The following is a 144,179-nucleotide window of genomic DNA, read 5'->3' on the forward strand; positions in this document are numbered from 1 at the left end:
TAATTAATAACAAGAAAACAAATGTGGAAATTAGTTCTGAAATAAAGTAAATATTCCATAATAATCGTAATATCTAGATACCATCCCAGAACTGGAGTCACAAGTGCATGAGCTTCTAGAATAAAATAAACAATGGTCTTAATAAAATAAAGTTATCTGAAAGAAAACACACAACCAAAATAAAGTAGACGGGGACTTCGGAACTGCGGACGTTGTGAAGTTATACCTTACGTCTCCTCTTGTCACGACCCAATTTCCCCTCCGTATGACGTTGTGACGGCACCTAGTCTATGTGACTAGGTAAGCCTAACATTTGCGGAATAATGAGATAAAAACATAAATTCAACAACTAACTGTAGCAATATCACCATAATTGAATACCATGCCGCTTGGCATGTACAATAACCAACTCCTTAGTATACTACATAGCATTCCCAAAACCCGGAACATCGTGAATCACAAACTACATAAGGAAAATCTAGTACCTTTATACATTAGAATCTAACAAAAAGAAAATACAGAAGATAATAGACATAGGGAAGAGTAGAAGGGGACTCTGAGGTCTGCGGACGTGGCATATATACCTTAAAGTCTCCAAAGTTGTCCCGACTCACTGATAGTATGGCTGATAAGGAGCACCTGGATCTACACACGAAAATCAAGTGCAAAAGAGTAGCATGAGTACACCACAATCGTTACCCAGTAAGTGCTAAGCCTAACCTCGGTAGAGTAGTGATGCGGTTAGGTCCGGGCCCTACTGGAATATGATAATAAATCAAGGCAAGAATGAAATATCGTAGTAAAATAAAGACTGAAATTTAACAAGAAATAAATCATAGAAGATAACGGCTCAATACACAAAAATACAACAAGGGATCTCCTAAGATACCGTCTCGTAGTCCCAAAAGTATTTGTGCAGGGGGATCTCCCGGAATAACATTCTGTAGTCCCAAAGTAAATATTCAAGGCAGAGGGGATCTCCCGGAATACCGTTCCGTAGTCCCAAAGTAAATATGCAAGACAGGTGCATCTCCGGGAATACCGTTCCGTAGTCCCAAACTAAATATGCCAGACATGGGGATCTCCCGGAATACCATTCTGTAGTCTCAAAGTAAATATGCAGGTCAAACGACAAATACAACAGTTAATAGTAAGATTTCTACGGCTATACTGATAAAGAACAAGGAAAAGGCATGAAATCAACTAGACATGCTTCACAAAGTTTAAGTAAGTACTTAAAGCACGTAGACATGCGATATTGACTAAACAGGATAGCTACACATATTGGAATAACTCAATTAAGAATGAAAAATAGATTAATACTCATTAAAATGATATAACTCAAAAAAAAAAAGGAAAACAGGTTACTACTCAGTAAGAAACATCGGGTTTTACCACAACTAGCCCGTGTACGTACTCGTCACCTCATGTACACGGCGCTCACATATCACAATAGTTCCAAATCCTAAGGGGATTTCCCCCGCACCAAGTTAGGCAAGTCACTTACCTGGAGTCAAGCTCAATCAATCAGTAAGAATGTCCTTTCCACGATTATCCGACTCCGAATGGCCCAAATCTAGCCAAACACAATTGCATATCATGAATACAATCATAATAGATTCATCTAATTAATGAAATTAATATTTTAACAAAAATTCCGAAATTTGCCCTAAAAAGGCGACCCGGACCCACGTCTCGGTATCGGGTAAAGGTCACACAATACGAACACCCATTCACTCACGAAATTAAATGAAGAAAACAACTATAGATTAATGATATACAACCAAAAATGAGTTAGGAATCGTTACCCCAAAGCACTCTCTTAAAACCCCTCGAAAAATCGCCAATTTTCGAGTTCCCAAGTCCAAAAATGGAGAAATTAATCAAGCCCTCGAAAGTATCTCTTTTTTGCCCAGCGAACCCGCTCCTACAAACTCATCATCGCACCTGCGAGTTTTGTTTAAACACCAGCGCCCGTACCTGTGCGCCTAAGTCCGCATCTGCGGATGCGCTTCTGCGCTCAATCGCCCACTTCTGCGGAACCTTGGATCCTTCTCATCTCCGCATCTATGACTACCCTTCCGCAGATGCAGCTTCGCTCTTGCGGCTGACCCGTCGCATCTGCGACCACTGACTCCCCGGCCTAAAGGCGCACCTGCGATCCCAGCCTCGCTTCTTCGGGGCCGCAGGTGCGAAAAAACCAGAACCAACAACTTCAGAATTCTTCTAAGTCCTAACATACCAACCAATCCTAAAACAACATACAAACTTAGTCGAGCCCTCAAACCACATCAAACAACGCTAAATTCACAAATCATCCTTCGATTCAAACCTAAGGAACATGAAACTTCCGAATTCAACAACCGATGCTGAAACCAAATTAAACCACGTCCGATTGACCCCAAATATTGCACACAAGTCATATTCGACATTACGGACCTACTCCAACTTCCGGAATAAGAATCCGACCCCGATATCAAAATTTTCACTATCGGTCCAAATCTCCAAAAAGCCGACCTTCGCCATTTCAAGCCTATATAAGCTACGGACCTCCAAAACACAATTCGGACACGCCCCTAAGTCTAAAATCACCCAACAGAGCTAAAGGAGCTGGCGAAACTCCATTCCGGAGTCGTCTTCACACGGTTTTGACTACGGTCAAAATTCTAAGACTTATGCTCCCGTTTTAGGGACTAAGTGTCCCGAAACACTCTAAAAACCAAAACGAAGCCTCCCGACAAGTCACATAAGCAGAAAAGGTACGAGGGAAACAGTAAATAGGGGATCAGGGCTATTACTCTCAAAATTACCGGTCGGGTCGTTACATCCTCCCCCTCTTAAAATAATCGTTCATCCTCGAACGAGCATAGAGACATACCTGAAGTGGTGAAAAGATAAGGATAACGACTGCGCATATCTTGCTCAGTCTCCCAAGTTGTCTCCTCGACCGGATGTCCCCTCCACTGAACCTTCATGGAATAAATGTTGTTTGATATTAGCTTTCTGACCTGCCTATCTAAAATAGCCACTGTCTCCACAACATAAGATAGGTTTTTGTCCAATTGGACTGAGCTAAAATCCAACACATAGGACGGATCGCCGTGATACTTTCGGAGCATCGAAACATTAAATACCGGATGAACTCATGCTAGGCTGGGAGGTAAGGAAAGATCATACGCAACCTCCCCAATATGCCACAACACCTCGAAAGGACCAACAAACCTTGGGCTCAGCTTGCCATTCTTTCTGAACCTCACAATGCCCTTCATAGGAAAAACCCAAAGTAAGACCCGCTCTCCAACAATGAATGCGACATCGCGAACCTTCCGGTCGCATAACTCTCCTGTCTGGACTAGGTTGTACGAAGTCTATCCTGAATCACCTTAACCTTCTCCAAGGCATCCTAAACCAAGTACGTACCCAATAACCTGGCTTCGTCCGGCTCGAACCAACCCACTGGGGACCGACACCGCCTACCATTCAGAGTCTGAATGTTGGACTGATAACTGTTGTTGTAAGAAAACTCCAAAAGTGGCAAGAAATGATCCCAAACACCCTTAAAATCTATCACACAAGCGCGGAGCATATCCTCCAATATTTGGATAGTGTGCTCGGGCTATCTATCTGTTTGTGGGTGAAATATTGTGCTCAACTCAACTGAGTACCCATCTCCTGCTGTACAACCCTCCAAAACCATGATGTAAACTATGTACCCCGGTCAGAGGTGATAGATACTGGTACTCCATGAAGCCTGACGATCTCACAGATGTAGATTCAAGCTAGCAGCTCGAAAGAATAGGTAGTCATCACAGGAATGCAATGAGCCGACTTGGTCAGACTACACAGGAATGAAATGAGACGACTTGGTCGAGTGTAGTCAAAGTTGTCTTGAGCTTCTGAAAGCTCTCCTCACATTCCTCTTTCCACCTTAACAGAGCACCCTTCTGGGTCAACCTAGTCATAGGATCTCTATAGCTGAGGACGGTCTGGGCCAACTTTGCACTTCTTCAATCATCTTCGGATCCACATGGATCCCCTCACTCTATACTATATGACCCAAGAATACCACTGAGTCTAGCCAAAACTCACACTTTGAAAATTTTGCATATAACGTCTTTTCTCTTAATGTCTGAAGTGCAGTCCTCAAGTGCTGCTCATGATCCTCCCAAGTCTGGGAGTATACCAGAATGTCGTCAATAAACACAATGATGAATGAGTGAAGATAAGGCCAGAACACACTGTGCATCAAGTGCATAAAAGTTGCTGGGGCATTGGCTAGCCCAAAAGACATAACAAGAAACTCATAGTACCCATATCTAGTTCTGAAAGTAGTCTGCGGTATATGTGGCTCCTGAACCTTCAACTAATGATATCTTGAATGTAAGTAAATCTTGGAAAACACTATGGAACCCTGTAACTGATCAAATAAGTCATCAATCTGAGGTAATGGATACATGTTCTTCACTGTGACTTTGTTCAACTGGCGGTAATCAATACACATCCGCATATAACCATCCTTTTTCTTCACAAATAAGACAGGAGCACCCCAAGGTGATACACTGGGATGATTGAAGTCCTTATCAAGAAACTCCTATAACAACTCCTTCAACTCCTTCAACCCAGGAGGAGCCATACGATATGGAGGAATAGAGATGAGCTGAGTGTCAGGGTACAAATCAATGCCAAAATCAATATCTCTGTCGGGCGGCATGCCCGGAAGATCAGTTGGAAACACAACTGGAAAGTCCCTCACTACTGGAACTGACTCCACTATAGGTGTATCAATACTGACGTCTCTCACATAAGCTAGATATGAGTCACACCCCTTCTCAACCATTCATTGAGCTTTAAGAAATGAAATAACTCTGTTGGGAGTATACTCTAAGGTACCTCTCTACTCTAATCGTGGAAATCCTGGCATAGCCAGCGTCACGGTCTTAGTGTGAAAAACAAGAATATCATAATGGGGCGACAACCAGTCTATGCCCAAAATAGCATCAAAGTCCACCATGCTGAGCAATAATAAATCGGCTCTAGTATCAAATCCACTAAGATCAATCAAACACGACTGATACACGTGGTCCACAACAAGAGAATCTCCCACAGGAGTAGACACATAAATAGGGGAACTTAAAGAATCTTGAGATACGCCCAAATACGGGGCAAAATAAGAGGACACATAAAAATATGTAGAGCCTGGGTCAAATAATACCGATGCATCTCTATGACAGACTGGAAAAATTCCTGTAATGATAGAATCAGAATCAATTACATATGTACGAGAAGGAAGTGCATAATATCTAGCTTGGCCTCCCCCTCTAGGGCAACCTCTACCTCCCCGACCTCCACCTTGAGTTGGCTGAGCAGGTGGCAGCTGGTGCTATAATCATAGCCTGAGGACCCGGTGGAGCACGATGTGGTTGAGAAGTCTGTGGAGGTGCACCCCTCCTAATCATGGGTCAAATCCTCACCACAGGGCGAGTGTCGCTGGCTCAGGCAAGATCTGCTGGACTGGTCGATAGGAACACCTCGTGCAGGAGGCACACTAGATACTGGTGGTGCATAATAAGGCTCTTGGGGTCTAGGAGCTGGAACACCGCTGGCGACTAAAAAAGCTGAATGAACGGGGTAGCTCGCATAACCCCTACCATGGCGAGCTGCTGGGGCACGAGCTCCAGAATAATAACCAGTCTCTCGAGACCTCTTAGCCTCCCTCTCCTCTCTAACCCAGGAAAACATGCCCTCAAATCTCCTGGCAATACTCATAACCTGCTGATAAGAAATATCCATCTCCAACTCCCTGAGCATACTACTCCAGATGCTGGGGTGGAGTCCCTTAATAAACCATCGAACCCTCTCTCGGACTGTGGCAACTAAGGTCGGTGCATGTCGAGTTATATCGCTGAGCCAAATCATAGCACCCTGGTGCAGCTGCTCAAACTTCTTGCGCCATGAGTCCCTGAGGTTCTAAGGGACATACTCTCTCAAAAACATGATCAAGAACTGAGTCCAGGTAAGTGAAGCTGCCTCAGCCGGACTACTCAACTCATAAGCACGCCGCTACTGATAGACTGCTCCTCTAAGCTGGAATGTATTAAAAGAAACTCCGCTCATCTATTCTACTCCCATAGTACGGAGAATACGATGACACTCCTCCAGAAAATCTTGAGCATCATCTGTAGCCAATCCGCTGAATGTAGGTGGGTGGTACTTCTTGTACCTCTCAAGTCTGAGCTGCTCCACCTAAGAAGCTGTTGCCCTAACCTCGGGCTGAGCCGGAGCAACCGGCTGCATTGGTACAATCTCTGGAACCTGGTCGACCTGAACCCGCTGCTCTGGAGTATCGGCAATGGGAGTCTGTGATCCTCCCCCAGCCTGAGATGTGGCAGGAGGAAGTGGAATTAATCCAGCTTGAGCTAAGGTGCTGAACATGCTCAGAAACTGGGCTAGAGTCTCCTAGAAGGATGGTGCAGCAACAGGTATCTCAAGTGTCTGCCCTCCAGCTGGAGCTACTGGGGGCTCCTCTGTAGCAGCTCGTTCGGGTGCTCTGGATGCACCACGTGGATGTCCTCGTCCTCTACACCAGCCCCGGCCTCTCGTGGCTCTAGAAGGGTGCGCGGGTGCCTGGTCATCAGATCCTCTTGTACGTATCCTCACCATCTGTGAGAGAATAGAATATAGAAGTTTAGAATTTTTTAAGTCAACAATTTTCGCACGACAAGGAATCAAAGTAGTGAAATTTTCCTAATAGTTCCATAGCCTCCTGAAGATTAGTACAGATGTCTCTGTACCGATCCGCGAGACTCTACTAAACCGGTTTGTTACTCACGACACCTATGAACCTAGAGCTATGATACCGACTTGTCATGACCCAATTTCCCCTCTGTGTGACGTCGTGATGACACCTAGTCTCTGTGACTAGGTAAGCCTAACATTTGCGGAATAATGAGATAAAAACATAAATTCAACAACTAACTGTAACAATATCACCATAATTGAATACCATGCCGCTTGGCATGTACAATAACCAACTCTTTAGTATAATACATAGCATTCCCAAAACCCGGAACATTATGAATCACAAACTACAGAAGGAAAATCTAGTACCTCTATACATTAGAGTCTAACAAAAAGAAAAATACATAAGCTAATGGACATAGAAAAGAGTAGAAGAGGACTCTGAGGTCTGCGGATGCGGCAGATATACCTTGAAGTCTCCAAAGATGTCCCGGATCACTGATAGTGTGGTTGATAAGGAGCGCTGGATCTGCACACGAAAAATATGTACAGAAGAGTAGCATGAGTACACCACAATCGGTACCCAGTAAGTGCCAAGCCTAACCTCGGTAGAGTAGTGACGAGGTCAGGTCCGGGCCCTACTGGAATATGATAATAAATCAAGGCAAGAATGAGATATTGCAGTAAAATAAAGATTGATATTTAACAAGAAAGAATTTATAGAAGGTAACAGCTAAATACAAAGAAATACAACGGGGGATCTCCTGAGATACCGTCTCTGTAACGACCCGACCGGTCGTATTGAGTATCACAACCCCGTTTTCCCATTTACTGCTCAATTTGTTCTTTATATCTATTGTATGACTTATCAAATTAGATAGTTTGGGTCCAGAGAGAATTTAGAGTGAAATGAGACACTTAGTCTCTTAAATGGAAAGCTTAAGTTGAAAAAGTCAACCGGATGTTTATCTATGTGTAAATGACCTTGAATTCGAATTTTGATGATTCCCGTAGCTTCGTATGTTGATTTTGGACTAAGGAGCGTGTCCAGAAAGTAATTTGGAGGTTCGTAGTGGAATTAGCCTTGAAATGGCGAAAGTTGAATTTTTGTGAAGTTTGACCGGGGGTTGACTTTTTGATATCGAGATTAGAATACGATTCTAGAAATTGGGATAGGTCTGTAATGTGAATTGTGACTTGCGTGCAAAATTTGAGGTCAATCGGACGTAATTTGATAGGTTTCGACATCGGTTGTGGAAGTCTAAATTTCAAAGTTCATAGATTTTGAATTGGGGTATGATTCATCATTTTGATTTTTTTTATGTGATTTGAGCTCTCGAGTAGGTCTGTATTATGTTATAGTACTTGTTGGTATATTTGGTTGAGGTCCCGGGGGCCTCGGGTGAGTTTCGGATGGTTAACGGATCAAATTCGGACTTACGGAAATGTTGGAATTGCTTCCTTCTGGTGTGACCACACCTGCAAAGCTTTTGGTCGCAGGTGCAAAGACGCATGTGTGCGCAATCAATCGAAGAAGCGATAAATAAAACGGTTAACAGTAAGATTTCTACGGCTATACTGATAAAGAACAAGGAAAAAGTAGGAAATCAACTAGGCATGCTTCACAAAGTTCAGGTAAGCAGTTAAAGCACGTAGACATGCGATATTAGACTAAACAGAATAGCTACACGTATTGGAATAACTCAATTAATAATGAAAAATAGATTAATACTCATTAAAATGGTATAGCTCAAAGAAAAGGAAAACAGGTTGCTACTCAGTAAGAAAAATCGAGTTTTACCACAACTATCACGTGTACGTACTCGTCACCTCACGTACACGGCGCTCACATATCACAATAGTTCAAAATCCTAAGGGGATTTCTCTCACACAAAGTTAGGCAAGCCACTTACCTCGAGTCAAGCTCAATCAATCCGTAATAATGCCCTTTCCTCGATTATCCGACTCTGAATGGCCCAAATCTAGGCAAACACAGATGTATATCATGAATACAACCATAATAGACTCATCTAATTAATGAAATCAATATTTTAACAAAAATTCTGAAATTCGCCCTATAAAGTCGACCCGGGCCCACGTCTCGAAATCAGGTAAAATTCACACAATACGGACACCCATTCACTCACGAGTTCACTCATACCAAAATTATCCAATCTGATATTTAATCCCAATCAAAACTCAAAAATTCGGTTAGGGAATGTTTCCCCCATTTTCCCAACTTTTCAATCCAAATTCGATATTAAATGGAGAAAACAACTATAGATTAATGAAATACAACTAAAAACGAGTTAGGAATCGTACCCCAAAGATCTCTCTAAAAATCCCACGAAGTATCGCCAATTTCCGAGCTCCCAAGTCCAAAAATGGAGAAATGAATCAAGCCCTCGAAACTCTCTCTTTTCTGCCAAGCAAACCCGCTCCTACGACCTCATCATCGCACCTACGGTGCCGCTTCTGCGGCTAGGATGCCACACCTGTGCACCTAAATCCGCATATGTAGATGTGCTTCTGTGCTCAATCGTTCGCTTCTGCGAAACCTGGGGTCCTTGTCAACTCCGCATCTACGACTGCCCTTTCGCAGATGCAGCTTCACTCTTACGGCTCACCCGTCGAATATGCGACCACTGACTCCCCGACCTAAAGGTGCACCTGCGATCCCATACTTGCTTCTGCGGGGCCGCACCTTCGGACTTCCCACCGCAGGTGCAAAAACACCAGAACCAGCAACTTCAAAATTCTTCTAAGTCCAAGCTTTCACCCGTTAAGCACCCGAAACTCACCCGAGGTGTAACGACCCGGCCAGTCGTTTTGAATATTATAACCATGTTCCCCCATTTACTGCTCAATTTATGTCTTGCAATTGATTTATGACTTATCGGGTCAATTGGTTCGGGTCCGAAAGGAACTCAGAGTGAAATAAGACACTTAGTCTCATAATTGAGAAATTTAAGTTATAAAAGTGGAACGGATATGGATCTATGTGTAACCGACCTCGGAATTGAATTTTGATGATTCCAATAGCTCCGTATGATATTTTAGGACTTGTTGGTATATTTGGTTAAGGTCCCGAGGGGCTCGGGATGATTTCGGATGGTTAATGAGAAGTTTGGAAGTTGGAAATTTCATAAGACTAAAGTTTCAAGTGAGTTCACATAAGACCTAACTTCCATTGATCATAACTCTCATTATACGAAGTTTTATATGGTTTATTACTTATCAAATAAAATATCTTTGAGTCTAGTTTCTAACGCTTCAAACCGTTTGTCATTTGGACATTCGTACAAGAAGTTATGACCAAATTACCAAAGGCTGGCGGAGGAGTCTGCGGATGCGAAGCATCTGAGGCCGCGTCTGAAAGAAAGGCTGGCAGTGAAGTGCTGCCATAGCATCCAGGTCTGCATCCGAACTTCAAAAAGGAGTGAAGTGGGGATGCGAAGCATCCAGGGCAGCATCCGAAACCCAGAAATCTGGGCCTATAAATACAATACAATTTCGGGGTTCATTTTCTCCATTTCTTTTGGACGAATTTTGGAGCTCTTCTATACTCTCTCAAGACCACCAACTCCACTCTTCTTCAAGGTAAGAAATCCTCATTATTTTGGTGTGAAATTCCATCATTTCTACACTAGTATTGATGAAATATACACATAAAATACATAGATCTTCAAGAAATTTCTTCAAGAACTCAAAGGAAGGTTTTGCAAGATTTCTTCCAAAATATAATCCTATACCCTTAGACTTACATGTATGGATATATTATGGGAATATGAGTATGAAGTAAGTATAGGAACTCGTGGTATGGTGATTGGAAGCCATAAGTTCCCAATTTAAATATATAACCAATGTACAGATTGAAAGGTGATTATTGGATGTAATTTTGTTGGTTGGGTGAGAATGGTTAGTCACATATGTGATGTTAGGATTGTTGTTAAAGAATGATGGTGGGATGAATTGTTGATAAATGATGGGAGTTGCAAGAACTAATTCTATGGTTAAGAAATGTATAAATGTATGTCCACTAGGTGTTTGGTAGATTGTCTAAATGGCTTAAACTATGGAATGGGTTACTAATGTTGGTCCCAATGGATGTTGATATTGTAGATTGAAGTTGCTTAGTATAGTAGATTTTTGTATTATCATTAAGGGGTGAATTTCAGTTTCGGATCGTTGGCATTGAATTGAGAAGACAAGAAGGCATTCAGAAGTGGATACGCACGGAGTGGAAATTTCCTGAGTATTGATTAGCTTGCTCGATGTTGGGTTCATCTTGTTGAGGTAAGTAACAGTTTTAACTCTGGCTTTGAGGGTATAAACCCGGAGATTTGACATCACGTGATTGTTTGGAAGTGATACCCATGCTAGGTGACGAGCGTGTGGGTGTGCACCGCGAGGGATTGAGACTTGGTCCGTCCCGTGAGGCTGTGAGGCCTAATGGCTATTATCTGTGGTTATGGGTTTATTGTTGTTGAACTTGTTTGCCTTCATGTTAGAGGTCATGCTTAGGCTTTATTCATGCTCACATTATTTGTACTCAGTCATAGAAATTATTGTACATGTTTACCTCAGTAATATGCGGTGATACTTGATGTGGGTTGTGTTCCCTTATTTGTTGGTGATGATGAGGCTAGTGAGATACATGATTGAGTGAGGCTGAGGGCCTAGTTGTGAGAATATTAATACCATAGCACGTGAGTTGTCCGCGTAGCACGTGAGTTGACCGTACGGATCCAGGTATTGATACCATAGCGCGTGAGTTGTCCGCGTAGCACGTGAGTTGACCGTGCGGATCCAGGTATTGATATTGATTGAGTGATACCGAGGGCATGGTTGTGAGGATATTAATACCATAGCGCGTGAGTTGTCCGCGTATCACGTGAGTTGACCGTGCGGGTCTAGGTATTGATACCATAGCGCGTGAGTTGTCCGTGTAGCACGTGAGTTGACCGTGCGGATCCAGGTATTGATATGATGGCACGTGAGTTGTCTGTGCTTAGCGCTTGGGCTTTGGGAGCCCCTCCGGAGTCTGTACACACCCCCAGTGAGCGCAGAGTGTTGAGTGTTTTGAGTATTGAGTGCCAAGTATCGAGTGATGAGTGATGGAGTGACACTGCTGTGAGGTTGTATTTATTTGTGTTGTTGTTGCATTTATATGTTAAACTTCTTTGTGGCATTTACTAAGTTATAGAATTTACCTATTTATTTATGTTTATTTTTAAATTGTGAAAATAAATAATTGGAATGTTTTACTTAGCTCGTCACTATTGCTCAGTTCCTTAGTTATTTCTGTTATTTGCTGAGGTGGTTGTACTCATGCTACACCCTGCACTATATGTGCAGATTCAGGTGAGATAAAGTGCGGTGATCATTGAGTTCAGGTCGGTTATCTGTGGAGATTGCAAGGTAGCTGCTAGCATCCGCAGGACCTTGTTACGCCTTTTATCACTTCTTCTTGTGGATTGTATTGACAGTTAGACAGTTTCATTTCTTAGTTCATAGATTTAGATGCTCATGACTTAGTGACACCCCGATGTTTGGGGCTCGTTTCCGTATTTTCTATAATTATATTTAGAGTTGATTTAGTTTATGAAAAATTTAAATATTGAAATATTTTATTAAATTCTTATAATCGGTTTAGTAGAAATATTTTGGAAAGTAGGCTTGCCTTGTAACACGATAGGCGCCATCGAGACCATGGTTAGATTTTGGGTCGTGACACGAGGCCCCCGGGACCTCGACCAAACATACCAACCAATCCAAAAACACCAAACGAACTTAGTCGAGCCCTCAAACCACATCAAACAATGCTAAAATCACAAATCATCCTCTGATTCATACCTAAAGAACTTGAAACTTCCAAATTCGACAATTGATGCTGAAACCAACCAAACCACATCCAATTGACCCCATATTTTGCACACAAGTCATAATCGACATTACGGACCTACTCCAACTTTCAGAATCTGAATCCGACCCCGATATCAAAATTTCCACTACCGGTTCAAATCTCCACAAATTCGACTTTCGCCATTTCAAGCCTAAATAAGCTACGGGCCTCCAAAACACAATTCGGACACGCACCTAAGTATGAATCACCCAACGGAGCTAACGGAATCGACGAAATCCATTCCAGAGTCGTCTTCACACAGTTCCGACTACGGTCAAAATTCTAAGACTTAAGCTCCCGTTTTAGGGACTAAGTGCCCCGAAACACTCCAAAACCCAAAATGAAGCCTCCCGACAAGTCACATAAGCAGAAAAGGTACTGGGGAAACAGTAAATAGGGGATAGGGGCTATTACTCTCAAAATGACCAGGTGGGTCGTTACACCTCTGGGTAGCTGAAATCTGAACAAATCTACGGTACGCCGTTGGGACCAACTCCGAAATCTGCACAAGAAGTGCAGAGTGTAGTATCAGTACAACCGACCCCATGTACTCGTAAGTACCAAGCCTAACCTCGACGAAATAGTTACGAGGCTAAGGAAGGTCACTTACATTAATCTGTACGTAATAATAGTAATAAAACGATAATAGAAATAAAACATGTAACTCATGTCAACCGTTGAAACTAACTCGACAGTCATAACCAATTATTATTTCAATTAATTTTTGTTGCTGCGTGCAACCAGCTCCAAAATTTTATCATTCTTTAATAAATTTCCGTTGTGGCGTGCAACCCGTTCCAACAATATAAACTTTAAATTATTCTGTTGCGGCTTGCAACCCTATCCCCCAATATAAACTTTTAATAAATCTTTTGCGGCGTACAACACGCTCGCCAAATATATTTATTTTCATTTACGTTGCGAAGTGCAACCCCCTCCAGCAATATAAAATTAGCCACTCTTGATTGTAATAAATATTCTCTAGTAAATACCACATTCCATAAGAAATTATTAGGTGACAAAGCATACAATGATTATAATTTATTCAGGAAACAAGTAATGACAAATAGCAATTAATTGTGGAAAATTAGGGAGAAAGTAGGAAATTTCATATTTAATATGATAAATGTCAAGTAGCAATTAAGATACATAAATCAAATAATCATGTAACAATTATTACATGAATTCAAGAATTAATAATTGACAATGAATATGGGAGAAACAATTATTATAACAATTAATTCGCGTCTTAAAATAATTTATGATTTTTAAATAATTATGCAAATAATTTATTTGACAAAGTATAGGCACTCGTCACTTTGCCTATACATCGTTACACATGAAATTCACGTAGCAAATAATTCAAGGGTTATATTCCCTCAAGTCAAGGTTAACCATGACACTTACCTCGCTTTGCAACAAAATGCAAGATTCCAATAAACCTTTGCCTCGCGAATTCGTGTATGAAATCCTGAAATCTAGTCATACACAATTGAATATACCCAACACGAATTGTAGGAATTAATTCTATATGAATTACTAATTTTCGGATTAAAATATGAAATTCATCTCAAAAATAATAGTGGGGCCCACGTCTCGAATCTTAGAAAAACATACGAAATTTGAACACTCGTTCCGATACGAGTTCAACCATACAAAAATTATCAAATTCTGACATCGGATTGGCTTTCAAATCTTCATTTTACATTTATGGAAGATTTTTATAAAATGCCAATTCTTCCATCTAAATCCAAAATAAATGATGAACATAGACATGGATTTATGAAATATAATCACTATACGATAAAGAACACTTACCCAGTTCGAAATCGTGTAATCTCCTTTGAAATTTGTAACGACCCAACCGGTCGTTTTGAGCATTTTTCCTTCGCTCGGTAGTTTACGGACATGAGTATCTCTGCATGATGTATTACTTGTGTGAATTGCCGGTTTTGTTTTTCAGGTTATTCAGAATCGAATTGGAAGAATGGATTTTATTGTTGAAGCTTTAAATTGGGAGAGTTGAACAAGTTTGACTTTTTAGCATTTGACCTCGGATTGGAATTTTGATGGTTTTGTTAGCTCTGTTAGGTGATTTTGGACTTAGGAGAGCATCCGGATTGTGATTTGGAGGTTCGTGGTTGAATTTGGCTCGAAATGGCGAAAGTTAGAATTTTGGAAAGTTTGACCGGGAGTGAACTTTTTGATATCGGGGTCGGATTCCGATGCCGGAAGTTGGAGCAAGTCCGTAATGTCGAATGTGACTTGTGTGACAAATTTGAGGTCAATCGGACGTGACTTGATAGGTTTCGGCATCAGTTGTGGAAGTTGAAGTTTCAAAGTTCATTGAATTTTAATTGAGGTGTGATTCATCGTTCCGATGTTGTTTTATGTGTTTTGAGGCCTCGAGTAGGTCCGTATTAGGTTGTGGGACTTGTTGGTATGTTTGGACGGGTGGTCTAGAAGGGGTAAGGCGTGGTTCGGATTGATTTCGGGCTATTTTCCTACATGTGTTTCAGTGCCGGTGTGTTTTAGTGTCTGGTATCACATATCTTCATCGCGAACGCGTAGTGTATTTTGGATGGCAGAAGCAAATTGTTCTTCGCGATCGCGAAGTATGTATCGCGTTCGAGTAGAGTTAGGGCAAGTCCTCTTCGCGTTCGCGTATGGAAGATCGCGTTCGCGAAGTGTTGAGGTTGGCAGCTAGGAATTTGAGCGTTCTTCTATGCGATCGCATAAGGTTAGTATCGTTCGTGAAGCTTTGTAAGCATTGTTCATCGCGTTTGCATGGGGTATATCGCAAACGCATAGAGTCTTTTGTGGCAGTTTAAGTTTTATTCATCACGAACGCGATGGATTTCCCGCGTTCGCAAAAGATGATGTCTGGGCAGTGTATATAGTACTCTATTTCGAAGGTTTCAGACATTTTTACATTTTGGGAGCTATGGAGCTCGGATTGAGACGACTCTTGGAGAAATTTTCATCACAAGAATTAGGGTAAGTGTTCTCTACTCAGTTTGGGTTATATTTCATGAATCTACCTTCGTTTTTGGTAATTGGATTGTGAATTGTAAAGTGGACATTGGGGGTTTTGGCCTAAAGTTTCATAATGTGAATTTTTGAGTTTTGAACATCGAATTGGAGTCGGATTTGAGTGAAACTAGTATGGTTGGACTCGTAATTGAATGGGTTGTTGGATTTTGTTAATTTTGTCGGGTTCTGAGGTGCGGGCCCGGTTGGGCTTTTGGCTGATTTTGGGCTTTTGATTCAAGATTTGATCTTTTTCGATCGGGATTGGTTCCTTTAGCATTGTTTGATGTACTTGAGTTGTTTTTGGTTAGTTTTGAGCCATTCAGAGGTCGGAACGCGCGTGATGACATTTTGGAGCATCGCTTGGCTTGGTCGGTGTTGGAATTGGCTTGTTCGAGGTAAGTAACTCTTCTAATCTTAGTGCTAAGGGTATGAAACCTCGAAATACGTGCTATGTGATTTGTGTTGAGGTGATGCACATTCTAGGTGATGGGCGTGAGGGCGTGCACCATGTGAATTGGACTCTGTTGTTTCCAAGGCACTGAATAGTGGCCCTATTTTGTTGATATCCGTGTTTTCTTCATGTGATAAAGTAGTTAAGCTGTCAATCATGCTAGATATCATGTTTAGCCATTTTGCCAATATTGTTTGGACCCATAGTGGTCGTTTCCTACTGTCATCTCACTTAATTCATTGATATTTCATACTCAGTCATATCCATGCATTCATGCCATATCTTAGTCTCAGTTATTATTTATTGATACATCATATCATTGTTGTCGGGCTAGATTCATGAAATTGTGAGCCCGTTAGTGAGATTGGAGAGATTGATGACTGAGTGAGGCCGAGGGCCTGAGTGAGAGTGATAATTTGGGATCGGACTGCACATCGCATCATGATATATTGATTACATTTATAGAATCGGGTTGCACATCGCGATGAGCCTTAGGGCTGTATATGTATATGGATCGGGTTGCACTCCACAACGAGCCTTATGGCTATTTATATATTATAGGATCGGGGTGAACGCCGCAAAGATATAGCACTTGGCTGAAAGGATCCCTTCCAGGAGACTACACACCCCCAGCGAGCGTAGTTGACTATAAACAGGGATAGGGTTGCACGTCACAGTGGGTATTGTACAGCGCAGTGTGATTGAGTGTATTGAGCATAGTGAGAGAGAATGCGAGACAGTGAGATTGAGTACTCTGAGAGTATGAGTGCATGAGCTCATCATCGAGATGCATTGCATTTGACATGCGTACTTGAGATACATGCATAGAGGTGCATTTCCTTCTGCTACCCTGTTTTGGGGACATTTATGATTCTACCTGTATCTTGACATGTAGGCATATAGAAGCACTTTCCACATGCTATCTGAAAATGAAACATCTTTCTATTTGTTGAAAGGAGTTTTGGGAAATACTATAGTTTTCAAACGTAGTCGTATTTTGGCTTTTTCGGTAAGAGATTTGGGTTTTCACTGAGATCTAGTAGAGTCTTGTGGATCGGTATGATGACGTCCATACCTATCTTCGAGAGGCTACAGGACATTTAGGATATATTTTCCATCTTTCTTTCCTTATCGTGCGATATTGATTCTGCTTGAAGCGTAACTCTTTGAATTCCTTCCACGTATTCGTATGTGCATGCGAGTGCTCGGTATCGGCTGTGCACTGGTGGCTTGTGATTCCATGGATAAGGTGCGAGATGTGATTTCTGTGTGCTGATGAAGGGCCAGTCTAGAGGAACTGAAGCCGAGTTTTGACGGTGGCTTGAGCACAGAGGTTTCGGTTATCTGAGTACGTGCTTTTGGATATATATGTCTGGTACTATCCCTATTAGTAGAATTTGTGGCTATATGGCATGTGATGAGTATGATGTGACTGCGAGATCTATTCATATGGTTTGAATGTGACGAGAAAAGTTTTCTTGAGATGTAGCAATAACTATTGGGTGTTTGATTTCTGTCTTGATTTGGTGCATGGCCTCGAGTTATGGGTGTGTTGAAGGACCTCTCATGTTGTTTAGTTGTGGAGTGCAGTAGATTTCATGTCGTGTTATGAGATTAGACTCGGGAAGAATAAGTGATTGTGTAATAGTTATGACTGTGGAACAGTATAGAGAGATGTCAAGTTGAGGCACATCAGGTAGGTTATCTCCTGCGAGGTGTCCTGAGGTTGTGTGGTCCTTATAATGTTTCATAGAGAGTTCTCTTTTACCAATGAATGATATATGTTGCAGTTTGAGTTTGGATCGCTTACGGAAGTTGGCTTTACTATTACAAGGGTGAATGCGAGATTTGCAGACGATTTGAGATATTATATGGTTTGCGCTACATGGGCTTGCGAAGTATTTAGTTGAATTTCAATGCGGGTATCGTGATGTTATCGAGTGCTTTGGTCTATGGCTTTGAGCTAAGTGGGGGAGTCTGCTATCGACGAGTTGATTGCACGGTTATATGTTGTATTGGTTTCGGTTCGGGGTATAAAGGTGAATCAGTTATGACTTACAGGGGTCGAGATCGAGGATGAATCAGGTAAAGGAATTTCTAGATACATGTTGTATAACACTCTATGGGTATATGGGAATCATAAAATAATTGAGTGGTTATTCGTGAAGGATGTAGTGTACATGGAGTAGAAATTTGCTCGGTTTCTTAGGAGTGTGAGTTACTTCTTTGGGTGTCATCGTGCCAATGGGGCACCAGTCGTTTGGCCCGTTTGGGGTGGTGCAATTAAGATTTGAGCAGAGTGGATGACTCTCAAAAATGGTTCTAATGGATTCAAGAATTAAATGTAGCGATTTGGACTTTTCAAGATTGGTGCATGGCTAGAAACTAAGAGTTACATTGGATGGTGTCGAGACTTGTGGCATTTTTATACCATTGTGGATTATGCATTTGTGCGTCGAGAAGGTGAAGAAAACAGTATTAGGCTCACATAAGGTCTCTTTAGAGTGGGTGTCTCGGTTGTGGTGCTTTGGCTGCTTAAGAAGGAAGTCAGCGGCTTATGAGCCTTAGGGCGTTGTGGTTTTATACTAAGGTCTCTTGTGCGGTGAATTTTGGTTAGGGATCATGGTGTTCTAGCAAAGACAAGTACCAATTTTAAGGCAATTCGGAAAGGACTTGGAGAGATAGGACAGCTTGGTAGTAGGTTGGGTTAGCACGGTATGGGTCTGATCGGTTCTTTAGGTACTTATGACGTGGCTAGTCTCTACAGGTGTTTCGTGGCAATGCTCTTGGGTTTTGGCAACCTGCGTGGCTGGGTTGAGTTAGAGAGATTTGGTTCAGATAGCTTGGTTATGTGCAAATGGGTTTCGAAGAGTTCTCAATGGTTTTACCAAGGTTCGAGGGGTATATTTCCTGCAGGCGTGGGAAGCATGTGGTGTATAGTGAATTTCTCCTAGATGAAATCAAATGGAGGGTCCTTGGAAAATTGAGTATGTAGTTGATTGTGACTCGGAGTGGACTATGAAGTTCTCGTATTTTTCATACGATGGCATGGTATATCCGGTGTGTTGTGTAGGATTGAGATTTATGTGAGTGGGATCACAGTTCTTTTGGATGGGAATTCATAGGCAGCATGGACGGTTTCAGATGACTAGGTAAATGATATCACTATTTGGTATGGCTTGATGAGAGTATACACTTCAGGAGGGGAAATGTGTTTTGATGTATGGATACTTCACTGGTACTGCGGCACTCTTCTGGTTGATCGACTGCTGATATTCAAATTTTTCCAGGTGGCACGGAATAATTTTAGAAGTATTCCTCATGGGATGATCGTGTATGAGAGATGTGTTAGACATTCGGGCGGTGGAGATGGAATCAGAAATGATGATTCGTGTGTTCTATGGATTTGGAGACTGGGAGTTCTCAGGAGCAGACTGTTTCATGGTTGTGGACTGTGATTCATGGCCAAAGCTAGCCAGATGATAGTATGTGTTATGATTCAGTCATTGTGGGCTTTCGGAGGGTTATTTATCTATTTGTGGGTGAATTTGATTTTGGGGTCCTTTGGTAGGCCCAATAAGGATGTGTATTCTGCAACAGGCCGGATTGGTTGGCTCCATACTGCTATTGTTGAGGGATGTGACATTCGGTTGCTGTTGAGCTTATTCGTGATCAGGAATTTTCTGTGAGTTACTCTTCTATACTACGAGGAGTTGTGATTCGTTGGTTTTAGGAACATATGGTGCGGTTCTGTTGTGGTCTTATAGCGAAATTTGAGCGAGATGAGTAGTTGGGTATTGCATGCTTGATTGCGTATTGGTTATGTCCTTTCGAGTTTTGGGTGGAATTGTGTCATTGGCTTCTTCGTGGTTATGGTAATGCACTTTGAGTACTTGATGTCGAATTGCGCGTGGTTACTGATTTTGAGCATGGTGGTTGAAGTATTTCATATGGACCAGTATTTGGGTAGGGTCGCTCATTGCAGCAGAGTTATGTGGAAATATGATCCTTTGTGTTAGATTTGTGTGTTGTGGTTCTATAGTGTGTGATGGGTTTAAGCATTTTGTTGTGGTGGTACTTGTTGAGCTTGCGGGACGGTTCTCTCGTTTGAGTCATTTTTCCATGATTGAATACATGTGGAATGTTGCTATTTGGTGCACGAATTGCACGGGTTGTGGTTGTAGATTATATTGATGTGTCATGTTACTAGAGTGGTCGTGTTGGATGAGATGAGGTCATTGGACCTAGGATGGATACTATTGGATTTGATTACAGCATGTTTCGAAGGATAATATCGAAAGTCAGCTTAAAATTGGCTATAGTTCTTGTCGAATGAGAGAGAGAGTTCCATGACTGGTTGATCTGATGAATGGTTATGAGCTCTGAATGTTTCTTTCATAATCGACAGTGTATGAAGGTTTTAGAGCAAGGCTTTGATTAATATAAGGTCTATTACAAGTATTGGGTTGTTTTGAGCAGCTACTGTGATTTGAAATTTTTGCTATGAGTATTTGAGTTATGTGGTACATCATGTGATTACATCTTGGGTTATAGATATGGCTTGATACAGCTTGTTCAGACTTATACAGTGTGTAGATGCGAGATTCTGATCTTATATAAATTGTGGATGTTGGAAATTGGATTCTAAGGTTTATGGGCTAGGTTGAATTAAGAACTACAGTTATGTTGAGTTGTCGGGCCTACATGGGATGGGATGACGTGAGATCACCCCCGGGTATGTGCATGGTAAGATTATACAGCGGTTTGATGGCTTTGACAACAACTTTGGACACTTTCGAGGACGAACGTATGTTTAAGTGGGGGAGGATGTAATAACCCAATCGGTCATTTTGAGTATTTGCCCTTCACTCAGTAGTTTACGGGCATGAGTAGCTCCGCATGATGTATATGTGTCACGACCCCAAAACCTAATGTGTCGTGATGGCGCCTATCGGTGATACTAGGCAAGCTGACCTTCCCAAAAATACTTCCAAACTAAATATAAAAGCAAAGTAAAGCTTTCTATATCAGAAATTTTTCATAAAATAAAGTCAAACTCAAATTTGTAACAAAGTGCGGAAAACGAGCCCCGAACATCGGGGTATCACCAAGTCATGAGCGTTTAGGTATTTAAAACTATTACAGCCAATGTCTAAATATCAGTACAAAATGGAAAGAAATGTGGAAGGAGTAACAAGGTCATGCGGACGCTGGCACCTACCTTGCAGTCTATGAAACTCAAACAGGTCTGGACTCAACAATCTCTGTGCTTAGACACATCTGAATCTCCACACGTAGTTCCGGGTGTAGTGTGTGTACAACTAACTCAGCAAGTAACAGAAAAAAATAAGGAATTGAGAAGTAGTGATGAGCTATACAGAACAATTCAGTCGATAATTTTCACAGTTAAGAGTAAACATGAGAAAAACATCAGTTGCATAATTACCAATTCCAGCCACACAATTTTCAGCTAAATGCAGCAACAAAGTGAAATACATGAAACCTCACAGACACTGTCACTCAAACCCTCAATAACTCGACACTCAACTCTCAATCCTCAATGCACACGCTCAATAGGTGCTTGCGCTCACTGGGGGTGTTCAGACTCATGAGGGGCTTCTACAGCCCAAGCGCTATAATCTGCACGGATAACTCACGTGCTACATGGACAACTTACGTGCCATAGTATAAATATCTGGATCCGCACAGACAACTCACGTGCTGCAGGAACAACTCACATGCTATAGTATAATATAAGTATCCGCACGGACAACTCACGTGCTATAGTATAATATCTCACAAGTAGGCCCTCGGCCTTACTCAGTAATGAACCTCTCTAGTCTCATAGCTCTCAATAAAGAAAGGGAAAACAGCCCAAATCAAAGTGTTACAGTTTATCATTCGGGAAAATAACAGAGATTGAGGTAAACATGTACAAGAATCACTATGACTGAATATAACTACCATGAGCAGGAATATAGCCTAAGCATGATTTCTAACATGAAAGACAATCAAGTTCTAGTAGACAGGAATGCATATAAACACAAATATAGGCTATTAGACTTCACAGTCTCCCAGGACGGACCAAGTCTCAATCCCTCACGGCGTACGCCCACATGCCTGTCACCTGGCATGGTTGCCACCTCCAAACAGTCACATTATACCAAACTACGGGTTTCATAACCTCAAGACCAGATTTAAAACTATTACTTACCTCAACAGTGTAGAACTCCTACTCCGGAATGCTCTTTTCTCTCGAATCTAGACACGAGCAATAAAATACGATCAATATGAGCTAAAGGAATGAATCCCATAAGAAAAAAATTAATTTATAGGCCAAATCCCGAAATTTACTCAAACCCGACCCCCGGGCCCACGTCTTGAAATCCGAAAAAAGTCACAAAACCCGAAAGCCCATTCACTCACGATTCTATCCATACTAAATTTATCAAAATTCGACATCATTTGGTCCATCAAATCCTAAATTACACTCTCCAAAATCCCAAGCCATAACCCCCTATTTTCACTCCTAAATCCCACTAATTAGAAGAGAAAACAACGAAAAAATACCATAGCTAGGAGTATTAGAGCTCGAGCAACTTACCTCTATGAAAACCCTTGAAACCCTTCAGAAATCACTCCAAACACTCCAAGGTCCGACTTGAAAATAGTGGAAATGAACAAAAATTCGCAAAGTCTTCTATCTATATGTTCTGCCCAGGTTTTTCGCACCTGCGGTTCAAAATACGCACTTGTGGAGCCGCGTTTGCGCACAAATCTCCACATCTGCGGAAAATCACTTAAGTGCCCATCTCCGCACCTGCACTCCCTATCCACTTCTGCGACCGCGTAGGTGCGGAAAAGACCTCGTACCTGCGGCCACTGCCAGTCCTTCTCACTTCCGTATCTGCGACTCAGCCTCGCATCTGCGGGCTCGCATATGTGACCAATCTTATGCACCTGCGGTTCTAGCCCAGGTCTTCTATGTCCGCATTTGTGGCTCACCAAGCGCACCAATGACCTCGCACATGTGGCTCCCCCTCCGCAGGTGCGGAAAAACACCAGCAGCAGTAGTTGAGGTGCATTTCAAAATTACAAAACTCCCATTAGCCATATGGAATCACCCTGAGCCCCACGGGACCTCAACCAAACATACCAACAATTCATATATCACCATACGAACTTTGTCGAGCCTTCAAATCACTCAAAACAACATCAAAACACCAAATACCCTCGGATTCAAGCCTAAGAACTTCTAAACTTCCAAATTTTGCAAACAATGCCGAAACCTACCAAATGACTTTCGAATGACCTAAAATTTTACACACACATCAAAAATGACACCTAGAACCTACTCTAACTTCCGAAAATCCATTCCATCCCGATATCAAATTTTCCACTTCCGACCGAAATTGTCAAGTTTCCAACTTTCGCCAATTCAAGCCTATTTCCAATACGGATCTCCAAATCACATTTTGGATGCGCTCTTAAGTCCAAAATTACCTAACGAAGCTAATGGAACCATCAGAATTCAAAACCGAGACCGTTTACACATAAGTCAATATCCGGTTGGCTTTTCTAACTTAAGGTTCTAAATAAGAGACTAAGTGTCTCAATTCACTCTGAAACCACTCTGGACCCAAACCAACTAAGCCGATATATCATAATATAGCTGAAAAGCACAAAAGGAAGCAGAAATGGGGAAAACGGGGCTATAACTCTCGAAACGACCGGTTGGGTTGTTGCATCCACCCCCTCTTAAACAAATGTTCGTCCTCGAAAGGGTCTAGAAACATACCTAGAGTCTCAAATAGGTGTGGATATCTGCTCTGCATCTCCCGCTCGGTCTCCCACATGGCCTCCTCCATATGCTGACCTCTCCACTGCACCTTCACCAAAGCTGTGTCCTTTGACCTCAACTTCTGAACTTGCCGATCTAAAATGGCCACCTGCTCCACATCATAAGTCATATCACCCTCCAACTGAACCGTGCTGAAATCTAAAACATGGGACGGATCTCCAACATACTTTCGGAGCATGGAAACATGAAATACTGGATGCACGCTTGACAAGCTGGGTGACAAGGCAAGCTTATAAGCTACCTCCCCTATCCTCTAAAGCACCTCAAAAGCCCCAATGAAGCTGGGGCTCAACTTTCCCCTCTTCACAAACCTCATAACACACTTCATGGGTGATACCTTCAGCAAAACCTTCTCCCCAACCATAAAAGACACCTCACGGACCTTCTTGTCCGCGTAGCTCTTCTGCCTAGACTGCGTCGTGCGAAGCCGCACCTGAATCAATTTCACCTTATCTAATGCATCTTGGACCAAGTCTATACGCAAGAGCCTAGACTCCTCCTGCTCAAACCATCCTACCGGAGATCTACACCTACTCCCATATAAAGCCTCGTACGGAGCCATCTGAATACTCGACTGGTAACTATTGTTATTTGCGAACTCGGCGAGCGACAAGAACTGGTCCCATGAACCACCAATGTCAATGACACAAGCGCATAACATGTCCTCCAATATATGAATAGTGCGCTCGAACTGTCCGTCCATCTGAGGGTGAAAGGTTGTGCTCAACTCCACTTGAGTACCCACCTCTCGCTGCACGGCCCTCCCAAACTATGATGTAAACTGAGTGCCCTTATCTGAAATGATGGAAACTGGGACACCATGCAGGCAAACAATCTCTCGGATGTAAATCTCCGCCAACCACTCTGAAGAGTAAGTAGTACCAACTGGAATGAAGTGTGCAGACTTGGTCAGCCGATCTACAATAACCCAAATAGCATCGAACTTACTCAAAGTACGTGGAAGCCCAACTACAAAGTCTATGGTGATCCGCTCCCACTTCCACTCTGGGATCTCTAACCTCTGAAGCAAGCCACCCGGTCTCTGATGCTCATACTTAACTTGCTGACAGTTGAGACACCGAGCCACAAACCTAACTATATCCTTCTTCATTCACCTCTACCAATAGTTCTGCCATAAATCCTGGTACATCTTCGCGGCACCCGGATGGATGGAATACCGCGAGATGTGAGCCTCCTCAAGAATCAACTCCCTGAGCCCATCTACATTAGGCACACATATCTGGCTCTGCATCCTCAACACGTCGTCATCACCAATGGTCACATCCCTAGCATCACCTCACTGAACCCTGTCTTGAAGAACAAGCAGGTGGGGGTCATCATACTGATGCTCCCTAATACGAGCATAAAGAGAAAACCTGGGGACCACACAAGCCACTACCTGACTCGGCTCCGAAATATCCAATCTGACAAGCTGGCCCGCTAAGGCCTGAACATCCAATGCCAAGGGTCTCTCTGCTGCTGGGAGATATGCTAAAATCCCCAAACTCTCTGCCCGGCGACTCAAATTATCGGACACCATATTGGCCTTCCCCGGATGGTACAAAATAGTGATATCGTAGTCCTTAAGAAGCTCCAACCATCTCCGCTGGCGCAAATTAAGATCCTTCTGCTTAAACAGATGATGCAAACTCTGGTGATCAGTATAGATCTCACAATAAACACCATACATATAATGACGCCAAATCTTCAAGGCGTGAACAATGTCTGCTAACTCAAGATCATGGACAGGATAGTTCTTTTCATGGGTCTTCAACTGGCACGAGGAATAGACAATCACCCTACCCTCCTACATCAGAACACATCCAATACCTACCCTTGAGGAATCACAATACACGGTGTAAGAACCTGAAGCTAATGGCAGAACTAACACTAGAGTTGTTGTCAAAGCAGTCTTGAGCTTCTGAAAGCTCTCATCACACTCATCCGACCACCTGAATGGGGCACCCTTTTGGGTCAATTTGGTCAAAGGCGATGCAATAGATGAAAATCCCTCCACAAAGCGATGGTAATAACCCGCCAAACCAAGAAAGCTCCTAATCTCTGTGGCTGATAACGGTCTAGGAAAACTCTACACTGCCTCTATCTTCTTTGGATCCACTTGAATTCCCTCACTAGACATCACGTTCCCCAAGAAGGCTACTGAACCGAGCCAAAAATACACTTGGAGAACTTTTCATAAAGCTTCTCCTCCCTCAATCTCTGCAATACAACCCTCAAATGCTGAGCATGCTCCTCCTGTCTACAAGAGTACACTAGGATGTCATCAATGAATACAATAATGAATGAGTCCAAATAGGGTTGGAATACATTGTTCATCAAATGCATGAACGCTGCTAGGGCTTTGGTCAGCCCAAAAGACATCACCAAGAACTCATAATGGCCATAACGGGTCCTGAACGCTGTCTTAAGAATATCCAAATCCCGAATCTTCAGCTGGTGATAACCGGACCTCAAATCAATCTTGGAGAACACCCTCGCTCCCTGAAGGTGGTCAATAAATCATCAATACGAGGCAAAAGATATTTGTTCTTGGCTGTGACCTTGTTCAACTACCTATAATCAATGCACATTTTCATGGAACCATCCATCCTCTTTACAAATAGAACCGGTGCATCCCAAGGTAACACACTAGGCCGAATAAACCCCTTATCAAGGACTTCCTGAAGTTGTTCCTTCAACTCCACCGGTGCCAGATGATATAGTGGAATAGAAATAGGTTGAGTGCCAGACACCATATCATTACCGAAATCAATATCCCTGTCAGGTGGCATGCCCGGTAGGTCTGCAGGAAACACATCCGGAAAATCCCGTACCACCGGAACATAATCAATGGTAGGATTCTCTACACTAACATCCCTCACAAAAGCCAAATAAGATAGGCAACCCTTCTCAACCATACGTTGAGCCTCCAAATATGAAATCACCCTACTAGGCACATAATCTATAGAACTGCTCCACTCAACCCTCAGAAATCCCGGCATCACCAATGTCACGGTCTTAGTGTGACAATCTATAACAGCATGACATGGAGATAACCAATCCATACCCAATATCACATCAAAGTCAACCATACTGAGCATCAAAAGGTCCACTCGGGTCTCCAGACCCCCAATAGTCACCACACATGACTGATCTACGTAGTCCACAACAATAGTATCGCCCACAGGAGTAGATACATGAACAGATAAAACTAAAGACTCACGGGTCGTATCCAGAAATTGGACGAAATTTTAGGAAACATATGAATACATGGAACCAGGGTCAAATAATACAAAGGTATCTCTGTGACAAACTAAGACAATACCTATAATCATAGAATCTAAAGCAATAGCATCTGGTATGGCAGGGAGGGCATAGAAACGGGCCTGACCACCCCCTGATCTGCCTCCCCCTCTCGGGCGACCCCTAGCTGACTGGACTCCACCCTTAGCTGGCTGGGCGGGTGGTAGAGGAACTGGTACCGATGCTATTGGCCGAGTACTCTGCTGTGGAGTCCCACCCAATAGCCAAGGGCAATCTCTCATAATGTGACCTTCCACTCTGCACTTGAAACAACCCCTCCTCTAACAAAATTGTGGCTCCTGATGCCCAAAAGAACTACAAGGAGATATATGAGCGGACGGGGCATGATGAGAACTATGTGCAAGTAGTGCACTGAATGATGACTGGACCTGCTGATGACTGTGAGAACTATGGCCAGATGATGCACCACGGTGAAATGGCCGAGCTGTCTGAGCCTGTCTAAAATGATGACCTCTACCGTGCTGGAACTGACCCCTAGAAAGAGAACTGCTGAATCCACCCTGACCATGAGGCCTCTTGGCCTCCCTCTCAACCCTCTTCTGACCGCGAACCATCTCAATATGCCGAGCAATGTCGACAACCTCATCAAAGATTGCACCAGTCTCCCTCTCTCTGGTCATAAGCAACCGTAGCTGAAAAATGAGACCATCTATAAACCTCATGATCCTCTTCATGTATATGGGAACCAAATAGATAGCATGACGGGCCAACTATGAGAATCGCATCTCATACTACATCACAGATATATCACCCTGGCGAAGCTGCTCAAACTGTCTACGCAGCTCTTCTCTGCGGGACTGAGGCACGAACTTCTCCAAAAAGACCACGGAGAACTACTGCCAAGTAAGGGGTGCTGCGCCAACAGGCTTACGCCTCTCGTAAGTCTCCCACCATCTGAGTTCAGCCCCAGAAAACTGAAAAGTAGTGAATGAGACCCCACAAGTCTTCAAACTACCAGTTGTATGGAGTATCCTCTGACACCTATCCAAGAAGTCTCGGGCATCCTCTCTTTCTGTGCCACTGAAAGGTGGAGGCTGGAGTCTCCCAAACTTCTCCAACCTACGCTGATCATCCTCAGGCATAGTAGGGACCACATAATCCTGTGCAGCTACAACCGGCTGGGCTGGTGGTGCCTCCGGTGTCTGGAATCCCTGTACCACCTGCTCTGGTATGCGGGAAGCGTGAGTTTGAGCACCTCCCCCGGCCTGAGAAGTAGTTCGACGGCCGCAACAGAGACCGCCTGAGCAAGACTGGTACACGCAGTCAGAATCTTAGCTAAGGCCTCCTGAAGGCCTGGAATCACAATAGGCACAGGTGGTGCATGAGCTGGTGCATCAACAACTGGAATCTGGTCCTGATTTGGGGCAACTAGTAGATCTGCAGGTACTGCCCCAGCTGTTGTACGGGCTGCACCTCTGCCCCTACCACGGCCTCTACTACGGCCTCGGCCTCTCGCGGCCCTGGCTGATGGTGCTGGTGGCTGGCCTTCCTAATCGGTAGAACGAGTCCTCACCATCTGTGAGAGAATGAAACAACATGTGTTTAATTACCAGAATAAATAAATTCATACGACAAGAGTCCAGGAATGTGAAATTTTCCTAAGGGTTCTGCAGCCTCTCGAAGATAAATATAGACGTCTTTGTACCGATCCGCACATCTCTACTACCCCGCTCATAACTCATGAGACCTATGTAACCTAGGCTCTGATACCAACTGTCACGACCCCAAAACTTAATGTGTTGTGATGGCGCCTATCGGTGGTACTAGGCAAGCCGACCTTCCAAAAAATACTTTCAAACTAAATATAAAAGTAAAGTAAAGCTTTCCATATCAGAATGTTTTCATAAAATCAAAGTCAAACTCAAATTTAGAACAAAGTGCGGAAAATGAGCCCTAAACATCGGGGTGTCACCAAGTCATGAGCGTCTAAGTATTTAAAACTATTACAGCAAATGCCTAAATATTAGTACAAAACGAAAATAAATGTAAAAGGAGTAACAAGGTCCTGCGAACGCTGTCAGCTACCTTGCAGTATCCGAAACTCAAACGGGTCTGGACTAAAAAATCTTTGTGCTTAGACACACCTGAATCTGCACATGTAGTGCAGGGTGTAGTATGAGTACAACCAACTCAGCAAGTAAAATAAATAAATAAGGAATCAAGAAGTAGTGACGAGATATACAGAACAATTCAATTGATAATTGTTTACAATTAAGAGTAAACATGAGAAAAGAATTAGTTGCATAATTACCAATTCCAGCCAGACAATGTTCACCTAAATGCAGCAACAAAGTGAAATAGATGAAACCTCACAGACACTGTCACTCAAACCCTCAATAACTCGACACTCAACTCTCAACCCTCAATGCACACGCTCAATAGGTACTTGCGCTCACTTGGGTGTTCAGACTCATGAGGGGCTCCTACAGCCCAAGCGCTATAATCTGCACGGACAACTCATGTGTCATAGTATAAATATCTGGATCTGCACGGACAACTCACGTGCTGCACAGACAACTCACATGCTATAGTATAATATAAGGATTCGCACGGACAACTCACATGCTATAGTATAATATCTCACAAACAAGCCCTCTGCCTTACTCAATCATGAACCTCTCTAGTCTCATAGCTCTTAATAAAGAAAGGGAAAACAGCCCAAATCAAAGTGTTACAGTATATCATACGGGAAAATAACAGAGACTGAGGTAAATATATACAAGAATCACTATGACTGAATATAACTACCATTAGCAGGAATATAGCCTAAGTATGATTTCTAACATGAAAGGCAGTCAAGTTCTAGTAGACAGGAATGCATATAAACACAAATAAAGACTATTAGACTTCACAGTATCCCAGGACGGACCAAGTCTCAATCCCTCACGGCGTACACCCACACGCCCGTCACCTAGCATGGGTGCCACCTCCAAACAGTCACATTATACCAAAATTCAAACTGCATTTCAAAAGTCCAAACCTCTCGTTAGCCATTTGGAATCACCCCGAGCCCCTCCAGACCTCAACCAAACATACAAACAAGTCATATATCACCATACGAACTTAGTCGAGCCTTAAAATCACTCAAAACAACATCAAAATACCAAATTACCCTCGGATTCAAGCCTAAGAACTTCTAAACTTCCAAATTTCGCAAACGACGCCGAAACCTACCAAACGACTTCCGAATGACCTCAAATTTTATACATACGTCAAAAATGACACCAGAACCTACTCTAACTTCCAAAAATCCATTCCACCCCGATATCAAATTTTCCACTTCCGACCGACATTGTCAAGTTTCCAACGTTCGCCAATTCAAGCCTAATTCTACTACGGACCTCTATATCATGTTCTAGACGCTCTTCTAAGTCCAAAATCACCTAACGAAGCTAATGGAACCATAAGAATTCAAACTTGAGACCGTTTACACATAGGTCAATATCAAGTTGACTTTTCCAACTTAAGGTTCTAAATAAGAGACTAAGTGTCTCAATTTACTCTGAAACCTCTCAGGACCGGAACCAACTAACCTGATATATCATAATATAGCTGAAAATCACAAAAGGAAGTAGGAATGGGGAAAACGGGACTATAACTCTTGAAACGACCGATCGGGTCGTTATAATATGACTTGTGTGAATCGTCGGTTTTGGTTTTTCAGGTTATTCGGAATCAAATTAGAAGAATGAATTTCATTGTTGATGTTTTAAATTGAGAGAGTTGACCAAGTTTGACTTTTTAGCATTTGACCTCGGATTGGAATTTGATGGTTCCGTTAGCTCATTGAACTCGAATTGAGATGTGATTCATCGTTTTGATGTTGTTTTGTGTGTTTGAAGCCTCGAGTAGGTCTGTGTTAGGTTGTGGGACTTGTTGGTATGTTTAGATGGGGTCCCGTGGGGCTCGGACGTTGTTCGGATTGCTTTCGGGCTATTTTCCTTCATGTTTTCAGTGCTGGTGTGTTTTGGTGTCTGGTGGCACATTTCTTCATCGCGTTCGCGTGGCAAGTATCGCGAACGCGTAGTGTATTTTGGATGGCAGCAGCAAATTGTTCTTCATGTTCGCGAAGTATGTCTCACGTTCGCGTAGAGATGGGGAAAGTCCTCTTCGCGTTCGCGTATGGAGGATCGTGTTCGTGTATGGAGGATCGCGTTCGCGTAGTGTTGAGGTTGGTAGCTGGGAATCTGAGCGTTCTTCTATGCGATCACGTAAGGTTAGTCGCATTTGTGAAGCTTTGGCAGAAATGTTCATCACGTTCACATGGGGTGTATCACGAACGCGTAGAGTCTTTTGTGGCACTATGAGTATTATTCATCGCGAACGCGATGGATTCCCCGTGTTCGCAAAATAGGACTTCTGAGCAGTGTATATAGTACTCTATTTCGAAGGTTTTGGACATTTTTACATTTTGGGAGCTATGGAGCTCGGATTGAAGTGATTCTTGGAGCAATTTTCATCACAAGGATTGGGGTAAGTGTTCTCTACTCGGTTTGGTTATATTTCATGAATCTACCTTCGTTTTTGGTAATTGGATTGTGAATTTTAAAGAGGACATTGGGGGTTTTGGCCTAAAGTTTCATAATGTGAATTTTTCAGTTTTGAACATTGAATTGGAGTCAGATTTGAGTGAGACTAGTATGGTTGGACTCGTAATTGAATGGGTTGTTAGATTTTGTAAATTTTGTCAAGTTCCGAGGTGTTGGCCCGGGTTGGGCTTGTGGCCTATTTTGGGCTTTTGATTCAAGATTTGATCTTTTTCGATCGGGATTGGTTCCTTTAGCATTGTTTGATGTATTTGAGATGTTTTTGGTTAGTTTCGAGCAATTCAGAGGTCGAAACGTGTGGGATGGCATTTTGGAGCATCGGTTGGCTTGCTCGGTGTTGGAATTGGCTTGTCCGAGGTAAGTAACTCTTATAATCTTAGTGCTGAGGGTATGAAACTCTGAAATACGTGTTATATAATTTGTGTTGAGGTGACGCAGATGCTAGGTGACGGGAGTGTGGGCGTGCAACATGTGAATTGGGACTTTGTTGTTCCCATGGCACTAAATAGTGGCACCTATTTTGTTGATATCCATGTTTTCATCATGTGATAAAGTAGTTAAGCTGTCAATCATGCTAGATATCATGTTTAGGCATTTTGCCTATATTGTTTGGATCCATAGTGGTCGTTTCTTACTGTCATCTCACTGAATTCATTGATATTTCATACTTAATCATATCCATGCATTCATGCCATATCTCAGTCTGAGTTATTATTTATTGATACATCATATCATTATTGTCGGGCTAATTTCATGACATTGTTAGCCCGTGAGTGAGACTGGAGAGATTGGTGATTGAGTGAGGCCGAGGGCCTGAGTGAGAGTGATAATTTGGGATCGGGCTGCACGCCGCAACATGATATATTGATTACATTTATGGGATCGGGTTGCATGCCGCGACGAGGCATAGGGCTGTATATGTATATGGATCGGGTTGCACGCCGCAACGAGCCTTATGGCTATTTATATATTATGGTATTGGGCTGCACGCCGCAATGATATAGCGCTTGGGCTGAAAGGAGCCCCTCCAGGAGTCTGCACACCCCCAGTGAGCACAGGGATCGGGCTGCATGCCGCAGCGGGTATTGTACAGCGCTGTGTGATTGAGTGTATTGAGTATAGTGAGAAAGAATGCGAGACAGTAAGATTGAGTACTCTGAGAGTGTGAGTGCATGAGCTCATCATCGAGATGCATTGCATTTGACATGCGTACTTGAGATACATGCATATAGGTGCATATCCTTCTGCTACCCAGTTATGGGGACATTAATGATTCTACCTGTATCTTGACATATAGGTATAGAGAAGAACTTTCCTCATGCTATATGAAAATGAAACATCTTACTATTTACTCGCACCTTGCATGCAGATGTTGGCTGCTGATGTTGTTGTGTTCGATGGGAGCTACATTGAAGATGTACCTGCGTCCCGGCGGTAGCTGCCTCTTGTTCGTGGTAGCTTTAGATCTGTAAAACTCTATTTATGTACAATTCAAACAGACTACATATTTATTTCATTTCCGCTTTGTAAACTTTATTCTTAGAAGCTCATGATTTGTACTACCAGTTCTTGGGGAATGTATGAGATTTAGAAAATTTTTTTACTTAATTGTTGTATTAATTGTTATTGGATTTGGTTAGTGGTTAACTGGCTTACCTAGCGGGTTGGGTTAGGTGCCATCACAACTAGTTGAATTTTGGGTCGTGATAAAATTGCCCCTAAACCGAGTTCGAATGGAGGGTTTGTGAAAAATGGAAAAAATCTCGTTTTTGGTATGTTTTATTCACTAGGCGTCAGGCCTTCTTTGCGTTCACGAAGAGCCTGTCGCATTCGCGAAGCAGCGGCTCCAGTAGCCTACGCATTTGTGAAATCCCCTTCGCGTTCGCGAAGGCTTACACCCATCATCCTACGCGTTCGCGAGCCTTGTGCCGCCTTCGTGAAAAGTAGGGGTAGTCCCCCCCCTCCCCCCCCCCCCCCCGTTCCACAAAACCACGCGTTCGCGATACACTGTCCGCGTTCACGGAGGGAAACCCCCCTCCACTTCGCGTTCACGTATAGCCCTTCATGTTTGCGTGGGGTAAAATCCCACCCAGTCCATTCACTCTTCGCATTCGCGAGAGTACCTTCGCGAACGCGAAGAAGGAAACACCAGAAACCAGCCGAAGCACAAAAAACCAGATTTCTAAGTTTCAAAACATTAGCCTATCTGAAATTCACCCGAGCCCTCAGGGCTCCAAACCAATTATAAACACAAGTCCAAAAACCTCATACGAACTCGCTTGCGCGACCAAAATGTCAAAACAACACCTAGAACTACAAATCAGACTCCAAATCAAATGAAATTTTCAATGAAACTTTAGAATTTCTATTTCAACAACCGGACGTCCGAATCACGACAAACCAGCTCCATTTCTCACCAAATTTAGCAGACAAGTCATAAATATAGTAATGGAGCTATACCGGGTTCCAGAACCAAAATACGGACCAGGTATCAACAAAGTCAAACATTAGTCAAATCTCTTAAGTCATTAAACCTTTAAACTTCAAAATTTTGACAAAATGCGATAACTCAAGTTAGGGACCTCCGAATTAAATTTCGGGTATACGCACAAGTCCCAAATCACGATACGGACCTACAAGTACTGTCAAAATAGTGATCCGGGTCCTTTTGCTTAAAATGTTGACCAAAGTCTACCCAATTGAGTTTTAAAGCTTTATTTCACATTTTAATCAATTTTTCACATAAAAACTTTCTGAAAAAAATTACGTAATGTGCACGCAAATCGAGGGATGATAAATAGTGCTTTTCGAGGTCTTAGAACACAGAATTAGCTATTAAATTTAAATATGACCTTTTGGGTAATCACATTCTCCACCTCTAAAACAAACGTTCGTCCTCGAACGGAATTAGAAAAGTACCTAAGCTGGTGAAAAGGTGTGGATATTTAATCTACATGTCCGACTCGGATTCCCAGGTAGATGCCTCTACCGTCTGACCTCTCCATTGCACTCAAACTGATGGATAACTCTTAGACCTCAACTGTCGTACATGCCATGCTAGAATAGCTACCGGCTCCTCCTCATAAGTCAAATCCTTGTCTAATTGGACTAATCTGAAATCTAACACATGAGACGGATCACCATGATATTTTCGGAGCATAGACACATGGAACACCATATGAATCACTGATATACTGGGTGGTAATGCAAGCTTGTAGGCTACTTCGCCCGCCCTTTCAAGAATTTCGAAGGGTCATATATACCTAGGGCTCAACTCGCCCTTCTTTCCAAACCTCATTACACCTTTCATAGGTGAAAACCGGAGTAATACTCTTTCTCCAACCATTAATGCAATATCACAAACTTCACGGACGGCATAACATTTTTTCCTAGACTGAGCCATTCGAAGTCGATCCTGAATAACTTTGACCTTATCCAAGGCATCCTGTACCAAATCGGTACCCAACAACCGAGCCTCTCCCGGTTCAAACCATCCAACTGGCGAATGACACTGTCTCCCTGTAATGCTTCATATGGAGCAATTTGAATGCTCAACTGGTAGCTGTTATCATAGGCAAACTCCGCAAATGGAAAGAACTGATCCCAATAACCTCCAAAGTCTATAACATAAGTGCAGAGCATATATTTCAATATCTGAATAGTGCGCTCTGATTTTCCGTTTGTTTGTGGATGAAATGTTGTACTCAATTCAACCCGCGTGCCTAAATCACATTGTACAGCCCTCCAAAAGTGTGAGGTAAACTGTGTACCTCGATCTGAAATAATAGACATGGGCACACCGTGAAGTTGGACAATTTCACGAATGTAAATTTCAGCTAACCGCTCTGAAGAATAGGTGGCTGCCATTGGAATGAAATATGCTGACTTGGTCAACCTGTCCACAATGACCCAAACTACGTCAAATTTTCATTGAGTCCATGGGAGCTCAACAAAAAAATCCATTGTGATACGCTCCCACTTCCACTCAGTAATCTCTTACTTCTGAAGCAAACCACCAGGTCTCCGATGCTCGTACTTGACTTGTTGACAATTTAGACACTGAGCTACATATGCAACTATATCCTTCTTCATTCTCCTCTACCAATAATGTTGCCGTAAATCTTGATACATATTGGAGGCACTTGGATGAATAGAATACCTGAAATTGTGTGTCTCTTCAATAATTAATTCACGAAGCCCATCCATATTAGGCACACAAATACGACCCTACATCCGTAGAACTCCATCCCCCAGAACCCCATCTTCCCCTACAACAACCTTTTTGGCATCACCATGCTGCACCGTGTCCTTAAGGACAAGTAAATGAGGATCATCATACTGCCGCTCTCTGATGTGCTCATATAAAGAAGACCGAGCAACTGTGCAAGCTAGAACCCGACTGGGCTCAGAAATATCTAACCTCATGAATGGATTAGCCAAAGTCTGAACATCTACAGCTAACTGCCTCTCACCAACCGGAATATACGCAAGACTGCCCATACTCATAGCTTTTCTACTCAAAGCATCGGCCACCACATTGGCCTGTCCGGGGTGATACAAAATAGTGATATCATAGACCTTCAACAGATCCAACCATCTTCTCTGCCTCAAATTGAGGTTCCTTTGTTTGAAAAGATATTGTAAGCTACGATGATCAGTAAATACCTCACACGAGACACCGTAAAGGTAATGCCTTTAAATCTTCAGCACATGAACAATGGCTGCCAATTCTAAGTCATGAACAGGATAATATTTCTCGTGAACTTTCAACTTCTGCGACGCATATGCAATCACCCTGCTATCTTGCATTAATATGCAATCACCAATGCGAGATGCATCATAATACACCGTGTAAGACCCCGAACCTGTAAGTAATACCAATACTAATTTAGTCAAAGTTGTCATGAGCTTTTAAAAGCTCTCCTCACACTCTCCGGTTTACCTGAACGGAGCACCCTTCTGGGTCAATCTGGTCTTAATAGTTGTTTATAATCAATTACAGAATCGTCAATTAACTTCATGTTAACAAAAATCTCGTTACAAACCTTCACAATTCTGATAATGAGATGTGAGGCATGAAGACCTCATAATTATTTACCCGAATTACCGAGTCACCATTAACGCCACCTGGGCGGGCACCTACCTCGTAGGTTAAAACTCAATAATTACAACACGAATTTGGCAAATATGCACAGAGAATTTCATACAAGAACTTTAAAAATAAGCCTAACAGGCATGACTCCCTATTAGTACTATAATACAAATTTAATTTCACAAGGGAGAATTTAAACACAAGAATTTTCATCACAAGGATCTCGTACTTATATAACCTCCACCACAACTCGTTGCCCGGTTTAAATATATCAATATATATATTAAAATGCGAGGATCTCGTCCTCAGTTCTGAATCACAAGTAATATGCACATCGCTCCAATCTAAACTTTCCATTTTCTTCTTTTAAATAATCTCTGTTAAACAAAATCACAACACATAATGAACCCCATACCAGTATGGCATATAATTCAAAGTTTGTAATTAATTAATCAAAACTTACCGAAATGAGTAACAGAAAGCCACATTTAGCCTCGTAGCTCTTATTAGTGACCAACATGGAATGATAGGCATAGTTATCTCCATAGAATCTTCCAACAGGAGTAAACACATAAGTAGATTATAGAATTACGAAACTCACTCATAAGTGGATCACAATAAGAGGACTCGCCTCGATACTCAGAACCGAATCAAGTTAAGGAAATTATTCCTTTATATTAAATTGAGGTTGTACATGTAACGACACCATCTAATGTAGCGACCTCAGCCATACCATAAAAAACTATATCAATGGGTTGGGCCTCCACCTCTAGGAGGCCCTCTACCCGCCCGTCCTCCACCCCTAACTAGTCGTGTAGGTGGTGTAGTAACTGCAATGGGGCATGTAGCCTGAGTGCTTTGATAAAATATGTCTCTCCTAAGTCTGGGACAATTTTCTCATGATGTGCCTAGTATTAACGCATTCATAACAACCCCTTTGTGGGTTTGGATGCTCATACTGAGTTTGAGCCAGATAACTGGAATAACCATTGTAGAAAACACATGTCGGTGGTGCATTACAAGAACTTACTAGAGCACCATGAGTAATACGATGTGCGGACTGGGCTGGACGACTGCCCGAGCCCCCGCCATAATGATTTATACTTGCAGAGTAGAATCCACTGAATCCTCCAGAACCTGGAGACTTCTTGGTGTCCTTAGTTTCCTTTATCCTCACCCCGAACACGTTCTAATATCTTGGCAATTTCTACCACTAGCGAAAATGACATATCAGCCTGTAGCTCCCGAGTCGTACAAAGTTTTACGATCATAATTGAGTCTTTTAATGAGTCTGTGGACTCACTCTCTGGATGTAGAAACCAAAGTAGGGGTATGTCGGGCTAACTTATTGAACCTGGTGGCATATTCTGACACTGTCATGGTGACCTGATGCAGCCATTCAAACCCTATGCACCACGCATTATGGAGAGTCCGAGAAACAAACTCTTTCAAAAGCGTTTCTGAGAACTGAGCCACGTGGACGGTGTTGTAATGGCTGGACTGCCCTCTTCATAGGCTTGCCACAAGCACCGTTGGAGAATTATCTCTCCCAAGGCCAATTTCTTCTTTTGTTATGTTGACTCAATACTGCTGAGCTGACCCATTTCTTAACATACTCTTCAATTCTTCTTTGGGGAAACCCTTACCCCTATTTATACACAACGATCACAAAAGTAGAGCATCATACAGACAAATCTTGGCATGAACCCATAGTCCAGAATCTCATCAACCACTGTACTTCATCCGAAGCACCCCAAAATCCGCAATCGTGACGTTCACGCTGAGTAGACCTTCTGTAAATTTAAAGTTGATTCTCTAACTCTTTCGGTACTGAAGTATAGGATTATTAAGGAGGCGGACATACCTCAAGTCCCAACCTTATCCTCTACAAAATATCAAGCCTTAAACGTGTGTAAATTTTGGGTTAACCTTTAAATAGCACATATATACATTTCAAGCCAAAACCGATATAACACATGGCCCCGCAATCCATCCATTGATAGTGGAATCCCACACTTGGCGCAAAGTCATAGGTCACAACGTCCGATGATCTACAATATTAACCTTCACAACTCATATAAATCAACCAGATGCCAAGGTCCATTGCAACCCCCGCATGATTCACCGGGTGATCTCTCAATACGTCTGCATCTTCCGTCGAAACCACACGTTGAGGCAATGTTTGAGCGTTTGTGGCTCCCTTGTAGTCCATCTGCGACATCGCGAATTATCGACGCACAACTGATACTGAGTACGCAATGTCATACACGAATGGATACAAAGGAATATGAGATATATGTTTCAAGCTAAATTAATGTCGCATGATAATGAATGAAAGAAGTGGAATTATTCCTAAACTCTGTAGCCTCTGGAAGATAAGTACATATGTCTCTGTACCGATCCTTCAAACTCTACTAAGCTTGCTCGTGACTCGTGAGACCTAAGTAACCTAGTGCTCTGATACCAACTTGTCATGACTCGAAATTTCCAACTTCGGGACCATGATGGCGGCTAATATTTCACTTGCTAGTCAAGCCAACATTAGAATATATTTAGCCATTTTAACAAAATTTTAAATTAATTAATAACAAGAAAACAAATACGAAAATAAATTCTGAAATAAAGTGAATATTCCATAATAATCGTGATATCTAGATACCATCCCAGAACTGGAGTCACAAGTGCATGAGCTTCTAGAATAATATAAATATTGGTCTGAATAAAATAAAGTTGTCTGAAAGGAAACACACAGCCAAAATAAAGTAGACGGGAACTTCGGAACTGCGGGCGCTGTGCAGTTATACCTTAAGTCTCCTCTGGGTAGCTGAAATCCGAGCAAATCTATGGTATGCCGCTAGGACCAACTTCGAAATCTGCATAAGAAGTACAGAGTGTAGTATCAGTACAACCGACCCCATGTACTGGTAAGTGTCGAGCCTAACCTCGACGAAGTAGTGACGAGGCTAAGGCAGGTTACATACATTAATCTGTACACAATAATAGTAATAAAACGATAATAGAAATAAAATATGTAACTCATGTCAGCCGTTGAAACCTACTTTACAATCATAACCAATTATTATTTCAATTAATCGTAGCGGCGTGCAACCCGCTTCAACAATATAATTCTTCAATAAATTTCTGTTATGGCGTGCAACCCGTTCCTATAATATAAACTTTAAATAAATCTGTTGTGGCGTGCAACCCGATCCCCCAATATAAACTTTTAATAAATCTGTTGCGGCATGCAATCCGCTCCCCCAATATATTTATTTTTATTTTCGTTGCGGCGTGTAACCCGCTCTAGCAATATAAAATTAACAACTCTTGATTGTAATAAAAATACTCCAGTAAATACTACATTCCATAAGAAATTATTAGGCGACAAAGCATACAATGATTATAATTTATTCAGGAAATAAATAATGACAAGTAGCAATTAATTGTGGAATATCAGGGAGAAAGTAGGAAATTTCATATTTAATATGATAAATGTCATGTAGCAATTAAGACACATAAATCAAATAAGAATATAACAATTATTACATGAATTCAAGAATTAATAATTGACAAGGAATATGAGAGAAACGATTATTATAAAAAGTAATTTGTGTCTTAAAATAATTTATGATTTTTAAATAATTATGCAAACAATTAATTTGATAAAGTATAGGCACTTGTCACCTTGCGTATACATCGTTACACATGAAATTCACGTAGCAAATAATTCAAGGGTTCTATTCCCTCAAGTCAAGGTTAACCACGACACTTACATTACTTTGCAACCAAATTCAAGATTCCAATAAACCTTTGCCTCGTGAATTCGTGTCCGAAATCCTCAAATCTAGTCATAAACAATTCAATATACTCAACACGAATGGTAGGAATTAATTCTATATGAAATTATTAATTTTTCGGATTAAAATCCGAAATTCATCTCAAAAATCATTAGTGGGCCCACGTCTCGAATCTCAGAAACACTTACGAAATCTGAACACCCGTTCCGATATGAGTTCAACCATACAAAAATTATCGAATTCCGACATCGGATTAGCTTTCAAATCTTCATTTTACATTTTTGGAAGATTTTTATTAAAAAACTCAATTTCTTCCATCTAAATCCGAAATAAATAATGAATATAGACATGGATTTATGAAATATAATTAATATATGATAAAGAACACTTACCCAGTTCGAAATCGTGTAAATCTCCTTTGAAATTTCCCCTAAACCGAGTTCTAATGGAGAGTTTGTGAAAAATGGGAAAAATCCCATTTTTGGTCTGTTTTATTCACTGGGTGTCAGGACTTCTTCACGTTCGCGAAGCAGCGGCTCTAGTAGCCTATGTATTTGCGACATACACTTCGCGTTCCCAAAGGCATACACCCATCAGCCTACACGTTCGCGAGCCTTGTGTCGCGTTCGCGAAGAGTATAGGTCACTCCCCCCGGTCCACAAAGCCACGTGTTCGCGAAGGGCAACCCCCCTCCACTTCATGTTCATGTACAGCCCTTCGCGTTCGCGTAGGGTAAAATCCCACCTAATCCATTCACTCTTCGCGTTCGCGAGAGTACCTTCGCGAACGCGAAGAAGGAAACACCCGAAACCAGCTGAAGCACAAAAAAAACAGATTTTCTAAGTTTTAAAACATCTGTAGCCTATCCGAAATTCACCCGAGCCCTCGGGGCTCCAAACCAATTATGCACACAAGTCAAAAAATCTCATACGAACTACTTGCACGATCAAAATGTCAAAACAACACCTAGAACTACGAATCGAACTTCAAATCAAATGAAATTTTAAATAAAACTTTAGAATTTCTATTTTAACAACCGGACGTCTGAATCACATCAAACCAACTCCGTTTCTCACCAAATTTGGCAGACAAGTCATAAATATAGTAATGGAGCTATACCGGATTCCAGAACTAAAATACGGACCAGGTATCAACAAAGTCAAATATTTGTCAAATCTCTTAAGTTATTAAACCTTTAAACTTCAAAATTTCGACAATATGCGATAACTCGAGTTAGGGACCTCTGAATTCGATTTCGGGTATATGCGCAAGTCCCAAATCACGATATGGACCTACCAGAATTGTAAAAACACTAATCCGGGTCCTTTTGCTAAAAATATTGACCAAAGTCAACCCAATTGAATTTTAAAGCTCTATTTCACATTTTAATCAATTTTTCACATAAAACTTTTCCTGAAAAATTTACGGATTGTGCATGCAAGTCGAGGGCTAATAAATAGTACTTTTTGAGGTCTTAGAATATAGAATTAACTATTAAATTTAAAGATGACCTTTTGGGTCATCACATAATCATTCAAAAAAGTAATTACAAATAAAATAAAACTCTAGTCTAAACAGAACTCATCAAGTATAACATACTGGACAACAAGCTTACAGACGGCAGACTTCCCGTAAAATATACTAGAATCAAACAAAACTTAAGTATATTATAATAATCATCCAGTATAACATACTGGAGGACAAACATTCAGATGACAGATTTCCCGTATAATATACTGGACAAAATTTATTACAAAACTCCATAAACAAAAAACATAATCAAAAACCATCCTGTATAAAATGCTGGAAAACAAGCCTTCAGAAGACAGATTTCCCGTATAATATACTACACCAAATTTATTACAAAAAAAAACTCCATAAAAAATGCTGGTTTAAAATTAAAAAACATAATATACTGGAACTAAATTTATTACAAAAATATCAAATTTTTAAATATGAAGTCTAGTACATTGTTTTGGATTTCAAGTTTTAACAAGAACTCGAGAAATCTATAATGCAGTTGAAGCAAAAAAATACTTGAAAATTAACCCTAATATATAGAGACTAGAAAAATATTCGAACAACTTATCAAAATAAATTACGCAATGATTACAACACTACAACATAAAACTAATAACATAGTGAAAAAATTATCAGAAATAAGACGAACTACTGAACAGAGAAAAAATCGTAAATGTTAAAATACCACAAATATTTATATTATTCTAGAAGCTCATGCACTTGTGACTCCAGTTCTGGGATGGTATCCAGATATCACGATTATTATGGAATATTCACTTTATTTCAGAATTTATTTTCGTATTTGTTTTCTTGTTATTAATTAATTTAAAATTTTGTGGCTCCCTTGTAGTCCATCTGCGACATCGCGAATTATCGACGCACAACTGATACTGAGTACGCAATGTCATACACGAATGGATACAAAGGAATATGAGATATATGTTTCAAGCTAAATTAATGTCGCACGATAATGAATGAAAGAAGTGAAATTATTCCTAAACTCTGTAGCCTCTGGAAGATAAGTACATATGTCTCTGTACCGATCCTTCAAACTCTACTAAGCTTGCTCGTGACTCGTGAGACCTAAGTAACCTAGTGCTCTGATACCAACTTGTCATGACTCGAAATTTCCAACTTCGGGACCATGATGGCGGCTAATATTTCACTTGCTAGTCAAGCCAACATTAGAATATATTTAGCCATTTTAACAAAATTTTAAATTAATTAATAACAAGAAAACAAATACGAAAATAAATTCTGAAATAAAGTGAATATTCCATAATAATCGTGATATCTAGATACCATCCCAGAACTGGAGTCACAAGTGCATGAGCTTCTAGAATAATATAAATATTGGTCTGAATAAAATAAAGTTGTCTGAAAGGAAACACACAGCCAAAATAAAGTAGACGGGAACTTCGGAACTGCGGGCGCTGTGCAGTTATACCTTAAGTCTCCTCTGGGTAGCTGAAATCCGAGCAAATCTATGGTATGCTGCTAGGACCAACTTCGAAATCTGCATAAGAAGTGCAGAGTGTAGTATCAGTACAACCGACCCCATGTACTGGTAAGTGTCGAGCCTAACCTCGACGAAGTAGTGACGAGGCTAAGGCAGGTTACATACATTAATCTGTACGCAATAATAGTAATAAAACGATAATAGAAATAAAATATGTAACTCATGTCAGCCGTTGAAACCTACTTTACAATCATAACCAATTATTATTTCAATTAATCGTAGCGGCGTGCAACCCGCTTCAACAATATAATTCTTCAATAAATTTCTGTTATGGCGTGCAACCCGTTCCTATAATATAAACTTTAAATAAATCTGTTGTGGCGTGCAACCCGATCCCCCAATATAAACTTTTAATAAATCTGTTGCGGCATGCAATCCGCTCCCCCAATATATTTATTTTTATTTTCGTTGCGGCGTGTAACCCGCTCTAGCAATATAAAATTAACAACTCTTGATTGTAATAAAAATACTCCAGTAAATACTACATTCCATAAGAAATTATTAGGCGACAAAGCATACAATGATTATAATTTATTCAGGAAATAAATAATGACAAGTAGCAATTAATTGTGGAATATCAGGGAGAAAGTAGGAAATTTCATATTTAATATGATAAATGTCATGTAGCAATTAAGACACATAAATCAAATAAGAATATAACAATTATTACATGAATTCAAGAATTAATAATTGACAAGGAATATGAGAGAAACGATTATTATAAAAAGTAATTTGTGTCTTAAAATAATTTATGATTTTTAAATAATTATGCAAACAATTAATTTGATAAAGTATAGGCACTTGTCACCTTGCGTATACATCGTTACACATGAAATTCACGTAGCAAATAATTCAAGGGTTCTATTCCCTCAAGTCAAGGTTAACCACGACACTTACATTATTTTGCAACCAAATTCAAGATTCCAATAAACCTTTGCCTCATGAATTCGTGTCCGAAATCCTCAAATCTAGTCATAAACAATTCAATATACTCAACACGAATGGTAGGAATTAATTCTATATGAAATTATTAATTTTTCGGATTAAAATCCGAAATTCATCTCAAAAATCATTAGTGGGCCCACGTCTCGAATCTCAGAAACACTTACGAAATCTGAACACCCGTTCCGATATGAGTTCAACCATACAAATATTATCGAATTCCGACATCGGATTAGCTTTCAAATCTTCATTTTACATTTTTGGAAGATTTTTATAAAAAAACTCAATTTCTTCCATCTAAATCCGAAATAAATGATGAATATAGACATGGATTTATGAAATATAATTAATATATGATAAAGAACACTTACCCAGTTCGAAATCGTGTAAATCTCCTTTGAAATTTCCCCTAAACCGAGTTCTAATGGAGAGTTTGTAAAAAATGGGAAAAATCCCGTTTTTGGTCTGTTTTATTCACTGGGTGTCAGGACTTCTTCACGTTCGCGAAGCAGCGGCTCTAGTAGCCTATGTATTTGCGACATACACTTCGCGTTCCCAAAGGCATACACCCATCAGCCTACACGTTCGCGAGCCTTGTGTCGCGTTCGCGAAGAGTATAGGTCACTCCCCCCGGTCCACAAAGCCACGTGTTCGCGAAGGGCAACCCCCCTCCACTTCATGTTCATGTACAGCCCTTCGCGTTCGCGTAGGGTAAAATCCCACCTAATCCATTCACTCTTCGCGTTCGCGAGAGTACCTTCGCGAACGCGAAGAAGGAAACACCAGAAACCAGCTGAAGCACAAAAAAAACAGATTTTCTAAGTTTTAAAACATCTGTAGCCTATCCGAAATTCACCCGAGCCCTCGGGGCTCCAAACCAATTATGCACACAAGTCAAAAAATCTCATACGAATTACTTGCACGATCAAAATGTCAAAACAACACCTAGAACTACGAATCGAACTTCAAATCAAATGAAATTTTAAATAAAACTTTAGAATTTCTATTTTAACAACCGGACGTCTGAATCACATCAAACCAACTCCGTTTCTCACCAAATTTGGCAGACAAGTCATAAATATAGTAATGGAGCTATACCGGATTCCAGAACTAAAATACGGACCAGGTATCAACAAAGTCAAATATTTGTCAAATCTCTTAAGTTATTAAACCTTTAAACTTCAAAATTTCGACAATATGCGATAACTCGAGTTAGGGACCTCTGAATTCGATTTCGGGTATATGCACAAGTCCCAAATCACGATATGGACCTACCAGAATTGTAAAAACACTAATCCGGGTCCTTTTGCTAAAAATATTGACCAAAGTCAACCCAATTGAATTTTAAAGCTCTATTTCACATTTTAATCAATTTTTCACATAAAACTTTTCCTGAAAAATTTACGGATTGTGCATGCAAGTCGAGGGCTAATAAATAGTACTTTTTGAGGTCTTAGAATATAGAATTAACTATTAAATTTAAAGATGACCTTTTGGGTCATCACATAATCATTCAAAAAAGTAATTACAAATAAAATAAAACTCTAGTCTAAACAGAACTCATCAAGTATAACATACTGGACAACAAGCTTACAGACGGCAGACTTCCCGTAAAATATACTAGAATCAAACAAAACTTAAGTATATTATAATAATCATCCAGTATAACATACTGGAGGACAAACATTCAGATGACAGATTTCCCGTATAATATACTGGACAAAATTTATTACAAAACTCCATAAACAAAAAACATAATCAAAAACCATCCTGTATAAAATGCTGGAAAACAAGCCTTCAGAAGACAGATTTCCCGTATAATATACTACACCAAATTTATTACAAAAAAAAACTCCATAAAAAATGCTGGTTTAAAATTAAAAAACATAATATACTGGAACTAAATTTATTACAAAAATATCAAATTTTTAAATATGAAGTCTAGTACATTGTTTTGGATTTCAAGTTTTAACAAGAACTCGAGAAATCTATAATGCAGTTGAAGCAAAAAAATACTTGAAAATTAACCCTAATATATAGAGACTAGAAAAATATTCGAACAACTTATCAAAATAAATTACGCAATGATTACAACACTACAACATAAAACTAATAACATAGTGAAAAAATTATCAGAAATAAGACGAACTACTGAACAGAGAAAAAATCGTAAATGTTAAAATACCACAAATATTTATATTATTCTAGAAGCTCATGCACTTGTGACTCCAGTTCTGGGATGGTATCCAGATATCACGATTATTATGGAATATTCACTTTATTTCAGAATTTATTTTCGTATTTGTTTTCTTGTTATTAATTAATTTAAAATTTTGTGGCTCCCTTGTAGTCCATCTGCGACATCGCGAATTATCGACGCACAACTGATACTGAGTACGCAATGTCATACACGAATGGATACAAAGGAATATGAGATATATGTTTCAAGCTAAATTAATGTCGCACGATAATGAATGAAAGAAGTGAAATTATTCCTAAACTCTGTAGCCTCTGGAAGATAAGTACATATGTCTCTGTACCGATCCTTCAAACTCTACTAAGCTTGCTCGTGACTCGTGAGACCTAAGTAACCTAGTGCTCTGATACCAACTTGTCATGACTCGAAATTTCCAACTTCGGGACCATGATGGCGGCTAATATTTCACTTGCTAGTCAAGCCAACATTAGAATATATTTAGCCATTTTAACAAAATTTTAAATTAATTAATAACAAGAAAACAAATACGAAAATAAATTCTGAAATAAAGTGAATATTCCATAATAATCGTGATATCTAGATACCATCCCAGAACTGGAGTCACAAGTGCATGAGCTTCTAGAATAATATAAATATTGGTCTGAATAAAATAAAGTTGTCTGAAAGGAAACACACAGCCAAAATAAAGTAGACGGGAACTTCGGAACTGCGGGCGCTGTGCAGTTATACCTTAAGTCTCCTCTGGGTAGCTGAAATCCGAGCAAATCTATGGTATGCTGCTAGGACCAACTTCGAAATCTGCATAAGAAGTGCAGAGTGTAGTATCAGTACAACCGACCCCATGTACTGGTAAGTGTCGAGCCTAACCTCGACGAAGTAGTGACGAGGCTAAGGCAGGTTACATACATTAATCTGTACGCAATAATAGTAATAAAACGATAATAGAAATAAAATATGTAACTCATGTCAGCCGTTGAAACCTACTTTACAATCATAACCAATTATTATTTCAATTAATCGTAGCGGCGTGCAACCCGCTTCAACAATATAATTCTTCAATAAATTTCTGTTATGGCGTGCAACCCGTTCCTATAATATAAACTTTAAATAAATCTGTTGTGGCGTGCAACCCGATCCCCCAATATAAACTTTTAATAAATCTGTTGCGGCATGCAATCCGCTCCCCCAATATATTTATTTTTATTTTCGTTGCGGCGTGTAACCCGCTCTAGCAATATAAAATTAACAACTCTTGATTGTAATAAAAATACTCCAGTAAATACTACATTCCATAAGAAATTATTAGGCGACAAAGCATACAATGATTATAATTTATTCAGGAAATAAATAATGACAAGTAGCAATTAATTGTGGAATATCAGGGAGAAAGTAGGAAATTTCATATTTAATATGATAAATGTCATGTAGCAATTAAGACACATAAATCAAATAAGAATATAACAATTATTACATGAATTCAAGAATTAATAATTGACAAGGAATATGAGAGAAACGATTATTATAAAAAGTAATTTGTGTCTTAAAATAATTTATGATTTTTAAATAATTATGCAAACAATTAATTTGATAAAGTATAGGCACTTGTCACCTTGCGTATACATCGTTACACATGAAATTCACGTAGCAAATAATTCAAGGGTTCTATTCCCTCAAGTCAAGGTTAACCACGACACTTACATTATTTTGCAACCAAATTCAAGATTCCAATAAACCTTTGCCTCATGAATTCGTGTCCGAAATCCTCAAATCTAGTCATAAACAATTCAATATACTCAACACGAATGGTAGGAATTAATTCTATATGAAATTATTAATTTTTCGGATTAAAATCCGAAATTCATCTCAAAAATCATTAGTGGGCCCACGTCTCGAATCTCAGAAACACTTACGAAATCTGAACACCCGTTCCGATATGAGTTCAACCATACAAATATTATCGAATTCCGACATCGGATTAGCTTTCAAATCTTCATTTTACATTTTTGGAAGATTTTTATAAAAAAACTCAATTTCTTCCATCTAAATCCGAAATAAATGATGAATATAGACATGGATTTATGAAATATAATTAATATATGATAAAGAACACTTACCCAGTTCGAAATCGTGTAAATCTCCTTTGAAATTTCCCCTAAACCGAGTTCTAATGGAGAGTTTGTAAAAAATGGGAAAAATCCCGTTTTTGGTCTGTTTTATTCACTGGGTGTCAGGACTTCTTCACGTTCGCGAAGCAGCGGCTCTAGTAGCCTATGTATTTGCGACATACACTTCGCGTTCCCAAAGGCATACACCCATCAGCCTACACGTTCGCGAGCCTTGTGTCGCGTTCGCGAAGAGTATAGGTCACTCCCCCCGGTCCACAAAGCCACGTGTTCGCGAAGGGCAACCCCCCTCCACTTCATGTTCATGTACAGCCCTTCGCGTTCGCGTAGGGTAAAATCCCACCTAATCCATTCACTCTTCGCGTTCGCGAGAGTACCTTCGCGAACGCGAAGAAGGAAACACCAGAAACCAGCTGAAGCACAAAAAAAACAGATTTTCTAAGTTTTAAAACATCTGTAGCCTATCCGAAATTCACCCGAGCCCTCGGGGCTCCAAACCAATTATGCACACAAGTCAAAAAATCTCATACGAATTACTTGCACGATCAAAATGTCAAAACAACACCTAGAACTACGAATCGAACTTCAAATCAAATGAAATTTTAAATAAAACTTTAGAATTTCTATTTTAACAACCGGACGTCTGAATCACATCAAACCAACTCCGTTTCTCACCAAATTTGGCAGACAAGTCATAAATATAGTAATGGAGCTATACCGGATTCCAGAACTAAAATACGGACCAGGTATCAACAAAGTCAAATATTTGTCAAATCTCTTAAGTTATTAAACCTTTAAACTTCAAAATTTCGACAATATGCGATAACTCGAGTTAGGGACCTCTGAATTCGATTTCGGGTATATGCACAAGTCCCAAATCACGATATGGACCTACCAGAATTGTCAAAACACTAATCCGGGTCCTTTTGCTAAAAATATTGACCAAAGTCAACCCAATTGAATTTTAAAGCTCTATTTCACATTTTAATCAATTTTTCACATAAAACTTTTCCTGAAAAATTTACGGATTGTGCATGCAAGTCGAGGGATAATAAATAGTACTTTTTGAGGTCTTAGAATACAGAATTAACTATTAAATTTAAAGATGACCTTTTGGGTCATCACATAATCATTCAAAAAAGTAATTACAAATAAAATAAAACTCTAGTCTAAACAGAACTCATCAAGTATAACATACTGGACAACAAGCTTACAGACGGCAGACTTCCCGTAAAATATACTAGAATCAAACAAAACTTAAGTATATTATAATAATCATCCAGTATAACATACTGGAGGACAAACATTCAGATGACAGATTTCCCGTATAATATACTGGACAAAATTTATTACAAAACTCCATAAACAAAAAACATAATCAAAAACCATCCTGTATAAAATGCTGGAAAACAAGCCTTCAGAAGACAGATTTCCCGTATAATATACTACACCAAATTTATTACAAAAAAAAACTCCATAAAAAATGCTGGTTTAAAATTAAAAAACATAATATACTGGAACTAAATTTATTACAAAAATATCAAATTTTTAAATATGAAGTCTAGTACATTGTTTTGGATTTCAAGTTTTAACAAGAACTCGAGAAATCTATAATGCAGTTGAAGCAAAAAAATACTTGAAAATTAACCCTAATATATAGAGACTAGAAAAATATTTGAACAACTTATCAAAATAAATTACGCAATGATTACAACACTACAACATAAAACTAATAACATAGTGAAAAAATTATCAGAAATAAGACGAACTACTGAACAGAGAAAAAATCGTAAATGTTAAAATACCACAAATATTTAAACGCTAACAGTATGGAAATAAAACTTAAAACTAACGAAACAACAATAACAACAAAAATTCAAACACATTATTTTAAAAACAAGACCCACCCAAACAATTTTGAAGAAAATTGGACCTAACCCAGACTAAATTCGAAGAAAGTGCTCTCACGAAAGCGAAATCCGTACACTGTTGTAAAAAGAAAGGGAAGAGCGATAAAAAAATGAAAACTAACTAAACAGAATGTTAAAAAGTTCAAGGAAAATTATGTCATTTACTAATATATTTTAAGTTAAAATGGCTAATAATCGATTACATTAGCGATGGTGGCTATTCTTCGATAGCCAGCCGTAAAAATGGCTACGCCATGCCATTTTGACCATCGCGTAAAATGAGCCATTAGGCCACTTCTATTTTGATAAAAAGGTTGGAAATTGTTACAAATTTCTACAAGTGTGCAAAGGTTTTCTAAGAGATTTTGGGTTAAATGCGTATATTATGGACAGTCCAATAATTAGTCCACAACCATAACCTATAAGAACCGCATGCCAATTGATCAATGATGAATCTTCTTCTTCTCCTTGATCCATTTTATTGTTGTGGAATTCCTCCACCAATTTTATTAAATGAGAGATCCAATGATTCAAGTACAGACAAATGTTGTAGTGATGCTGGTATAAGACCTTCTAAGCCATTGTGAGACAAGTTCAACGTACGAAGTCCAATGAGATCTCCAATAGAACTTGGAATATGACCCTTAAATTCATTCTTTGAGAGATCAATAACTATGTTTGTAGCCCAAACTTGAACAAATAAACGATCCAATCCCTTTGTTGTAATTGTCACAGAATCATATTTACCTCCTCCATACCTTGGTATACTCATGTTCTCATCAATTAGTTTCATGGCTTTGAAATTTTTAAAAAGATTTGCTGGTAAATTCCCACTAAATGCATTGGATGAGAGATCCATAATTTGAAGTTGTGGAAACAAGTTTCTATTCCTTGAAGTTGTGATGGACCCATGCAACTTATTTGATCTCAAATTTAAAATCCTCAATTTTGGTAGGATTCCCAACCATTTTGGAAAAGTTTCCTTCAACTCATTGTTACCTAAATCAAGTAGTTCCAAATACTTGCAATTGATCAAAGATCCTGGGACTTTCCCCTCTAGCTTATTCTCATGCAATTTAATGACTCTGATGAGGTTTCCAATACTAAAATTTGCTTGAATTGTCCCACTAAGATTATTATTGCTTAAATCCAAAACAGCAGTACTATTCATCTTACCCAAACATTCTGGGATTGTTCCCTGTAAATTATTACTTCCTAGATTTAGCACTTTTGTTTTAAGATTGCAGATGGTTGAAGCAATATGTCCACTGAGATTATTTTGAGAAAGGTAAAGAAATTGTAGGTTCTTCTGGTTTAGGAGTGACTTTGGAATCAGACCTTGTAGCTGATTTTGGCTTAGAGCAACATACTCCAATGTTCTGGACTTGAACTCTTCAATTTTGCCACTGAAATGGTTATTGCTCAAGTCTAACCTCAATAGTGATGAGAGGGAGAATACATTGGAAGGAATTGGACCAGTTAGAGAATTGGACGAAAAATCTAAGTACCTAAGTTGTGTCCCATTCAAGCACTCAAGTCGGCCATTGAAGCTGTTATTTCTAAGCCATAAGATCTTGAGATTACCGAATCTGAAGAACTGGGAAATTGGTCCTTCAAGTTGGTTATTTGAAAGGTACAAAACCTCTATGCGAGTTAGATTCCATATAGGTTTAGGAATAGGCCCTGAGAGATTACAAGAGTCCATGTCCAGTTCATCTAATGAAGTTAAATAGCTAAATGATTCATGTATATTACCAGTAAAATTCACATTATAGAGATATAACTTCGTGAGAGATGTACTGCTATTCCATTTGCTCATTGGAAACCTAACATTGAGCTGGGAATTGTTCGACAAATCAAGAACTTCCAAGTTGGAAAGATGAAAAGCTCTTTCAGGCAATGTCCCATGTAACTGTGTGTTTGGAAGTTGTAGAGTTGTTAAATAAGAAGAGAAATTTAGAGGAATGGTGGAAGAGATGTTGACAGAGTCAAGCTCAAGCTCTCTTAATTGGGTCAAGTTCTTAAGTAGCAGTTCAAAGTTGTGAGATCCAAGTGTAAGCACATTTGGACGATCACTCGGGATACGAAGAACGTATAATTTAGAAAGATGAGAGATTTCTGAAGGAATTTGACCTGAAAAGCTTGAACTTGATAAATCAAGATGTGTCAAACTAGAAAACTCACTAAATTTAGGCGAAATGTGTGATCCAGAGAAATTATTACCGGATAAATCAAGCCTTTTGAGATTAGAGAGTTTGAAGAGGCTACTGTTGGAATGAAACTTGCCTTGAAGTTGACTGCAACTGATGTTAAGCTCAATCACTTGGCCTGTTGTTTCGCCACAGTTAACTCCTTCCCATGAGCAGCAATCTCTACTTCTATTCCATGATAATGTTGTTGGATAAGAATTTAAACAACGAGAAGCGTCAGGATTAATGGTAAACATCTGTTTGAATTGTAGAAGAGCAAGAGCTTGATCTTTGGGGCACAAATAATTTGAGGATGAGGAGAAAGCAAGTCTACAGAGAAGGGCACATAGCAGAAACAATGCAAGTTTTTCATAACCCATTTCTGTACTATAAAAATCAAAACAATCAAGAAATATTTGCTCTGTTCCTCTATTGAATAATTCTGAGGTATATATAGCACAAAGCAAAGAAAATATACTATTGTTGCTTTGCAGTAATCAATTCCAGGAAGCTCACCTAGTCATTTTCAGTCAAATTTTGAGTTGTCAATTACTGTGATGAAACTTTAATGGGATGAAGTTTTAGAGCGCTAAGACTTATTCAATGATAGTGTATGTATTTTGACACGGTGAAGTTGTTCTAATGAAAAAAACAACGTAATTCATCGTTCATCATATTATGCCATATTAACTGCAAGAACAAATATTAAAATGTAACAGTCGGGATTCATACAGCTGGCTTGAACTACCTTGGGACTGAAACATAGTCGCTATTATAAATGTATTAAATTAAATCCTACATACGGTAGAACTATCTACTATGGGGATATTAACTTTATCTAATTGTGGTCAAGTTGTTGAAATTGTCAAAAGTCTCACATCGGTGGATGACAATTTTGAATGGGAATTTCACCCTATAAAAGGAGGCCTAATGTTTAGGATTTAAATACACCTCTCATTTGCCTTTTTATCTTCTTAAGGCATTTGTATCTTCTCTCTTTAGTATTATTTCACTTATAATTTTGGAGTGGAATAAAATATTGATTGTGTCCGAGGAAGTAGGCAAAATTGGCCGAACCTCGTAAATTCTGGTGTTCTTTTATTGTTGTCTTATTGTCTTGTTTATTATTTAGTGGTTGTCATAATTTTTTGTATAGTAGTTGTGACTCATTCACACTATATACATTTGGCTTCCGCAACAATTAGTATCAGAGCCAAGGTATTGTCTAAGTATGCTCTGTGGTTGCAGCATAGTCTGATCTTCCACATCAGAAAAGATCTATCTTGGTAACTGAGTCAAGGTTCTGTCTGAGTATGCTCTGTGGTTGCAGCTTAGTCTGATCTTCCACACTAGAAAGGAAATAATCTTGATTTGTATCGTCAGCTACTAAATAATATTTGTGTCAAAATGGAAGACAATAAACAAGAAGAATCTACATCAAGTGTCAATAATATGTCATCGTTGGCATCTTCGCTTATGACAAGAATTGTGTCAAATGCGAAATTTGCTGTAGAAATTTTTGACGGGTCAGGACATTTTGGGATGTGGCAAGGCGAGGTTCTAGATGTTCTTTTTCAACAAGGGCTAGATCTTGCCATTGAAGAAAAGAAGCCAGAAGTTATTGGAGAAGAAGATTGGAAAATTATCAATCGTGTTGCTTGCGGTACCATTCGATCCTACCTTGCTAGAGAGCAGAAATATCCATACACAAAGAAAACTTCTGCAAGTAAATTATGGAAAGCACTGGAGGATAAATTTTTGAAGAAAAACAGTCAAAATAAATTGTACATGAAGAAGAGACTGTTTCGCTTCACCTATATTCCTGGTACCACAATGAATGAACATATCACCAGTTTCAATAAGTTGGTCACAGATTTGCAAAATATGGATGCAACTTTTGATGATGGTGACTTGGCCTTGATGTTGTTGGGGTCACTTCCTAATGAGTACGAGCACCTTGAAACTACTCTACTCCATGGAAATGACGAAATTTCTCTCAGAGAAGTTTGTTCGGCTTTGTACAGCTATGAACAAAGAAAGGGAGAAAAACAGAAGGGCGGAGAAGGAGAAGTACTAATTGTGAGGGGTCGTCCTCAAAATCAAACGAGGACTAAGAAGGGAAGATCCAAGTCGAGATCTAGACCGAGCAAAGATGAATGCGCCTTTTGTCGAGAAAAGGGGCACTAGAAGAAAGGCTGTCCGAAGTTGAAGAATAAGGCCAGACATAACAATGGAAAGGCCATTATGGATTCAAATGTAGCTGATTGTGATGATTCAGACTTCTCATTAGTTACAACAGAGTTATCAACATCATCAGACATATGGTTGATGAACTCGGCTTGTAGCTATCATATGTGTCCCAACAAGGACTGGTTCGTGAATTTTTAAGAAGGAGAATATGGAGTCATCCACACAGCGGATAACAGCCCTCTTACCTCATATGGCATTGGTTCAATAAGATTAAGGAGCCATGATGGAATGATCAGAACATTAACAGATGTTCGATATCTACCGGGTTTGAAGAAGAATCTCATCTCTGTGGGAGCCCTAGAACCAAAAGAGTTCAAAATCATTGCAGAAAATGGAGTGATGAGAATATGCTCCGGTGCACTAGTGGTAATGAAGGCCAATCGGAAGAACAATAACATGTACCGCTATCGTGGTAGTACAGTTATTGGGATAACGACAGTGACATCCAGTGATGACAAAGAGGCAGAAGCAACCAGGCTATGGCACATGCGCTTGGGACATGCTGGAGGAAAATCCTTGAAAGCTCTATCTGATCAAGGATTGTTAAAAGGCGTAAAGACATGTAACTTGGAGTTTTGCGAGCATTGTGTCAAAGGGAAACAGACAAGGGTTAAATTTGGTACTTCCATAATACTAAAGGCATTTTGGATTATGTACACTCTGATGTTTGGGATCCTTCCAAAACACCTTCATTGGGTGGGAAGCACTATTTTATAACCTTTGTTGATGATTTTTTCCGAAGAGTGTGGGTGTATACAATGAAGAGGAAAGATGAAGTGTTGGAAATTTTTCTCAAATGGAAGACGATGGTGGAGAATCAAACAGGCAGGAGGATCAAGTGTATTCGCACAGACAATGGAGGTGAATACAAAAATAATCATTTCAATAAGATCTGTGAAAATGATGGCATCGTCCGACACTTTACTGTCAGACATACACCACAACAGAATGGAGTGGCAGAACATATGAACCGGACTTTACTGGAGAAGGTACGGTGTATGTTGTCCAATGCTGGCTTGGGCAAAGAATTTTGGGCTGAGGCAATTACATATGCATGCCACCTCATTAATCGCCTACCATCTGCTTCTATTGATGGCAAGACACCATTTGAAAAATGGTATGGAAAACCTGTTGTAGATTATGACTCTTTGCATGTGTTTGGCTCAATTGCATACTATCATGTGAAAGAGTCAAAATTGAATCCGAGAACAAAGAAGGCTATATTTATGGGGATTACTTCTGGAGTCAAAGGATACTGCTTATGGTGTCCAGAGACAAGGAATATTATATTCAGCAGAGATGTTACCTTTGATGAATCTGCCATAACAGATAAGGTGACAGTTGAAGATGTCAAACAAACTGGTGGTGCATCAAAGCAGGTGGAGTTTGAGGGGAAATTTATTTTTCCTACACAAGAAGCAGAGGAGGAAAATCATGAAGATTACCCTCTGGAAAAAGATCCAGTAGAGAGGGAGATTCCAACTCAGGAACCTTGACAACAACTTGAATCAATAGCAACCAGCAGGCCAAAAAGGACAATAACGAAACTTGTTCATCTCATAGAGACGGTTGCTTGCGCAACCTCAATTGTAGCTGATGGTGTTCCTACCACTTATAAAGACGCAATCCAAAGTTCAGAAGAAGATAAGTGGAGGATTTCCATAAATGAAGAAATGCAGTCCCTTCATCAGAATCATACATGGAAATTGGCCAATCTCCCGAAGGGAAAGAAAATAATTGGGTGCAAATGGGTATTTGCAAAGAAAGAAGGATTTCCTAACCAAGAAGATGTTCGCTACAAAGCAAGATTGGTGGCCAAAGGATATGCTCAGAAGGAGGGAATTGATTACAATGAAGTATTTTCTCTAGTTTTAAAACATTCCTCCATTAGAATTATGTTGGCTTTGGTAGCACAGTTGGATTTGGAACTAGTTCAGATGGATGTAAAAACTGTATTTTTACATGAAAACTTGGAGGAGAAAATCTACATGAATCAGCCAGAAGGATTCAAAGTTGCTGGAAAAGAAAATATGGTATGCAAACTTGAAAAATCGTTGTACGGATTGAAACAATCTTCTAGACAATGGTACAAGCAATTTGACAAGTTTATGTTGCGGCAAGGGTATAAGAGAAGCAAATACGATCATTGTGTGTATTTGCACAAACATAATGATGGTTCCTTTATATATCTTCTCCTATATGTTGATGATATGTTGATAACTTCCAAGAATTCGGAAGAAATTGATAAGTTGAAGATTCAACTGAAGGAGGAGTTCGAGATGAAGGATCTGGGTGAGGCAAAGAAAATTCTTGGCATGGAGATAATAAGAGATAGACGTTCAAAGAAACTCTGTTTATCTCAGAAAGAATATTTGAAGAGAGTACTACAGTGTTTTGGCATAGATAAGAAGACTAAGCCAATTAGTACGCCACTTGCTCCCCATTTTAAGCTAAGTACTACTATGTCGCTAAAGGATGAAACTGAACAGGAGTATATGTCAAGGGTACCATATGCAAATGATGTTGGTAGCTTGATGTATGCAATGGTTTGTACGAGACCTGACATTTCACAAGCCGTTGGAGTTATTAGCAGATATATGCATAATCCAGGAAAGGAGCATTGGCAAGCTGTGAAATAGATTCTACGGTATATTCATAGTACTGTAGATGTTGGGTTAGTTTTTTAGCAGGAAGGCAATCGGTCTGTAGTTGGATATTGTGACTTAGATTTTGCGGGTGATCTGTACAAACGAAGGTCAACTACTGATTATGTGTTTACTTTTGCAAGGGCACCAGTTAGTTGGAAGTCTACTTTGCAGTCAACAGTTGCTTTGTCTACAACAGAGGCAGAGTACATGGCTATTACAGAGGCTATGAAGGAGGCAATTTGGCTTCAGGGGTTGCTAAAGGAGCTTGGTATTGAACAAAAAAAATATTACAATTTTTTGTGATAGTCAAAGTACTATTCAATTAGCGAAGAACCAAGTTTATCATGCAAGGACGAAGCACATTGATGTTCGGTATCATTTCGTACTAGAAATCATAGAAGAATGTGGAGTCACGTTGAAGAAAATTCATACTACGGAGAACCCTGCTGATATGCTGACAAAAGTGGTGACTACGGTCAAGTTTCAACATTATTTGGATTTGATCAACATTGTTGAACACTAAAGATTGAAGATGAAGACACAACCAAAATTTGTTATTGAGAGAAAATTGAAGATGTGAAAGTTTGCCAAGGTGGAGATTTGTTGAAATTGTCAAAAGTCCCACATCGGTGGATTACAATTTTGAATGGGAATTTCACCCTATAAAAAGAGGCCTAATGTTTAGGATTTAAATACACCTCTCATTTGCCTTTTTTATCTTCTTAAGGCATTTGTATCTTCTCTCTTTAGTATTATTTCACTTGTAATTTTGGAGTGGAATAAAATATTGATTGTGTCCGAGGAAGTAGGCAAAATTGGCCGAACCTCGTAAATTCTGGTGTTCTTTTATTGTTGTCTTATTGTCTTGTTTATTATTTAGTGGTTGTCATAATTTTTGGTATAGTAGTTGTGACTCATTCACACTATATACATTTGGCTTCCGCAACAATTGGTATCAGAGCCAAGGTACTGTCTAAGTATGCTCTGTGGTTGCAGCATAGTCTGATCTTCCACATCAGAAAAGATCTATCTTGGTAACTGAGTCAAGGTTCTGTCTGAGTATGCTCTGTGGTTGCAGCTTAGTCTGATCTTCCACACCAGAAAGGAAATAATCTTGATTTGTGTCGTCAGCTACTAAATAATATTTGTGTCAAAATGGGAGACAGTAAACAAGAAGAATCTACATCAAGTGTCAATAATACGTCATCGTTGGCATCTTCGCTTATGACAAGAATTGTGTCAAATGCGAAATTTGCGGTAGAAATTTTTGACGGGTCAGGACATTTTGGGATGTGGCAAGGCGAGGTTCTAGATGTTCTTTTTCAACAAGGGCTAGATCTTGTAAGTCAAAGAAGAAACTAAAGAGAAAGAAAATTACGTGGAAACAGAGGAAAATAAAATAAAGAAAAAGTTTGATATGAAATGGGAAATGGAAGAAAAGAAGGGCCACGGACCTTGACCTACAAGTCAAGAATTCATTAAATAAAAACAATTCAGTAGGTAGGACATAAGGTCTTTATTTTCGACTGATATATTCATGTTTATTTTTATTCTTAATAATTTGCAAAGATGTAATGAGAATGTTACAAAATTCCTATTTGGTATTTCTAGTACAATTTTTGTAGATCATGCTCAGATGATTAATTTATTTTGGCTGTCAGAATCTGAAATAGATACTACTTGTTTGTAGAGGAATCATCAATTTATATGAGATTAAACTATGTTAATTGATTTTGATTGATATAAAGCTACTCATTTTTTGGTTTTCTCCATCATACAGATTCAGTAATTGAGCTTGTGTGTTCATTTAAGCAAAACCATCTTTTTGGAGCTATCTTACACCGTTCCTTTGCATTTTAGAAATGCTGGTTGCTGGAGAAGCTAAAAAAATTCCACCCAAATTAAACATAAGGAAAAACAAAGAAAACAAAAAGTCAAAGCAAAAAAAGAAAAGAAATACAACACAACTTGTGGTGGCGACAAAAGAGGTCGCCATTAACGTCGTCACCAAAAACGTTATTTCAAGTTAGCCAACTAATACTGAAGTCCTGAAATGTCTCGCCACGGAAGGTTGTCACTGAAATATTGGTCGCCATTACAATGGCACATTTGGTGGCGACGGTATAAGTCGCCACTAATACGGTCACCAAAAACTTTATTTCATCTCGTGCTCTACCAGTAATAAACAAAATGAGTAGATTATTCCTTAAAATTTTACTTTTCTCATAAGATTATATTTGGCTAATAGAAACTATTTTTTTTAATTTTTTTTTACATAGTATAAATTTTGTGAATATTTTCCGCTAAAGCTTGGATGTGAATTAGCGTCCGCTTTTGTTGCATTATTGTTAAAAAAATTTATTATCTTTTGCGGCGACCGTGATCATCACAAATAGTATACAAATGCACTACAAAATAAAATTTAGGCATATGTAGCACTACTTTTGATGCCGACTATAGTGGCTGCCACAGATGAGATTGAGATGAACCAATGGTTAGAATATGTGGGCATTAACTTTTCTTTTCTTCTCTATTCTCTTTGTAATTTTTCTTTCCTTTAATAACGATCACTTTTGTTGGATGAAACGTTCTAAGACTTGTTCTTAGCATAACATTCCAAGCCGGAAATTGAAGGCAATTCCAAGCCTCACCTATTCATATTAGTCATTGATATGTTTAAGAAGGGAAAATAAAGATCTTTAGAGCCAAAAATTAGTACCAGTTGCTAAAAGATCTTCAGCAGAAGTTATTGTAATGTGAGTAGACTTTACTTCAATGAAGATGCCACAACACAAAAATAAAAGGCAATTGAAAGGATATATAAAGTAAATTTCTCCATATATCACAAGGCCTTGTTCTACATTAGTTTATATATCTCGCATCAAATGTACTGAACTGGTAGTTGAGTAATTCAAAAAACAAAAGAAAAAGGAAAAGGTCAAACCACTCTATGGCACATTCTTAAACTCAATAATTAGATACATATAAAGCAATGAGAATGAGATTTTTCTCGTGCTTGTTTTTGTAGGTCACTCACTAAAAAGACATCGTTTAATTTTCGTGGTTGATAAGAATTAAAGAAACAAGTAATTGAAGATAGAAACCGTGTTCTCTTTATAACGAGGTAGTCGTGTCCTTAGGAGATCTATCAATACCAGTATTGTGCTAGCTCTTGTTTGTAACGACCCGGCCGATCGTTTTAAGTATTATAATCTCGTTTCCCTATTTACTGCTTAATTTATGCCTTACAATTGATTTACGACTTATCGGGTTAGTTGATTCGGGTCCGGAAGGATTTCTGAGTGAAATGATACGCTTAGTCTCATAATTGAAAACTTAAGTTGGAAAAGTTGACCGGATATTGACCTATGAGTAAACGACCTCGGAATTTAATTATGATGATTCTGATAGCTCCGTATGGTGATTTGGACTTAGGAGCGTGTTCGAAAAATTAATTGGAGGTCCGTAGTGGAATTAGGCTTGAAATGCCGAAAGTTGAATTTTGGGAAGTTTGACCGGGGATTAACTTTTTGATATCGGGGTCAGAATCCGATTCTGAAAATTGAAATACCTCTATTATGTCAATTGTGACTTGTGCGCAAAATTTGAGGTCAATCAGACGTGATTTGATAGGTTCCGGCGTCGTTTATAGAAATTGAAAATTTCAAAGTTCATTAGGCTTGAATCTATGTGTGAAGCAGAAATGCATGGGATGGCCAGGGCACCGCGGGTGTGAAAAATTTGGCCGCGGGTACGAAGACCGCAGGCACGAAGAAATCATCGCAGGCGCGGACACCGCATGCGCGAGAGTTTTGCCGTGGGTGCGAATACCGCAAGCGCGAATAAATCATCGCATGTGCGGACATCGCGAGCGCTAGATTTTTGCCGCGGGTGCGAAGGCCGCAAGTGCGAAGAAATCACGACGGGTGCGAAAATCCCTGGGCAATACAAAAACAGAGGGGTTCCCAACTTTTGCCATTTTTGGTCATTTCAAGCTCGGGGGGATTGCGATTTTTTAGCAAGGTTTTCACGGAAAATTTTGAGGTAAGTCCCTTGTGATCATTTCTACTCTATAATATTGAATTATCATCGAATAATCCGACTAGATTACATATTTTTTAGGTGTAAATCGGCGGTTTGAACTTAGGGATTTGAAAAGAAGATTTGAAGATTTGGAGGTCGAGTTGAGGACGGATTTCGGTAAAATTAGTATGGTTAGACTCGTGGTTGAATGGGCATCCAGATTTTGTAACCTTTGTCGGGTTCCGAGATGTGGGCCCTACGGGTAAATTTTGAGCTAAATTTTGAATTTTTATGGAAAATTAGTATTTTCTTATGGAATTAATTCCAATAAATTTTATTAGCTGAATCGAATTAATTGTGGCTAGATACGAGGCGTTTGGAGGCCAATTCACGAGTCAAAGGTATAACGGAGTAAAGAATTACACGGTTTGATGTAAGTAACACTTCTAAACTTAATTCTGAGGGTATGAATCCGCGAAACACACGATAGGTGACGAGCATGTGGACGTGCGCCATATAAATTGTGTCTTGAATAAATCATGTGCAGTTGTAAATTAATGAATCATGCTATTATCTGAATATTCACCACGTGTTAGAGAAAATAAGTTGAGGCTCTTATTAAAGATCATGTTTAGGCTACGTGTTAATATTTTGGGACCCATGGGGTCGTGTTGCTGTTGAATTAATTGTTCAAAAAATATACATTTCACACTTAGTAATATTTGTCCATTGTGAGGATATTTATGGGATCGAGATGCGCGGCACAGCAGGCCTTATAGGCTTTACTATTATATGGATCGGGGTTGCCCGCCTGCAGCAGGCCTTATAGGATTTACTATTTTATGGATCGGGGTTGCCCGCCTGCAGCAGGACTTATTGGATTTATTATTAAATGGATCGGGGATGCCGGCCTGCAGCAGGCCTTATTGGCTTTATTATTATATGGATCGGGATTGCCCCGCCTGTAGTAGGCCATATCGGCTTTATATAGCGCTTGGGCTGAAGGAGCCCCTCCGGAGTCTGTACACCCCCAGTGAACGTAGATGATTATATATATTCAGGATGGACTTCCCAGGGCATGGATTTGCCTTACTTACGATGATTATATATATTCGGGATAAATTTTTCCAGGGCATGGACTTGTCTTACTTATTTGTATTGTAATGAATTTACTTGGACATGGATCTTATCCGTATCATTTAAATTTGGGGATAAATTACCCCAAGGCTGGATTGGCCTTATACAGTACTGAATGACTGACTGTCAGTCGATATGTATATATATACGGGATGAAATATCCCTGGGCCGGATTGGCCATAAATAGTACCAAGTGATCGAATGATATTTGACTAGTATTACATGAGGTCTATCTACTGAGATGTCATATTCCTTATAGCATGCAGTAATGATCTATTTTACTTGTACTGATTTTTAACTGTTGAATTTGAAAGTATGCCTACATTTTTGCATCATAATTTATGTACTAGACTGTACCTGCGGAGATCATCACTACTTTCAGCCTACAGGTTAGTCCTGTTACTTATTGAGTTGGTTGTACTCAAACTACACTCTGCACTTCGTGTGCAGATCCAGGTATTTTCGGACACGACGACTATTAGATATCAGAGTGTTATCAGTTGGAGACTATCAAAGTAGCTGTGTGGAGTCCGCTGATTTTGTCTCTCTTTTCTTCAGTTATTGTACTGTTCTATACTTTCAGACAGTGGTTTTTATCAGTCAGACGTTGTATTCATATTAGATGCTCATGTACTCAGTGACACCGGGTTTTGGGAGTATTTATATATGTATTTGTGAATTTTCTTCCGCTGAATTTAATCATTATGTTATCAAATTTAAAAGATATGGGAATTTATTGAGATTGTCGGCTTGCCTAGTATTGAAATAGGTGCCATTACAACAGGTGAGATTTTGGGTCATGACATTGTTATAGTCGCCTTAGCTTCTTAGTTGTTGGCTAGGACCAAAAGAATGGTCAAAGCTTCATCGACCATGCAACTACTTGAATCCATCAGCATTTTTAGCATTATAATCCCGGCCCGAACAACCCGACCCTTGTTTCCTTGATATATGCACAAATTAAACAGAACTCATTAAGTTAATCCCTTAATTGTTTTTTAGCATAAGCTCAAGGATGCGTTTATTTCCAAATATGATAGGCGGATCGCTTCAATCATAGATCATTATTTTCGAACATCAGCTCAAGGAAGTGGTAATCACCTCAGTTAAAAAGAAGGTAATTGTTATGATATACGTCAACATTTCTTGAGGGACGGTTAAGTCTAGGAATGAAATGCAGAAGATCGAAATGAATGCAACTGAGCTACTATGAACACATCTATGGTTCCTACGAAAGTGAAGTTGAGTGAGAAGGCAAACAGAGGCGGATTCGAAAACTAATTTCGATGCAAAGTTCTTAGAACTAAACTCATTATAGGTTCCGATAAAATATTTGCTGAAATTTTAGTGTATTCCCACAATTATATGTCTTATTCTGAAAATCCGGAAAGTTATAAAGACGGAAATTTTTAGTTACTTTAATGAGACATAAATTAGTTTTGTGACTTTACCATTAAAAAGGATAAAATTCAATGACATTTTTGAAATTGACCCTATTCTTTTTAGTGTATTGGTCATCCATAAAAGAATAAAATAAAAACATCAGAATTTTAGGACTTGACCATCAAAAATGATTTTCTCTATTTTTTTTTATACTTCAAGATCAGACAAGCCTGTTACATGAAATGCATCAAACTAAAACAAGCCAACTGTGAGAGAAATAATTGAATTTCAAAGATCTTTGACAAATTTAAATAGGATTTTTGTCAAGAATATTCATTTGCCTTCTATCGAATAACGCTCTTCAACATAATCTTAGGTCATGTACGTTCATTCTGTTAGTTCCAAGAAAAATTAATAGTTCGAAGTAAGAAGGTTATATTTATAATTTTGAAGTAAATTCAGATATTAATTTCTTTTGCTCTTCTTGAAATAAAACTTACAAATCTAAAAGCTACACAACAATGCAATAAATCACAATTAATTATTTAAAATATCTGAAAAAACAGTTTTAAATCTTAACAAAAATTACTTCTAGATATGAAGTGACAGACTTCACGTAAAGAAAAGGTTGAGGCCCAATTCAACATTTAAATTACATCATAAACAGATTACCGGCAGCGCGAGGGAGATTTCCCAAATTCCCATTACCCGATTGAATAGTGAAGCCCTAATTCATCACTGAAACCAGGGGACCAAAATGGGAATATGTTTTGAAGTGTCAAAAGCATTTTAGAGAAACCCCATTTGATTAAAGTTCATTGATTTGCAGCTTATAAAGGTGAAAAGGGTAAATCTTTGTACTCAAAACTAGCTCTTTATTTTTATCTCTTGCAAATTTATTTAGAAAGATTCTGATCATTGCTTCAAGTTTGAAACTTTTTGCTTTGCTGTGGTTTTTTCTTTGACCCTTTTTGCATTTGATGAAATTCTATGGCTTAATATGCTTGTCTTCTTTACTAATTTCCTGTTTTACAGCAAAACTAGCTAATATTATCATGAAAATGCTGTAAAAAGTTTTTTTTTGAACCCCATTTTGGAATTTTGTGATTCTTGATTGAAGTTGGAATCTTTATTCATTTGTTGGGGGCTCTGTTATAATACCTTATTGTGAAAATTTGATGAAATCCTATGTCTTACGTAGTTGTTGTATGTTTTAATTTTATGTTTCATAACGATATGACGGGAATTGGAGACTATTCTGCTTGAAATTACTTGCATAGCTGGTCTTCTCTTTTTTTGCCGACTCACATTTAGAAATGCTTTTTTTCCTATGAACGAATATTTTGTCGTTTGCCTGGTTTTTGGTACTAGTTGCAGTGGCAGAGCCACATAGCTCCAAGTCGTCGGAACAATACACTGCTTAGATTGGTAAAAGTAATTTTTTATGTATATATATACTATGTATTGGATCCCCTTGATTTCTTTGTGTATTTACTTCGTTAGATATTGACTCTCCTTTCTTAAAAAATTCTAGCTCCGCTACTGATTGTTTGTCGATTCCTATCCTGTATTTGGAATTTGGTTTTGTTCCAAGATCATGATAGCTTAAGATGTATTTACTTATGGGGAAAAACATGCTTTTTAATCTTGTTTTTGAAGATGCTTGGTTAATCCTCATGCTTTTGTGTCCTTTCTTATGGATTATAATTTTACGTAGTACATTTGGCCTTAATAAGTAACTCCTTTTATATTTATTTTATTTCCTGATCAGGTTTTTGGTTTTCAAGATTGTTACCCTTCTAGAAAGAAGTTTTTGAAGTTCGTTACCTTTTGTGGCTCTGTGGTCATGTACACTACTTCATGATGGGAACCGAAGGTAAAACGTTGTTTTGTTTCTGTCATTGGGGCGGAAAGAATAAGGTGATTGCAGATGGATCCACTTAGTATGTGGGAGGTATTACTGAACAGATTATTGTGAAGACAGGCATAAAGTACAATGATTTTGTGAATGCAGTTTTTGACCGATTAGGCATTGATCCTTCAGATAAGGTCTTGCAGTTTACAGTGAAGTTTGATAGGGCCCAATTGATACGGCTGAGAGACCAAGAAGGTGTCGATACTCTGTTACAATTTAATGATGGTTTTGCCCATGTTTATGCGTCAACTTCAGAGGAGTCTAATTTTGCAGTTGCTCCTAATATGGATACCACTAGGTAATGGCTTCTTATATTGGTCCACAAGATCTTTATTATGGTAAACTTTTTGACTACCTAGAGTTTGATTGTAAATAATGTTCTATATTTTGTCATAGGGTTTCAACCACTGAGGTTGAAGCAGTCTCTCCCGGAAGTGTCGAGGAAGATCTTCTATGGTTTCTAGAAAAGCTAAAGCTTGTTGTGCAGAATCGCGAGGTCGTCATAGTTTCTGGCACCAGTCTCCCTTTTCTCTCTAGGCAAGATCTGTTCTTTCCGCAGAGGATTGTATGATTGGGTAATAGCTAGCCAGCCAGAGCAGTGGTCTAATGCCTTGTTCAAGAAACCTCGGTGTGATCAGCTGAATTTTTAGATTTACCAGATTTATTTGATGAATGGCAGATAATCTACTGCTTCACGAGTAATTGCTATTTCCTAGAAATTGGATTTTTTTTCTTCAGGTGTGTGTGTATATACATATTATACATACGCCCGGTATTTTTTGGTTTAAGAGATTAGATGATAGGCTATTTGGGTTAATTTTTTGAATCCAATCAACTACTGTTATTCGGACATTTGGTACTAATTATTGGCCTATTAAATACATCTTGAGCCATTAGTCCACTTCTATTTAGATAAAAAAGTTGAAAATTTCTACAAATTTCAACGTGTCCAAAGGTTTCCTAAGAGATTTTGGGTTAAATGCTCATATTCAGAAGTTATATGCTTGAACTTTAGAGCAATTTTTATCGATTGAGTTAATACCATAAGGATATTTAAGTCAATTAATCATAGTGATCTAAAATATCAAAGACAGTCTTAACAGGTTAACATTTAGCTTTCCATTGAAATTACTTAAAAAAATAAGAATAACTTCATAAATTTATGAACTGGGTTTGCAGTCGAATCCAATTAGTCAATTAATAATTAGGCTGATTATAGAAAGCAATGATATAATTTGAGACCATGAACTCAACTACTATAATCTCTATGCAACAAACTATAGATAAATGAAGACAAATCTATAGTTTGTCTCTTAAAGGAAGAAAACTCATTTCTTTATTCATAGGGTAATGAACACTTGAAGAAACATCATAATAAACTATGAAAGACAAAGGCTTATATTTGCATCTCCGACAACTTATTAGGCTTGAAACCTGCAATGTTAAAAATAAATAAGAATTAGAATTAAAATGGTTAAAAGAATCTGCATAGAGATCAAGTTGAATACCTGTACACGCTAATATCTTTTCTTGCGCTTTTTCTTTATCGTAATAATTATGTATACCAGTTCTTCAATCATCCTGGAAAACCATGCTGGATTTTGAGTTGCCAACATTATGTATATTATGGACAGCCCAATAATTAGTCCACAACCATAACCCATGAGAACCGCCTGCCAACTTATTATTGCTGAATCTTCTCCTTCTCCTTGATCTAGGACAACTGGTGTTGTCGCTTTTGCTAACCCATCATCATCACGACAATCTTTAGAGACTGGAAATCCACGTAATCCATCATTTTGTTGGTATGAACTGTTGTCAAATGTATCAAATTGATGTCCTTTAGGGATGCATCCAACAAGATGATTGTGAGAGAGATTTAAGACTGCAAGTGATGTGAGAGATGCCAGTTGTTGTGGAATTCCTCCGTCGATTTTGTTAAATGAGAGATCCAATGATTCAAGTACATATAAATGTTGCAGTGTCGTTGGTATAAGACCTTCCAAGCAATTATGAGATAAGTTCGAAGTGCAATGAGATTTCCAATAGTACTTGGAATCTTACCTTCAAATCTATTCTCTGAGAGATTGATAATCATGTTTTCAATCAAAACTTGATGAAATTCAAGATCCAATCCCTTTACTGTAATTAACAGAGATACATCATAATTATAATTAAGAAGATATTCATCTCCTACGTACCTTCCGGTTCTCATGTTCTCATCAATTATTTTCATCGCTTCGAAATTCTCAAAAAGACTTGCTGGTAAATTCCCACTAAATCCATTGGATGAGAGATCCATAATTTGAAGTTGTGCAAATAAGCTTCTATTCCTTGAATCTTTGATGGGACCATGCAACTTATTTGTTCTCAAGCTTAAAATCTTCAAATTTGGTAGAGTTCCCAACCACTGTGGGAATGTGTCATTCAACTCATTGTCACCTAAATCAAGAACTTCCAAATGCTTGCAATTGATTAAGGATTGTGGGATTTTTCCCTCCAGCTTATTCCTGTGCAATCTAAAGCTTTTGAGTTGGCTACCAGTAGTAAAATTTGTTGGAATTGTTCCACTGAGAATATTGTTGCTTATATCCAAAACCTTAACAAATTCACTCATCTCACCTAGACATTGTGGAATCGTTCCCTTCAAATTATTACTTCTCAAGTCTAGATCTGTCAGTGATGTTAGATTGCAAATACTTGAAGCAATCTGTCCATTGAGATTATTATGCGGAAGGAGAAGAAATTCTAGGCTCTTCTGGTTTAGAAGTAACTTTGGAATAGGACCGTGCAGTTGATTATGTCCTAGTGAAATCTGGAACAGTGTCTTCGACTTGAATTCCTCAATCTGGCCATTGAAGTTGTTATGGCTCAAGTCTAAGTTATTCAACAATGGAAGGCAGAATATCCAGGACGGTATCCTCCCATTCAAGTGGTTTGATGACAATAGGAGTAACTCCAAATTTTTTAGTCCACTTACATTGGAAGGAATTGGACCAGTAAGGGAATTGGACGAAAAATGTAGGACTTCAAGTTGCGTCCAGCTTCTGTTAAAGGATAAGAACTCAAGTTGGTCATTGAAGTTGTTATTCTGAAGCCATAATTCCTTGATATTTCCAAATCTGAAGAAGTTGGAAATCGGTCCTTCAAGATGGTTATATGAAAGGTCCAAATGCTCTATGTGGGTGAGATTCCATAAAGGTTTAAGAATAGGTCCTGAGAGATTAGAAGAAGTCATCTGCAGTTCGCGGAGTGAAGTTAAATAACTAAATGATTCAGGTATATTACCAGAAAAATTCAAACTATTGAGATATAACTTCGTGAGAGATGTACTGCTATTCCATTTGGCCGTGGGAAATCCAACTGTGAGCTGGGAGTTATAAGATAACTCAAGAGATTTCAAGTTGGGAAGGTGAAAAACTCTTTCAGGCAATGTCCCATATAATTGCGTGTATGGAAGTCGTAGAGTTGTTAAATAAGAAGAGAAATTTAGAGGAAAGTTTGAAGAGATGTTGATAGAGGCTAGCTCAAGCTCTCTTAATTGGGTCAAGTTCTTAAGAAGCAGTTCAAAATTGCGAGTTCCAAGTCTAAGCTCATATTCGTTATTGATACGAAGAACATATAATTTAGAAAGATTAGAGATTTCAGAAGGAATTTGACCTGAAAAACTTGAACTTGATAGATCAAGATGTGTCAAGCTAGACAACTCACCAAATCTAGGTGAAATGAGGGATCCGGAGAAATCATTACCAGATAAATCAAGCCTTTTGAGATTAGAGAGTTGGAAAAGGCTACTATTGGAATAAAACTTGCCTTGAAGTTGGCTGCAACTGAGGTCAAGCTCAATCACTTTTCCTGTCATTTCATCACAATAAACTCCACCCCATGAGCAGCAATCTGTGCTTCTATTCCATGATAGTGTTTTTGGATAAGAATAACTACAAGCAGCAAAAGCATTTGTAGTAAACATCTGCTTGAATTGTAGAAGAGCAAGGGCTTGATCTTTGGGGCACAAATGAGATGAGGATAAGGGGAAAGCAAGTTGACAGAGAAAGGCATATAGCATAAACAATGATAGTTTTCCAACGGCCATTTCTGCACTAAAAAAGATCTAAACTAAGTATTTGGTAAGAGAAGAAATCAAGAAATCTTCCTCTATTCAATATATAACACAAATTAAGCCAAGAAATATTTACTACTGTTGCTTTGCAGTAGTCATTTTCAGTCAAATTTAGACAGAGAGGTAGGCTTTAAGAGTATTAACTGGTGTAGGGACCATGACAAAAACATTACAAGTCAAAATTTCAAATAACTTCAGTTTGATTAGTTAGGATAAAGAGTACTGGTTGGTCCATATTCATAAAAAAAAGTCTTTGTTTTCGACTGATATATTCATGATTATTTTTATTCTTAATAATTTGCAAAGATGTAATTAGAATGTTACAAAATTCCTATTTGGTATTTCTAGTACAATTTTTGTAGATCAAATGCTCAGAAGATTAGTTTATTTTTGCTGTCAGAATCTGAAATAGATACTACTTGTTTGTAGAGGAATCATCAATTTATATGAGATTAAACTATGTTAATTGATTTTGATTGATATAAAGCTACTCATTTTTTGGTTTTCTCCATCATACAGTTTCATTTAAGCAAAACCATCTTTTTGGAACTATCTTACACCGTTCCTTTGCATTTTAGAAATGCTGGAGAAGCTAAATAAATTCCACCCAAAATAAACATAAGGAAAAACAAAGAAAACAAAAAGTCGAAGCAAAAATAAATATAGCACAACTCGTGGTAAAGGTCACCATTAATGTTGTCACCAAAAACAATATTTCAAACTGATATAAGACCTTCCAAGCAATTATGAGAATTATGAGATAAGTTCAACGCAGGAAGTGCAATGAGATCTGCAATACTACTTGGAATATAACCTTCAAATCTAGTCTTTGAGAGATTGATAATCATGTTTTCAAGCAAAACTCGATGATATTCAAGATCCAATTCCTTTGTCGGAATTGACAGAGATACATCATAATTAAAATTACCAATATATTGATCCATCTCATTTGTCACACACAATATTATGTAAATATCTGTTTAATCTTTCATCACCAAAATTATACCATATTAACCACAAGACATTTTGGAGTGAAAAAGTTTGCTTTACAGAATTTGTATCTTGGACTCAAAGCCATTAATCAGACGTTGCAACACGCGGCCATGAACGAAGTAAATGTCGAAAGCAAATACTTATTACATCCTTGGTGTTAGTCCACAAGCTGATGGTGAGACTACTATAATGAGTAAAAATTCAAAGAAGGAGCATTATATTTATACATGTTTCAAAATCGAGCTTTGTTATCTGATAAGAACTAGAAATCAACGTCGATTTAATCCAAGCTTTGTTATTTAGAATGCTTAATTAATGAGCATTCTCAATATTATGCCTCGAAGAGGACTCGAAACTATTCATGTTTTCTAGTACGAGATCTTGTATGAACTTTTGAGCATTTGATGTAACACAACTCCTTGAGCTAATCCCTTAATTGTTTTTGAGCATAAGCTCAAGGATGTGTTTATTTCCAAATATGATGGCGCGTCGCTTCAATCATAGATCTTTGTTTTCGAGCATCAGCTCAAAGAAGTGGTAATCAGAGCAGTTAAAAAGAGGGTTATTGTTATGATATATGTTAAACATTTGTTGAGGGACGATTAAAGCTAGGAATGAAATGCAGAAGATCCAAGTGAATGCAATTGAGCTACTGTGAACACATCTACGGCTCCTACTGATCCGAAAACTAATTTTGATGCAAGGTTCTTAGAATTAAAATAAAATTCAATGACATTTTTTAAATTGACCCTATTCTTTTTAATGTATTGGTCATCCATAAAAGAATAAAATAAAAACAGCAGAATTTTAGGACATGACCATCAAAAAGAATTTTTTTATTTTTTTTTATACTTCCGGGATCGCACAAGCCTGTTACATGAAATGCATCAAACTAAAGCAAGCCGATTGTGAGAGAAATAATTGAATTTCAAAGATCTTTGACAAATTCAAATAGGATTTTTGTCAAGAATATTCACTTGCCCTCTATCGACTAACGCTCTTCAACATAATCTTAGGTCATGTCTGTCCATTCCGTTAGTTTCAAGAAAAATTAATAGTAAGTAGGTTATTTTTATAATATTTGAAGTAAATTCATATATCAACTTCTTTTGCTCTTCTTGAAATATAACTTACAAATCTAAAAGCTACACAAAAATGCAATAAATCACAATTTATTATTTAAAATATCTGAAAAAAAGGTTTTTGGTATGAATATATTATATTATGGATGTTCATTTAGTACTCCGTTGTAAATAAGTTTCCTGAAGAAGTTTATCCATATGAGACTCTGCCGTAAATATGTTTATCTATTTAGTACTCTATTAAAAATAAGTCTCATCAAGAAGCTTATCCTTTCGGTACTCCGTTATGGATAAATATTACCCATGATAGAAGATTATCTATATCTAGCACAACAACTTAGAGTAGCAGCTTGCAGCAGGAGCTTGCAGTAGCAGCTTACACAGCAACTTGCAGTAACAGCTTACACAGCAGCTTTCTTTCTTCTATAAATAGAGGAGAATTTAGTTCATTATGTACATAAGTTTGAAGTTTGAATAATATATCAGTTTCTCTCTATACTTGTCTTTACTTTACAGTCTTTATTTTATAACACGTTATCAGCACGAGACTCTGCCATCTCGAGAAAATACTTTGAAAGTATCAGAGGTACGAACTTTCTTTTTCTAAATAATGTCAAGTTTTTCTAAACTTGAGTTTGTAGCCCTGGATATATCGGACAAAAGCTACATGTCTTGGGTGCTTGATACCAAAATTTATCTTGATGCGATGGGTCTGGCAGACACCATCAAAGATAAAAATCAGGCATCAAACCAAGACCGTGCCAAAGTAATGATATTCCTACGCTATCACCTTGATGAGGGCCTGAAAATGGAATATCTTACTGTTAAAGATCCAGTCATACTGTGAAATAATTTGAAAGATAGATATGACAACCTGAAGATGGTCGTTCTTCCACAGGCACGTTATGATTGGACTCATCTAAGGCTACAAGATTTTAAATCTATCAGTGAGTATAATTCTGCTATGTTCAGAATTATTTTCCAATTGAAACTATGTGGTGATAATATTACTGATCATGATATGTTGGAGAAAACTTTCACTACTTTTCATGCCTCCAATATGCTCCTACAGCAGCAATATCGAGAGATGGGATTCAAAAAGTATTCTGAACTTATCTCACATCTTCTTGTAGCCGAGTAACATAATGGGCTATTAATGAAAAATCATGAAAGCCGACCTACTGGTTCTTGTTCATTCCCTAAAGTGAATGAAATGAACTTCCACCAAGCTAAGCGTGGAAGAGGACGTGGGCCCAGTCGTGGTCATGGCCGTGGTCGGGGAGGAAACTCTAATCGTGGTAATAACAAAGCACCAAAGAACCCTCCTCACCACCAGCAGTGGAAAAGGAAGGAACAAATGCATGAAGCGGTGCAAGCAGCAAAGCCAGAAAATGCATGCTATAGATGTGGAGGAAAAGGGCACTGGTCACGTATATGTCGTACGCCAAAGCACCTGCTTGAGCTGTATCAAGCCTCCCTGAAGAAGACAGAGAAAAATATTGAAGCAAATTTTATTTCTGAAGATAATTTAGACTTCATGCATTTGGATGTAGTTGATTACTTTACACTCCAAGAAGGAGAAACAAGTCATGTGATCGGTAGTGAATCTATAGAAATGTATATATTTTAATTTTTGTTGTTTGTAGTAGATAGTATGGTTATGTAATTGTTGTACATAAATAAAAGTTATGCTTTGATAATAATATTTACTATCATATTTATTTTGTTTATGTCATTTTGAAGAATATGTATAATCCTCAAATTATGTTTGGATCAAAGACCAATCATGAAAATATTTGTGTAATTGATAGTGGAACAACTCATGCCATATTCAAAGATCAGAAATACTTTTCTTATTTGTATAAGGAAAAAGCAAATATTTCTACAATTTCTGGTAATATAAGTTTGATTGAAGGCTCCGGAAGAGCTATTGTATTTCTGTCTAAGGGAACAAAACTTATTATAGACAATGCATTATTCTCCTCCAAGTCCCAAAGAAACTTGTTGAGTTTTATGGATATCCGCCGAAATGGGTATCATGTTGAGACAATAGATGAAATGAACGTGGAATATCTTTGTATTACAAAGAATATTTCTGGCCAGAAATGCATTATAGAAAAGTTACCAACTTTATCTTCTGGCTTATACTATTCAAAGATTAGTACAGTTGAAACACACTCTATCGTAAACCAGAAGTTTACTGATTCAAATATTTTTGTGCTTTGGCATGGCCGTTTGGGCCATCCTGGATCAATAATGATGAGACGAATTACTGAAAATTCGAGTGGGCATCCATTAAAGAACTTGAAGATTCTTACAAATGATGAATTTTCTTATGATGCTTGTTATCAAGGCAAAATGATCACTAGACCATCACCAATGAAGGTTGGCATTGAATCCCCTACCTTTTTAGAACGTATACATGGGGATATATGTAAACCCCAAAAACTTGTTGCGACCAAACACACTCACGCAAGTATACGCGGTCGTCAAGTAATAAAGTGACTCAAAGTCGGATGTCGAACCCACGAGGACTTATGATTAACTATTAACTAAATTAGCCTATCTTAATTATCTAAACAAGAATTAAATCTAAAAATATTTTATTCCAACTAATTAAATAAGAAAAATATAAATAATAGACTTTGAACAGAGAAAGAGCAGATTTTAATGATATCAATGTAATGAAAACGATCTAGGGTTATGGGCTATCTAACAATCCTATTGTATTCTTCAATTGAATTGACCGACTAATTTATCTAGCTTATTGGTTGACAGGGTTAATATTGCTCATAAGAATCTGTCGAGTTCTTACTCGCCTATTCAAGCTAACCTAACGCCTATATGTCTATGGAGTTAGAATCAACAAGAACGCATTTATAATTCCTGTAAATCAACCAAGCAAGGTAATTAGGTATATGTCTATCCTAACCACGAATCCGTTCCCCGATGCCCGAGTTCAAGAACTTGCCCTACTCAATCCTATATGCAATATAGAATTCCCACTTTCGAGTTCAATTCTAGATTCGTAGATAATATTCAATTGGTGATCAAGCAATTAAATAATTAAGTGCAAGATTGAATAAATAAACTAATATGATAAATCACGAAGTCAAAATCAATATCCGAATAACAATAGTCATGAAAGAACCACAACCCTAGAACGTGAAGTTTAGCTCCACATAGACATGGTAGCCAAACAACAAATCATACAAAGAAACATAAAAATTACTAAGTTTGGTGGGAGAAAGATGAAACTTGATGAATTCCGGCCTCCACAGCTTTGTCGTGGCTTTTTCCCCCTTCCCAATATGTTCGATAACCTAAAAGAGGCCTTTTTGGCTTATATATTGCGTACAAAAGTCGTGGGCCAAAGCTCTCCTATTCCTAGTCCAAATCGGCTTCAGGGATTGATGCTAAGGTGGATGCGACGCATCCACCTTGTCCTCCATTTCAATTTTTGCCTGCGAAGGTGGATGCGACGCATCCACCTTGTCCTCTATTTCTCAGCTTGCATGCGATGGTGGACGCGACGCATCCAGCTTCACTTCTACTTCCCAGTTTCGCATGCGATGGCAGACGCGATGGCCCAACTTCACTGCTAAGGTTGCATGCATGATGATGTTTTCCTAGGTTGGATGCGACGCATCCAACCCTTCTTCCTCTAGCTAAACCACCTTTTCTTCATATTTTGCACTCCGAACACCTTAAATCGTCACACATAACTTAATTAGTCATCAAACCAATAATTACACCATGTTGGGTGTTTTAAAGATTAAATAACATCAAAAAGTGGTTAAAGCATGGGCAAAGTAACATCAACACATATCGAAATATGCCAAACATCACTACCCCACACTTAAACCTTTGTTCGTCCTCGAACAAACCATCCTATAGTAGACGAAACAAAATTAAACTCTTATCATTCAAAGCACACTGCACCTATGACCGTGGTTATTTGCTACAATTAGGCTCTAGACTATGCATCAACACACTTCCCTTTTCTTATGCCCTTCTTTAAACATATTCGAACATTACTGTCTATCAGTTGGGATAAAAGTTAAACATCCTGTAGCTTATGTTCATACTCAAAATGGCCTTGCAGAGTCATTCATTAAACGGCTGCAATTGATAGCAAGGCCACTACTTATGAAAACAAAATTGCCCACTTCTGTTTGGGGTCATGCTATCTTGCACGCAACATCACTTATCCGTCTCAGAACAACACATTATAATAAATATTCTCCGTCACAATTAGTTTTTGGTCATGAACCAAATATTGCCCATCTACGAATTTTTGGATGTGCTGTATATGTGCCAGTAGCACCACCACAGCGCAGTAAGATGGGCCCCAAAGAAGGTTAGGAATATATATTGGGTTTGAATCACCCTCTATTATTCGCTATCTTGAACCATTGACGTGAGATTTATTTACTGCACGATTTGCAGATTGTCGATTTGATGAAACAAATTTCCCACAATTAGGGGGAGAGAAAGGAAATCAAAAGAGAAATTGTGTGAAAAGTTTCATCATTATCTCACTTTGATCCACGTACCCCTATATGTAATCAGGAGGTCCAAAAGATCATCCATTTACAGAATATAGCAAATTAAATGCCAGACGCATTCACTGATTTGAAAAGGATAACTAAGTCGCATATCCCTGCAGAGAATGTGCCTATCCGAATTGATGTCCCAGCAGGACCATCTACTAGCATGAGATCTACTGAACCTAAAGCATGCCTGGAGCATGGTAAACCTTTGGGTTCTAAGGATCGAAATCCTAGAAAAAGAAAATCGACCAATGATCAAAATAATATTATGAAGGGATCTCCTGAAGAGACCCAAGATCTAATTAGTTCTGAGATTCTTGAAGAAATCAATGAACCCGAGACTCAAGTGAGTAAGGAATTTTTAATAAGTTCTACTGGTGATGGGATTAATTTAAATCGATCTGAAATAGTGGTGGATAATATTTTTGCATATAATGTTGCACTTAACATTATGTAAGATAGTGAGGATTTTGAACCCCGATCTGTCAAAGAATGTCGACAAAGATCTGATTGGCCAAAATGGCAAGAGTCAATTCAATCGGAATTGAAGTCACTTGCTAAAAGAGAGGTCTTTCGACCAGTAGTCCAAACACATGCTGGTATAAAATCAGTTGGTCATAAATGGGTTTTTGTGCGAAAAAGGAATGATAAAAATGAAGTTGAAAGATACAAGGCTCACCTTATTGCATAAGAATTCTCACAACGAGCTGGAGTCGATTATGAAGAAACATATTCACCCATTATGGATGCCATAACATTTTGATATCTCATCAGTATAGCCTTACGTGAAAGGCTTGAGATACATCTAATGGATGTGGTTACAGCTTATCTGTACGGGTCACTTGATAATGAGATTTACATGAAAATCCCTGAAGGATTTAAAATGCATGAAGCATATTCAAAATCTCGGAAAATGTACTCAATCAGATTACAAAGATCTTTGTACGGTTTAAAACAATCTGGGCGCATGTAGTATAATCGCCTCAGTGAATATTTGCTGAAAGAGGGTTACATAAATGATGTTATTTGTCCATGTATGTTTATAAAGAAAATGGCTTCAGAATTTGTTATACTTGCTGTTTATGTTGATGACATAAATCTTGTTGGAACTCCAGAAGAGCTCCAAAAGGCAATTGAATATCTTAAGAAAGAATTTGAGATGAAAGATCTTGGAAAGACAAAACTTTGTCTTGGTCTGCAAATTGAACATTTAGCAGACGAAATCTTTATCCATCAATCTGCCTATACAGAAAGGGTATTAAAATGCTTTTACATGGACAAAGCGCATCCATTGAGTACACCAATGGTTGTTCGATCACTTGAAGTGAATAAAGATTTGTTCCGACCTCCAGAAGAGGATGAGGAACTCCTTGGTCCCGAAGTACCCTATCTCAGTGCAATTGGTGCACTAATATATCTTGCTAATGCTACAAGGCCTGACATAGCATTTTCTGTTAATTTACTTGCAAGACATAGTTCTTCTCCTACACGGAGACATTGGAACGGAATTAAGCATATATTGCGATATTTAAAGGGAACTCTTGATATGGGTTTCTTTTATGCTAACAAAGATAGTGCAGATCTTGTTGGTTATGCAGATGCAGGTTATTTATCTGATTCCCATAAAGCTAGATCTCAAACCGGGTACGTGTTTACATGTGGAGGTATTATCATATCATTGTGCTCCACAAAATAATCTATTGTTGCTACTTCTTCAAATCATGCTGAAATAATAGCTATTCATGAAGCAAGTAGGGAATGCGTATGGTTGAGATCAATAATTCATTTTATTCGAGAAAAATGTAGTTTGGAATGTGAGAAAAGACCCACAATTTTATACGAAAATAATGTTACATGCATAGCCCAATTGAAGGGAGGATTTATAAAAAGAGATAGAACGAAGCACATTTCACTAAAATTATTCTACACACACAATCTTCAGAAAAATGGTGACATTGATGTGCAACAAATCCGTTTAAGTGACAATCTGGCAGATTTATTTACTAAATCTTTACCAACTTCAACTTTTGAGAAGATGGTATACAAAATTGGAATGCGGAGACTTAAATATTTGAAACAAGATTTTCATCAGGGGGAGTAAAATACGCGATGTACTCTTTTTTCCTTATTAAGGTTTTTTTTCCCACAGGGTTTTCCTTATAAGGTTTTTAATGAGGCAGCTAGCAATGCGTATTACTAAATATGTGTACTCTTTTTCCTTCACTAGGATATTTTTCCACGGGATTTTTCCTAGTAAGGTTTTAACGAGGCACATTATCTTTTAATGAACATCCAAGAGGGAGTGTTATGAATATATTATATTATGGATGTTCATTTAGTACTCCGTTGTAAATAAGCTTCTTGAAGAAGTTTATCCATATGAGACTCCGCCGTAAATATGTTTATCTATTTAGTACTCTATTGGAAATAAGCATCCTGAAGAAGCTTATCCTTTCGGTACTCCGTTATGGATAAATATTACCCATGATAGAAGATTATCTATATCTGGCACAACAACTTAGAGTATCAGCTTACACAGCAGCTTACAAGTAGCTTACACAACAGCTTACAAGCAGCTTACACAACAGCTTGCAGTAGCAGCTTACACAGCAGCTTCCTTTCTTCTATAAATAGAGGAGAATTCAGTTCATTATGTACATAAGTTTGAAATTTGAATAATATATCAGTTTCTCTTTATACTTGTCTTTACTTTACAGTCTTTATTTTATAACAGTTTTAAATCTTAACAAAAATTACTTCTAGATGTGAAGGGACAAACTTCACATGAAGAAAAGGTTGAGGGCCAATTCAACATTTAAATTATATCTTAAACAGATTACCGGCATCGAGAGGGAGATTTCCCAATTCCCATAACCCGACAGAATAGTGAAGCCCTAATTCATCACTGAAACCAGTGGACCAAAATGAGAATTCTTTTTTATTAGTTTCAAAAGCATATTAGAGAAACCCCATTTTGGTTTAAAGTTCATTGATTTGCAGCTTATAAAACCGAAAAGGGTAAATCTTTGTACTCAAAACTAGCTCTTTATTTTTATCTCTTGCAAATTTATTTAGAAAGATTCTGATCATTGCTTTAAGTTCGAAACGTTTTGCTTTGCTGAGGTTTTTGTTTTGACCCTTCTTGCATTTGATGAAATTCTATGGCTTAATATGCTTGTCTTCTTTGCTAAGTTCCTGTTTCACAGCAAAACTTGCTAATATTATCATGAAAATGCTGTAAAAAGTTTTATTTTGAACCCCATGATTGGAATTTTGTGATTCTTGATGGAAGTTGGAATCTTTATTCATTTGTTGGGGGCTCTGTTATAACACCTTATTGTGAAAATTTGATGAAATCCTATGTCTTACGCAGTTGTTATATGTTTTAATTTTATGTTTCATAATGATATGACGGGGATTGGAGACTATTCTGCTTGAAATTACCTGCATAGCTGGTCTTCTCTTCTTTTGCCTACTCACATTTAGATATGCATTTTTTCCTATGAACGAATATTTTGTCGTTTGACTGGTTTTTTGGTACTAGTTGGGTAAAAGTTATTTTTTATGTATACATACTATGTATTGAATCCCCTTGATTTCTTTGTGTATTTACTTCTTTAGATTTTGACTCCCCTTAGTTAAAATCCTAGCTCCGCTACTGACTGTTTGTTGATTCTTATGTTGTATTTGGAATTTGGTTTTGTTCCACGATCATGATAGCTTGACATGTATTTGAAGATGCTAGGTTAATCCTCATGTTTTTGTGTCCTTTCTTATGGATTATGATTTTAAGTAGTACATTTGGCCTTAATAAGTAACTCCTATTAGATTTATTTTATTTCCTGATCAGGTTTTTGGTTTTCAAGATTGTTACCCTTCTAAAAAGAAGTTTTTGAAGATTGTTACCTTTTGTGGCTCTGCGGTCATGTACACTACTTCATGATGGGAACTGAAGATAAAACACTGTTTTGTTTCTGTCATTGGGGTGGAAAGAATAAGGTGCTGCCAGATGGATCCACTTCGTATGTGGGAGGTATTACTGATCAGATTATTGTGAAGACAGGCATAAAGTACAATGATTTTGTGAATGCAGTTTTTGACCGATTAGGCATTGATCCTTCTGATAAGGTCTTGCAGTTTACAGTGAAGTTTGATAGGGCCCAATTGATACGGCTGAGAGACCAAGAAGGTGTAGATACTCTGTTACAATTTAATGATGGTTTTGCCCATGTTTATGCGTCAACTTCAGAGAAGGAGTCTAATTCTGCAGTTGCTCCTAATATGGATACCACTAGGTAACGGCTGTCTTATATTGGTCCTCAAGATCTTTATTATAGTAAACTTTTTGAATACCTAGAGTTTGATTGTAAATAATGTTTGTATATTATGTCACAGGGTTTCAACCACTGAGGTTGAAGCAGTCTCTCTCGGAAGTGCCGAGGAAGAACAAGTTAGTGCTGATACTCCTACTCCAACTCCTGCAGCTTCGCACCAATGGATCACCGATGGAACTCCAGATGCTGCTTCCAACTGGAGTGAATTACTTGTTGGGGAAGGGCAAGCTTTTGAGAATGCGGATGCTTTTAGGCTTGCAGTTTTCAAGTATTCGATCGCAAATAAATTTCACTACAGAATTTTGCACAATAAACCTAGATACATTAGCATCCATTGTGCTGCTGATGGGTGCCCATGGAAAGTGAGTGCTGGCATCGAGAAGAAATCTCAAAATGTTTCCATTAGGAAATTTGTTGACTCTCACTCACATCCTCCTCTAGATTCATCACAGCTGAAGCCTCGGATCAGGATGAAGTGGTTGGGCGGTATCATGCAAGAAGAAATATTGGGCAGTCCTGATTGTTTGCCTCGAAAAGTGTGCGAGGATGCTGAGAAGAATTTGGCAATCAAATTGACCTACCGTCAGGCTTGGAGTGTGAAGCAGAGGATAAGGGAGGCAATTAATGAGAAGTCAGGTGAATCTTATAAACTGATTCCCTGGCTATGCAATCGCTTAACTGAGGCAATGCCCGGAACTATTGCTACATGGTCGTGCACCGAGGAGAACAGATTCAAGCGGCTCTTCGTGTCATATGACTGCTCAATACGTGGCTTCCATGTTGGATGTAGACCTTTGATCTTTATTGACGTTTACAACTTGAATGGGCTACCCAACAGCTCCTTTATAGTTGCGTCTGCTTTGGATGCAGACAATCAGATGTATCCTCTATCTTATGGCGTTCTCCTGTCCATGAATGAGGATGATCTTATATGGTTTCTAGAAAAGCTAAAGCTTGTTGTGCAAAACCGCGAGGTCGTCATAGTTTCTGGCGCAAGTCTTCCTTTTCTCTCCAGCTTGGACAAAATGTTTGGTGATGAAAACCACAGCTTTTGTTTTCATTGTGTAAAAGAGAATTTCAATAAATTCGTTGATGGTAATACTGCCTTTAAAGTGCAAGGGAGAGGTAAGGAGATTGCACTGAAGTACCTGACTGACATTGCCTATGCACGAACACTAGATAGTTATAATGAATCTCTAGGCAAGATCTGTTCTTTCCGCAGAGAATTGTATGATTGGGTAATAGCTAGCCAGCCGGAGCGTTGGTCTAATGCCTTGTTCAGGAAACCTCGGTGGGATCAGCTGAATTGTAATTCTATGGATGCTCTGAATTCTTTTCTAGAGGAGGAGAAGTTTGGACATGTCTTAGAGTTGATGGAGGCTTATCATGAAAAGCTTTATACGTTATTACAGAATAACAAGCTCAAAATCGAACAATGGAACCTTCCGATTGGTCCTCGGGTCGCTGAAAAGATTTTTGAAAATCAAAAGGTCGGGGATAACCTTGCAGTGACGGTTTTATCTGATATCGAGTTCAAACTACGAGAGCTACAGGGCAGAGAAGAAGTTGTAAATCTCAAACTCTGGACATGTACATGTTTAGAGTGGCAAATGACAGGCATACCATGCAGCCATGCATGTAGTGCAATTACATTGGCGGATATGAACATTTTCCAGTATGTAGCTGATTGGTACAAGAGGGAGACACAGGAACATATATATGCTGAAGTTATGGATGAACTAGCAAAATTTGATATACCACATCCAGATGATATCGTTTCTTCGGCTTCTTCAGGTAATGATGTAGTGTTGTGTCCACTTTCACCGCATATTAAGAGACCTCCTGGTCGTCCCCGGAAAGAACCCAAAGGACCCCAAGTTGAAACTGTAAAAAGACCCATACGCTGTTCTAAGTGTGGTGGTGTTGGACATAATAAACGTACTAAATGCAGTTCTGTAGCACAGTAAATTATTGTCCAAGGTATCAACAATTTTATCAGTGAACCCTTTCTCCAGTTTAACTTTCAGTGCAGCGTTTATGACTGAACTTTATGCCCATCAATGAGACATACTATTGAGTGTAGCAGTACTTCGCACTAACTGCTGTACAATTTTGAGTCAACCTGTGTGAGCACGCTCGCACAGCTGGTCTCATGTCCGGGTAAAGGAAAGTTGTGCTGGACTGAAGGCAGCGTAAAACCAGACAATTTATGATAAATCCTCACAATACATCGAACATAGATGGGATAGCTGACCTTGGCACATTTTCGTGCCAGTAGAAGATATGGAAACCTTGTAATTCTTTTTATTTTTATTTTGTATAATATTGGCCTGAGGTGAGTTTCAATGGAGTGACATAGATGAGTGAGAATTCATAAAGTCGACCCTTTTAACCTCTTCGCCATTGAGGTATTGCTGTAGAAGTAGTTGTCCGTCTATGATGGTATGATTATGCAGTTTGCGCATATATCATTGCTAAGGCGTCAGCTACATGTATTCTTTCTAAGCACATATATCTTGCTTAGAAGGAAGTTATCAAGATTTGCTAACAAGTTAGTTGATATGAAACCAGGCTTTGGTAAATTCTGGATAATTGCCACAGAATCAAGAGACTGCAGCTACTGCTATTTGGTGAATTTAATAGATAAGTTCTTAATTTTGACAAAGTATATAGGTCAGGTTGAACTTCCCAATTTTCTTAGTTATTTTAGTATATATATCTTGAGCGTGAAATGGGGATTTATATTCAGATCCAGTATGTACCAAATAGTTGGTGATAAAGACCGTTAGGATGTATTTGTAGGAAGAAAATTGAGAATGACATTTTCTTACCCTCTCAACCAAAGTTGTTGTAGTCTGTTTTATACACAATTTCATATTAGCAACCACAACAATAACGATAACAATAGAATAATAACGATAATAACAACAGAATATAACCAAGGCAGTGGCACCTATAAACAAAAACATTGGGATTTTGGGGCTAGTAGGAGTTATCCTCAAACAAAATGTGAAGAGATGTTTGCCTATTTGCAATTTAGATATAACAAGAAAGGAATTAGAGAAAAATGTGTACAAATTATTTGTTGAGTTCTATCATTTTCTCAACCTTCGACATGTTTAAGTCATGAATCAGAATACAATGATCCTTCGTTCAACCATTTACCCAATAATTCAAATAGACAAGTACATTAATATTTCATAGTCATAGCCGATTTCTCGTTCTCTAAGTTACAATCTTCCTTGACCAAAAACGCCTTAGGATTTTAAATAGTTATGTTAATACTAGCAAATGTATCAAAGTAACATGTTAACAAAAAAGGAAGATGGGAAAATTATATTGTATAGCGAAAAAAAAAATGTATATTTTTTTGTATATATATATTTTGTATGTTATATACAAAAATTATATAAATTTTATATTTTTTTTCCGGCTAACGAATGTAAATAGTTTTTGACGCAGGTTTAAAATGATAATACCCCAAACAAGATTCATTGGGAGCCTTTCCTTCCATACTAATACTTCATAAACATCACACATTTTATGGACTAATCATTTGTATTTGTTTACAAGCATTAAAATATTGGTGACAGTTATAATTTAATTACAATGGTGAAAGGAATAGTTCTAGAAAAGAACTAACTGTTCAAATGCAAATAATCATTCACTCATCATCTAAATTTATTTAACCCTTTTTGGCTACACTGTAAACTTGATTGAGTTTACAGGGTCATAGTCTCACTTGTTTTTGAATAAAAACAAACAATAAAAGAAGATAAAAAGTTGATGGAAATTGAATTCCATTATTCTTTTTTTCCACCCTTTGTTTTTGCTAAAATAACTTTCAGACAGTTCTCCTACGTGGGTCCCATCTATTGCTGACATTGCACTCAAACAACCAGAATCCACAGTAGCTGCTAGTGACAGCTCACTTAACTGTTCTTTACACAGAAATACGACAAACTAGCAGTGGTAATATTAATCTAACTCAAAAAAGAAAAAAAGAAACTAATTAAAAAGGGAAAGAAGAAGAAAATCTCAATTTTCTATATTTCTATAGCTAAAGTCCAAAAGCCTTCAGAGTAAAGACACAGGATTTATCATATCAAAATCCTTCTCAGATCTGTTTCTAGATTTCTGCATGTTTAATCCACATTATTAAGCTCAGATCAATTAAAATCCTTTCCAATTTTATCAAAAACCTCTCTTTCTATACAAACCCAATTCAAGATCCAATTTTTCACTCAAACCCAGTTGTAAAAACTGAGATTTTAGCTCTCTCGTACCCAGTTTATCTTCAAAAAAGATTAAATTTTTCCCAAGATCCAATCTTTTCTGCATCTGAAATTTTAGGTTTTGACGGTAATTAAAGTTAGCCCTTTTAGCCATACATTGTTTTTTCAGTGCTTATCAACTTCAAGATCCAATTTTTATTGTTGATTTTGTGTTTTTGAGTAAAGGGTCAGTTTCAGATTAGAGGTGAGTAAGCCATTATCTTGATTTTCTCCTAAAAATCCTTCTTTAGCTTAATCTTGGTACTCTGTTTAGATGATTTGCATTTGATTTGGAGACTTAAGAGTTTTGTAGAAATGAAGGAATTGAATTCAACATCTGACCCAATTGGGCAAAACCTGATAAAGGTTATAAGCAATGTGTGCTTCTCAGTTTTTGTATTCTCTGTGCTCATATTTACTGTAGTTGCTATTACATACCAACCCCCTGATCCATGGGAATCTTCTAGAGCTCTAACTAGAGTTTTCACACAAGTCGAAAATGCTACATTCAAAGTTGATAATTCTGTCCTAAAAACTGGTGAAGATGTTGCCACTACTCCCATTGCAGCTCCTGATGGAGCGTTTCCTTTAGTGCCGATTACTGAAGCTACTATTGAGAAATCCGAAGAGATACTGCCCAATGTGACTTTGAAATCAGGATGTGAGGATGTGACTGTAGTGAATTGTTCCGATCCTCGGATCTTGATCACGATTCAGAGGTTCAATTTGAAGGCTTTTAAGTCCATTGCGTTTTTGGATTATCGAGCACCTGTTAATGGATCGAAGCCGACTGAGTGTGATGTGGCATGGAGGTTCAGAAACAAGAAAGAGAGATCTTGGAGAAAGTACAGGGATTTCCGGAGGTTTAGGATTGGATTTACTGATGACTGTAGTTACAAAGTGGTTCATGCAGGTCGCTGGCATTCAGGAGTAAATGCCCGTCGCCCAAGAATCCGTGTTAATTCCACTAGAACTAGCCCAAAAGCCAAAATTGCTCCACCTGTTCGAGATGAGGAGATCAATGATACCATTCCAATCTTGGGATCAGATTCAGCTTTCAAGAACGGGAGATACTTGTACTATTCACGGGGTGGTGATTACTGTAAAGGAATGAACCAGTACCTATGGAGTTTTCTATGTGCTTTGGGCGAGGCTCAGTACTTGAATCGTACGTTCGTGATGGATTTGAGTATCTGCTTGGCAGCTTCTCACACTCGTAGTCATAAGGATGAGGAGGGGAAAGACTTTAGATTCTATTTTGATTTTGAACATTTGAAAGAGACTGCATCCATCGTCGAGGAAGGAGACTTCCTTAAAGATTGGAAGAAATGGGATAAGACGCATAAGAAGAAAATCTCCGTACGAAAGGTTAAGGACTACAAAGTGTCCCCCGTGGAACTAACGAAGGATAAGAGCACAATTATATGGAGGCAATTCGACGCTCCAGAACCAGAGAACTATTGGTATCGGGTCTGTGAAGGGCCTTCCGCCAAATACATCCAGAGACCGTGGCAAGCTTTGTGGAAATCAAAGAGACTTATGAATATAGTAACTGAGATTAGTGGAAGCATGGACTGGGATTTTGATGCTGTTCATGTTATTCGCGGAGAGAAAGCACAGAATAAGAAATTATGGCCCCACCTGGATGCTGATACATCTCCTGATTCACTTGTCGCAAAGCTTCAAGGAATTATTACACCTTGGAGGAATCTGTATGTTGCCACAAACGAGCCATTCTATAATTATTTTGATAAGCTTAGATCTCACTACAAGGTGCATTTGCTTGATGATTATAACTACTTGTGGAGTAATACAAGTGAGTGGTATAATGAAACAACACAACTAAATGGTGACCGCCCAGTTGAATTTGATGGGTATATGAGAGTTGAAGTTGACACAGAGGTCCTTGTTCGAGCAAAATCACGGGTTGAGACATTTTACAACTTGACAAAAGATTGCAAGGATGGAATTAATACGTGTTAGACAGGTAGGAGATATCTTTCAGTGCTACGTAAACGTCATTACACTTGTTTCCCCTGTTTCAAAATTTGATTAGTTCTGTATTGGAGGTTTTTGAGTTCTTTCAAGCTTGTGATAATAGTTGTTCGTTAATGTATTGGTTGAACGCTTGTCTTGTCACACATTTGTACAATATTCAGCACTATAATCTTCACTAGATTGAGATTTGTTGCCTCTATATTGTCTCCAGAAACTTATCGTTCATCTTTGTTTAGTTTTATTCTCTCCTATTCCCAAGGACGGATATTGAAGCTTGACTTCATTACCATAATGTTCAAGAACTGAAACACTGAAATTAACAGTAAGTGCCAGTTTAAACATTAAGTTCTTTCTTGATTGTTCATGTGCAGGTATTGGTTTATAGGAAAAGTAACTAATTTGCCTATTTGAATGAGAGTGTTGACTCATTTTAAATGAGATCAAGATCATAGGTTTGTTTCAATATGCAATGAGGGACCAGTTCCAGCTTTGTTGAATCTCATCCCATTCAAAGCAAATCAATGTTCGTTTACCAAATTTACAACATTTCTTGCTATTCAAAACCAAAGTATTCTTTCTTTTGTGTGTTCCTTTTCACTTGGAATTTTCATGTGAGTGGTAACTTACAAAGTGTCTGTCAAACAATGGAAAATACAATCTTCACACTTGAATAATATGGCAAACTCCAGCCAGAAATTATGAACTTCTTGTCACTGGTCCACCACTAGTGTTCCAACACCTGCTTGGTGCTACTTGATTGTGTATTGGTGCATAATCCTGCAAAATTAATATAACTTTTTTACTTTGTAGTCAATCTTGCTATTATAGGCATAACCCTTGTGATAGTTGCAACATTGTTGGTTTTGTTTCTCTTCCTAACACTTCTCTGGTGTTTTTTAACAGACCAATATCCTTTTTCTGTTCTCTTTTTCTTTGTGAGACCTCTGTTTAAGTACTATGTATTTTATTTATAAGGGAATGGTCTGGACCAGTTTGCACACACCTCGACTGTTTCACTCCCATCAATATAAGTATCACGTAACTATATTGCTCAGACTCTCCAAAAATGTTGCCATACATGTATCCTTAAAAAGTGGACTTACTTTTGGAGGATTTGACATACAACCGACGTCATTTTTGAAGGGCCCGAGGTAACTCTGCCCACTAAAACTTAGATAGATAGAAATAATCATCTACCATTTTTTATCTTTGTTGAAATTTGAACCCTGGTCTCCCGAGTTTCACCTACTTTATTATCATCTTCTTGTTGAAATATAGTTATATGAAATAAGATTTTGGGAACATTGTTAAAGAAAGTACCTCCATCTTTTCTAAAAGCTCTTTGGCTGTTGTAGCTGAAATGACAATATTTCTGGCTGAAGGCTTAATAAATCCTTCTTCTACACCTTTGTCAAATAATCCAAGCAAGCAATCATAATATCCATCAATGTTCAACAATCCAACCTGTTTCAACATATTGCAATCTTTTACCAAGGATTATGTCTATTGTTGGAAACATTAGATATGCTCAAAATACAATGCTCAAAATAAGTATCAATCAATAAACTATGTCTCAATTTCAAACGGACTAAAACTATATGACATATAAATCTCTAATCATATATATTAAAATGACTCTTGATAATCACCAAAACGTAGTAATTTTGTTCAAGTTTTGGTGGATAGAGTTACACATTACTCGTGCTAGTGAAGGGTAGTAGGCACGTCATGAAATTAGTCGAGGTATGCAGAAGTTGATTCGGACACCACAATTATAAAAAATTTAATAAAGCAAAAATGCAGAGGCTTGTGATATTCTAGAAATGTCTATCCTTTTCAAGGTAGGAAGGGTGTCGGGTTGAATGTCGATACAATTGTCATTGCTACCTAATTATATTGATTTGATTGAAGTATCTAACTTGTGGTTTCTTGCATGAATGTTTAATTAACAAATATAAAATTAAATGTCTCTTATTACTAAAGATTTTATGGTGACTCGCTAGATTATTTGTTCACTTTTTTGTCCTTTTCTGTCTATTAATTTAAAGAGCATTGTTTGTTTATAGCCATACTAGCTACAACTATGATATCAAATAAAATAATAGAAAAGAGTTCTCAAATTCTTGATCGGTTGAGTTTATTTGGTGAAACATGATACAATAAGACAGACTTGGTATGTCTACATCACATCATGAAATTATTAAAATAAAAATAATCCAAAAGGAGATGTCAAATCTTCATTTCACATATGATTTGGATTAATTAATTTTCTTTTGGCTGAGTTTATTATGTGAAGCATGACACATGCATTGATTGAGATTCTCTTATAAAAAAGAAGAAGAGAATATTCAAAAGAAAGGTATATTCTTAAATAGTAAGCGTAGTTGATGCTTGCTTTCTCGCCAAAAATAAAGATATTAATTGGAAATCAAATATCAAACAGTTAAATATCAGTCAGCAATCCCATAGCTCGTTAATAAATTAAAGTATCAGAAGTTAACTATTTATATAACCCTATCGAGGTTGAGGGCTAGCTCAATTGGTTGGGGTGTCAATGGTTCTGTTCGGCCGGTTATTTTATAAAATTTGTACTATACCAATTTTTCGATTATTCTATTATGTATAATCAAAACTAGACTTTTCGAAGTCGTCTCAAACTAAAATATGAGTATCTTATAGTTTTTAAATAGTGTAACCTGCTATTTCATTCACCTATAAAGTTTACTAATTAATTAGTTAAAAACAAAAAACAAATCCAAGCATTCAATTTCAGAAAATTTTCACCATGTATTCCCTAGAATATTACGTCAACAAAAAGATAGCTAACAATCAAAGATAGCTATATTATCAGTAATCAATTTTTTATTCAATAAGAACATCTCAATTTTTTTTATTTGAACATACACACATATGATAGTATGATTAAAATGTAGAACATTAATCTAAAGTAAGAGAAGAAAAGTAATTAATATTCTTACTGGTTTTTCATGAATTCCAAGCTGTGACCATGTTATCACCTCAAGTAATTCTTCCATTGTTCCATATCCTCCTTCAGTATCAAAGTCAAATAATAATATATATTATGAATTCAAATTTCATATATATATATATATATATATATATATATATATATATATATATATATGAATCAAAGTATATCAAAAACCATATATAATTAAGGTTTTACCAGGAAGTGCAACAAAAGCATCTGCTCTACGAGCCATCTCAGCTTTCCTTTCATGCATATCAGACACTATTAATACTTCTCCCACTGCATGGCCCGATATCTGCTAACGTTTAATTAAAGATTAAACTCATCGAGTTAAAATCCTGAATCCGTTTCTCTATATGCATACATATCTTATACTGTATTTAAAGCGGGAGCAAAATAAAAAGAATTAAAGGGAGAAGAAGGAGGGTGTTTGAGATTTTATTTCGTACCTCTACTGGAACAAGAGCTCTTGGAATAATTCTATTCAATGGAAAAGAAGAAAGGAAAAAAATGAATAAAAGTTAATATATGTTCAGAAAATTGGTTCCAACTTGTTACCCAAACAAAAACCCCTACCCATTCAAAATTTACTATGTTTCACTTGTTGAACCACAATAAAATCCCTTCTTGGAAAAAAATTACTTATTACTTCATGTTTACGCTAATTCAATAAATACATAACATGTGTCGTTCGAGTACTGTTACTACTTAATTGTGAAAAGTCAACACACATTCTCATCTTAGTTTTATGACTTAAACACAAAAGTTACCGTATTTTGGTATAAACAATATGTTTCAATAAATTTCTCCTCTTCTTTTCTCCCTCCCGTCCTTCCAAAATTTAATCATACAAGAAATAATAATGGGGTTTGATGGTAAAACTTAATTGTAATGGATATTTACACCAAATCATATTAACTTACCATGATAGCGTGATTTAATATAAAGTGAAAATATACAATAGGTAATAATATTAACTTACCATGATAACGTGATTTAATATAAAGTAAAAATATACAATAGGTAATCATAATTTAGTGAAAGAAGCATGCACAAACATTTATGCATCAATTGATCCGGTGTAAACACTTAATGCAGACAAATTTTTACCAAGGTTCTGATTGAGGGTGAGGGTGGGGTGGGTGGTTTGTGGGGGTGGGGGGGAGTTGAAGGATTCTCACTTACCCAAGAACATTACATCCACCATCATAAACAGCTTGAGAAACCAACCCCATAAGTCCAATACTTCCTCCTCCATAAACTAGATCCATCTTCCTCTCCACCTAAAAGTTCTCTTTATTAATAATAAGAACCTCTAAAATACACATATAAAGAGAAAGGGAGAAGAAAAGAAGACCAGTTCTCTTCCAAGATCAAGAGCAGCATCGCTGAAGATTTTCCTATTGCCTGAATTGCTTCCACAAAAGACACAAATTTTCTTTAATTTGTCCATATGAATTTGATGTTTAATTTTCCTTCAACTTCAAAAGAAACAGCTAGAGATTGATTTGAGTACTTTGAAAGAGTTTCACTTTAAGTAGTCAACCACATAATTTGATATAGTATATAAATAAGCAATATTAAATTAAATAATTATTTAAAGTTACCATTATGATAGGCTTGCATGACATGTAGGTAAGGCAAGGTTCATGGCCCGTTGTAATAGAAACACTAATTATTCAACCTTTTTTTATTGTTATAAAATTTCTTTTTAAGATTTTTTATTCTAAAGTCAAAGAAAATTATCACATTTTCACCCTTTCAAACTCAACCCTTTTTTTTTAATTCCGGTGGGTGCACCAGAAATAGCCCTTTTCACCTTCTTGAACAAATTAATCTCCTGGAAACTTTTTAGAAGAAACCATGATATATAATATATGTATAATATATAGTGGCGGAGCCACATGCACCTTCCTCTAAATATTACATTGTTTAGCTCGGTAATCTTTTTAAACATATGCGTATATATATAATGACACTCCTTGACTTTATGGTGAGTTTATTTCTTTATATTTTGTATCCCTTTAATGAAAATCCTGGCTCCGCCACTGATAATATATCAATCGATGTATAATATATACATACTGACAAAGAAAAGTAAACAGTAAATTCAGCCGGCTAAGTGTATAAGATCCCTATTTTTAAAGTTCTTTTGAAATTAGTCTAATTGTCCTTTAGAACTCTATTAAGGTGGCTATACTTATACCATTTTGCTTTCTAGTTTTTTTCGTCCCACTTTAATAAATCCAAGTTGGAATTAATTCCGTTTGTCATTAACTTCTAAGAAAGTCAATCTACTTTATTTAAAGGCAATTTTGTAAAATTTTATTCAAACATATGAAATCCTAAGTATGTCCCTTGATGAATTAAGAACTTCATAATTAAAGCTATTTAATCTACTTTCCAAGTAGCACAGACAACATTGTTTTCAGACATTATTAATGATTTTGTAGAATTGCTACTATATAATTTTTATAGTTTAAGAATACTTACTATACTTTCTTTATTCTGAAATACTCCATATATAAACTAATAGAGGAGTACTGAATATTCATTGAGATATTAAAGTCTTCAACAATATCACCACCAGAATCGTAGAGGATTATTCTGAATTTTGTTTGGGTTGGAGAATATCCAAATGATACCAAGTGCTAACAACTATTGAATTTATTAGTCATTAAAAAAGAATTACATCATCAATGACAAATAATGCAATTTCTTTGTTCTTTTGCGTAGAATTATTAGAGGTACAACAAATCATGTTTTTTTTTTTTGGGGGGGGGGGGGGGGTACCGACTTGGCCTTCAATATGTGAAAATAGCACGGGTAGTCAGTTTTCAGACTCGTAATTGATAAATAGTCAGCGTTTGTAAAGTCATTAAAAAATAATCACTATTTTGCTACAACACGGAGAGTTCCACGATAATATACTGGAGATTGGAGCACCTGTATATGAACTTCCAGCATATTATGATGGAACTCCAGCACACGGAAAGTTCCAGCATAATATATTGGAGATTGGAGCACCTGCGTATGAACTTCCAGCATATTATGCTGGAACTCCAGTATATTGTGTTGGAAGTTCACATGTAAAAAAATCGAACTCCAATATATTATGATGGAATATTTTTCGAATTTTAAATAGTGTTTTCGTTCAGATTTATCTTTACATAAAAAGTGGCTAAATTTCGATTAAATTTGAAATTGTAACTATTTTTCAATTATTGCTTGTAAATCTGGTTATTTTGTAATTTCACTCCTTCAATATTTGTATTGGGCCCACACTAAATTTGGATTTACATTGAAAAATTCCACTTTTGAGGGAAAGAATTTCTTACTTCGTATTCATAGCTCGAACTAGAAACCTCGAATTCAAGATAAGTGAGTAATTATGACATCACCACAACTCTGTTCGTACAACAAATCATGTTTGTTCGTCTTCGTACAAATGTTAGGGATATCAAGAAATTAAACGATCGAGGAGAAAGAAATTGGTTCCTAAGGGCAATATATTACTTAATTTACCTGTTATTGAATGCTTTTGATTAAACAAATGATATTTTCTTTCTATTTAAATTTTGTATCAATCCATTTCTCATTCTTTCAATTAAAGAAAGGTCCAGAATATCAAAATATATCGATCGATCCTACTTAGACTGCATGGCAAATCCAATAAAATATTTTATAAACTTTTCCCCCCATAATCTGGTTATCTGAAATTTGAAATGTTAATAAGTTTTATTTTTAATAAGGATTTGAAGTTTAAATTTTATTCACGAGAATATGAATTAATTGACCTCATTTTATCCTTAAAAGATAATAATTAATCCTTGTAATATATTTTAGCAAATGGAAAAAAAATATTAAGTGATTTCTTTTTATTACTCTATATCTCTGGTCTTCCTTTTTTGTTTTTCTTCTTTGTTTCTCTTGGGGAAGGGAGAGGTGAGGTGAGAGGGGTGGGGTCTTCGATCTTTTTTTGTGATGTTTTATATGGCTTGCTAATGGTTTTCCTCTCTCCAAATCACGAGATTTAATTTATTTGTTTGACCAGTCCTCACTAATAATTAAGGACATCTCTTTCGTAATCAGAGACATTCAATGTTCATTATCAACTAATATTACAGGAAAACTCTAATGGAAAATACTTACTTGCAACTTGAGTCCTAAACGTAATTAAACTAAATAATTTAACCTTAGCAATTACACATTAAACTAAATTTATATATCACTTAATCATGCTTAAGTGATAATAAATGTATAAATATATATACATGAAAGGGAATTCATTATTTTTATATAAACACATGGTGTCGATAAGGTTTTCCCTCTCATAATCTGTAAACTTAGCTTTTTTCTTTACTGGCATATATAACTACTGTGCCCATCTTTATGCACGTATTAATAAAAAGGATGTCCGGTGCACTAAGCTCCCGCTATGCGCGGGGTCCGGGGAAGAGCCGGACCATAAGGGTCTATTGTACGCAAATTTATCCTGCATAGCTGTAAGTGGCTGTTTCCCTGACTCGAACTCATGGCCTCCTGATCACATGACACCAACTTTATTACTCCCATATTAAATATATAAATTGCTTTGGTATCTTTAGAAAGCAATAATTTGTCTATAAAAGGATTCAAGTGACTGAACCAAGAATATTAATGGGCAACATATAGAATTATATAAATTGCAAGCGTGCAATCAAGGTTATGATGATAAGAAGGGAGGGGCCTATCATCCACTTCAACAACCACTAATTAAATCAAATTCCATTATAATAAATAAAATAAAATAAAAATTCCATGCTTTATTCAGTTAGTTGCAAATATAATCATGTAACTTTTCTTCTTGTTGAGCAACTTATTAATAATTGTAATTAAAAAGAAACAAATTGATATCTACAAACCACCACCATCCACCAATGAAATGATGAATATAATATTGCTATAGTTTCCTTCCTTTTCTTGATTTTTCTATCCTTCTCTGTCTTTCGGATAAAACGTGGAATATTTTGCTATGTTACACAATCATGCATTCATGAAAGAAAGAAAGAAAGGGTTTGATAGTTTCTTAAGAGTCAGCCTTAGATTATTTAATTAAATGCTTGGATTTAATCATGCATTTTAAAGTTGTTTAATTTAATAAATAAATTTACACTTCTAGTAGCAAAAACAAGTAAACCTAACACCAAATTCGTTAACAAAACAAACATGTTCACAGCACTAAACAACAACAATAACCCAGTAGAATCCCACTAATGGGGTCTGAGGAGGGTAGTGTGTACGCAGACCTTACCCCTACCCCAAAGGAGTAGAGAGGTTATTTCCGAAAGACCCTCGGCTCAAGAAAACAAAAAGACAAAACGACAAGAGGAGACAACATTAGTATCACCATAACAATTATAGAAAAAATAGGAACACCATGAAATGCAGAAGAAAGATGCAAAGCAAAAACGATAGCTAGTAAATAGGACATGCACTGAAAAGCGAAGTAGTAAAATACAACATTGTCACTAGCTACCCTAAACAAAAACCCTACGTGACTAGTCCCATAATAATAGGAAGTAAGTCAACACTCAACTACATCCTAACCTACAACTCTAATACTAAAGTAATGTATTAGAATAATGTAAAACTAAAAATAATGTATGTTCACAGCACTAAAGTAAAACTTAAAATAATGTAGTTAAACAATAATTTTCTAGATCTCTCAAGCATCGTTACTCCTCTATATATATGCATGGATCTACGAAAATAATAGTTTAATTTATGACAATTCTTAAAAAGAAAGAATGTTTATAAATTTTTGCTCCGGTTGAATATGAAGTATATGGATATAAGTTATGCCTTAGAATAAAAGACGATTGTAATCCGCTTTCTCTATGAATATAGAAGCTATAACTAATGTAATTATGATTCTCGTGGAGAGTTTGATCCCGACTCAGGATGAACGCTACGCATGCAAGTCTGACGAGAAGTGTGTTGAGATTTTTTGTTTTTAAGATGAAATAGTCTTAAAATGAGGGTGAATGAGAAATGGAGGGAAAATGAAATTTTTGAGTAAAATTTTAAGTTTCTCCCTCTTGACAATGAGACATTGTCCCATATTGGAAGAGAAAATTTTTTTTGGTGGGTATATATATATTTGCTCTTCTTGTAACTCTTAAAGAGTTAAGAAGAAAGCAAGCCTCGCGCCGTCGTCGTCGTCGCTCGCTCGGCTCGGTTTCGGCTACGGCTTCGGCTTCGGCTTCGGCTTCGGCTTCGGCTTCGAATTTGGTCAAATGATATGCTCTTCCCACCATAAATGTGCTTGCTCCACAAACAAGTGCTTGCTCCACAAATAAGCTAGTGCATGCTCCACCATGGAGGGTGGACGATTGTTCTTCATCAACACTGGCTGCTATATATATGTGCAGCAGCTGTTGAAGAAAGACACACACAATACACAAGATACAAAACTGAAATCGCTCAACAGATTTGGCTATACATTGCACTCCTTCCTCTCAGCATTTCCATACGATTTTCTGAGTTTCTACTCCTTCGTTTTGCATTGTTTTAACTTCAAACAAAGCAACTGTAAGTGTGATTTGCTACCGAACTTTGTGTTCGCTGGAACACTAGGGTTTGAAGTACCGCTACACCAGTGTGTGATTCATTCTATCGTGGGAGGAAATAATCCATTACCTTGGGTACTAGGAGGGGATTAAATTCCTTAAGGAAACACTGTGAATTCAGTGGGCTCGAATTAATTACTGTTTCATTACGATAACTTATATTTTGCAGAATTATTATTTACAAATACAGCAATATTGGCGGGACTAACAATCTTAAGGAATTTAATATTTATTTCTGTATTTGTGTTATTCTTATTATTCTGCAAACTAAAACCTTTGTGATTTTGTGTACTCCCGTTTTGGAGAGTAAAGCCTTCGTGGCGTTTTGTTGGAGATTAAAATCTACGTAATTTTTACTCCAGTTTGAAAACGTTTATTAAACGTTTGTTTGTGTCATTCTTTTACAGAAAAAATGACGACTGAAAGCGAAAACCAAGCTGTTCCGATGGTGACTGCCAACGCATCGACAAGCCGAACACCGGCGTTGGCACCGGCAGAAAAACCCAAAAAAATTTCTGGGATTGATTTCAAGCGCTAGCAGCAGAAGATGTTCTTCTACTTAACTACGTTATGTCTACAGAAGTTCATCAAGGAAGATGTTCCTGATCTGCCAGATAAAACTCTAGAGAATGAGCGCTTTATCGTGATTGAAGCGTGGAAGCATTCTGATTTTTTATGCAAGAATTATATTCTTAGCGGACTGGATGATAATCTATATAATGTATACAGTGGCGTGGAGACGTCAAAAGAATTGTGGAATGCGCTTGAAAAGAAATATAAAACTGAAGATGCCGGGATGAAGAAATTCGTTGCCGCAAAATTTTTGGACTACAAAATGGTAGATAGCAAGTCTGTTATTACCCAAGTCCAGGAATTGCAAATGATTATTCATGATCTACTTGCTGAAGGTCTTGTCATCAATGAAGCATTCCAAGTAGCAGCAATGATTGAGAAGTTGCCTCCGTTGTGGAAGGACTTCAAAAATTATTTGAAACACAAACGAAAGGAAATGTCCCTTGAAGATCTCATTGTTCGGTTGAGAATCGAAGAGGACAATAAAGCTGCTGAAAGGAGAGGCCGTGGAAATTCAACAATAATGGAAGCAAATATTGTTGAAGATAACAAAAAGAGGAAGAAGGCTACTGGTCCGAAATACAACCCAAGCAAGAAGCGGTTCAGTGAAAAATGCTACAACTGTGGGAAAAACGGACACAAATCTACGGAGTGTCATACTCCGAAGAAAGACAAGAAAAGGGGTCAAGCAAACATGGTAGTAAATTATGATCATGTTGATAACTTGTGTGCCATGCTTTCTGAATATAACTTGGTGGGAAATCCTAAACTGTGGTAGTTTGATTCAGGATCCACTCGCCATGTTTGTGCAGTTAGAGAAGCTTTTGCTACTTATGCTCCTGCTGGACCCGGAGAGACAGTTTATATGGGAAATGCTTCAACAACAAAAGTTGAAGGATATGGGAAGATATTTCTGAAAATGACTTCTGGCAAGGTCATGACTTTGAACAATGTCCTTCATGTTTACGAAATGAGAAAGAATTTAGTCTCTACTGGACTTCTTGTTAAGCACGGTTTTAAGTGCATTTTTGTGTCCAACAAGGTTGTCATAAGTAAGAATGAAATATTTGTAGGAAAAGGTTACCTCACCGAGGGCCTTTTCAATCTAAATGTAATGGTTGTGAAAAACAATAATAATATTTCAGCTTCTTCTTACTTACTTGAGTCAAATGATTTATGGCATGTACGTTTGGGTCATGTCAATTATAAAACCTTGCGGAAAATGATTAACTTGGAAGTACTGCCTAAGTTTGAATGCGAAAAATCAAAATGTCAAACATGTGTGGAATCTAAGTATGTTAAACATCCTTATAAGTCAGTTAAAAGGAATTCAAATCCTTTAGACTTAATTCACACAGATATTTGTGACATGAAGTCAATACCATCTCGCGGTGGAAAGAAGTATTTCATAACTTTTATTGATGATGGTACTCGATATTGCTATGTTTACTTACTGAATAGTAAAGATGAAGCAATAGACGCATTCAGGCAATACAAAAATGAAGTTGAAACGCAACTTAACAAGAAAGTAAAAATGATAAGAAGTGATAGGGGTGGTGAATATGAATCTCCTTTTGAAGAAATATATTTAGAATATGGAATTATTCATCAAACAACAGCCCCTTACACGCCCCAATCTAATGGGATTGCGGAAAGAAAGAATCGCACATTAAAGGAGATGATGAACGCGTTGTTGATAAGTTCTGGTTTGCCACAGAACTTGTGGGGAAGCCATTCTTACGGCTAATCGAATATTAAATCGAGTGCCCCATAGCAAAACACAATCCATTCCATATGAAAAATAGAAAAGAAGGAAGCCCAACTTGAATTATTTTAATGTGTGGGGGTGTTTGGCAAAAGTGCAAGTTCCTAAACCCAAAAGAGTAAAGATAGGACCGAAAACCGTTGATTGTGTTTTCATAGGATATGCAACAGATAGTAAAGCATATCGATTTTTGGTTCATAAATCAGAAAATTCCGACATTCATAATAATACGGTTATAGAATCAGATAATGCTGAGTTCTTCGAAAATATATATCCGTATAAAAAGGAATGTGAATCGTTTGGTGAAGGATCTAAACGACCTCGGAAAGAAACAAAAGAAAGTACATGTAATCAGGAGGATCCAAGACGTAGTAAACGTCAAAGAACGTCTACTTCATTTGGACCAGATTTTGTGACTTTCTTATTGGAGAATGAGCCTCAAACATTTAAAGAAGCTATGACTTCTTCGGAATCATTGTTTTGGAAAGAGGCAGTCAATAGTGAAATAGAATCCATATTGAACAACCATACATGGGAATTGGTTGATCTTCCTCCTGGAAATAAACCTTTGGGTTCTAAATGGATTTTTAAGAGAAAAATCAAAGATGATGGCACTATTGATAAATTCAAGGCAAGACTCGTAGTCAAAGGGTATAGACAACGAGAAGGTCTAGACTACTTTGATACATACTCTCCAGTTACAAGAATTACGTCCATACGGATGTTAGTAGCATTAGCTGCAGTGTATGGTCTTGAAATTCATCAAATGGATGTTAAGACGGCCTTCTTAAATGGAGAGTTGGAGGAAGAAATTTACATGGAACAACCTGAAGGGTTTGTGGTTCCAGGTAAAGAAAAGAAGGTATGTAGACTTGTTAAGTCTCTTTACGGACTAAAACAAGCACCCAAACAATGGCATGCGAAATTTGACCAAACAATGTTGTCAAATGGTTTTAAGATAAATGAATGTGATAAATGTGTGTACATTAAAAATGTTCCAAATCACATAGTCATTGTTTGCCTATATGTGGATGATATGCTGATAATGAGTAATGATATTGCCAACATAAATGCTACTAAGCATATGCTCAATAGCAAGTTTGATATGAAAGGCTTTGGAGTTGCTGATTTAATTCTGGGAATTAAGATCCATAAGACTCCTCAAGGTCTGGCATTGTCACAATCTCATTATATTAAGACAGTACTTGAAAAATTCAAGCACTTGGGCTTTAAAATTGCAAAGACTCCAATTGACGTGAATCTTGCATTAGCAAAGAATAAAGGCCAAAGCATATCACAATTGGATTATGCTCGTGTGTTGGGATGCTTAATGTATATCATGAATTGTACACGACCAGATATAGCTTGTGCTATAAGTAAACTGAGTCGATATACGAGCAATCCAGGCCAATCTCATTGGATGGCAATGAAACGAGTTTTGGGATATTTAGAACATACCCAGAACTTTGAATTGCACTACAGTAATTTTCCTGCGGTGATTGAGGGATACTGTGATACAAATTGGATCACCGGTTCAACTGATTCTAAGTCTACGAGTGGATATGTATTCACTATTGGTGGAGGAGCGGTATCTTGAAAGTCGTCCAAACAAACATGTATTGCCCGCTCTACAATGGAGGCTGAATTCATAGCCTTAGATAAAGCCGGTGAAGAAGCTGAATGGCTCCGGAATTTCTTGGAAGACATTCCATTTTGGCCCAAACCGTTGGCACCAATATGCATACATTGTGATAGTCAAGCGGTAATTGGAAGGGCTGGGAGCGTTATGTATAACGGTAAATCTCGTCATATACGACGAAGACATAAAACCGTTAGGCAATTACTCTCTAGAGGAATTATCACGATTGACTATGTAAAGTCAAGTGATAATGTGTCGAATCCACTTACAAAAGGCCTAACTAGAAAGGTAGTTGAGAAATCATCAAGGGAAATGGGGCTATGGCCGAGAACAAGTCATTGTGGCGGTAACTCTACCTAGAAGACTGGAGATCCCAAGATCTAGGTTCAAGGAGATCAAACAAAGTCATTAATGACGGTTCAACATTGTCAAATAAAATTTTAGTCCGTTCTCGTAATGAGACAATGTTCAGTACCAAGGATAAAGCATTAAGGCTTTTTAATGATTTCTAAATTTTATACGGGGTATATCAAATAGTGTATTTACAGGATGACACGTTTAGAAATCACCTATGTAAGTGTGAAGTATTAGCCATTTTAAGGAGAACTTTGTAAGGCCAGTTCTCTACGCACTTATGAAATCAGGCGGTGTTCATGGCTGAAACGAACACAACAATGAGAACCAAAGACGGTTAAGGGTTGATTGTGTGACTTATGGTTGTCTAGGTATACACCAAAGATCGACGGTTCAAAGATATCAAATCCTCCGATTGACCGAGTATATCCGACATAAGTTTACTACGGAAAGTTCAAAGAAAAACCTACTTATCCAGATGCGATTAATCCTTGCTTGTAAATCACACAGTTTTTCTATGCATACTTCCGTGATATAGCCATTCCCCATTCATATGGGGGATTGTTGAGGTTTTTTGTTTTTAAGATGAAATAGTCTTAAAATGAGGGTGAATGGGAAATGGAGGGAAAATGAAATTTTTGAGTAAAATTTTAAGTTTCCCCCTCTTGACAATGAGACATTGTCCCATATTGGAAGAGGAAAAGATTTTTGGTGGGTATATATATATTTGCTCTTCTTGTAGCTCTTAAAGAGTTAAGAAGAAAGCAAGCCTCGCGCCGTCGTCGTCGTCGCTCGCTCGGCTCGGCTTCGGCTACGGCTACGGCTTCGGCTTCGGCTTCGGCTTCGGCTTCGGATTCGGATTCGGATTTGGTCAAATGATTGATTGATTAATTTTTTGGACCAAATTTATTTGTTAATAGTAAATATTAATATTTTCCAATCCGTGTATTGACCACCAGCTGCAATATGCTCTTCCCACCATGAATGTGCTTGCTCCACAAACAAGTGCTTGCTCCACAAACAAGCTAGTGCATGCTCCACCATGGAGGGTGGACGATTGTTCTTCTTCAACACTGGCTGCTATATATATGTGCAGCAGCTGTTGAAGAAAGACACACACAATACACAAGACACAAAACTGAAATCACTCAACAGATTTGGCTATACATTGCACTCATTCCTCTCAGCATTTCCATATGATTTTCTGAGTTTCAACTCCTTCGTTTTGCATTGTTTTAACTTCAAACAAAGCAACTGTAAGTGTGATTTGCTACCGAACTTTGTGTTCTCTGAAACACTGGGGTTTGAAGTACCGCTACACCAGTGTGTGATTCGTTCTATCTTGGGAGGAAATAATTCATTACCTTGGGTACTAGAAGGGGATTAAATTCCTTAAGGAAACACTGTGAATTCAGTGGGCTCGAATTAATTACTGTTTCATTACGATAACTTATATTTTGCAGAATTATTATTTACAAATACAACAATATTGACAGGACTAACAAAGTGTTGTTTCCGTTGGCGGACATATAAGTATCATATAAGAACTTGCCATTAGGATGAGAATAACAACTGAAAACGACTGCTATTACCCTGTATGCAAAGAAGAAGAAGAAGAAATATGCCAAAGGAGGGACTCGCGTCTGATTAATTAGTTAGTGAGGCATTAACTTACCAAGTCAATGATTAGTAGCTGGTTCGACAATCGACAGGATGATCAATCACGTGGCCTAGACTCCTACAATAAGATGAAAAGAATTGAAGTTCGTAAAATAGATATCTAAAGGTAAAGGAAAATAAGGAACTTGTACCTAACATAATCACCAAGATTGTAATGGAACGACAAGTATCCAGATCTCGAGTTTAAGTTTTGAGAATAAAGTCGTTTTTGATAGAAAGCCCTTTACTCTAAAGTAGAACTTTTTAGCACTATCCAGATTAATCGTGGCCTAAAACGACTACTGGACTGTTATGGGAAATCCAAAAAATATGAACTTCTACCAATGTATCACCTACTATTGAAGAAAACTTTAAGAGATAATGTATCAATTTTTCCCGAACATTATTTCAAGAACTACTTATATAACCTAACCCAAAATCTGTATAATCTCCATATTAACTAAATTCACGTCCTAAAGATAATAGTGTGCTTTTGAAGAATGAAATAAAACAAATAAATAAAATAAATAAAAAATAAAAACATGCAATCAATGAAATGGTGAGTGGTGACTAGTATGCTTTTGACCAAAAATAATAGAGATAATGACTGGATACGTGCAGCCACAGCCATTCATCATTCCAATCTAATAATGCTATGTTTACCATAATTAATTATATATGGCCCAAAGGTGTCACTCAGAGATTGAGTTTCACCAAAATCCTTAAGTCAATAAAAGTCAGTTTAAACCGTTGTAGAGTTATAACTCATTCTCTTTAATCATACGATATCTAGAGCTATTAGCCCGCCTAATCCAAATTTGCACACCAAAAATCCATTAAAAGTTTTCCATATTTGTTATACTTGCCCCTTCTTAAATGGGAGGGAAAGAAATCTGAATACCCTTCAACTATAAGTGAAGGGTAACCGGTAACCTAACAAAAAATTTGAAGCATTCAAGAATCAAGAATGATACTAATAGTTAGATAGAACTACAATTTAATCATTTCTACTTGAAAAAGAATGATACTAATAGTTAGATAGAACTACAATTTAATCATTTCTACTTGAAAAAGATTTTTTATTTTTAGGTTGTATACCGGGCGGCTAATTGTCTTGTGCCCCAAAATTTGAAGGCCCCAAATTTATTGTAAATTCTTCTTCTTCTTATTATTATTATTATTATTATTATTATTATTATTATTACTATATACTATATAATTTATATAAATAATTAGTAAAAAGAAAAGTGTTACGATATATTTTTTGTTACTTGATTGAGGTTATTTTATACCAATAAATTTGTAAATTATGATAATTTTCTTTCCTCATTAATTAGTATATTTGCTTCACTCTTAAATTTTAATTATTTCCTTTTTATATATGAATTAAGTTATATGTATCAACAACATAATGAATTTCTTTTGCAATGTTCTGTGAAATTGCATGAACACAAAAGGATTCATGCACAGGTTTCATTTTACTATAATTCGACATATTATATTAGGTTATTTATAATTTATTTTGGATATTCACACATAAGTGCTACTTAATAGAATGATGATCAAAAGGAGTAAATATTTTTGACACCGTCAATGCTCAAAACTTAAGCTATTACATTATATACGTTTATGTCTTTTTCTTGTTTGTGATAATAGTCAAATCGAATTTTTCACTTTGAGTTCTGGACCTCAACATCTGATAGTCCGCCACTTTATTTTTTGTGCTCTTCTTCCTATTTTTTTTTATTTTTTTTTGAAATTCGCTTTTTCCGTTTTAAGTGATTAATTTGTTATTTAAAAAACAAATCTTGTTGTTAGTGTAAATATTTTATAAAATAAATTTAAGGGTCTCTCACTACTAAAAATCTGCTAAAAACTGACCAACTATTTCCGACCAACGTTGGTCGGTAAAAAAAAAACGATCAAAAACCATCCAGGTTGGACGGAAACTGGGGAAATTTTTTTTTACATTTTTTAAAAATTAAATACCGACCAACGTTGGTCGGTAAATTGGTCAACGAATTGACCCACCTGGTCAGACAAGAAAATTTTGGATTACCGACCAACGTTGGTCGGTAATCTGGATCCAATTTTTTAAATTTTAATAATTATTTTATTATTTAAAATATTTTATAATATTTAAGAATTTATATTTAAAATTACCGACCAACGTTGGTCGGTTAATGTAGGGGAAGCATTTACCGACCAACTTTGGTCGGTAATTGTTATTTTCTGCAAAATAACCGACCAAAGTTGGTCGGTTATTACGTCAACATTGATCAAACTTTCGAATTACTTTTATATTTACTATCTAAATAATATAAATGTAATTCGTTAACACTTTTGTAATACAAATAATGAATACACTAACATATACTATATATAACATGCTATTTATAAATTGATTTATCGACTTATAACTTACTTAGATGCATCGATGAATATTAAAAATAAAACGTTTGACCTATATCGACTAATAGTAAAAATAAAACGTCTCGACTTATATCGATTAATCTAGCTATGTCATGCATTATTAGTGATGAATGAATGAAAAATAAAAGAATTAATACTAAACATCTTTGATATATATATATATATATATATATATATATATATATATATATATATATGGATCACAAATTAAATAAACGAAAGAAGCTATTAGTATTAAGTAAACGAGTTAAATTAATAGGTCAAACATGGTCAAACTTTAACAAGCTATATATATACACTCTAACATATACTATAACAAGCTATATATATAGTTAAAGTATTACAGTGAAGTGTGTTTGTGTGTGTATATATATATGTGTGTGTATATATATATATATATATATATATATATATATATATATATATATATATATATATATATATATATATATATATATATATATATATATAAGAACACGAAGCACTAGGACCACATGGTCGAGTTCTTTTAGGGATAGACTTGGGAAGATACTAATTAGTATATATACTTTATCATCAAATATATCTATTTGTAAATTGATTCATCGACTTATAACTTACTTAGATGTATCGATGAATATTAATCGATGATTCATCAAAACGTCTCGACCTATATATCGATTAATCTATGTCATGCATTATTAGTGATGAACGAATGAAAAAAGAAGTTATTAGCATCAATTACAATATAGTGTATGTGTGTGTGTGAGAAATTACTCACATACTTAATTATAACTTAGAAAATTTACTTAGATAGATGCTATTATAGTTTATTAAAATTAAATAGTTAATATAATTATTTATAAAGATTATGCTTATAGTTTATAATTATTTATAATAATTGCATAGTTAAATAAAATAAATGCTTGTAGTTTATAATTTTATTTTTTATAGTTTATAATATTTTAAGAAAAAACACACAAAAAAAAGAATTTAATTTTTTTAAAAAAAAAAAATCAACCAAAGTTGGTCGGTTTTTGGTCAAACGGTCAACACTTAATGTACCGACCAAAATTACCGACCAACTTTGGTCGGTAATTCTGAAATCAGATAATTGAAAAACGGGGAAAACCCCCATTTCTCTGAAATTTTCCCCTCTCTTCACTCAAAACCTTCCCCTCTCCTTCTCTATTTTTCTCACATAGATCTCATTCCCCACCCCGCCCAGCCATCGCCGTCGCCGCGCCATCGCCGCTGCCATTGCCACTGCCGCCCCTCTCCTTCTCCATCTCCTAAAAATTCTAGGTTTGAATTACAACCCATTTATTTATTATTTCTAGGTTTTGTTAATTAGTTATGAATTAGTTTCAATTGATTAGTGTTTCAATTATTTGAACATTGCATTTTATTGAGGATTAGGGTTTAGGTCTTGTTTTAATTAGTTTTGTTAATTAGTCAATTAATTATGAATTAGTTTAGTTTATGGTATGGGTTGAATTTCTTTAGTTTAGTTAGTTTATGTTTAAACTCGTAGGATATGAATTGAAATTTTAGTTTTTAGGATTTGTTCTTGTGAATTGAACTTTTAGGATATGAATTGAACTTTTAAGATATGAATTGGACCTTTTGGATATGAATTGAACTTTTAGGATATAAATTGGTGTAATTAGGAAAAAATAATTATCTTGAATTAACTAAAAAAGATATAATTAATTTATAATTGTAGAATAAATTAATTTATTCTTGTGAATCGAACTTTTAGGGTATGGGTTGAATTTCTTTAGTTTAGTTAGTTTATGTTTAAACTCGTAGGATATGAATTGAAATTTTAGTTTTTAGGATTTGTTCTTGTGAATTGAACTTTTAGGATATGAATTGAACTTTTAAGATATGAATTGGACCTTTTGGATATGAATTGAAATTTTAGGATATAAATTGTTGTAATTAGGAAAAAATAATTATCTTGAATTAACTAAAAAAGATATAATTAATTTATAATTATATAATCATGGAGAGATCGATGGTAGCCGTGGGATATTTCATAACATGGTTGTTGGTGAAAGTAGTAGGTCGGTGGAGAATACAAATCTTGATTCTAGAATTCAGGATATGGTTGCGGATGCTTTTGGAGGTGAGCCCAATGAAAATGTTGAACAAACTCCTAATGATGACGCAAAACGTTTTTATGAACAGTTAGAGGAAGCTAGTCGTCCACTACGTGAAGGAAGTCCGCACTCTGAGCTGTCTGTTGCAGTTAGATTACTAAGTATCAAATCTAATTGGAATATTTCTCAAGCAGCCATGGACTCTTTCATTGACCTTATGAGTGAACTAGTTGACCCTAATATCAACTTACCTGGTGATTTCTATAAGGCGAAGAGATTGGTTTCTAAGTTAGGACTTTCGTCAATGAGAATTGATTGTTGTGAAGATGGTTGCATGTTATATTATAAAGATGATGCAACTTTAGACAGTTGTAAATTTTGCGAAAAGCCTCGTTTCAAGAGGCTTTCCAGCGGGAATATGGTCGCTGTCAAGGCGATGCATTATTTACCTCTTATACCTAGGTTAAAGAGGTTATATGCGTCGATGAGTTCTGCTCCTCATATGAGATGGCACTTTGAAAATAGAAGACCACCTGGTGTTATGTGTCATCCTTCAGATGGAGAAGCTTGGAAGCACTTTGATAGGACATATCCAGATTTTGCTAGTGAACCAAGGAACATTCGGTTAGGTCTGTGTGCGGATGGCTTCAAGCCTTTTTCTATATCTGCGACACCATATTCATGTTGGCCTGTCTTTCTTACACCTTATAATCTACCACCTGAGTTGTGTATGATTAGTCCATATATATTCTTAAATTGTATTATCCCCGATCCACATAATCCAAAAAGTTTGATTGATGTATATTTGCAACCTTTGATTGATGAGCTAAAACAATTGTGGTATGATGGTGTTGAAATATATGACATATCAACCAAGCAGAATTTTAATTTGCGTGCTTATTTAATGTGGACTATTAATGATTTTCCTGCGTATGGAATGTTGTCTGGGTGGATGACTGCTGGGAAGCTAGCTTATCCTTACTGCATGAAAAATAGTAAAGCGTTCACTTTGAAACATGGCCGAAAGCAATCATGGTTTGATTGTCACCGTCAATTCTTGCCTGATGATCATGAGTTTAGAAGGATGAAAAATGCATTCAAAAAGAATAAAGTGGAATATGATTCTCCACCTCCGATACTTTCAGGTGAGGAAATTTGGGAGAGGGTCCAGAATTTCAGTAAAGTTATTGAGGCTCCACCTTATAGATTCTCCGGATATGGTGTTAATCATAATTGGACGAAATAGAGTATATTTTGGGAGTTGCCTTATTGGAAGAATAATCTTCTCCGACACAACCTTGATGTCATGCATATTGAGAAGAATTATTTTGATAATTTGTTCAACACAGTGATGGATGTTAAAGGTAAGACAAAAGATAACCCGAAGGCTAGAATGGACTTACAAGAATATTGCAGGCGGCCTGAATTATACTTGGAGACAGCAAACAATGGTAAGGTGTTCAAGCCCAAAGCAAGTTACACATTCACTTTGGAGGAAAGACGACAAATTTGTGATTGGGTTACGAAATTGAAGATGCCTGAGGGTTATGCGTCGAATCTTGGGAAAAAAGTAGATATGGAGGTAGGGAAGTTGAGCCATTTGAAAAGTCATGACTGCCATGTTTTCATGGAGACCTTAGTGCCTATTGCATTTTGTGGTTTGCCTGAAAGAATCTGGAAACCCATCACAGAGATTAGTTTGTTTTTCAAAGACTTGTGTTCTACCACATTAAGGGAAGAAAACCTACTTCGGATGGACCAGAACATCCGTGTAATTTCTAGTAAGATGGAAAAAATATTCCCATGTGGTTTCTTTGATGTGATGGAACACCTTCCAATACACCTTGTACACGAGGCACGACTTGGAGGGCCTGTTCAATGCAGATGGATGTATCCCTTTGAGAGGTAATATTATAAGTTTGATGTAATATTCTATTTTATTTGAATGTTCTTGGCTAACATGAGATTATGTAGGACAATTGGCAAATGCAAATAATTTGTTAAGCAGAGGAATAAGATTGAAGGATCTATATGCGAAGCCTATCTTGCAAAGGAAACTGCATATTTTTGTTCTTATTATTTTGAGAGTAACGTGCCATGTTCTAGGAATAGGCCCAATAGGCACACGGTCGAATGTGTGAATGATCCATTATATCCACCAATGTCCATATTCAATCAACCAGGCCGATGTTCTAAGGATGTTAGAAAGAGAAGTTTGAGTGATATGGAGTACAAGTCAGCTACACTTCATGTGTTGCTAAATTGTCCCGAAGTTGTACCATTTCTCAAGTAAGTATTGATTTATTAGTTATCAAAATATAAAATTTACTGTGACTACATATTGATGCAACTACTAAAAATATTTGATATGTCACAGTCACTTCGTGGGTCAATTTGGCTATGATACTGTATATACGAGATTTGATACGTGGTTCAAACAGTTTGTAAGTGTGTGTGTGTGTGTATATATATATATATATATATATAGTAGTGAATGTATAAAAATTGATTCATAAGTTGTGCTAACTTATGAATTTTTTTAACTCTATGTAGGTAAATAATCCAAATAATGGTATAAATCAATTTTTGAAAGATATATCTTGGGGACCTGGGCTTCAGGTCACAATAATGTCTAAGTACGTAGTGAATGGTTATAAGTTTCATACAAAGGATTGCTCTAAAAATAAAAATAGCAACAACAGCGGGGTGTGAGTTCAAGGTAGTGATGGCAACCAAGTTGGAGATATTGATTATTATGGTGTGGTCAAAAAAATATTACAACTAGAATATACAGGTTGTCCATATAAGAAATTGATACTATTTAGATGCAAGTGGTTTGACCCAAATCCAATAAGAGGTACAAGAGTACACAACCAATACAACATAATTGAGGTTAATCATATGAGGGAGTATGATCGCTATGATCCTTTCATAATTGCACATAACGTTAGGCAAGTGTATTATGCTCCTTATCCATTGCGGCGGAATAATTTCGATTGGTGGGTTGTAATAAAAACTAAGCCTGTAGGTAGGGTAGAAGTCGAGAATGTGTTAGATGTTGCATATCAAAACGATATCTCCAATGTTCACCAAATAGTGGACGATCGGTTAGAAAATGATTTGGAACATCCTGAACGCATATTGGAAGAAGTTGATATAAATGAAGTAACAATTATAGAAAATGAGGACGAAGAATCAACTGATGAAGCTCAAACAAGTGAGGACGAAGAATTCTCGGACGAGGAATAATACGTCGATGAGGATTAAAAAGTTGGTTTTTTAAAGCACTCTCATTTTATAGCTAGTTTCTTATATGTTTCAATCTAAATGTGTATTATATTATGCAGATGGCAGGCAAGGGTCAAGGTAACAATGACCCTACTAGTTCTCGGGGTCGAGAAAGGGGTAGGAAGGGAAAGAGGAGGGTAGAAAATAATACTCCCTCTTGTCCACCCTTTTCAGAGATGCCTATGTCTTATCCTCCACCACACGGCTATACTGAGCTGCCACAGCATCACAAGCCGTACACCTTCATTCAGACACCCAGTCTTCCATCACAGGGCTATAGGACTATACGTACGACATACAGTCCAGCTGCCTCACAACCATCTGCATCACATCCACATGGATCACATCCCTACATATCACAGCCACATGGATCGCATCCATCCATGTCACAGCCACTCGGGTCATAGCCACTCGGGTCACAGCCACTCGGGTCACAGCCATCGGTATCACATCCACTTGGGTCGCATCCAGCTATGTCGCAGTCACAGGGATCACAACCATCTTTATCATCGACTCCATCTATTGTAGGCCTTCGCCTGCGAGGCATTAGCTCTGACCCGCCTACACCGTCTTCACATGCCTCTGATACACATGCTTCGGATGGTGATGACTAGGTAGTGCATTATGATCGATATGGCAGGATCATTATAGTCCCTGAGGGTGATGGGTAAGTGTTATTCATTATTTTTGCGTTTATTGATTTGTAACATTTTTACTAAGATATTAATGTATTTTTATTGTTAAATTGCAGGTTCATGCCGGGTAATAAGACTACGAGGATAATCACCAATGCCATCAGAAAGCTTTATGATGGCCTTTATGCGACTTGGACTGGTTGCCCATTCTCACTGAAGGAGCAAATTTTCAATCAATTTAAAGTATAAATGTTCTTTTAAACAGTTTAATAATTTATATTTATGATGTTTCCATCTAATATTTAACTTTTGAAATACAGAGCAAGTGTGTATAGGAAGATCGCTATAGCACGGAAGTGGCTACAAATTTTCATCATAAAGCTCGCAAGAGATTGGCGGATGCTTTCTCGGATGCTAGAAAGAAGAACAAGAGGCCTGGCTGGTTACTTGAGAATTTGTGGAATGATTTGCAAAGGCAATGGCTTACTGCGGAGTTCTTAGAGAGGAGCGAAAAAGGGAAAAAAGCTCGCGCATCCGAGAAGGGAGGCTCCTTGCACACTGGAGGTGCGATCAGCCTAGGGACAATAAAAAGAAGATTGGTACGTAATTGCTTAAATTATTTTACTTTTCTAAGTATATCTATTCTGTTTATTAACTAAATTAATTTGTTTTCAGGAAAAGAAGTATGAGCGTCCAATGAGTCATGATGAGCTATTCAAGGAGACACATATTGTGAAGAAGAAGAAAGAGGGGGATCGAGATAGGTGGGTCGAGGACCGGGCCTCGACTGCATATGTAAGCTTTTAATTTTCTTTAAGTATTATAATTTACTTTTATAAAAATTTTGAAATACTGATTTAATTTAAAATAATATAGGGTCGCTACCAAAGTAACGTGGAGGAATTCATCTGTAGTCATCCAGCTGGTGAATCGGGTGAGCCAATCCAACCTTCGGACGAGGATGCTGAAAGAATATGGTTGGAGTCTGTTGGCGGTCCAAAATGGGGGAAGGTATACGGGCTTCCTACTAAAAACTTCCATCTCTATAAGTGTGGAATGCGAGGAATAGGGACTTCCTCGCAAGGCGAGCAATTTAATAGGGAGAGCCTCTCCGCTATATAGGAGACAGTGACAAAGGTCACATCAGAGCTAGAAGCGGCGAAGGAAAGAGAAAGGCTTAGAGATGCTCAATTCCTTGGCATGCAAGCTCAGATCAGAACTCTCCTATCTAGTGGAGCTTTTTCGTTGCCCCGATCTCGTGAGTCATCTCCAGAGGGTCGACCTCCACATGATCGTTCCTCCCGTCCTACTCGTGATCGTTCCTCCCGTCCTCCACAAGACTGTTCTCTATATCGTCTTGTAAATGAAAGTTCATCAGACAGTGATGATGATGTTATAGAAAACACCCCTTGACTTTTATATACTTTGAACTAGACAAATAGAACCAGTTTTGAACTAGTTGTAATTAGTTTTAACTTGGTTTTGGATTTTTATGTTCAATTGAACTTTAATTTGTTAGTTTTAAAGTATTTATTGAATGTTTTGGTTGTTGTTGTTGTTGTTGTTGTTGTTGTTGTTGTGTTGTTGTTGTTGTATTGGTATGCTGGCAGGTGGTGTAGCTGCCAAAACAGGCATTTTATGCCAAAATTAAACCCAGAAAAACCGATCAAAGTTGGTCGATTTTTAATAAAAAAAAATAAATTATTCCAAAATACCGACCAAAGTTGGTCGGTTAATGAACATTGAATTCCCAGAATTCAACATTACCGACCAACTTTGGTCGGTATTTTGCCTGCACTGTTGAGATTACCGACCATAGTTGGTCGGTAATGTTTAATTTTAATTATTTTTAAAAAATATATATTTTCAATTACCGACCAAAGTTGGTCGTTTTTTTTAAATTTTAATAATTAATAAAAAAAACATAATTTAGTTAAACCGACCAACTTTGGTCGGTAAAATTAAATTAATAAAATATGTTTCCGACCAAAGTTGGTCGGTAAGTAATTAAACTTGTCAGATGGTCATTTTAAGCTACCGACCAAAGTAGGTCGGTAATTTTCGACCAACTTTGGTCGGTAGGCCATTCCGACCATCAAAACACCGTCCACACCATAATGATCGCGTTTTGGTCGGTAGTTTGCCATAACCGACCAACGTTGGTCGGTTTTTAGCGAATTTCTAGTAGTGTCTCAATATTGTTTTGCCTTAGACCACGAGATCCGTTGAACCGCCCGGTTGTATAGAGTCAACAATAAGTTTGAGATCTCTGCACTTTAAGTTGGAGACCAACTCGGACAACATAAACTTTTTACTGTCGTAGTCGGAATTTGAGTTAGAAACTTCTCTATCAACCTATTAGACTCCAACTACAAACCAATGTGTTATTGAAAGATGATATATATCCTGAAAATGACTCCTCCATATCTAAAAAAATTGGATAAACTATGCTTTTGCAAGCTAATTACTAAGGCTAATACACTAGACTATGTATATGCTTGATGTGCTTTATGGCGGCACACAGAATACAGGGATCAGGTAACATTTGATTAAATTCAGAAAATTGTGCTTGTTTTACAATTGCTAGTCAAGATACAAAAAGAAACAGAAAAATATGTCAACTTTTCAATACTAAATGTCTTTGAACTCAAATAACAACATCCACTTTTACATTTAAAGGCAGAAAAATTCAGGCAAAATCTATGCAAGCAGTATTTTATGTTGTCATGCACCTCTGAAAAAGCTGTTTGTCGATAAGCTTGTTAAGACCTTTGGCCCTAATATAACATGGATATGAAGGTTTAAAATATAACAAGACGCTGAAGCAGAGAATTGAAACTAATCTTTTATAAGCTTGAAGTACTGATTGTCGATAAGCTTGTTAAGACCTTTGGCCCTGGAAACTAAAATGTGCAACTCCAGAAAGAGCAAGAAAGACCTCTCAAAAGAAAAGAATATTTTGGATGATCCAACTGGAAATGAATTTCTACAAGCTGGCAAGTCTATTAGTAGACACTCCGAGATGGATGGAAAAGTTTGGGATCAAGAACCTTAGAAAGATCAAGAATAGGCTTTGATTCTAGGAATGTTGAGAATGATGATCCAGTTGTTGAAGTTGTTAATAACCTCATTTACGAGATCCAAACTAATGATAACTTCATGTGCGGCTGGACATCTTCAGAGGATGTAAACTCCTCAAAGCATCATCAGTGCCTTCCAAGGCTCTCCAGACAATAGTTTTACCATATTTTTTTAATTGCCAATCTTGCAAATTCTATTTCTCTGTCCTCTCCTCTGCTTCTTATCCAAAGTATGCTACTAATATCCATTGCAAGTATATAGCAGAAGATTTGAGAAGAATTAGAGACATAATAAGTGCAAAAACGTTCAATCGTCCTTATAGGGAAGGCATAACAAGCCTCTCCAGGCAAAAGCTTGACCCCTATTTCTTCAACTGTTATGGGTGGAAATCTTGTTTCACATCAACTCTGGACTTTTACTACTTTCAGTGCGGGTCCACTTTTACTGCTAGGTACTTGAAGGCTTGTTTCTTGAAGAATTGAACAGATGGCATCCTTCCTCAGGAAGTCCTTTAAACCTTTACAAAGTTACATTAAAGGAAATATATAACTGCTTATTAAATGGCATGACAGACATATTATGAATCCAACTATGTGTATAATCACTGCAAACCACCTTCTCCATTACCTTTCGTAGAACACATTGAATATTTCCGCTTCGTGCAGTGTTTTTCCTGAAAGAGTGGCTGAACTGTTTTACAACTTTTGTGTTTAATCCTTAAAATCGTCAACGGAGTACCTGCAAGGGATAAAATAGCATTCTTTGGGTTAGAAAGAGAGGAGCTAACAGTGAAACAATATTTTGTAGCAATAAAAGTTGAAGAAAGAGGGAATAACCTTTTGCCTGGAGAAGCTTGTTATGTCTTTCCCGAAAGAACTGAACATTTTTGCACCTATTATATCTCTAATTCTTCTCAAATCTTCTTTGACACACACCACAAATACAAGCAGCATAGTTTGGATAAAAAACAGATGAGATAATTGTGAAACAACATTTGCAAGAGTGGAAGTTGAAGAAATATGAGAAAACTTTTGGCTGGAGAGCCTTGAAAGACACGGATGATGAACCAAGCTTTTTTGATGAGTTAGCACCCTCCAAAAAAAGTCCAGCAGCATGGGAAGTTATCAGCACATTGGATCTCGTAAACAAAGTTATTAATAGCTTCAACAACTAGCTTCAACAACTGAATCATCATTCTCAATATCCCTAGTATCAAAATCTAACATTGCAGGATCTGTTCAAAGGTTCTTGATCTCCATGAATACTTTGGCCATCTATCTCGGAGTGTCTATCAATAGACTTGCCAAATTGTAGAAATCCATCTCCACTTGGCCCATCCAAATTTTTCCTTTCTCCAGAAGGTCTTTTCTTTCTCTTCCTGGAGTGGCACGTTTCTGTGTCACAAGGCTAAAGGTCTTAAAAAGATCATCTTTTATCACTGCTTTAGGCTTATAAATCTTAGTTTCAGCTCTCTGCCTCAGCGTCTTGCTAAATTTCAAGCCTTCGCATCCATGTTGTTCTTCATCATCTGCTTAAATATAGTTCAGTGATATTCTAGAAATTTGCATCAACTTCTAAATCGCAAATAGAAAGGATTATAGATATATTTTGTGGAACAATCTCAATCTTGGGAAAGTTATCAAGCACAAAAATCTGATAGTTGACTTAGATCATGAACGGGACATGGCTCTTGATAAATCACAATAGCATAGATGCGACTTTGGTGTGATCTATGCCAGCATTCTCTTCCAGAATAAAGCCCTCTTTGGAAGTGCATGATAGACAAATACTTCATGCAAGGCCTTCACCTAGATTCTTTTGCCCTGAAATGTAAAATTGGATATTGTTAGAGTTTTAAAAAATTATGTATAGTACTGAAAAATTGACATACTTTGTTTCTTTTACAGGAGTTGTAAAACAAGCACAACCATGACTATGTAAAGTTTTTTGAATTAAAACAAAATATTCTGGATCCCTGTATTCCACCATAAAGCACATCATGCATAGGCATAGTCCACTAGCTTTAACCACATCCTTAGTAATAAGCTTGTAAACACCATAGTTTTTCCAAATTTTTAGAAATATGGAGGAGGCATTATGATACTTAGACTTTTCCTAGGGAGTACAGTTCTAGGCCTTCGATTTCTCCAATAGAAAGACACCATCGAGGATTTCTCCAGAAAAAAGCGATCGCCGTGGAGCCACCAAAGAAGGAAATCGGGAAAAAAGTCAATCACCGAGGAGCTCATCAGGCAAGGAAATGGAGAGGAGTGTATGACAGTTCAGTGGACTTGGCAAAGAAGAAACTCTGACTTTAGTACTGGATCCGAAATTAATCTGAATGTGAATATGGAGAAGCGAATTAGATTTGGGCTTAGGAGTTTGAATATCCAGAAGCTCAATCATTTCCAAACTGGCCCAATTTATTTTTCCTCATTGCAAATTATTCATTTTACGACACATGAGTGACATATCAAGGAACAATTCTGTAGTACAATGAGTAGTTCAATGGTTTTAACTCTTAAAATGTAAAAAAGTTTTAACTTAAAATACACCGACAGTGTATAGAAACTTTTACACTACCAAGTCACTCATAACATATCTATAGGTAATCCCTCCATAAAAAGTGGGATGTTTAATCTTAAAAACAAGGTAGGTTACCGGCTATAATAGGTAAAGATGACGATAGTGTAAATTCTTTTCACCATTAGTGGATATTAGTTAAACTCAATGTAAAAGTACTTATTTGTTTGACCATTGTTGAAGTTATAGGTTCTTTTTAATGTATGCATTATTTATGGTGCACCATTCCTATCTTTAGATGTCTATTAGATGAAAGAAGTAGCCAATTACACATCAAATGACTAAAATTAATCAGATAGATGCAAAAGCATCACATTTTCACAAAGCTCTAACTCACCAGGGAATATGTTGGGCACTCTACTACAAGAGCCACCAATAGCCAAAGGTGTTTTATGAGGTGAAGTTTCCTCTTCAAAAATTAGCTAGAGGGTGACAATGGCATTGCTGACTCTGTCAAAGCCTCGTCCAACCTTCTTTTTGCAGACTTGGTTCTGTAACACCATATCTCAAAGGCTTCACTAAGGTCCGGATATTTAACTTGCTCAGCACTTATCCAATCTGCTAGAATGTCAGCTTGATCATTTGATGGTAATGCTGAAACCAACGAAACTATTGCTCCCTCAATGCATTGGGAAAGGTCTTCGCTCATCATGTATGGAAATGCAGCCTCCGATTTGCCCATTTGATCGGAAAGAAACTTCATTTTTCTTATGTATGGAAGCCATGTCTTGAGCAGTTCCACTCGGCTTTCTGCTGGAAGAACTACAATTCCATAACCTACTGCGTCGAACACTTTTGATGTCATTTCTATTAACTTTATCTTCAAACCCCACATGATAGAATCAAGTCTTTTGTCTTCGATGACCTTCAATAAATTGCTCGATATATTAGCCCAGTGGGAGACGAAGTCCTTCATTAGATCCATCTTCAAAAGAGTGTTACACATCCATTCAAGGTCAGATAGACTCCGCATTACTTTCTTTTCAATATCCTTGTTCGCAATGTCAGGTTCCAAAATCAAGGAGAATAGTTCATTTTCAAAAGAACAAAATATTTTAGACACCAAAATTCTAGTCTCCACTTTTATTTCTTCATCAGCTATGACAAGAGGAATCTTTTCATCATCCTCGAGCATGAACTCAACCTGTTCTTGGGCTGAGGTTCTTAAATCATCTTCAAATGGAGGGAAAGAATCACCGGTTGAAGTGGCAAAGCGGATAGCAGACAAGAAAACTTCTTTCGTACCACATAATTCTGTTTCTTGTATATTGGTACATATGGTCATGGTATAAGCACTAAGTTCCTGAAATGTTCCTTGTCCTCCTTATTCACCGAGGAAAAGCCGAACGACTGAATGCAGCTATGAAGAAGTAGGGACTTCAAAAATATCAAAAGTATATCCAAGAGAGTCCACCTGAGGCAGAAAAGGGTCAATCTAGAGGAATATAAAACAAAGAGTTGAAAGAAACAAGAATCGTAAGGAGTTGCGAATAGTGAAACAACATGCAGATTTCGAAGACAGTAATAGCTAGCAAATAAATGCATTTTTTGAGCAAACATCCTCCTCATTCTTTCACAATGAGTTAAACTATGTAGTTTGTACCATATTACTTGTTTTGGTGCATGCAAGGAGCTATCTATCTCTAACAAATAAATCATAACCAATTTACAGATACTAGACACTAACAAGACTGTCAACCTATGCAAGCAAGATAAATAACTATCAATTTTCAAGCAAAAAGACCCTCTTTTTATTTTCATTTCCTCAAAATAAAAGGATGGAGTACAATAAATAGCCTAGAAAAAAGAAAAATAAACAGCTGCTCAGAGGCTGCTTCTATACACAAGCTATGGACACACAAAAAAAGTTCCCAACTTGGTATATCTTAATAGATCTCTAGTTATTCAAGGAATATAAATTACTAAAAACAGAATCTCTGACTCCCTCAATTTTACTGGGTAGGCCAAAACGAAGATACCAAGATTTAATTTTTATTTCATACCCAAGAAAAACTTAGGACATCATACAATTAACTTGGGAAAAATCAGAAAGAACTATGAAAAATAGAAGCTTTATTTATGCAGTGGATTTCTTCTTTTTTTGAAAAAAAAATCCGGATAAAAGGTGTTTACGGTTTTTGAGAGAGAAAGAGAGACAAAGAGGGTACCTAAAACATCGGTTTCGCCGGAGAAAAAGAGGTGGAGAAGCAGCAGTTTTGCAGCTTAAGTACTAAGCTTAGCTAAAGAAGAAAACTATGGCGTCATTTGGAGTTTTGGGTCTTGTTTTTCGGGTCTAAGTTGAGCCCATTAATACATTATTTGGGCTTGCAGAATGGGCCCCCATTTTCATATTTCTATTTGGAGATTTTCGTTTCTATACAATATTTGAAACTTATTTATCAAATTTATCCTAGTTTTGTATATTAACCGTCCTAAACAAGAATTACTTACAAAATCAACAGAGATGAAGCAGAAGATTAAAATACACCACCTTTGAGTAAGCAGGCGTATCCTCTTCAACTCATCCTTTTCCCTTTTGATTTGTTCTGTTCTTTCATCTTTAACTTCTGACTAAACCAACACCCCATCTTTCCTCCTACTTTTCTTTACCCAAAGTAGCAAGAACTTATTTATAACTTTCAAACAAATTTGATATGAAGTTTATACATCTATAATTGGCATATAATTTAAATACAAATTTTATACAATTATTCATACAATATACAATTTACTTACAATTAATTTACAACTTTTATACAATATTAATAATAAAAAATACAACTACAACAAAATACAACTTAAATACAATTTTGTACAACTATAACACAACTTTATTACAATTCTAATACTTATATTCAATGTTCATACAATATTCATACAAAAATAAATACAAATTTAATATAATTTTTATAAAACCATAATACAATTTTGCTACATATGTACAACTTTAATACAATTTGACGTCTCGACTCTCTTTTTCACATAAATCTCACACCGGAGCAGAACTAATAAAATTTTATAACTAATGAAGGGGTGGCTTTGACTGGTTTTCATGGATGAAGAGGTATAAGGGGATTTTGGTTGGCGGAGCAAAGGGAAGAGAAGAGGAGGGGTCAGCTTCCATTCTAGGGTTTGAAGGCAGTAGGAGTCAGGGAAATTTTTCCTATTTAATTTCCTATAATTAAGGGAATAACTGATTCGCTATTTTCTTAATATAAAGGGATAGACATTAATACTAATTTGTATATAATTGATAAATTATATATGTTCATGCAATTAAGTTAAAATTTGATTAGGGAGGGTAATAAAGTTTCATATATAGTATAGGAAGGTAAAAATCGCTAGTTCTAATTTGCAGAACTAACTCAAATAGTTGTTCACCTAACCGCTTAAACTAGAAATAGTCAGTGGAGATATAATATATGCATAATTTGTATATTGTATATGTATAATCTATGTATATAGCTAAAAATAATAAATAGTGAATATGACCAGCTATTTTTGTAAAGAGCAATTATTACTTTTAGCATGTGGCCAAAACTATTTACATCTGGTAACCTCAAAAATGTATAATATTTGTATATCTTTTGCATATAATATACAAAAAAATTTATATATACCAAAAAGGAATTAGCTATTATTTTTTCATGTTTGGTTGGCTTAAATATTTTGGAAAATATTTTTCGCATGAACTCATTTTCCTCCAATTGGAGAAAAATATTTTTCCTATCAAGAGAAGGAAAAACATTTTCCTAATCTCCTTTTCAATTTTTCCCACCCTATTCCCCATCCCCACCAACCCCCACTAACCCACCCCCACCCACTCCCGCCCTAAATAGAAATATTATTAATAGTATTTTCTTTTCATTTCATGTTATAGATAGAGTACTTTTCTTTTTCATTTTAACAAATATGTATTTTCTTTTCATGATATAAAAAAAAATATTTTTATTTTAACAAAAAAAAGGTACTTTCTTTCTTTCATTTCAACAAAACGATGTAGTAAAAAGTATTTTATTTCATTTCAACAAAAAGAGTATTTTCTTTTCATGATGTAGAAAAAATATTTTCTTTTATTTCAATAAAATGGGTATTTTCTTTTCGTGATGTAGAAATAGTACTTTTTTTTAACCAAAAAAGGAGTATTTTTTTTAGTTATGGAGCACAAATTTCAACGTTATTTTTGCGTAAAAAAGTAAAGCAACACATTAGTTTCTTTGATTTGTGTGAATTTTTAGAAGAATAATTAAATTTTAAAAGAAAATAGAGTCCTAAAAACGTTGGGTATTTGGAAGGGGGTGAGGAGAGTAGCACAAAAAATATTTTCTACTCTTTAACCAACTATTAAAAAATATTTTATGAAAAACGTTTACCACACACCAACTAAACAAGGGAAAATAAGTGATAAAATCACTCATTTTTCATGAAAATATTTCATGAAAAATATTTTTCTTCATACCAAAACCACCCTATATGTTATTTCTGTTTGATTTAATATAAACATCGGGTACAAAGAATGTCAATAGGTCCATAGGCTGCTTGTTGGTTAGGATGTGCATTTATATTTCATGTATCTATCTATCTAAGTCACGTATTGTCAATTTCTAGCCAAGATCTCCACATTACAAAAACTACCGGTCAATCTTATACAAGGAAGGAAAAAGGAAAAAGATGACTATTGATTGTAAATATTTTAAAAAATACATATTTTCTTTTGTAGGGGAAAAACAAGCTAAGTATTAGCTTATTTTTGTTCATGAATATCCAAAATATCTTTGCAACTAATATTCAACTTGGAAGTTTCTACATGTCATTGACTCATCCTTTCCTATTAGGGTTTTTTCTTTTATTCTTATCTTAATACAATGCCCTTTTTAGGAGGCGTATGAAAGAACTATATTTTATGGGTTCGACATTTAAAGTTATTAGTATAAACTTATTATATTTTTAAAGTTATGAATTCAAATTGATTATTTGTTAGGAGTACATTATAATTTTAGCAAATTTTTACGCATATATTTATGTTGCACATCGAAAATATTGGGTTGGAACGAATAAACCTAGTACCGTAATGGTGCATGCACCGTGGGGTGGGGTGGGGGGACAGAGGGGTATAAATAGTGGTTTGTTGGAAGCTCTTCTATTCTTATTTCTCTCTTCTAGTAGTTGGTTTCAAACTGAAACCTTTCTTTCCTTCTTTTTCTTCTACAATTTCATTTTACACTAATAATTTCTAACTAATCTTATTTCACAAGTTGTACTCTCTGAAAAACAGCGAAAGGAAAATCTTTAAAAAGAAACTTTTTCTAGCTCCAACATGGCAATGGCTACGAGTTTTCAAGGTGAGTCAACGATTTTAGTTTGTAGAATTTTATTATTTTTTCTCGTATTATGGCAAAGGATATATTATATGCAAAGTCATCTCAATAAATTCTGCTTTTAGTCCTAGAGCTTGTAAAATGGTATTAAACAGAAACAATGTTTGCATGTCTTTTTTTAATTATATTTTTGGCACTCTAGAATACATATTCTCATGTGTATATAGTTCAAAATTATGTTCTTGTTGAATATATTGTCTATTTTTCTTTCTTCAAGCTACCATTTTTTCTTCGCCAACTACGCACTATATATTGCAGCAATTTTCTGTGCATTGGCTGGTTTATTTTTACGTTCTTCCTTTTTAGAATAATTTTCGGTTCAATAAAATTGATAGATTAATAAATTAGCCGAGTGCATGTTAGCTACCTAAGTTTCGACTTGTAGTTTTGACTAGTTATACGACCATATCATGCATATATTTTCTCGGTCAAGAAAATGCAATGCATTCTATACATGATTATATTTTCAGACCATTAGGTGCTCAAATATTAAACTATACTATAAGTAAAAGCATTCCCCATTATGATTAAAAGAAAAAATATATAACATGCTTACATGCAGAAGAAGATGTCATTTACCTAACGACATATTGAGAAAAGAGGAACTTAAGAAATATTTCCAACTTTAGTTTAATTATTATTTTTTGAACGGTTAGGATAGACTACCTTTTAGAACGGTGGCCATTATACATACTTTTCGCACCAACTTAAGAGAATATTATGTTAGATAGAATTTGAATTGCATGAGGTAATAATATTATTATGACAAATAAGAATTGCATCTTTAAGGTAATTTTCAGTCTCATTTTATTGGACCTTATAACTATATTATTCGAGAAGTAAAATGAAAGTAAAATATGCATGTATATCTAGAGTTACCTACCAATCGCATGTGCAGTATATTTAAAATAAACAGACTGGTAGCTGCTTTTAGTTGAAGTTCTGAATATTTGGTCTAAGGATCGTACTTCATGTTGTTGTCAAATATAAAGAAAGATGTAGACAAAACCTTGACAATTGAAGACATGAAGAAGATATATTCCAAAACTATTGTAGTCCGGTAAAAGCAAGTTTAAAAAAAAAAAACTTTAAGTCTTGTAAAAGAAAGTAAAAGTTCTGATGACATGGAAATATGTTGTTATTGCAGCTTAATTTTGTATCTAGAGCTTTATGGAGGTTTTAAGAGGAGATGATGAGCAAAAAATGTCGGATTTGTTATTCATGTAAAATGTTAAGAGTCTATGCTTGATTTGAATTAATGTGAACTTTATATTCATCCTGATGTGTTAGGATTGCTTTTAGTTAAAGCGGCCTTGTGGTAGCAAGGAGATTGACATTGATCCCTACCTTGTTGTTTACCCTTAAAATTGGATAACAATTAAATTTGTAAGTGATTTTAAGGATATGTGATTTCACTTGGCACAAACTTAGAAATATGAGAATTGGAGTTAGAAATTAACTGTAAAATAAAGCAAATCGATATATCATGCAACTTTGGCCCTTGAGCTAGGTTGCCCTCGTACCAACTAAGTGTATTATTGAAGAGTAAGAACCGAACTATTGAATAAGAGAGTTTAAGAGAGAAAACGTAATATATTGCTTTGTTATGCGTGAATGTCCTCCTTACAAAATGATTGGAACCCCCTTTATATAGCAGAGGAGTTCTACATATGTTACAATTCTAAATACAGAAGGAAATCTCTTGATTGGCTAATCAATCGATCTTGACATGATACATGCCGAGATCTCCACCACAATTCTCGCCCGGTCACGAATTCCTCGGCTTTCCGTTATTCGACTTAGCAGGCTTCCTTCGATCTCGCTAGATCTCTCTCCTTCTCGGTCTCGACCTTAGCTGGTCTCGATCTCGATCGATCCCTGAATCACGAGCTAGGCAATATCTATTCATGTAACGATCTAATATAATTTGGGATCGAACCTCAGTCTGCCGCCCCGGTCTCGATTAACCATACAAAATCGGGGAAGCCCGATTTTGACCGTATAAGATAGTCCCCTCGTTTTTTAGAGAGTAATGACAAGAAATGAGTTAAGCCTTCGATCTTCACCTCGGTACATCATGACGTAATCGTCGTGACATAAGCAGCAGAAGTGAACGAAATATCTCGTCGGTACAATTTTCCAAGTATTTAATGCGCGTCAGTCGACGGTCGGCCACTACCAGTTTTGAACCGTCGTTGTGAAACTAATAAATAGCCTCCTTCTTCATTATCTCAAACTTTACTTTCAAATATTTTTCATTCTAATCTCCATATTTCTTTGCCTTATTCAAAGCTTCCTATCTTCAGGTCTTTGAGTTTCTTTGCTTGTTCTTCTTAAAACACCAAATACTTCAGTCTCCATTCTTTTTTTCCCACAAAAATGAAATGGCCAAAACATCTAAAACTGTTCCGCAGAAAGAGACTGCTTCCTCATCTTGGCCGGCCGGCGAGAAGCCAGTGGTGGAGCCACGCCCTGAAGAACTTATTCCCGGGGGGTGTGTCATTGATTCTGACTTTAAGGTCGAGAAACCCTCATCGGTTCCTGGTCGATGCGAGCCGATATCGAGATATATATGCTCGATACCCAAAAGCCTCCTTGACCAGGTGAAGAAAGATTGCAACTGGGAAAACAAAGAGGTTGTGATGCCGGCACCAGAATAAGCGATCATAACTCACGTGGAAGGGTTCTTGAGTATTTACACTTATCCTTTCACGCTGGGCCCCCTCGATCCGGTCATCGTAGACTTCTGTAAGAAATACCAGGTGACCCTCGGTCAAATTCACCCCTCTTTATGGAGGATCGTGATAATGCTCCGCTTCTTCGTGAGCAAAATCGACGGGCTTCCCTTCACCCTTGACCACCTCATAAGATTATATAGCCCTCGACTCTATCGAGGTGGGCTGATAAAGCTTCAATGCTAGGCCACCAAGGCGCTCATCTCGAGTATATATGAAGACAAAGATCGGAGCTGGATGGGCTGGTTCGTTCAGGTGAAGACCACGGACCTAATCCCGGCTGAGAGTATGCCATTTCCTGAGAAATGAAATATGAAACGTAAGTATGATTCCGTCTTTAATTTCTGTTCGTTATTTTTACTTCTTCATCCTTCCTTATCAGTGTTTTTCTTGATTCAGTCGTTGCTTGGATGCCGGGTGCGGTTCCCCACATCGAGAACTGGGTTAGGAGCCTGGTTTCGACGTCAACATACGCCGAGCGCGCATGGCGCGATTTGTCAAAGGGTCGGTGAGAGGCTCGTACTCATGGTAAGCCTTCTTCCTGACTTACTAATTTGTCTATCGTTCAAACATCTTTTCAAACATGAGTTTACTTACTTTCTCCTTTTGTAGGTGTCGAAAAGGATGCGACTATGAGACCCCCGTCCGGTGATGAAGAAGTTTCACCACCTATCTCAAAATCGGCGGAGAAGAATAAGCGGAAAAGGGCCTTGAACCCCGAGGGTCAAAAACCCAAGAAGAGAACAGCCCGTAAATCCAAGGGGAACACAATCCCACTGACTATAGAGTCAGTCCAAAGGCTAAGGCATTAAGAAGAAGAAGAAGAAGAAGAAGAAGAAGATGATGATTGATAATGATGATGACTCTGGGCTGGTGGCCCGTGCGCGAGCTAGCACCGAGATTTGGAGGACTCCAGAACCGGTGGAAGTTGATACTACTCCGTCTAGGCTCGATGAGGAAGAGAAGGAAACTTCGGCCCAAGTCCCCGAGCCAAGAAGAATCGAAGATGCTTTATCTCGGGGCAAAAAGACCATTGAAGAAATGGTGGATGCTAGTATAGAAACTGGGCTCGAGGCTCCCCAAGACGGAGGCGGTGCCCCAAAAGACCCACTTGGGTCAATAGAGATCGGGGATTCCCCCTCGTTTCCTTCATTTTCCGAGTCGATGATATGCGATGCTCAGGTCGTGGAGACTTGTCACGGGGAAGGAGCCCTCGGAGAGAAAGATACTTTCAGTGGTTATTTTGTTGGGGTAGAAGGTGTCACCGGTCTGCGTGACTTGGAGGTTCCGAAGAAGAGTTTGGGCAAGGCTCTATCGAGTTTTAAACTAACCAATAAGTTTTCGGGCCCTAGTGCCGATCCCGGGTGCAAACGATCAATCGTTATTACGGTCCCGGAGGATGCCCGGGTTCTTGCTGCCCCCATAGGGGTGGCTAGCTACCTTCGATGTTTGGTCACGGAAGAAGACCAAGACCCGATGGACGAGGTGGGAGTACCTTGTCTTTTCAACGAAGCCCAACAGTCCCTAAACCGGGTAAGTCCATATTTTCTTTGCCGATGTCAATTGTTATACTTGTACTTTTCCCCTTTAGTATAATTTCTTCTTTCTTATTTTTGTAGGCTTCTGTGCTTCATCGTGAGGCTTTCTTCCGATCCCGAGGGGAGTTAAGCCGGTGTGAGGTCGAAATCTTAGGGCTCTCTGAGGAGAAAGATGCTTTCAATCTTCTCAGTGAGCAGAGAGAAGGGGAAGTCAGAGGACTTCGGGCTGAGTTAGAAGCAGCTCAGAAAGAACAAGGTGATCTGGCCGAGCAGGTAAAAAAAATCTTTGAAGTTAATGACACTGACTCGGGCATGGTGGCTAACAGTTCGGTCCCACAGGTTCAGCAAAAGCTCGATATGATCGGGCAACTTCGTGAGGAAGTGGATGCAGTGAGGGCGGAGACTGTGGTGTGGAAAAATAACATGGACCGCCTTGCATCAGAAAAGGAGGTTGCTTGAGCTCAACTGGCCTCGGCTGAGACCCAACTCCAAGGCTTGAAAGAGAAGGCCTTGGTGCAAGCCAAGAAAATTGAGGAGTTCCAGTCTCGGTTGGGTTCAGCAACTTCCGATCGAGAGAGGCTGACCACAGAACTTGCAGCAGCAAAATCGGAAGCCGAAACGGCCAAGGCTAATACTGATGCAATGGTGGCCATATACGGGTCCGACGCTGAAGCTGCTCAGGTTCGAGCAAAGGAGGTTGCCGAAGCTGCTTAGGCTCGAGCAAACTGGGTTGCTGAGCATGCTAAATGCCAGTCTCGAATGGAGACTCTCGAGGAGATCCATGCTCGTGGCTTCAATCTTACAGCCGATATCGAGAATGCTAAGGAGCTTGAAGCTGAAGCCAGAGTGTTAGCCTTTCCTGATGATGATGATTCTGAGAGTATGAGCAGATCTGAAAGAGGAGAAGGCTTCGCGAGCGAAGATGTTGCTCCCGGAGAAGACTAAGTCCTTTAGGATTAGTATTTTTGTGTTTCTTTTAAGATCGTTTCGGTCTTTTGTAGAGAAATTTGATCGGGCCATACTACCCTTGTAAATGATTTTTGACATATATATAAACTTTCTTCCTTTTTGCCTTATAAAATTATGAAGTTGTATTCTAAGGTCCGAGGTTTGGACAATTTGATTGAAACCGAACTAGTATAGCCCTTAGGCTTTATAATTGAGTGAGTGCTTGCTCGAACTCGAAGTAAGGTAACCCTTAGGTTTTTTATTTGAGCGAGGATGGTCTCTCGAACTCAAAGCAAAAACAGTCCTTAGGCTTTTGTATTAGGCCGATATAGCCTTTGTAAAAAGATTATTTATGGCTTTCTCCCATTTTCGACCTGAAAAAGTTTTTTTATCATTTGTATTTGCAAAACTTGTAATGCCTTAGCATGCAATAAGGAACTGTTCGAGAGTTCAAACAATTTTGTACTCATTAGAGTTTTCGAGGCTTGATATTATCGAAGCCTTTTATGATTTTGCTAGAGTTTTCTAGGCTTGATATTACCGAAGCCTTTTATGATTTTGCCGAGGGGAGCCCTTTTAACCGGTTTATGAGGGAATTTGAAGGCATGTTTTGTTATGGAATTCGGACGTCTCCGAACCGTGTTATTTCAGCCATAGCCTCTTTAGTTCGGGATTTGCCCCTTGGGCTTATTTTCCCATTTTACATCGAGCTTGCCCGAAGTGTCAGTCCCCGAGTGGGGTGGCCGTGGCCTATAAAAATCGAGGGTTGCCTAAAAGGTCTTATGATCTCGGAGTTTTAATAATTCGATCTCGTTTATTTTTCGGACGGCAGTCCCCGAGCGTGGGGGTAATTATCCAAACTCTGGTTATGGTCGGCTCTTAAGCCTGTTTACATAATAGATCGAGAGTATGAAATTGTAAAGTAGAAAATTTTTTCTAACGTGTGAGATATCGGTAAAGAAAAATACTTCTCTTTATAAATGATTATACATGCGTACATGTTATGTGCCAGGGCTCAAGCAAACTACGCCGGCACGGTTCGTTTGACCGTTTGGCCCTAGCAAATCGTTTCTATCGAGACCCTACTGCCATGAAGTAACTTCCTCGCATCACAGTTGACATTCAAGGGCAATGCCCCCCAGTATTCGAGATTGATTATAAAGAAGTCTCAGATACTGTTGAATAATTCTAAGTTAGCACGATCAATGGTTGCCTCATTAAAAACCCCGCCGAAAAACCCATTTGGGACAAAAACGGTCTAAGGGAAAAAGAGTGCAATGCGTGCTTTCAGATCTAAAGGCTTCATGTCGAAGAATCCATCGTTGTTTCTGGTCAAACACATGCAAGGGTTAGTTTAAAATATAAATGAAAATGGAAGGGGTCGTACCTTAGCAGTGGTATCATTTTAGGTGTGATACGTTCCAATTGCTTGGTAGTTGTTCGCCGTGCATCGTGCCGAGCTTGTAGGATCCTTTTCTGATGATTTCGAGAACTTGGTACGGTCCTTCCCAGTTCAGACCCAGTTCCTTCATTCGGATTTCGGGTGTTAAGGGTGACTTTTCTCAACACTAAGTCCCCGATGTTAAAATGTCAAAGATTTGCTCTTCGATTGTAGTACCTTTCGATCCGCTGTTTTTGGGCGGCTAATCGGACGAGAGCGGCTTCGCGTCTTTCGTCCAACAATTCTAGGCTCGTATTCATGGTCTCGTTATTCGACTCCTCTATTGCATATTGAAACTTGATGCTAGGTTCTCCGACCTCGAACAGGATTAGAGCTTCGGCGCCATAAACTAACGAGAACTGTGTTGCTCCGATACTGGATTTCGATGTGCGTTATGCCCATAGAACCTCGGGTAGTATTTCTCTCCATTTTCCTTTGGCGTCGGTCAATCTCTTCTTAAGATTTTGGATGATGGTTTTGTTGGTCGATTCGGCTTGTCCGTTACCGCTGGGATGATAAGGTGTTGATAGGATCCTTTTGATCTTGTGATCCTCGAGGAATTTAGTTACTTTGCTGCCGATTAATTGTTTTCCATTATTACATACAATCTCGGAGGGCATCCCGAATCGACATATGATGTGGTCCCAAATGAAGTCTATGGCTTCCTTTTCTATGACTTTCTCAAAAGCATGTGCTTCAACCCATTTAGAGAAATAATTAGTCATAAACAAAATAAACTGAACCTTACCTGGGGCCGACGGGAGAGGGCCAACGATGTCCATTCCTCATTTCATGAAGGGCCATGGGGACAGGACCGAGTGGAGTAGTTCCCCGGGTTTATGAATCATGGGCACATGCCTTTGGCATTTGTCGCATTTTCGAACGAACTCCCTTGCATCCTTCCCCATATCGGTCCAATAGTACCCTGGTCTAATTACTTTGTGGACCAACGATTTGGCACCAGAATGATTTCCACAAGTGCCCTCGTGAACTTCCCATAGGATGTAGTCAGTATTCCTAAAAATATTGCCAACGATCCATCGAACGTCCTTCTAAACAGTGTTCCGTCTTCGGACAAAGTGAACTGTGCTGCCTTTGTGAGCAGAGCTCTCGACTCCTTCGGATCTGATTGAGGCTTCCCGTTCTTTAAGTACTCTATGTACCTTTTTCTCCAATCCCAAGTTAAACTTGTGGAGTTTATCTCGGCGTGACTTTCTTCGATTACCGATCTCATGATTTATACGATAGTCCCCGAGTTGATTCGTCATCTTCGACCGATGAACCTAAGTCTGCAAGAGCGTCGACCTCGTTGTTCTGTTCTCGAGGCACATGTTGCAAGGTCCATTCCTTAAATCGATGTAGAGTCGCCTGTAGTTTATCCAAGTACCTCTGCACTCAGTCTTCTCGGACTTCAAAAGTCCCATTAACTTGGTTTACCACGAGGAGGGAATCACACTTAGCCTCTATGACCTCCGCTCCCAAAATTCTAGCTAGTTCGAGACCTGCAATCATGGCCTTATACTCGGCCTCATTGTTAGTCAATTTTGTAGTTCTGATAGACTGTCTAACTACATTACCTGTGGGTGATTTTAGTACGATGCCTAGTCCGGACCCCTTCGCGTTCGAAGCACCGTCCGTAAAGAGGGTCTAGACTCCCGAAGATGTACCCGATTTTATCAGTAGTTCTTTTTCAACCTCAGGTACGAGGGCCGGCGTAAAGTCAGATACGAAGTTCGCTAAGATTTTAGACTTGATGGCGGTTCGGGGTCGATACTTAATATCGTATCCACTGATTTCTACGGCCCATTTGGCCAATCGACCCGAAAGCTCGGGTTTGTGCAAAATATTTCAATGAGAATAAGTTGTTATAACACATATTGGATGACATTGGAAATATGGTTTTAGTTTCCTAGAGGCGCTTATTAAAGAAAGCGCTAATTTTTCTAAGTGTGGATATCTAGTTTTGGCCTCACCTAAGGTCCTACTAACATAATAGATAGGGAATTGAGTACCTTGTTCTTCTTGGACCAGGACTTCACTTACCGCTATCTCTGAGACTGCCAAGTACAAGTAAAGCTGTTCGTCCACTTTCGGGGTGTGAAGTAGTGGCGGGCTCGATAAATACCGCTTTAGTTCCTCCAAGGCCTGCTGGCATTCCGGAGTCCATGCAAAATTGCTCTTCTTCTTAAAAAGCGAGAAGAATTAGTGGCTCCTATCTGAGGATCTCGAAATGAATTGTCCTAGGGCGGCTATCCGCCCCGTCAGTCTTTGCACGGCCTTTACATTATCCACTACCGTGATATCCTCGATAGCTTTGATTTTATCGGGGTTGATCTCGATTCCTTGATTGGACACCATGAAACCAAGAAACTTGCCCGAGCCAACCCCGAATGCACACTTTTCGGGGTTAAGCTTCATATTGTACTCCATCAGTATATCGTAAGTCTCATGCAAATGCTTTAAATAGTCCTCTGCTCGCAGGGACTTAACTAACATGTCATCAATATAAACTTTCATTGATTTTCCTATTTGTTCTTTGAACATTCGGTTTACTAGGCGTTGATAAGTTGCACCAGCATTTTTTAGACCGAATGGCATTACATTATTACAGTAGGTACCGTACTTAGTGATAAACTAGGTCTTTTCCTGATCCTCCTGGTTCATCTGTATCTGGTTGTACCTGGAGTAGGCATCGAAAAAACTGAGAGTTTCGTGGCCGGTCGTGGCATCGATCATACGATCAATATTAGGCAAAGGAAAATAATCCCCGGGGCATGCTTTATTCAAGTCTTTATAATCTATACACATTCTAAGTTTGTTTCCCTTCTTAGGGACTACCACTACGTTTACTAACTATTCGGGATACTTTACTTCCCGAATAGATCCTATTTTGAGAAGTTTGGTTACATCGTCCTTGATGAAGGCATGTTTGACCTCGGACTGGGGCCTTCTTTGTTTCTTCACTGGGCGGAATTTAGGGTCCAGGCTCAGTTTGTGAGTGGTAATTTCTGGTGGGATCCCTGTCATATCGAGGTGGGACCAAGCAAAGCAATCCATGTTAGCTTTAAGAAAATGAACAAGTTTTTTTCTTGAGCTCGGGGGTTAGCCCCGTGCCCAAGTATACCTTTTGTTTGGGCTGATGCTTGGCCAGTGTGACTTGTTCCAGCTCTTCGACCATTGACTTGGTGGAGTCGGAGTCATCAGGAACTATGAATGATCGAGGGATCCAGTAGTTGTCATCCTCGTCGATCCCTTGATCCTGCAATTGGGTCGAGATCGGTGTCTGTGGTTGCTATTTGGACTCCTGTTTTTCCTTCGAATCAGATGCCTTCATTGATGAGAGTGTCGATACCGGTATCACTTCATCGACTGCAAACATCTTCTTGATAGTGGGTTGTTCCCCGTATACTGTTTTGACTTTCTCCGATGTCGGGAACTTCAAAACTTTGTGAAGGGTCGAGGGTACTACCCTCATGTTATGGATCCAAGGCCTTCCGAGCAGGGCGTTGTACCTCATGTCACCCTCGATCACATGAAACTTTGTTTCTTGGATGGTCCCGGCCACATTTACTAGCAAAGTAATTTCACCTTTGGTGGTTTCGCTTGCCATGTTGAAGTCGTTAAGTACTCGGGCTGTGGGCATAATTTGATCTTGTAGGCCGAGTTGTTCTACGACCCTCGATCGAATAATGTTGGTCGAGATAGCTGGATCAATCAAAACACGTTTAACTTGAATTTTATTCATAAAGACAGATATTACCAGTGCGTCGTTGTGGGGTTGTAAGATCCCCTCTACATCCTCGTCATTGAAAGACAAGGTCCCTTCCGGTACGTAGTCTCGAGTCCGATTTTCCCTCGTGATCGACACCTTGATGCATTTGAATATGGGGCCCTAAGGAATATCGACCCCTCCAACAATGATGTGGATTATGTGTTGCGGCTCTTCTTGTTCATTCTATCTGTTTTAATCTCTGTTCTTGAAGTGGTTTTTAGACCGATCGCTTAAGAATTCTCGAAGATGCCATTCGTTGAACAAATGGGTTGCCTCCTCCCTCAACTGTCTGCAATCTTTTGTTCTATGACCATGGCTGCCATGATATTTACACATTTGATTAGGATTTCTTTAGGTCAGATCAGTCTGTAGAGGTCGGGGCCACCTGGTGTCTTTGATGCGCCCAATGGCCGATACAATAGCTGATACATCAACGTTGAAGTTGTATTCCGATAGTCATGGTGCTTCTTTGGGTTCGACATTTCTGTCGAAACAACTCTTACTCATGAGCCCTCGATAGCTCTGTCCTCGATCATATCTTCTATCAATTCAAACGGGGTTGCGTCCAGGCCCGTTGTTTCTCCGATCTCCACCGTATGACTGATATCGATCTCTGTTTGACCGTAGTTCCCTGTCAATATCCCTTTTAACTCTGTCGATGGTCCTGTTTGGATAAACGGACCCAGAAGGGGCCCCCAACTGGTCATCCTCGACCCTAATCTTTGACTGATACTGATTATACATATCGGCCCAGGTTACAGCTGGATATTCGATCAGGTTCTGCTTTAACTGTTGTGAGGCTACCGAACTTCGTATGTTTAGGCCTTGAGTGAAAGCCTGAATAACCCAATCATCGGCGACCGGTGGCAGATCCATATGCTCCATTTGGAACCGATATACGAACTCTCTGAGCATCTTGTTGTCTTTCTATTTTATTTTGAAGATGTCCGACTTTCTAGTCTCGACCTTTATTGCTCCGGCGTGTGCTTTGATGAAGGAATCTGCGAGCATGGCAAAAGAATCAATGGAGTTAAGTGGCAAATTATGGTACCATATTATCGCCCCCTTTGATAAATTTTCTCAGAATTTCTTCAGCAGTACGAACTCAATCTCATCGTCCTCTAGATCGTTCCCCTTTATTGCACATGTGTAAGAAGTGACATACTCGTTGGGGGTTGGTAGTTCCATTATACCTGGGAATTTTTGGCATGCGAAATTTCTTCGGAATGGGCTTAGGAGCCGCGCTGGGGGAAGGGCTTTTGTACGAATTTCTTTGAATCCAAACCCTTCAAAATCGGTGGTGCCCCTAGAATTTGATCAGCTCGGAGTTATATGTTTCCATTTTTTTGTCATTCGCTTCAATCTTCTTTTCCCCCGATTCAATTCGCTTTGTTAGCTCCTCGAATATTTTCAAGATAGCGGGGTCGGTCCCTGACTCATTCATATTTGACCTCCCTGGCACTGGTTCGGCCCTGTGAACAACTTTCTGTGATGGCTCGAGTTCGACCCTACTCGGTGCATGGTTCTGATTTTGGAGTTGTGCTATTGCAGCTTGTTGAGCCTGCAACATTTCGAATATTATTCGAAGGCTGATTCCACCTTCATCGCCGCTCTGTGCGTTTTGACCGGCTGATCGAACGTCTCTGCGGATGCTATTTTCGAGGTCGGCACCCAAATTTGTATTTAGGGCAACATGGGAACTGACGTCGATGGGGTCTGCAACCGGTACTCCCTCGAGGTCAACTGGAGGCATTTCGTTCCCTGGGGCGGCTACGTTGTCGTTTTTGCCATGAAAACCAAGGCCATTGTCGATGTGTGTGGGTACTGCTTGAGAGTTCATCATGATGATCCTGGAATAAAAAAACGCTTACAAGAACAAGTGTAAAGCAGTATATGTTATGAAAATTAGCACCAGACAATCACTATTATCCTTAGCCCCACGGTGGGCGCCCATCTGTTTAACCTTAAAATTGGATAACAATCAAATTTGTAAGTGATTTTAAGGATATGTGATTTCACTTGGCACAAACTTAGAAATATGAGAATTGGAGTTAGAAATTAACTGTAAAATAAATCAAACTGATACATCATGCAACTTTGGCCCTTGAGCTAGGTTGCCCTCGTACCAACTAAGTGTATTATTGAAGAGTAAGAACTGAACTACTGAATAAGAGAGCTTAAGAGAGAAAACGTAATATATTACTTTGTTATGCGTGAATGTCCTCCTTACAAAATGATTGAAACCCCCATTATATAGTAGAGAAGTTCTACATATGGTATAATTCTAAATACAGAAGGAAATCTCCTGATTGGCTAATCAACCGGTCTTGACTTGATACATGCCGAGATCTCCGCCACAATCCTCGCCCGGTCACAGACTTTTCGGCTTTCCGTTATTCGACTTAGCAGGCTTCATTCGATCTCGCTAGATCTCTATCCTTCTCGCTCTCGACCTTAGCTGGTCTCGATCTCGATCGATCCCTGAATCACGAGTTAGGCAATATCTATTCATGTAACGATCCAATATAACTTGGGATCGAACCTCGGTTTGCAGCCCCAGTCTCGATTAACCATACAAAATCGGGGAAGCCCGATTTTGACCGTATACACTTGTATATTAAAATCCAAAATATAATTACATAGAGGAGGGGACCTAAAATCGAACATTCTCACAAATTATAAGTGTCATGCCCAACTCAATAAAATTTTGATGCAAGTGCATATCATTGCACGGTATATTAAACCCAAAATATATTTTCTTAACATGGTATCAAAGTCAGATTCATCATAATTCTTAGTTTACTCGATTTGAACCCTCATTACAATGTTCACCCACCACATATCTAGTCTTGGTCTAGTCTTGGGAGTGGGAGGGGGTATTTTGTTTCCCACATTTTGTGGAATTCAATATATATATATATATATATATATATATATATAGCTAACTTCAGGTTTATTATATGGTCTTGGGCATGTGTCACATCTTCAGCTAACTTTTTGGGTTGAGTTAACCAAAAACTACTCTAGAAATAAACTCAAACATATACTTATGGCATTATGATATGTGCAAACCTCACATACATATTCCATTACAAGATAACGGTTAAAGTTCATACTTATAAGTTACATATCAAAACAACAAAAACAAGCTAGAACATCATCAAGCTGAGAAAGAATGGTTTGCTTAAAATGAATAAGAATCCAAATTCTTCTTCTATTTCTTATATAACCATGTGAAAGTAATTAGAGAAGGCAACATAAACATCTTCATTCATCCACTCTCTTGGTGATTATCTTGATTATCCTGTGTAGGAGTAACCAAAGGATCAAAATCTGGGAACATGCCATTGGTAATTTGTTGGTTTTGGCTATTGAACATGTCTTCATTGATTAAAGAATTCAAGAACGAGGAGAAGACATCGTCCGTGCAACAATTCATTTCATCATCTTCCTCAACCACAATATTTAGATCATCGTCATAATTGGCAAGCATCGCGTTACTTTGATATTGATAATTATCAAGACTCGTAATTTCTCTAGGATGATTAATATTGATGCTTCTTAATGGTTCTTCCATTTGGAAAGGAATGCAAATGGGGTTTGGAATTGTGTTGAAATCATTTGCTAATTTTGAAGATGAAGAAGGTGAAGAAGAAGAAGCTTTGTTGGTAATATGATCATCACTTGAGCAATTATGGTTTATTAATGGCTTATGAGTTCTTGGATTTATTCCTTGGCTGATTAACTTCTTGCTAAGGTGAGTATTCCAATAATTCTTTATCTCATTATCTGTTCTTCCTGGAATTCTCCCAGCTATCAAGGACCACCTACAACATTTCCAAAGTAATAAAAAATATAAGAAAGAAAATTCATATTTAATTAAATAAATATTAAAGATTTAAAGGATAGACTAGAAGGAAAAGAATAACATTTGTGAGTGCTAAATTGTCCTTTTTTTTTTTTGTGGGGGTTGAGTTCAATCTCAAGATCTCTGACTTCACAATTGAACTTTCATTTAGACATTTGGAATTGTAAAGTAAGATTATATATTAGGGCCTCTTTGATTTATTCAAAAAATAAAAAATAACAGCTATTTAATTAATAGATATACTTTAATTTCCACAAATAAAATGAAAACATATTTTCCTTTCAAATTAAAAATAAAAATAAACCTAAATTTTCATAAAAAATCAACATAAAATGTACTTTCGAAAATTTCTCTAATCTCAAAATCAATCTTCCAATATTACACTAAAACCAAAGCTATTTTTTTACTCAAAAACCACCATTGTGGTGTGGGGTTAGGCCGACACTAAAACCAAATTTAAACAAAACATTACACTCAAAGATAATGCAAACCCTAATAAAAACTCAAGAGCCGATAAAAAGATTAGTAAAAGAAAACCATTCAGGCTTATAGGTTAGTGGTATCGGTCAAAATCCCCAACACAATATAGATCGATGTGTGAGTTCTATTAATCTCACAATAAAAAAAAAAGAGAGAAAAATATAATATAACTAAAAGTGATATAAATCAGAGTTGAGGAAGAGAATAATAAGCCAATAATATAAACAACAATTAATATATGAAGAAAAATTATTGGAGGACCTGTTGCCAAGGAGGCGATGGAGGCGAAGGATGAGATCTTCTTCATCAGGCGAAATATGGCCGCGTTTGACGGAAGGACGGAGGTAATTCATCCACCGGAGGCGGCAGCTCTTCCCGCAACGGAGGAGCCCCGCCTTCTTTGGCAGAGTACGCCACCGTCCTTCGCCTTCTTTATTTATATAATTTGTTAAAATCTCGTCTTCTTCTGGTGTCCACGGCCCTCTCTTTAACCCTACTTTGCTACAACATGCTGTCACTTTTGTTTTTGATGATGTTGGTGTTCTCATCTTTCTTTGGTTTCTCTGCTTTGTTTGTGAAGTTTTTCTTTTTTCAGTTTGCTAAGGTGAGAAAGAAATGGAGATGAATTCTCAACATTTGGTTGTATGTTACGTTGGGTGAGTGAGAGTGATAATGTCTTACTATATTTGGGAGGGAGTTTGTGTTCTACGTAGTTACACGCTTTTTCTTTGCACTTACAGCACGTTTTCCCAAATTGATTTTGTAGATTTTATTTTTATTGTTTTAATAAACTTTTAATTGGAACGCGTCACTTCTACATTGTTTTTGTTTAACTATATGGTATCAGAATAGCAAGGCGGGGAGTTCTTGAAGGGAGGGAGTCGGGGGACTATCGGAAGCAGCCTCTCTACTCCAGGGTAGAGGTAAGGTCTGCGTACACACTGTCCTCTCCATACCCCGCTAGTGAGATTATATTGAGTTGTTGTTGTTGTTGTTGTATCAGAATAGCTATTATAGTCCGACTAATCCAAATTCGTGATATATAGGTCCGTAAGGGGAAACACTATTGTTTTATCAGAAAAATTTTCATTCGCAAGGATCAAATTTGAGAAACTCCGATTAAGGATGGAAGAGTATTATTCATCCCATCACATCCTCGATGGTACGCCACTTATTTATGTTTAGTTTTTATTGTTGAGATATATAATATGGCTACGATAAAATATAAATAGAGAAAGAAGGGTCGTAGAACTTTTATAAGTAATATAATATGGCCACGATGAACAGCTCACGTACGAATTGATGGAAGTTGCTCTTGGGTTTCTTCATATATACTATTATGAACAAAAATAGAATGACTTCATTAGATGCATTCTTTACCTCTTATAGCGAAATGGTAACGATATACATATGAATGGGGCTCACGCATTGATTATCCTTAGAAGACGAACATGCAAGCAACAAGTAATTTAATTTTATAGAGAACTCATCGTTTGGTGAAAGTTTAAATTACTATATGAAATGTCTAATTTTGATAGATGACACCACCAAAGGATGTGGTGCGGTGGATAAGTGATTTTTCCATTAACTAGAGGTCTCGAGTTCTAGCCCTAGGTATGGAAAACTCCTTGGTAGGAAACTAGCGCTATCTCCCTCCCCTCTGAATGGGGCCCTACCCATCGTGAATTCGAATATAGTCGGGCTTCAATGCGGGTACTGGACAACGAGCGAGAAACCAAAAGAATTTTGATAGATGACATGACCATAGTTTATCAATTACTATTTATAAAGATGTTCATTGGTTTGAATCTTTTATATCGACTACTCAACATATTTATATGTAATGAAGTCTTATATATACAAATATGATTTAATTTTTGACAAGTTCTTATAACTTATGTTGTTACACATTTAGAGGTATGGTCTTGCCCCCTTCCCCCTTTTTCTATCTTCACACTTCACACCAGAAAACTTTTTCCTTTTTTTTCCGGAGATTATTATTGAAAACTCACTTGCATCAGGTATTTACGATGGCGAAGCCAAAAAATTTAATAAGGGAGTTCAAATTTTGAACACCCTTTGCTCAGTGGCGGAGTCACATTGAACCAAGGGGTGTCAAGCGACGCCCCTTCGCCGAAAATTTATACTATATTGGTAGATAATTTTTTTAATATTATATATATATTTACTATGCGTTGACTCCCCTTGACTCTTCGATATAGCTAATTTTTTATATTTTGACACCCCTTGATGAAAATTCTGGCTCCGCCACTGCCTTTGCCGGTGAGCTATGCAAGAGTGTTCAAAATCTATTTTTAATCAATAACAAATAATATTTTACCTTATACATACTATAATTTTTCGGCGAATGGGTAAATTGACCATCCTTGAGCCAACATAGCTTCGCTGTGGGTATTTACCAAACCATACTATGATACTAATTTATCATGCAAACTGGATCACCAAGCGAACCAATTGATATCGAGTCTCTTAATTCAATTAATTATATATACGCGTAAGATTGAACGATATCTGAACAATTCATTCTAAACTAGCCAAGAATTAATCCTAAATAGAACGATATCTAACAATCGATTCACACAAACACTAAAACTTTTGCTAATACAGAATTTATGGAACAAACTCTATGAGTTCTTACTTCTTACACTTGTCAAATTGAAACTAAAAGAGCACAAAGGTAAGTTGTGACTCTCTGCTCCAACGAAATTGATCGATAATCTGTCGCTAAATTGCTCATATCTAACGGAATCTTTAATAATATATCACTGACCCGCTATTAAACTGATTTAGCGACCAAAATATGTTGTTTAGCAATGGAATCTGTCGGACGCTAGCTTTACTTCAGAATCTGTAAGAGAATGCGAGAGATGAGTAGTCTCGACATATGACAGAATTAAAGACCGTAATTACGTAAACAATAACATAATTATGGACGCTGCAGGACTTTTATAATCAAGTGGAGATATTTATATTTGAGGAAGAGATCTAGTTAAACATGATTAAATTAATTAGTTGACTTTTTTTTTAATTTACTTGATTGGATATATTTTTAGATTGGTCCACGAAATAAATTTACTCATTCACTTGAAGACTCAGATAGTATGTTCTATTCTTGTTAAAATAGCAAAACGTATAAAAGTAAATATTGACAAGTAAATAGAGGGAGTTTTTGGAGATCTAAATTTATTGGCGCAAAATATAGATCAGCATTTACTCTATTTGCCACATAACTAATTTCAATCAAAACATTCCCAGTAGGAATTACTCACTTTCAAAGGAGCACAGGACAGTGACCTTTTCCCACCCAGAATTTCGAGTGTGTTATTTGATCAATTAGTGCAATCACCAACCCAATATTAAATCATAACAATTAAAAAGTAATTTAATTTTAAAGAGAAAAGAAAAAGCAAAATTGCAATTTTGATAAATGCAAATCGAACTAAATATATCTTTCGTAATCGCCAGAATTAGTGATAGTTTTCCCAACTCTCTCTTCTATATGATCACGCGATATTATTTAAGAATCAAACATTTCTTTTCAGAGAACGATTTTCTCAAACATTCGTGAAATATTATTTTCTAAATGTTTTGTTTACAGTACATTTATACATATAGTTATATTAGGTAAAATATGTTATGGCACGTGGCCACTGGCCACCCAAAAAGGGACACGTGGAACCCAAGCTGGGAAGAACGTAAGACCAGACGCAACTATTCTGTGAGTCACCGGAAAAGATAACATTCATAAAGGCATTGAATACTCTGCGCCCGGTAGCATTCAATGAGGGATATTCCACAACATTAAGAGCAACAGCCCGTTACAGAGAACTTGACATTTATATATGTTCATCGTTATGTCTTCATCAATGCTCCTCATAATTGACATTAAAGAAGGGCACGACCCAAGTACCTTCTTCATAGGTATAAATAATAAGGTTAATGATCATTGTAAGGGACACGTATTTTCTGGCAAAACTTACAATGTATTCTATACAAAGCTCAATACAATTTTATTAACTTGCTTTTTGATCTCATCATTACTGTGCCAGGACGCTTTGCTCACAAAACTATCATTTCTGCTATATATTTCAAGGCTAAGTATTTTACATTTATATAATTGTTGTATTATTTCACGATCAAATTAATTCACTTGTCTAGAAACCACGTATAAATTCAACTATACTGTTTTACGGGTAAACAGTTTAGCGCCCACCGTGGGGCCTAGACAGTCGTGCAATTGAATTGATCCTTGCCTTTTTTACTAACGTGTTTTGATTACTTTGTCTTAGCAAAAATCACAAAAAAATGGCATATAACAATGTTAACGGCACACGCAACCCTGAAATTCAAGGGAAACAGACTCATTTCGAAGATTCAATTAGTGACACTCGCAATGAGGGGAACGACGCCACACCGGTGCATGACAGGCAGTACCCTCGACAGGTTCGGGAGACCACTCCTGATGATGCTGAGGCGGTACCCTCAACAGGTTCGGGAAATGACTCCTAAGTATTTTACATTTCTGTAATTATTGTATTATTTCACGATCAAATTAATTCATTTGTCTAGAAACCACGTATAAATTCAACTGTACCGTTTTACGGGTAACTAGTTTGGCGCCCACTGTGGGGCCTAGACAACCGTGCAATTGAATTGATCCTTGCCTTTTTTACTAATGTGTTTTGATTACTTTGTCTTAGCAAAAATCATTAAAAAAATGGCAGATAACACTGATAACAGCACACGCGACCCTGAAATTCAAGGGGAACAACCTCATTTCGAGGATTCAATTAGTGACACTCGCAATGAGGAGCATGTAGCAGATACAGTGAGGGTCTTGCAAGAGCAACAAGCAATCATTCTAGGCCATCTCACGTGACAGGATCAGGTAATGACAAAACTGAAACATGCGCTATCAGGTGCTTCAAATAATGCAAACATGCGAGATCTAATTCCTTTCGATGTTCCCATAAATCAAACGATGCAACGAGTCGATAACAACACTCCCAGGGGTGAAGTTGGCTCCGACGGGGCCGGGATAGTAGATCTGGCCTCAACAGGGAGAACGATCCGTTCAAGGATGAACTTTTGCAGTTCATGAAGGAAGTAAACGCCCACATTGATCAAATCCCAGGCGCATCACCAGTATTGAAAGGCCCGAACTCAAAGAAGTATATTCAATTACCGTACAAGCCGAGTGCGGCACCAAAACTAATCCTGAAGCGGTTCAAAATGCCTGAAATTCCAAAGTATGATGGAACTTCAGACCCACATGAGCATATTACCACATATACAATGACGATGAAGGATAATGATTTAGCTCCTCACGAAATTGAATCAATGTTGCTAAAGAAATTCGGAGAAACTCTCGCGAGGGGAGCTTTAACGTGGTATTCATTATTGCCCGAGCATTCCATATATTCCTTCGAGATACTCGTGGATTCCTTCATTAAGGCTCATGCTGAGGCCATAAAAGTGCAAGCCCGGAAGGCCGATATATTTCGGATCGCACAGGGAGAATCTGAATTATTACGAGAGTTTATTACCTGATTCTAGAAGGAAAGGATGTCGCTCCCGACCGTCCCGGATGAATGGGCAGCTGAACATTCACCAAAAGATTGAACCCAAGAAGTTCGGACACTTCCCAGAAGCTGAAGAAGAGCCTGCTAGAGTTCCAAGCAATGACTTGGGCAGACGTCCATAACCGTTGCGAGTTGAAGATAAGGATCGAAGATGACTAGGTCGGATCCACATCATCGGGCAAAGGACGGGAGAAGAACATAGTTAAAGCAAAGGATGACTGCGACGCAGACAGAAGAACTTCAAGGGGCCGGCTTTTACCCTACGAGCGGACAGAAGGCCATGGCAGGAACTTCCGAGCATCAAACAAGTTCACCGTTGACAGAGGGACCGATCGTGATCGAAACAGTAGATCGCTTCAAGATAAAGAGACGTCGGGGTCTCGGGATCTTTCTTACACCAGGTTATCAGAATATAACTTCGACATCAGTATAGTGGAACTGGTGTCAACCATGAGAAATATTAAAGGGGCACAGTTCCCAAGACCTATGAGATACGATACCGGCCAGAGGAATCCTAACTTATGGTGCGAATACCACGGGATGAACGGTCACTGGACAAGAGACTGTCGACATCTCCAGGAAGAAGTGTCAACGCTGTTAAAGAATGGTCATCTCAGAGAATTCTTGAGCGACCGAGCTAAGAACAATTACGGTTGTAATAGAGATAATATAGAATCTCCGAAAGCAGGAGAAGGACCCCCATGCCAAACGATCAATATGATCTTCGGGGGGAACGAGATTAATGGGGTCACCTTTTCGGAGGAAAATAAGACCAAAGTATCAATAACTCATAGTAAAAGACTCTGGGAAGACGATATCACTTTCACGGAGGAGGACGC

The 144,179-nt window shown here is 37.8% G+C and overlaps 8 protein-coding genes and 1 pseudogene across 16 annotated transcripts in view; 3 read left to right on the forward strand and 6 right to left on the reverse strand.

Annotated features, from left to right (window-relative positions):
• Positions 1-24,241: 24,241 nt before the first annotated feature.
• On the reverse strand, positions 24,242-24,691 carry LOC138902137 (uncharacterized). Its single transcript, XM_070189956.1, has one exon. It carries the CDS (start codon positions 24,689-24,691, stop codon positions 24,242-24,244), a length of 450 nt encoding a protein of 149 aa, XP_070046057.1.
• Positions 24,692-51,163: 26,472 nt separating this feature from the next.
• Positions 51,164-53,724, reverse strand: LOC104103621 (receptor-like protein Cf-9; annotated as a pseudogene).
• An 11,479-nt stretch (positions 53,725-65,203) lies between these two features.
• LOC104119169 (uncharacterized) lies at positions 65,204-83,611 on the forward strand. Of its 7 annotated transcripts, none has more exons than XR_011411937.1 (3): positions 65,204-65,449; positions 66,399-66,824; positions 66,923-67,407. XR_011411937.1 is itself a non-coding variant. In XM_070188174.1 (3 exons), the coding sequence occupies exons 2-3, from the start codon at positions 81,214-81,216 to the stop codon at positions 83,573-83,575; spliced, it is 2,262 nt and encodes a 753-aa protein (XP_070044275.1). In that variant the 5' UTR covers positions 65,228-65,458; positions 81,141-81,213; the 3' UTR covers positions 83,576-83,611. The 7 variants fall into 7 exon arrangements, 3 of the variants coding, with proteins under 3 accessions (XP_070044275.1, XP_009628897.1, XP_070044276.1); XR_011411935.1 differs by having other exon boundaries at positions 65,205-65,458; XR_011411936.1 differs by having other exon boundaries at positions 65,205-65,449; positions 66,383-66,824.
• LOC104105430 (receptor-like protein Cf-9 homolog) lies at positions 67,846-70,672 on the reverse strand. Its single transcript, XM_033658479.2, is given in 3 exon segments — positions 67,846-67,960; positions 68,035-68,552; positions 68,555-70,672. Coding segments are annotated over 2 exon segments (2,574 nt in total). The 5' UTR covers positions 70,620-70,672; the 3' UTR covers positions 67,846-67,960; positions 68,035-68,043.
• A 1,998-nt stretch (positions 83,612-85,609) lies between the features above and the next one.
• Positions 85,610-88,079, forward strand: LOC104119170 (uncharacterized). Its single transcript, XM_033652268.2, has one exon. It carries the CDS (start codon positions 86,198-86,200, stop codon positions 87,863-87,865), a length of 1,668 nt encoding a protein of 555 aa, XP_033508159.1. The 5' UTR covers positions 85,610-86,197; the 3' UTR covers positions 87,866-88,079.
• A 289-nt stretch (positions 88,080-88,368) lies between these two features.
• LOC104119171 (cytokinin riboside 5'-monophosphate phosphoribohydrolase LOG8-like) lies at positions 88,369-92,412 on the reverse strand. The gene is made up of 7 exons (XM_009630604.4): positions 92,230-92,412; positions 92,058-92,155; positions 91,322-91,352; positions 91,068-91,167; positions 90,859-90,929; positions 89,201-89,344; positions 88,369-88,657 (listed from the first exon to the last, which is right to left on the reverse strand). The coding sequence occupies exons 1-7, from the start codon at positions 92,323-92,325 to the stop codon at positions 88,577-88,579; spliced, it is 621 nt and encodes a 206-aa protein (XP_009628899.1). The 5' UTR covers positions 92,326-92,412; the 3' UTR covers positions 88,369-88,576.
• Positions 92,413-114,514: 22,102 nt separating this feature from the next.
• Positions 114,515-119,880, reverse strand: LOC104101975 (BTB/POZ domain-containing protein At3g05675). Of its 3 annotated transcripts, XM_070188085.1 has the most exons (6): positions 119,746-119,880; positions 117,915-118,991; positions 115,831-116,817; positions 115,622-115,732; positions 114,887-115,511; positions 114,515-114,851 (listed from the first exon to the last, which is right to left on the reverse strand). In XM_070188085.1, the coding sequence occupies exon 2, from the start codon at positions 118,860-118,862 to the stop codon at positions 117,996-117,998; it is 867 nt and encodes a 288-aa protein (XP_070044186.1). In that variant the 5' UTR covers positions 118,863-118,991; positions 119,746-119,880; the 3' UTR covers positions 114,515-114,851; positions 114,887-115,511; positions 115,622-115,732; positions 115,831-116,817; positions 117,915-117,995. The 3 variants fall into 3 exon arrangements, with proteins under 3 accessions (XP_070044186.1, XP_009607842.1, XP_009607843.1); XM_009609547.4 differs by having other exon boundaries at positions 114,515-115,511; XM_009609548.4 differs by having other exon boundaries at positions 114,515-115,543.
• A 16,539-nt stretch (positions 119,881-136,419) lies between these two features.
• On the reverse strand, positions 136,420-138,468 carry LOC104101976 (transcription repressor MYB5-like). The gene is made up of 2 exons (XM_009609549.4): positions 137,999-138,468; positions 136,420-137,216 (listed from the first exon to the last, which is right to left on the reverse strand). Exons 1-2 carry the CDS (start codon positions 138,283-138,285, stop codon positions 136,661-136,663), a joined length of 843 nt encoding a protein of 280 aa, XP_009607844.1. The 5' UTR covers positions 138,286-138,468; the 3' UTR covers positions 136,420-136,660.
• A 5,322-nt stretch (positions 138,469-143,790) lies between these two features.
• LOC108946138 (uncharacterized) overlaps positions 143,791-144,179 on the forward strand; it is an 855-nt gene continuing 466 nt past the window's right edge. Inside the window, exon 1 of the mRNA XM_070189957.1 lies at positions 143,791-144,179. This exon is cut by the window's right edge and continues 466 nt beyond it. Coding sequence (XP_070046058.1) covers positions 143,791-144,179 — 389 coding nt within the window.

This window comes from Nicotiana tomentosiformis, chromosome 11 (genome assembly GCF_000390325.3).
Source record: "Nicotiana tomentosiformis chromosome 11, ASM39032v3, whole genome shotgun sequence".
NCBI lineage: Eukaryota > Viridiplantae > Streptophyta > Magnoliopsida > Solanales > Solanaceae > Nicotiana > Nicotiana tomentosiformis.

What these genes read in the sequence shown, in the direction of transcription:
- LOC138902137 (XM_070189956.1), bottom strand. Translation starts at nt 24,691, where the DNA reads ATGGACGGACAGTTCGAGCGCACTATTCATATATTGGAGGACATGTTA.
- LOC104119169 (XM_070188174.1), top strand. Translation starts at nt 81,214, where the DNA reads ATGATGGGAACTGAAGATAAAACACTGTTTTGTTTCTGTCATTGGGGT. An exon ending in CCTAATATGGATACCACTAG is followed by an intron (nt 81,570 to 81,669) that starts GTAACGGCTGTC and finishes ATTATGTCACAG; the next exon opens with GGTTTCAACCACTGAGGTTG.
- LOC104119170 (XM_033652268.2), top strand. Translation starts at nt 86,198, where the DNA reads ATGAAGGAATTGAATTCAACATCTGACCCAATTGGGCAAAACCTGATA.
- LOC104119171 (XM_009630604.4), bottom strand. Translation starts at nt 92,325, where the DNA reads ATGGACAAATTAAAGAAAATTTGTGTCTTTTGTGGAAGCAATTCAGGC. An exon ending in GGTGGATGTAATGTTCTTGG is followed by an intron (nt 91,353 to 92,057) that starts GTAAGTGAGAAT and finishes TCCATTGAATAG; the next exon opens with AATTATTCCAAGAGCTCTTG. An exon ending in TGCTTTTGTTGCACTTCCTG is followed by an intron (nt 90,930 to 91,067) that starts GTAAAACCTTAA and finishes TTGATACTGAAG; the next exon opens with GAGGATATGGAACAATGGAA.
- LOC104101975 (XM_070188085.1), bottom strand. Translation starts at nt 118,862, where the DNA reads ATGACCATATGTACCAATATACAAGAAACAGAATTATGTGGTACGAAA.
- LOC104101976 (XM_009609549.4), bottom strand. Translation starts at nt 138,285, where the DNA reads ATGAGAACACCAACATCATCAAAAACAAAAGTGACAGCATGTTGTAGC. An exon ending in CATCGCCTCCTTGGCAACAG is followed by an intron (nt 137,217 to 137,998) that starts GTCCTCCAATAA and finishes GAAATGTTGTAG; the next exon opens with GTGGTCCTTGATAGCTGGGA.